Here is a 121,896-nt window from a genome sequence, read left to right on the forward strand (position 1 = left end):
GTCAACACCAACCTCACCACAGCACCACGCTAATGCCTTTTTCTCCTCTCCTCCCAGAAAGCCTGGAAGAAATACACCCAACTGGGAGGAGAGATATTGTTCTAAGTAGAGTATATTGCTTTCACACACCCCAGCAAGCCATTTGAGTGAATCCTCTTACAAAGACAGCCTCCATGTCACGTGTCAGGAGTGCAAGTCTCTCTCCACAGCTGCTCAGTCCATGTCTGGGTTTCTTGCAGGTGTGCCCATGCACCGAGTATCAGAGCAGAGCCAGCACCCCAGTACAGACCACCAAAACCAGACCTGGAGCACCACATGGGCTATGTCAGGAGCAGAGTGCTGGCCTGCTTGGTATGGGATCCATGAGAAGCAGGCCTGGGGAGATAATGACGATAGCACTGAAGTCAAGTGCTACCTGGGAAGTGCCCAGAAAGCACCTCTTTGGGATGGAGATGTCCCTGTCCCAGCTGAGTTCCCAGCAGTGTGCTGAGCCTCTAATTTGAGAAAGGACAAACAGAGTCTGGCATGCTGCCCTTGAAATACAGCCCACCCATCATTATGCCACAGCTAGTATTTATAGTTTCCCTCAAAAAAGGTCACTGAGTGCTCGGCAGCACTGGAATAGGCACAACACTGCCTGGGACTTGTATCCACACGGGATGGGAGAAAATTCACTAACATGAGAACATAGCTCTGTGCAGAACAACTGCACTCATGTAACTCACAAAAGCTTCCCTCAAGCTACAGATTTCCTCCTTCTCTGGTTAAGCAACCATAGAATCATCAAATCCCAGACTGGTTTGGGTGGGAAGGGACCTTAAAGATCTTCCAACTCCAATCCCCCTGCATGGGCAGGGACACCTCCCACTAGACCAGGTTGCTCAAAGACCCGTCCAATCATAAGATGATGAGTTCTCTAGATCTCCTATTATGTCCTCTACAAGCCAACCACCCTACTGAAGCCTGCATCTCATAACAAAGTCAAATGAAGCCCCTGTGATGTAATAATTTAAAAAAAGCTACAGGCAGAGCAAATTTTGGGTGAAAATGCCAGCAGCAATTTGTTAGAAGAGTTCTAAATTTCAGTTCAGAAAATGCAATTTGTGAATAATAATTAAAAAAAAAAAAAAGGGGGATATGCTTTTCCACAAGGCTTTCATCACTGCTCAAAAGGTTCATCATCATCATCATCACCATATTCACTTTTCTCCTGCAGCAAGTGAAGACATGGAGTCCCCCTGACCAGCTAACCCAGAAAGCACTGCCAAATTAAAAGTTTTTTTAAAACTTTTGGGTTTTTAAAAAATGTTCTCACTTCTGAGGCATTTCCAGAGCTTTTTCTCAGTGACTGGGAATGGGTTCCTAAACCTTTGGAAGAGAAAAGGGGGATGAGGGCCTACCTAATTAATGGATGCAGGGAGTAGGAGCTCTTCACACATGGTGGCTTTTGTGGATGAACTGTCCACCTGAAGAAAGCCATGACTTGGCAGCCCAACTTACCACAACCCCTGTCCATTTCACAGGACCCACGACAGAGCAGCGTGATGAGCTGGGCTGTCTCCAGCCCCTCCACAACAACGAGAAGACTCCTTGTGAAATCTTCTAACAGCTTCTAGAAAAACATCCCTTCTTCTCTTCTGCTTTTTGAAGTTCCTTCCCCCGATCTGAAAAGTCAAGTTCACCTCAAGTTCACTTTTAGTTTCAGTATATTGACCCTGAGCCCGTAAGTGTGGTGGGGAAGATGGGCAGTGCTATGGCACCATGGCAATTTTAAACTGCCCAGATTTGGTGCAAAGTTGTAAGGAAGAGAAGACTCTTTACAGCTTCTGACACCATTGCCATCATACATAACTTAATCTTCAGTTGTAATCTTCATATGGATTTGACAAAAGGCCCAACAAAAATTTAAGTATGAACATACAAGTAAAAAAGAATCAATTAAAATTTCCCAGTGGTTCCAACAGAAAAGCAACTTAGCAAAACCAGTCTTTTCACCAAAATATGCTAATCTTGGGGGTAAAAAATAATAAAACCAGTCGTAAGTTAGCATGTATGATCCCAGTGGCTTCCCCACCAGGGTATTGCCCCTAGGAGCAGCCAGCTCTGAGGCATTCTCCTGCCAGTCCATCTCAAGCTTTCAGCAGGAGTTGTTACAAAAGGTTTCAATAATTAAGCACTAGTAAAGCAAGAATTTATACCCTTTATATTTATACTTTCCATATTCCGAGTAAAGACTGTAACCAATGGACCACACAGTCAGCTTTTCTGCAATCCAGCCACTTCACTGCAGGAGTAGAAATGCCCCAAAAGCCAGAGCACATGTTTAGGATACAGAGGTTTGACACATGGATTGGCATGAGACACTATTCAAGTGACATTTAAGACCCATCATAAAAGCAAAAAGGGAAGAACTAGTGAAGGGATACATGATCCTCTCCGTGACTATCTCCATAAGCAGAAGTGGCTCCTGGAGGAAATCAGGGAAAAATACAGATTTTCTCCTGGTGCTTCACCTGGCAAAATCAGGAAGCAGGTCCACTTGAGGTATTTTTAAGCTAGATGGAACACTGAGTTAGCTTCAAGGGTCGTTCGGTTGCTCGGATTTACTTTTTTTCCAGATGAAACAGAAAATTGAAGGAATCTGTAAAAAAGAAACTTTGGGGAAAGGTGCCCCAACATCTTTGGCAACTGAAAAGTCAAGGTTTCTTATTAGCCAATATTTTACTCCTGTTTTATAAAGGTGGAAAACAGGGAACAGCAGCATAAGAGGTATTTAAGATTTTCCCAAAGTCTGAAAGTGACAAAACCTATTGTTATTCAAATCACTTTGCCTTCTCAAAGGTCTTACATTATATTTACCCTCTAAATACCCACCTGGAAGCAACATTCTGCCCTGGACTTACTGACTTCATTTCAGCCCTCTCAAGCAACTCTTATTTTGCATTTGCAAAGCCCAAGTTCATTCCAGTGGAACTTGAAAAGTTCTGCAGGGAAACTACTGAAAGTAACTTCTCCTCTGCAAAATGACCTGCCCAAGATTTAATCTTCTTCTGCTACAATTACTTCTGTTTCATGAGAAAAAAAACCTCATAAAAGTTATAATTGATGCTAGCTCAAACCACACATTAATTAAGAAATGAAGGAATGCTTCTATTAATACAGTTTCTGTAATGCAGTGTCTGTCTCCTGAAATGAACTGCAACTAAAAATAGCAAAATGAAGAACCTTTGGGGCAAGTATTGCCTCTAAGTATAAACAGTTTCAGATTTTTATTCAGCACAAAAAACTCCTCTGCTCCAACCCCCTTCTGTTAACAGGCAAGGAGCCAAGAGAAAACAGATTCAAAATTAAAATCCTTGGGATCCATGCAGTCAAGCTATTTATTAATATCATTTTTCAGATGTTGAGTTAGCACAAGGATACCACTGCTCAGGCTTTATCACCTGGTCTTTTAATTCTTCTGGTTGCACTTTGCTCTTCCAACCACTTCCAAATTTATAAGCTACTGAGAATTGGTTTATTAGAGGAGACTGGAGGCACCCACACAAATACTAGTCTTAAGGAGTCTATTTTTTTTTCATACTGCTGAAGAGTTTTCTTGGTTTTTTTTTTCCCCTAAACCATTTCTTTTACATGTGGCAACTATACAATTGCTTATTTGCTTTATTACTTTTCTTGGAATTCCTCTGAAATTACAGCCTGTTCCAATAAAGACTTTATTTTTCTTCTCCTTTTTATTAGGAGATTTTTTAAAAAATTGGAAAAAAATCTATCAATCCACTGTAAAAAAAAGCAGAATCTGTTTCCAGCTGCCAATACTAACTAGAAATGCATAACTAAAATATAACTGCACAAATGAAGAGAAAATTGTAACATAGAAAACTGTTCACATCAGGTAGCAATCAAGTTAGAACTAAGGCTGATACTCCAAAACTGTAATTTTGTGTGAAAGATGCAACCTCCAAAATAAGCACAATAAAATCAAGTTATCATAATAATAAAACAAAACAAAAAACCCCACTAACTAATAAAAGAAAATCATGAGTAAAATAAAATTCTTGATTATAAAGAAAGAAATCTTCCATTTTAACACAAGATTCACACACAATAAGGTATATATATATATAATAATATACGTACACAGCAACTATACTTAGGTCTGTTTGAGGCACAAAAGCTCCAGTCCTAAATCTCACAGATATATACAAAGTATTTTTCCACATTTTCCCCCTCTTACAGGATCCTGCTAGGCAGGTTTGGATTGTTCTCGTGTACAGTCTTCACCCTTCCTGAGAACAAGCCATGCAGAAAACTTCTCTGAGGCTTTTACAGATCACAGAAAAAGAGATTTTGCCCAGAAAATAATAATGTAAAAACATTTTTAAAACTAAGTTTGGCAAAGGACTGTCATAAATTGAAGAGGGAATTTGAACAGTATCTTCTTACTCCAGCAAAAAACCCTGCCCTGATACCAGGAGCCAAATTTCACAAAGGACTTTCTTTTTCATGAGTTTGAAGAGAGAAAACTGGCCTTTGCTACAAACACGTGGAAAACTGAATAAGCTCTGAAATACAAAATGCAGATCATTTTGATTTCTCAGAGAAAATGAGGCTACCAGCCCCGTTTCCAAGCAGAACTGCCTTAACTGGGGAGCAGAATCAACACAACCAGCAGCACCTGGTCAGGATTAGCCTCCTCTGATAAACGAGGTCAGAGTGAGTCCAGCCAAAATACTTCAGCGACCAAAGGCAAAAATAAAATGCCAAAACCACCAGAGAATACTTCTGCTGGCTGGTGAGTCTAATCACACTCTGCATGAATGTACAGCCAGAATGTGAGTTCACACGGACTCAGCCCACTGGGATCCCTACCATGAAAAGCTTGCCAGAAGGTTGAGTCCAGAGAAAAGATTTTAACCTGGGAGAGTTAAAAAGGAAAATGTTGTTCTCTTCTCTTACTGGGTAAAACAATGAACCAAAGAACTTATCTCAGCAGATTGTGAGAGGAAATGCCATGTTGAATCAAATTGCTTGTCCTTCAAATGGAGAATGATTGTTCATAAGGGAAGTGGATTCTTCATTTCTTCCACTAAGGATTTCCAATCTCAGTCTAATAGTGAAGCCACTAATACCTATCCAGACTTCAAGCAAGTAATTCCAACAGATTTGCATCTGTTTGAATGAAGCAGACAAGAAATGTGCCACCAAAGAAGCAAATTTGACAATTTTAGTTGCTGTATGCTCAAGATGCTGTTGGTACCTTATATAGACATCACATAGCAATGGCAGAAACATGCATAAACAACTTTTCCACTGTTAAAAATCATAGATCCTAGAACTGTTTCCTTTGGAAAAGATCTTGAAGATCATCAAGTCCAACCATTAACCCAGCACTGCCAAGTTCACCACTAAACCATGTCCCCAAGCACCACATCTATACAGCTTTGAAATCCCTCCAGGGCTGGTGACTCCACCAGCGCCCGAAGACAACCACAACTAGATGACCAGAAGGTCTATAAAAATTTGATCCCAGTTCTCTGTGCTTTACATTTGGCATTAAAGAACTCACACCAACACCAAAGGAGGAATAAAAGCAGCTGTAGTGAACCTGCTTCTCTCAGAGACACCCAGAAATAGCTCTGGGTAAAGAGTTTTGAGAAGAAAAGCATCTCCTCCTTTCTCTCTAGACTTCCTTCAAAATCAATTTCCACATGTCAGTAAAGAGCACATTCATAATCTCCCTCTGTAATTTTATCAGGAAATTACCAAATTAAATAGGGATACTTCTCAAAGTTGCTTTTTTCAGTGGTGTTTCTACACAAAGCAAAGATGCGCAAGCTGGCTTCATGAGCAGCTGCTTCTGGACTGTGAGATCTTTTTTATATATATATATATATATATATATACACACAGGCCATAAGAGGAGCTTCAAGAAGCAGCTGCTGATGTAAGACAGAGCAGCCAGGTTCATTTTAAGTTACATTGCCAAGAAACTGAGACAGGAGTAAATATATATGGGCTATGACAGGAAGAGGTTTCTGCTCAGGTGAGCTGGTATCTGCAGGTCACCAAATCATGTGCACAGGGCAGATTTGCTGGAGGTACACCAGGTACAGATGCCCCAAACACCTCCAAAGAGAAGACCTACCACAAACTGCAGCAGCCAGAGTCACATCAGCAGCTCTCCAACACCTGTGACTGCCATGCTAAATACCTACAGTGAAACAGAAAAGCAAACTTGTATTTAGGGAAACAGGTTTACAATCAGAGTAGCAGAAGTACACTTTGCAACCTTTCCTCACTGAAAAATACAATTGGAATCATTTGGTCTCACACTAAAACTAGATTTCCTCTATGTCAGGGAAGAAATTAGAGTATAAATCTTCAAACTGACACAGGCAGATGAACACTGAATGTATCACACTGCTTTATTCATGTCTTCTCCCACATTCCCCCTCACACACAGAATGCAAGGGTGGGATAAATGACTAATGAATCAAAATGAAGGGACGTCTAAAGACCACCTGGTCCAACCCCCCTGCTAGAGCAGGATCACCTACAGTAGATCACACAGGAACATACCCAGACAGGTTCAGATTGTCTCCAGAGAAGGAAACTCCACAACCCCTCTGAGCAGCTTGTTCCAGTGCTCTGTTACCCTTACAGTAAGGTATTTCTTTATGTTTAGGATGAACCTCTCGTGTTCCAGTTTGTGCCCACTGCCCCTTTGTCCTGTCACCGGACACCACTGAAAAAAGTCTGGCCCCACCTCCTGACACCTTCCCTTTAGATATTTATATGCAGGTTTAGGCTGGATATTAGGAAAAATTTCCTGACAGAAAGGGGTGTCAAGCACTGGCACAGGCTGCCCATGGAAGTGGTGGAGTCACCATCCCTAGACGCGTGTAAAAGTTGTGTAGATGTGGTGCTGAGGGACATGGTTTAGCAGGGGACGTGGCAGAGCTAGGTTAATGGTTGGACTTGATGGTCTTTTCCAGCCTAAAGGATTCTGTGATTCAAATAGCTGCAATTACGGAAAAATTCAATCACAGGGTGAGGAAAAAAACCAACCCAAAAACCCCAGAGCGTGGTTTGGCAGAGCATGTCTTTAAGCAAGCATTGAAATGAGCAGGATTGTTCAAAATCAAATAAACTTATGCAAGCAATTAGTGCAAATTCCTATAATCTTGGACTATTCGACTGCAACAGGCTAGTCAGAACAGGAATCTTCCTTTCCACGGGTGGTGTTCAAGGTGTCTGCAGACACTCAGGAAACTCACTCATCACAGTCAGCAAAGCTAGGTGAGGATTTCAAGAACAATTAAAACTGAATTTGTTAAACCAGCAGAGGTTTAGACTGAGAACCAATCTTAAGACCAGCAAGAAAGCAATTTTACTAGTCCTCTTGCGTGAAGTGGAGATTAGAAGAATGTCAGGAAATACAATCTGATGCAGACTGAAATTATTAGCAAAAATCTTATTTTCATAATAGCAAACAGCTCTCTGGCTGACATTTCAGAAAACTCAACCCATAGCCTCAAATTCCTTCGAATTTGTGACATACTTTGGGAGACAAAGAGGGACTTAAATCCAGGTTTCCAGGGATGGGCCCCTCAGCTCAGGAGCGCTGCCCCACCGGCTCATTCACCCTGGATCAAACATTGGGGGGCCAATATCAGGGACCACCAAGTTGGGAGGGACCTCAAGGACCATCTGGTCCAACCCTTCTAGGCAGGGACACAGTTTAGATGAGATGGCCCAGCACCCTGTCAGGCTGAGTCTGAAAAGTGTCTAGTGTGGGGGAACCCACCACTTCCCTGAGGAGAAAATTCCAATGTCCAGCTGTTCTCATAGTGAAAAATTTTCTTCTGATGTCCAATTGGGATCTCTCCAGGAGTAACCTGCACCCGTTACTCCTCATCTTTTCCATGCAACTCCTTGTAAAAAGGGAGTTTCCATTTTCTTGGTAGCCACCTATAAGTACCAGCCTCCAGGCTGAACAAACCCAGTTCTCTCTGCCTTTCCTCACACAGCAGGCTTCCCCGTCCTTTCTACATCTGTGGCCCTTCTCTGGGCCTCTCCAGCCTAGCCACATCTTTTCTGTACAGCAGGGACCAGAAACGAACACAGCATTCCAAGCATGTCCTGGCAAGTGCTGAGTAGAGTGGGATGATGACTTCTTAATCTTTGCTGGTGCAGCCCTTTTTGATGCAGCCCATCACCCACTTGGCTTTCTTTGTCACTGCAGCACACTCTTCACTCATACCGAGCTCGTTGTCCACCAGGACACCAACTCACAGCTCCTGAAATGTGGGGATCTTTCAGGCCTCAGAAGTCCAGAGGTACCTGTGTTATGTCTGCAATCCTCCTGACAGCTATAGTGATTACTGACCCTCAGCCTGCCTTGACTATAAACAAACACCCACCTCCCAAAACCAAAAAAGAGGTCCAAAATAAAAATAAGTGACTTTAATGCTATTAATAAGTTTTATTAACCTCTAACTCACCTAACTATGCTTAAAGCTAAGACAGAAGTTAGACCTGGAAGTCCTAGGGGCCCTTTATTAGCTATTAAGGCTTGCATTGCAAAAGCCAGAAAGGGATTAGGCCACAGGAGACACAACTGGGATCATCACAGTTGGCCCAGTTACATCCCAGTGGGACCAACAGGACTGGGAACTGCAAAGCACCTCAGGGCAGTCACAGATCAGAAGATGAAAAAGTGAAGGTACACACGGATTAAAAGTATTTGCCTCAAACATTTCCTAAGAGATTTTCCCCTGCCTCTCCATCAGTGACCCTTCTGCTGCCTCATCTTTAGATATGTCTTTCAATAACATCACTTGCCAGGTAATTTACAAAGCAAAATGAGCAGCAGTGAAGCATTTGCCAGAAGTGTCACTGAACGAGGAACAAACTAGTTGCTGTGCCACAATAACACAAACAAGTTGGACAGGGTGGTCCCTACATAAACACTAATGATTGCATTAACTCAATCTGTTTTATTAATTACTACTAAAGTCGACGTGCTTGTTACATGCTCTTGCATCTCTGAAACTAATGAGTTCAAAGCTGTCCTCTTTAAAACTGCTGATGGTCACCACCTGGCTTGCTCATAATAGGCCCTTTTGAAAATCTGGAGAGATCTTTTATATATCACCCTACGGATTCCAAGAATTAAAATACATCCCTGTTCTCTGAAAATTAGTCATCAGGTTTTGGTCCACCATCATTGTTTCCAGTCAAAACATTTGAAAAAGGAAACTACAGCAGCCAAGATAATCAAGCATTGATTTCATGGGGTGGACGGTTTGACACCTTAATTTTTAGCTTGGAAACTCGTTCTGCTTGAATGAATCAGTAACCTGGAAGATAAACAAAATGAGTAAAAAGACACAAAAGGTCGTGATTCATGTCTTCAGTGTGAAGTGGCTACGTGCCTCCGTGCCACGCTAGGGGACACGCCGGGGACAGGCAGCGCAGCACGAGGAGCAACCCAGAGCAGTGTCTGCATCAGCAACCAGGGTGACACATCCAGGCCTCAGATCTCCAGCTCTGAACAGGCTCTCTGACACCGTCATGATGTGTCTGGTAGGAAGCAGAGGGGTCAGAGGGAGAAAGAAGAGCTGGAGAAGTCATCTTTTCACCACAGGCATCTCTCCCTAGACATTAGGCAACATGTTTTACTTCTCAGGGTGATGCTAAATCTTCAACGTAGTGAATAACAGGGTCCAGAGTTTTTGCAAGCCCCATTTTGCCTTTAAAATGGTAAATCCTTTCCTTCCCACAGGTAGACATCAAGTTATCACCGTGGAGAAAGCAAGTGGATGATGGGCTGCGTCAAAAAGGGCCGCACCAGCAAGATGCAGGGAAGTGAAGATGCGGGGTTGGTGGGGATGGCATAGCTAACCAATGTTACCTGTGTCTGGAGTGAAAGGATTTCCCACTTTCCCTATTAATACCAGTTATTTCAGAGTAGGGAAAGAGAATTTAGAGAATCACTCTTGTCAGAAACGAGCAATAACCAAACATGCTTTGCTTATAACGCTTTGAACCCGCGTAATTTTAAAGTTTCCCCCCAGGAAACAAAATATAAAACAACTTTAGGGTGAGGTGAGGGTTTTAAAATGCCCAGAATTTTGGTTTTGCCAATTATTCTCACTTGGCAGGGGAAAGGCATTGGAAAGTTCAATACCATTTGGTCTTTTTTATCAGAAAAGTTTCATTTCAAACACAGCAAAAATTGTTAAGGATTTTTTAAAATTGGTTAAAATGTAAGGAAAAAGGTTATTCAAAGGCACTAGTGATTTCAAAGCTAAGTAAGACATCTCCATGTGGCACTGAGTTAAGCCAAAATCACTTTTTAATATTTTCCTATCAAGGAAAGCATCAAAGATGTTATTTTGACTCAAAAAGCCCTCTTTTGTCAAGTTTCAGTTACCTTGTTGACTCATGTCTCTCTTCTGCCCAACTCTATGGAAAACAGAACCTGTAAAGGCCACACAACGTATAGATTGGAGCAACTGACACAGCAAGCATGGCCTGGAGCAGGGGAAAAAAAAAAAGTGTTGTTTCCATTTCAGAAGTTCACAATTAGCCAGGGAGAAAAAAGGAAATTAAAGCTCCTTATTTAAAAAAATGATATGTTCATAAGGGTTCTGCAGGAGCCTGTTGGGCAAGCAAGGCTGGATTCAGAGCGAAGCTGATGCACTGAATTTTCTGAAAACACTCAATTTTACATGCACTCAGCTGACCTGGGAGATTAAAGTGCTTTTTCTTGAAAATGGAAAAAAAAACAACAAGAACAAAACAAAAGATGTTTTCAGAGCACAAGTGTTTCTTTTATTTCAGAGACTGAAGTCATAGCAGGTCAGGAAGAAGAGAAACAAAAATAGAAATGGCTGTTTTTCCTGCGCTGGATCCTTAAACCACCGTGATGAGCAAAGGAGAAAGTGCCTTTATTGGTGCAACCCCTCGGCTGTAAGGACAGAGTTAAAGTCCTTTATTGACCATTGGCAACATCTGCTCCAATGCTCATGTGTAAGAATTCAGGAGCTGTCCTGACACAGACCTCTGAAGCAGCTCTGGAAGCTGCCATCCAGTCGGGTTTGGGCTTTCCATCTTTTTTTCCTCTAAATATTTATATTGGAATAACCTGCTGAAATATGCGAGTGTATACAGAAAAAGCCTTGAAACTGGAGGAAAGGGCCAGCTCTGCTTCCTTCTTCTATTTGTTTTCTTGCTGCAGTAGGGAGAAGCCAAAATACAGGGCTGGAAGGAGTTCAGACTTCAACCACTGGAACATGGTAATAAGTTTTTTCCATTACTGGTTAGATTTTTTTTTTATCAGTTTGGAAAAGGTCCTCAAACCCAACCAGTGGGAGGTTAGGGGAAGGTCATTAAATGAGCCTCCTTCAGCTATCTCATTTTATGAAAGTACAGCACAAACTCTAAAGACTGAAAAAACACAGGAGAAGATCATGACCACCACCCTCAGCAACAGCAGCGGGACGTATTTAACCTGGGGAGTGGTAATGATGTAGAAGCAGCTTTAAGGCATCTTTCTGGTCCCTCAAGCCCAGGCCAGGTGTGCCCGTTCAGCCCTATAAGGTAACTCACAGCACCCTGTGACAATGTAAGCAGCCACCAGCCCCAGGGGCTGCTGGAGGGATTTCAAGCAGCAGGTGTTCCCCTGCAGCACCACTCTCTCTACCTGTTGCCAAGATGGAAAGAGAATAGAGGAGGAAGATGATGTCTTTTTAAATCATTTCCTCTCTTTTCAGTTGCTTGCAAAACTGTGATTCTCTCTTGCACCTGGAAAGAGCAAGATGTCTTCATTTCACCTTAAGCCTTCATCTCCCTTTCATCCTCCTTTGAGGTTCCTGCATCATCTGCACAGGATTTCCTTGTTAGCAGCCTTTCACTGCTACTTAAGGACTAGAACTCTGCACAGTAACTTCACTGACATTTGTCCTGAGATAAAAAATGACCACTGCTTGATACAAACCAAAAGTTTACACAGCTTTCTCTCTCCTTGCAGTTAGTTCCCTCAGCCCATCATTTGCAGGCTCTCAGCACACCCAGTCCAGGGGGACACTGGTACCTCCCATTCAGCTGATTCACTCTTTGGAAGCCCTCTGATTGTAGCTGTGAAAATAGCTGAAATCTGGCTTGACACTTCTCCCTCGTTCCTGTTAGGAGTGCAATAAAGGAAAGGTGTGACTCTGAACCCCCACCTCCCCCGACTGTTCCATTCAGAGCACCCCAGCATGGCTGCCTAGTGTTTTACATCTCCAGCTTCTCCTTCACACGCAAACATACACAGGCATGTCCTGGGGAGACTTCCCCAAATGTGGTTACCCAGGATACCCTGGAGGTCAGCTGTACCTCGTGAATCACTGCTTGTTGTAAGAGATGGATGAAGTGAAGCATTAAGCATCTTCCTCTCTCATCTTGCAGCTGATGATGGGGAACTTCTAGTTCACCCATTCGATTACACAGACTGGGATTTCCTCAAAGGAGCTACAGGAGCTGGGTGGCCAGATCAGTGGGTTTGAATGGGTGTTCAGCACCAACATTACACACACCACTTGTATTCTTTGGTATGTCCTGACCAGACTGCCCTTTTACAAGCAAATTCCTATTGCTTAACTCATAGGCTTCAGCTTCTTGTCTTAGAAACAACACACGATAGCTACACAGATCATTCACAGCACAGAAATGTAAAAGGGCAGCTCCTCTTAATATCTCAATCTTGAGGTGGGCAGGGGTCCAACTTTTCCTGAGCAAGGCAGCGTGAGACGAAAGGCTGCTAAAACAGACAACCCCATCACACTTGGGGATTCTACTCCAAGCTAAACAAGAGTCTTGAACATGCACGTCTTTCTATCTTGTCTATTTTTATTTTAAGCTCTTCAGGCAAAAGATCTGGAGATCTGATCCAACCTGGCAGGATCAAATGCACAGCGATACAAACACAGAGCATATAAGGGCAAATGAAAAAGTCCTCCAGACCCTTTCCCAGCAGCTGGATAGGGAGCATCTGTTTTTGTGGAAGAGAAACCAAGATGGAAATACTCAGGGTGATTAACCAAACAATCATTCTTGATAAAATGATAGTGACCACAGCACCATTTCTCAGCATTTCCCTGGGCACCTTGTAACGCAATTGATAACGGAAGAATTAGTGCCCAGGCTGACCCCAACATGCATTTCTGCAGCCTCTTCAGCAAGTCATGTTAGCAGGACCCCTGTCAGACCTTGACAGGTATATTTAGAAAAATCTATAAATCATTCTTCAGATGCATGACCATAGATTTTTTTAATGGTTTAGGTAACTGAGGATATGTCCAGAAATTTAATTCAAGTCATTCTTTCCTCAGATCCAGCACCTAACTGTTCATCTAAATAAAAGTCTTGATGTGTTCTGCAGCCGAGCACAGCCTGCTGCAATTGCTCAGGGGAGGGTTTCTGAGCAGAGGAACGTGCCACTCCCACCACTTCCACTGTTCAGGAAGCCAAAGTTTCCAAGAGATGTTCAGAGACATGAATTCTCACGTAGAAAGGCCAACAGCTTCAAGCCTCCTCCATGGCCAGTGAAAATAAAGTAGCTGGGTTTGTATTATTTGACATTCAAGTTTTCAGAACTGCACCATTGTAAGACATAGTTTTGATTAGGCTGCAGTGCTGGTATAGAAGAGAGCCAAATCAAATCCTTAGAGGCTTATGGAAAAAGGAAAGAGCCTTCAGCACGGGCATGTTAACATCACATAAACCAGGCAAGAACAGGAGTCAACACAAGAATGATTTAAGAAACACATTAGTCCAACTAGCAGAGAAAGTGAAAGCCCCAGGACACAGAGAAGTGATCTCTCTCCCTTAAACCTGGAGTCTGCCAGATTCCAGCACTGTTGGGCTCAGCGCCACGAGCACCATGCCAGACCAGGCAGGAATCCTCCTCCTCAGGCAATGATTGGCAGGTTCCACAAAGGAAGGCTTTGGAAGGTCAAGTGAGGAAATATAAATACCCAAAGGAACCAGAAAAGGCCAGGGGACTGTTTACAGCCCATTCATATGTTTGGAAGTTTGTGAATCTGACATACCATCATTCATGGGAGTTACATGAAGCCAATGAGCATTTCACTTCAGCAGCACCTGCTCCAAATCCCAGAGTTACCCCTGGATGAGCTGTTGTGCTCTCTACCACCAACCACACATGTGGAATTCCCAAAGCAAAACTTCAATTCATCTCGGCTCCTTTTCTCTGAGATGAAAACTGGTACATTTACACAAGGTAGCATCCAGCACATCTGATTGTTGTGCCAGTTTCTCATCCTGCTAGAAGTGACCTCTCGTGCTCCAGCACTTCATGAACAAATTCCCCAAACTGTCTTCTCCTGACACTATTTTTGCCCTTGTTTTGCTATTGCAAAAAAAGGGAAATGTTGCACATTCATGAAAAGAGGTCAGTAAAAGAAAGACACAAGACCCTTGTGAAAGGGAGAGAAGCCACCCAGAAGACAGTCACTCTGATGAGAAACAATTCCCCCCAAGGAAGTCCGTAAGAAGTTTTCACTCAGAAAAGAGCAGAGCCGTGATGCAGCAACTAGAACATGCAAATGATTTTGTCTGCTGCAACAGAAGGAGCATGAAGTGGAGATGATGGGGTTCTGCTGCCTAGGATGGCTGTACAGGCTGCCAGGGGACTGAACTTGGGCAGATAGCCAGACCAGACCAAGAACTCAGGAGCCACCATCATAGCAACATCACACCAAGCCCTCGTAAGAGGCTACAGGGGCCTGGATGCTAATGCAGAGGCCATCAGCCAACTCTCTCCTCCCTCTCCAGCTCTGTACCAAAATGTGATAGATGCCAAGAGCTCCCTTGAATGGAACAAGAATGGGAATTTGGGCACTGATGTGCTACAGGAAGGGAAATCAAAACATAAATAAAGGGAAGCTTACATTTATATTAGGGAAGCTCATGATCTGTCCTTTAGTCTCAGAAAGCAAAGTTAGCACATCATCTTGCTCCAGCCTCTCTTTGCACCAACATGTCTTGAGGAACAGCTCCTTTTAAATCCCAGTCCTGCAGGAGAATCCTGAACAGGTGACCTCAGCACCTACAGAGGGGGTTAAGCATCTGGCTTAAGTCAGAGATGACAACTAAGAAACTAAAAAAAAAATACTTCCTTTTGCAAGGAGGGAAAGGTTACTTAAGCAAAACAAGGTAAGAGCTTAGTGAGGCATGCAGAAGATTACTGAACACATTGCCAAGATTACAATGAATGACTTGCCCAGTCCTCGTGGCAGCTGAGCCTCTTGTGCCACATAATGCTGCAGCACTGCACTAATCCATCTGCACCCTCAGGGTGGAAGACTTATATTCAGTTTGTGAATGGCATGTATACTAAAGCACTAGCATAAATCCTGTGTCCTGTGTGGGAAATGCCCCCTCTTACACTACTTTTGGTCTGGTCAAACTAAGGCAGACTCTTCTCCCTTAGACTCCTTCCAGTGCTTCCCCTGCACTGCCAGGATGGCCCGAGTGAGCTGTGAGCCCCCTCAGGGCTGCCCAACAGCTGCAGATGGATGCAGACTCCTTCCTTCCACCCTGGGATCTGTAGGGCTTGAGCACAACCTGGTGCCCAAGTTAATCTGAGCAGGTTCAAACGTACCTGTTCTGAGCACCCAGAGTTCTTGGCTGTGTAGATACACTTCTCTTTTCTTCCCTCCAGGTGGTAGGGACTGCACTCTACTACTGCCTTTTAAAACCCTGTGAATAGAAAAGTGAGACCTAGAGGCCAAGAGCCAATAATGGATTTTGCAGGTGTTGATTTTCATCTAATGCCATTTCACAAAATGTCCAAGAAGTCAGTCAGCCATCACCAGCCCAGAAGCATCACCAAGCATTGCTACCATTGCTAAGAAAGCCTAGGTGACACTATCAAGTTTAAAAGCATTTTGAGGATATCACTCTCTGTTAACAAGAACATAATGTATTAAAAAAAAGATCTTTTCAGTTCTCTGTTGAGACAATGAAAAATTAATCAATAAACCAATGTACTTAGCATTCAATTTAAAGGTTTTTATGCTCTAAAGATCCTGTTTTGAAAAAAAAAAAAAAAAAGCTTAAAACACTTGATTCTATTGAATGTCATAGATCAATTGAGCAGTATTATTTTGAAAAGGTATAGAAAGACATCACTCGGAAAGCATGATACAGGGCCAGAATTTATCTTTAACATCCACTCCAGCTGCACTCAGCAGAGAACCTAAGCACAGAGAAAAATGCCTGGTGTTGGCCACAACAGAATTAAAAATCCAGAAGAGGGGGATGGTTATTTGACCTAAGAAAAACAAATAGTGTGACCACGGTTATTCTGAGCATCCTTCACAGCAGAGCCTCGTGGGCCATTACACAGCTGGAAAGCTCCAAAAATCTTCACAAAATTTCATCTGGGCTTGCAGGCAGATAAGGGACAGCCTGCCCAGATAACTCACCTTGACAAAAGAGCAAATATTGATTGGAAAAGTAATTTTCAATGAATTAAACTTATGCTGTAATTTTTCAGCTCCTCCAAGGAATCAAACAACTCGAGAACTCACACTCAGCTGTGTCTAAATCCATATGGAATGTGAACATATGTAGGTGACACACATATATATTTATATATATACACTATATACGTCTGTGTTATATATATATATATATATACGTCCTATATATGGAAGCACATAAAACAACAGATGCATCTAAGCCAGAGATTCTTTAGTAAAAAGCCAGAACAGAAAAAGCACAGAATTCCGACTCCAAAAGGCCATTTTCCAGGACTCCAGTTCGGGAAACTAAATTACAAGCTTTACTTATCCACTGAAAATACTTGGGTGGAAGTTACTGAGCAGCAGTAACCATGGAGCCCCAATTATGCCATTTTTTACTCTCATTTCCCAGAGCTTAACAACACCAGGCTGCGGTGCTGCTGTTTCTAAGACATGGACAGTGCAGCAAGCTGCCAAGAAACATCTTTGCTGGACATAATGACCACTTGGCCTCCATCTGAGGAGGAGCAGCCCCGCGTGATGAGGCTCTTCCGTGACGCAGGGGAGCAGACCCGATGACCAGCAAAGGGCTCCTTCCAAATATCTTTCTGTGATTACACGCTGATTACATACATACCTGTGTGTGTTGCCAGCTTATTTCCCCATTTTGCTCAAAATTCACGGGGCAGGCTTGGCCCCGCATCACTCGCTGGCGCCCGGCGCCGTCAGGAGCTGTGAATAACGGCCCGTCTCCTCTGCTGCCTGTCCCGGCCGCTCCTGCAGGGTTTTCCCTCTCCCAGCTCTAGGATTGACTCCGTGTGACAGCGCAGCCCGGGCTCACTGACCCCCCGGGCTCACTGACCCCCTGGGCTCGCAGACCCCCCAGGCTCACAGACCCCCTGGGCTCACACCAGAGCCAGCACCAACAGTCTGACAGCCCCGTGCTCGGTCCTCCCAAGCTCCGCCAAAGCAGGTGCCCTTGCTAAGCTGCAGAAACCCCCAGGGCTGCCCCAGGCTGTAGCTTCCCTGCTGCCCGGGACCTTCTGCTTCACGTAAGCTCGGGCGGAGCAGCTGGACAGTGGAGAGAAACGTGAGCAGGGGCTGAAGGAGACCCGCGAGCTCTGCGCTCCTCTCGCTGATGGAAACCGTTTGTTTGGGTTGTTTCCCAAGCAGGCAAGTAGGAGGGAGGTCCCAAAGACCTTTTGGGGGGTTTCAGTGACATTGCTCAGCAGGGAACTCTCTGCGGCTCTGCCAGGAGTGTTCTTGGAGACACCATCCAAGGCCAGGGGAGCCAGGTAGCCTGGCTCTAGGAAACAGCTCCTTCAGCTGCGAGCTCTTTGGACCGGGTCCTGGGACAGCCTGGACTGAGACACCCACTGAACAACTGCCTGCACAGCAAATCAACAGCTTCCTGAGATTACCTGTCCTGCCTGGACTCTGATATGGAAAACTTCCTACTGGCTTTTCAAACCTTCCCTGAGCCATGCGTGGAGCTCTGGTTAATCCTTGGGAAGGGAAACAAACACAGTCAAGCTGTCTCCACTTGACTGCTGAAAGCTTTTGGATAATGGGATGGGTCAGTTTACTGGATTCTTTTCTGTCAAACGATTGGAATCATGTTGCACATGTCCACAACAGGTTTCTGTACTGTGTCCTTCAAACCCAGCCCAGGACAGATGCAGTGGGACTCACACGTTGGTAGCATCCTAGACGATCTCATATTGATTGGGTTGGAGACCCCCAAGGAACCCGAGCACAGACAAGTCCATGAGATGCATCCCAGGGTCCTGAGGGAACTGGCAGAGGCAGTCACCAAGTCATCCTCCATGATAATTCAAAAGTCATGGCAGTCAGATTAAGTCCTCAGTGGCTGGAAAAAGGGAAATATGACACACATTTTTTAAAAGGGTAGAAAGGAGGACTCTGGGAACCACTGACCACTCACTGATGTGATCTACCCAGACTTCTACAAGGCCTTTGACACAGGCCCACACAAAATCCTTGTCTCTAAATTCAAGAGACATGGGTTTGATGGATGGACTGTTTGACAGATAAGGAATGTGGTTGGATGGCGGCATCCAAGGAGTTGCCATCAACAACTCCATGGCCAAATGTAAACCAGAAACCAGCCTGGCCAGCAGGTCAAGGATGGTGATTCTCCCCCTCTACTCTGCTCTCCTGAGACACCACCTGGAGTACAGTGTCCAGTTCAGGGGGCCCGAGCACAAGACATACATGGCCCTGTTAGAGTGGGTCCAGGGTAGGCCACAGAGATGATCAGATGGCTGGAACTGCTATGGAGAAAGGCTGAGAGAAAGGGGTTGTTCGGCCTGCAGAAGGCTTCAGGAAGGCGTTATCGTGGCCTTCGAGGTATAGAGGACACCCAGAAGAAAGACTTTTTACCAGGGCCTGCAGTGACAGGACAAGGGGCAATAGAGTTAGACAGAAAGAGGGAAGATTTAGACTAGACATAAGGAAAAAAAATTTATGAGGGTGGTGAGACACTGGAACAGCTTGTCAGAGAAGCTGTGAGTGTCCCATCTCTGGAAGCGTTCAAGGGCAGGTTGTACAGGGCTTTAAGGAACCTGATCCAGAGAAAGGAAGGCCGGAAGGGTGGATCTAGATGATCCTTAAAGTCTTTTCCAACCCAAAGCACTCTGTGATCATATGAGGAGTGGCACTAGAGGGACACACGTATCACCGTTCTGTAAAATGAGAAGACAATAGCAGAATTGCTTCATCTTACTCCAAACTGCCATTCAATTTTAGCAAGCAAAGGCTCATCAGTAATGAGAGAGACAGAAGAGTCTTACTACGTAGCAACTAATCAGTTCAGAGACTGCAAGTGCATGGTCCAACGGCTCCCAGCCTCACCCTCTGCCCATTGTTCTGGGGGAAGAATCTGCTGCCTTCCTGCAGCAAAGGGTGAGGGGAGCATCACCACGCCTGAGGTAAGAGTGCTCCCTTCTGGCTGCAGGTCTGACAGAAGAAAATCTGAAAAGAAGCCATCTGTGTTTGCCTGGATGTAAATTCAGTAAATCACGCAGCACGTTATCCATGAAAAAAAAAAAAAAAAATTTTAAAAAAAATCATTTACATTCGGACACACACAGTTGGCTGCAAGCAGAGTATTCCAGCCCTGTCAGAACCCCTCACCACACTGCCAAGACACTCGAGGATGAAAAACACTCTCTAAGGAGGAAAGAAGAATGTCAGAAGAGATGTCTGAGCCCTTTCAGCTCAACATTCCCACTGACACGTTTCCAAAAGCAGGAGCTGCACCACGCTGCCTGCAAACATCCCATCAAGAATCTAGCACTCACATAAGCTTCACAATGAATGGAATATGAAGGAGTAGCAAATGAAATTGTTTTAATTTTGGAGAGTAACGGGCACCCTCTGAAGAGGGATTAGTCCAACTGAAGCAAAGGAAGACACAGAACTATTAATGGTAGCTTTTCTTTATCAACAGGCACAAAACAGAAGAATTCAGACTATTTTGCAGCCAGGCATGCTGCTCAAAACCATTTCCAACCATCACACCCCATGAAACCGAGGAATGATTAATTCAGTAAACAAAGTTCCCATGTCCTGATCTGGTAACCTAAGATTTTTACCCAAGCAGTAAATAAACATTTCTGCTGTAAAAGCATTTAGGCAGCTAAGCACAAGTGCAACACACACAACCTTGGGCCATTCACAGCAGAGGAGGTAAGTAAGCGTGGGGCAATCCCCAGGGTTCTCACCTTGCTTTCCATGGGAAAGCATTCAGGAACTAATTCCAAGGAATGTTTTTCAAAGGTGTTTAGCAGCAGCAGCTGCTACGTCCGGTTCATTCAAAGAACATTTGAGAAGACAGTCCTCACAAAAGACAACCTGCAGGCACAGGTTTCTGCTTTTACACCTCCCTCGCCCGGCGCTCACTCAAAACCCCTCTGCAGACTTGATTTCCCCAAGTATCTCCCACAACCTCAGGCAGCCAGTTCATGGAATTGCTCTCCTGCAGCCACAACTGCCACCGTTACTGACAACTAACAGTCCAGAGGCCCCAGGATAAGTGTGTGGGGAGGCTGTTTTACAAGCCAGCAAACGTGTGAGATGGTAACTACAGACACGGTTCCCGCTCTGGATGGTCCTCTGATCCCCCTGTAGATACGCAAATAGTTTATGGAATGTCAAGTTGTCGTTGTTGTTTAAATACCACGCTTGAACTTTTAAGATATGCCCAAGATAGGAAAACCTAACGATGCACCGAAGTGCACGGTCGTATTTTCCTTCTCAGCTGAAGAGCTCCGGAGAGCCCAGCCGGGCAGGGGCAGGGGGAGCCGGGACAGGAGCCGGGAGAGGAGCCGGGAGAGGAGCCGGGAGAGGAGCCGGGACAGGAGCCGGGACAGGAGCCGGGACAGGAGCCGGGAGAGGAGCCGGGAGAGGAGCCGGGGCAGCCCGGGCGGACACCGACCTCTGCGGGCCCCACGGGGCGGTGCAAAGCACCGCAAGGCGGCGGGACACGGGCAGGGCCAGGAACCCTTCCTCTCAGCGCTGACCAGCAGCAGGCTCAGCCCTCAGCTGCCGGGGGAAGCGCGGCCAAAGCAGCTCCCGGCGCCCGGCCCGGCCGCATCCCACCCCCACAGCCTGCAGCCCCCGAGCCCCAGGACGAGAGCCGGGCACCCTGAGTCCGTGCCAGCCTGTCACAGCCTCCTGGCCACGGCCGTGGTCCAGCCCTGGCTCCCGGGAGGCACAGAGGATGCCGTGACGGGCCAGCAGGACGCAGGAGCAGATGTCACGGTGCCGGAGGATGCGCAGCCGGGAAGAGGGGCAGGGAGCTGCCCCAGGTGCGGGGCCAGCTCTCTGCACCTGGCAGCAACTCAGGCCACACTGGGAGAAAAACCAAGGCACAAACTGTGACACAAAAAGCAGAAGTGTGGCGGGGGATGGCCAGGCAGTGGGATGATGGGCTGAGTCTCAGCGCTGCAGTGAGGACAGTCAGATCTGGGCTATCCCCCAGCACCTGCAGCTCTGCCTCCCAGTTCCAGGAGGCTCTTCTGACCTCCTCAGTGGAAAAAAAGACACCTAAACAGACCAAAATGTTAAGGTTTGCTGTGCCTCAGAGCTGCAACACAGCAAGACACAGCAGCTCCAGGGTGAACAGGGCACGGGAAACATTGCTCCTCTTCCTGCTCTGTATTTTAATCTGCCTTAAGTTAATGACAAGAATGCAAACAGAGTTTTCCTAATTGGTTTAGGATCAGTTTCCACGTCAAGATTTAATCCATTTTTTTGCAACAAAGGGCTTTTTAAGCCAGTGATGAAGAGCTATAAGTTTGTAACTGCTCTTGCAAGTACAAATTCTTCATCATGAGATGTAAAGCTACCATGGAACAACACCAGCAATCAATTCCTTAGAGACTTTCTGAGATCATGGCATGTACACTACAGTTAGCTAGCAGAGAAAATGTAATTTTACATTCAAGACATTAAGGGCTTTAACCTAAAACTGTAGAAGTTCATCAAAAGCAAGGGGGGGGGGGGGGGAGGAACAGAATTAAAGAGAAAACCTACAAGTTTTCTTTAAAACTTAGCAGTTGCAGAAGACTGTCAGTTCTTTCCAAATGGCATTTTTAGGCCTCAGAAAGCTTTTTGGCCATGCTAATTTCACAGGCTACCTCCACGAGGCATAGTGGGAAAATTTAAATGGTTTTTATGTTCCTGGGAGTTGCAGTAGGACAAAGCCAGGTGGTGATGCAGTTAAGACTGAGCTAAGGCACGTCCAGGCCTTGCCCAGAAATAATGCTGCCCCAGGGATGGAGATGAATGCCCACAGCCTGAACTTGTAGAAATGGACCAAACATAAAAGCAGGTTAAACATTTAGGAACAACAAGATTTCAGTATCATTCTCAAACACAAAGCAGTCTCCAATTTAACGTGACCTTCTGTCTTCAAAGGACTGGAAGTTGACTAGTTTATATTTAGACATCCCTTGCTTCCCCTCTTTCCTATACATGTGCCCTCCTCCTTTTGGGCCCTGGAAAAGCTCCACCAGCTACTTCATTGCTAAACTGAATTCTGCTTCCACAATACTGTCTGAAAACAGTGTTTTAATAGGGTATGACATTTCTTGGTTTGGCCTTTGGAACACAGCTAAGTGAGCTCCCAAATTTAAGGGGATCCTCCATTAAAAGTTAACTATCTCATAAAAGGTATTTAAACATTGCATAAGGAAGTGAAGGAAATGAAGCACCTGAAATCTCTGACAGCTGCTTGCATGTCAGGCAGGAAACAGCTCAGGGCAGGCTTGGCAAAGAGAGGCACAGTCATGCAGGAAACAAAAACAGGCAAACCAACCAATAAAATATGTATGTACATTTCTACATAAATGCTAGAAGTTTTGGGGAAATGCCACTCACATGGAATGGATAATTTTAAAAGGAAATAATATCATTTTGGCTTCTCACTTTTTTTTTTTTTTTTTTTTTTAATTGGGGCACAATGCTTGAGCTGTGCCCCTTGCTTCTGGTGCTGCTGCTACCACAATTAGATCCCATCACACCTGGGTTAGGAGTCCCAGCATGAGAACACTTCCTCCTGGGCAACATTCCCACATTCTCCCCTTGGCAGCTGTGCCAAACACACAGCCACAGTTTCAGCTCTCTGCAACTTAAATTTGGAGACACACAAAAAACCTACCATTATGTGTAGCTTTGTCTTTCATTGCAATCACCTCAGTGAAGAATCTGGGCATTTATGATGTTCTTTCTAAGGATAAATCAGCCTTTAATATGAAATAGAGTTTATCATTACAGAGGAAAACAGTTGTTTTATCCTTCTCTACAGTCTCATTTCTAAGGAAACAGTGAGTCCATTTTTCAATAATTTGCAACTGATCCTTAAACAACTGTTGCAGAATTAACAACTCCAATAATTACAGACCAGCTAAGGTTGGAGGCACCTCTGGAGATTGCCCAAGTCCAACTCCCTGCTCAAGCAGGGCGAGCTAGAGAGGGTGCCCAGGACTGGCCAGTAGGGTTTTGAGTATCTCCAAGGATGGAGGCTCCATAACTGGTCCTTTACCAGTGTCCAACCACCTTCAAGGTAAAAAAGCCTTTTCTTCTGTCCACAAGCATTCCCCCCATTTCAACTTGTGCCCATTGTCTCCTGTCCTGTCACCAGGCACCACTGCCCAGAGTCTGTCTCTCCTTTATACCCACTCATCAGATATTCATGAACATTGACAGGATCCCCCTGCACCTTCTCCACTCCAGGCTGAGCTCTCTCAGCTCTTCTAGCCTCTTTTCACACAACAGATGCTCCAATCCCTTCATCATCTTTGTGGCCCTTCACTGGACTTGCTCCAGTAAGCCCCCATCTCCCTGTACTGGGGAACCCATGACTGGACACAGCACTCCAGATGTGCCTCTCCAGTGCTGAGATGAGCACCAGGGGCACTCACAATGCACCCTCTGCACTCCCAGGTGCCTCCCATGTCCCAGGGATGTGAGTACATCCCATTTTTCTAATGTTCCCTAACCTGATCCTCCTCCAGCATGAGGAGGGTCTTCCTTGTGCCAGACCTTCTGGGCTCAGGAGGACAGGGATTACTGCAGGCTGGTCTTAACTCAGATCTCTGGTGAGCTTTCCATGTAACCAAGGGTCACTGCTGGCCTGGCACTCGACCGAGAGCTGGTCATTCCTTTATCACTAACATTAGTCACAAATTACACCAATTACCTCAGTTAACACAAGCTCCCAAACAGCCACTCCAGCAACCCCTCAGAGCCAGGTTTCCAAAAGCTCCTGGTGTCCTGCAAGCCATGCTCACTGTTTGCACAGGGCAGTAACCCTCAGGCTGCACCTAGGTCCCTTGTTCTCCCTTTAGATAAGGGCAGGTTAAATGTGCTGGGTTTGGTGCCACAATGAACAGTCCCTGTTTCTGCTGCACAAGCAGTTGGAATGAGCTGAAGCTGCATGGACCATAAAAGCAACACGGCTCACAGTCACTTCTTCTGGATTATGTTTATCTCAGCAGACATTATGAAATTTAGAGTGGGATAAACTCACCAGCTAATTCAAGGTCCAAGCAGAGAGGAAGAACTCTAAAAGAGACGTGCCATGAGAGAGAGCAAACTGCTCCAAGCACAGCAGTTCCCACCATCCCACAGGTGTTGGTGGCAGGATGTCCCACTTCTCCTGGACTGCACAACCAAAAGGAGACACAAGCTCAGGGGGAGGAGGACTCTCAGTTAAGGTACCACATTTGCCTCTCCATGGGCATGAACACCAAAGCCAGGGCCCCATCCCTTTGCCACCTCTGCTGGCATTCATGACCTGTCAGTATTTGGGAGAGCCCCCCTGCTTAAGCTCATCTGAGCAGAATGTGGGCAAGAGATGGGACCTCCTTGGTAGCAAAGCACCCAGCACCATGGAAGAGCCACAGCTGCAGATGTTTACCTACAAGTCTTCCACTCCAAGCTGCCCTGAATTCCACCATTTCTCAACACCACATAAGACAATGTACAGTTTTCTATAATACAGAATTCCCTCTCCCCCTTTTTTCCTTTGCACTCAGTAAACACTTCATGTTTTAAATTAATGAGTAGTTAGGGATGACTGGCTGATTTCTTGAAGAATTGGCAGTGCTTCCACCATCAGCTTTATCTTTTTTTATGAAAAGGAGGAGTCCTATCCCAATTCAGAGAGAGGTAAAAGGCCAGCAGGGCTGTAAGGGCAGCTTTCCTGCACACAGCAACAGGTTCCTTACAGATGGATTAGAAGCACCCTGTATCTTCAGCATTTTCAATACATCTTGCTCTGCAATACCAAGGTGCCCATCTCTGCCTCCTCTTCAGGCTCAGTTGTTTTTCTCCCTTCCCAATTATATCTATGCACTAAATCCTTTAAACCTCTATCCAGTCTGCAACTTCATTGGCTCAAACTAATGAACTGAATTTTCTAATTCCCTTATGATAATCCTATTACCTGTCCAAAGCTATTTCTGCCAGGGTCACCATTACACAGAGATGGACATCTGAGACCAGGTCTATCTGTGGTGAGTTGCAACCCAGCTGCTCACCTGGGAGCCACCAAGGACGTTTGGCAGCCCTCGGAAAGCGCGGAGCGACCGAGCCCCCCAGGTAGAGTGATCTGTGTCCATTGCCTTTCGAGTCTTGTCCTAGTAGGGGAACAAAATCCAGTGCTTTGAAGATGGCCACAGCTGCTAACACTTGTTAGCAGTGTATGAAAGGCTCTAATAGATAAACTTGACTGCAACGGTCTCCCAGCAGAGCTTCACCTTTGGCATCAAGCTGAGGTGGAGCTGTTGAGATACAAAATAATGCCAGATTTCCAGTTCTGAAGTTGACAGGCTGTTTTGATTAAGCTGAGAATAACAAGCTATGAGAGCTGTTTCATTTGTGCTGTGAATAAACACAGGTTCTGCTCTAGCATGGGCAGTCGGTGCTGCCTCCCTCCAGATGGAGTCACCTGGGGGAAGAGGAAATGTATGAGAAATCTGTGATCCTTCTGTCTAATCTAACAGGGCTTTTATGTCCCTTGCACGGAATCCTCTCTCTCTCTCTAGTTGATTTTCTCATTGATTTCATTCAAAATGGGATTGCTGCTCTTTTGTGACCTGTCTTCGAGTACTAACCTGTATATAAGAACCTGTGAGAGAATATAAACAGGCCATGTCTTCCACCTGTTGGGGATGGAGTTTGTTGGGGATGGAGTTCTGTGCCTCAGTGAAGGGTGAGATAAGGGCTCAAATGTCTGGGGAAATCCCCTGAAAATGTTCATGTCTGGGCCCATCATGTTCAGAGCCTCCAAGAAATTCTAAAACCTGACTTCAGAACAGCTGTATTTTATATCTATGTGTGTCACTCCTTAGAAAATAGCCATGCCATGAGCTAACCAAGAAAACTTAGTCTATGTAACAGTTGACTAAGCCCCCATTATTGGATACTGAGAGGCTGCTTTTTCCAGCTGAGATCCTCAGATGAGCATGCTGTGAATTGTGCAGGTCTAAGTGGCCAAGAAAGCTCCAGGCAAAATTACCTTTTGGATTCCTGCTTCCAACCTGCTCAGCCAAACAATTTGATCTTCACTATCAGCAGCTTTACAAGTTTTCTGCAAGTAACTGACATTTTTTTGACAGGAGGGAACAGTCTGAAAATAAAGTCCCTCTTCTGCAGCTGATACATACCAGATTGCTAGAATTATATGTGAACACTTCATCCTATTTCAGAACAGGATTTAAACTGATCTCTTATAAATATTAATGTCTAATCCTAGCAATTCTAATTACAGCACAGCTAAAATCATGGGGAAATGCATTAGGGACTAGAAGATAATAATCAAAATAACACAAATTGCACAGCTAAAGACAATTGCAATATACCAGTATATGCAACTACTGGTTTTCAGTGGTAATCACTAGCAGCACTGGATCTTGAAGCCATCACAGGGTTCCTTGATTCCTAATTTACCAAATGAAAAAACCCTACAGGTATTTTACACCTTCAAACCACTCATGATTCCATCTCTTCACATCCTCATCTCAACTGCAGATTTTTTTCCTGAGTGATTTACATTATTAAAGGACATCCCTGCCCCTTTCCAGCCCTTAAAAAAAAGAGCAAAGAGTATTATTTCAGAAAAGAGGCCCTGACTGATGCACTCAGTAGCCCCACCTCAGTGGGGAAATCATTCCTAATAAATACTGCACTTGACTGGATTACAGGGATTAGTCAGCTCTGTTGTGCAACTAACTGCAGGGACTGGAGGAGTCTCACTCTGCACAGGAGCTGCACAACCCCAGAGTAGCCTTAAATGCAGGAGATGCAAGAATTTATGAAAAATCTACAAGACCCTTAAATTACCACCCTGTCTTTTGGGCCTATTGTCTTCTTAGCTCACTTTCAGATGGACAGTGGTATGAAACCAGAATTAACAAACCCATATTCCACAAGCCACTGGTGGAGAGAAAACCTTCTAGAGACTGTACAGCTCTCTGGTCAACATTGGTGAGCAAGGAGGGGAAGGAGAAGTCAGGTTGCCTCCACAATTTGGCATGTTTAACATGGCAAAAAGGTGCCTTCAATGTTCCATCCCTACAGTGAAAGCTGTAGAGCAGTTTTCAAAATCACTACCCAGGTACTGCTTACTGGAAGGAATATGTCAAAGAACTAGGAGTAGAACAACGTAAAATCAAAGGCAGAAAAGGGGTCTCCTCCAAAGCAGTTGGCCAAAAATAGGGGGGTAGCACTTTCTGGGTAAAAGAACAGAAATTAGAACCAAAAAAAAAAAATCCCTTCCACCTATTTCAAGTGAAGAACTCTGAATTCTTTAAAGCTGAAATGAAACATTTCCATTTTTCATTGGCATTTTCATTTCATGCAAGGTGAGGCCACCAACAAGCAGAGGGATCACGCTGAGCCTGGAAAACAGCTCCATAGATTTGCCTGCCCAAACAAGAAGCTGTTGCCAATGACCCAGAACCCCTTTCCACTTCTAACAGAATAGAACAGCCACAGATAATAGAAGAGAAAGCAGACAAATGCAGGAAATCATGGTGAGCAAATGCCATCCAGTTTTTCTCACTGCATTCCATCAGAGGAAGGGCTGCAGGAATGGTGATTCCTGCAGAGAGAGCTAAGCTGGGATTTAATGAGCCAGCTCAGCTGCTCTAAGCAAAGTACCTGCTGCATTAGAGGGCTCCACAGGGTCAAAGACACTCCAAGAAATATAAGAAGTATCTCTCAGATTCCCCTAGCCTGCCATACAAATAAAATCATAGCATCCCAGACTGGTTTGGGTTGGAAAGGACCTCACAGATCATCCAGTTCCACCCCCCTGCATGGGCAGGGACACCTCCCACCAGCCCAGGCTGCTCCAAGCCCCATCCAACCTGCCCTTCAACACTGCCAGGGATGGGGCAGCCACAGCTTCCCTGGGCAGCCTGGGCCAGGCTCTCACCACCCTCACAGCAAAGAATTTCATCCTAGGATTTCATCTAAGTCCCCCTCTTCCAGTTTAAAGCCATCCCCCCTCATCCTGTCACTCCACGCCCTTGTAAAATCCCCTCCCCAGCTTTCCTGCAGCCCTTTTTCACTTTTTTTATTTTTTAATGTGTTAAATGTGATGTAATGTGATGGGAACTTCCACAAAAGCAACACCTTTGCTTTGAAAACATGAGCAAATTTGCATGGCCTCTTGAAATCAAATTTATTTCTATTTGCATATCCCTGCCATTTCAGTAGCACAACAGCCATTCATAACATGACATCATTATTAAAACATTCTTGAATTACTCAATTTATGCAACATGTTAAGGAGAGTTGCTTTGGATGGAATTAAATATTTCCCTTAATTTGAGATGAAAGCATGTTATAATAAAGTCTTGTCATTTTGACACAAAGTATCAAATAAAATCACTGCAGTGCTGAGCCCTGGCCTTTGTAATTGCTGGAATCCAATTAAAAGAGCTGCCTCCAGCAGCCCCCAGAGATCACCACGATTCCCCTCAGAGCTGCCTGGGCTTAACACAGTGAGGGCACCAGCCACTCCTGTCCCCAGAGATCCCTACAGGCCATTGAGAGCTTTAAAGAAAGCCACCTGAGCCTGTTTTGAAGGACAAGGTGAGGCAAAACCTTGGCTCTCACTCCTTTGCCAGCACACAGCAATGAAATGTGCTGTCCTCTGGACCCTTAATGACAAAACTGGTGGTGGGGACACCCCAATTCTTTCTTGAGAAGAGATGCCAGAAGGCAGCCTCTTGGATGCTGACCAGGTCTATTTTGTCACATCCTGCCCCAGTGGCAGGCCAGTGACACACCTGAAATCACAGCCCAGCTGAAAATAACCTTGCTAAGCCTTAAGCTAGACAGGATGAAGTGAACCCTCAGGAAGGGCTAGGAGAAGCCAGGCTCTATCAGATGAGGAAACATGCCAGCCACTGACCAGCTAAGGTCTAAACAGATCCTGGGGACTCCCTTGGTGCCCACACAACAGACACCTCCAGGCACTTCTCACTTTTCAGGAGAACATCTCTCCTGAGGGATGCAAATCACTGATCCCACTGCCCATGCCCTCATCCTCTCCAGAGCACTTAAGTCCTGCAGTTTGTCCAAACAGGGCTTCAGGCCACTAAACCAATTTGTAAACCACAGCCTGTGGTAAACACACAAGAACACATTCCACCAGATCTTACCTAGATCAGTTAATAAATCATTTGAGAAAGTGGCTATTTTTTTATTTTTGTAATACAGTAGCAATCTTTTTAGGCCTTCAAAGTTTTATTATACTCTTCTGTTTAGTATGAATATTGATGTGTCATCCAAGACCCTCCTACAGTATTTAAAATACAGGGATTAATACAGACTTGCTGTCATACAGACCAGCCCAGTATAGTTACCAGCCCACTGGTAACTAGTTAAATGAATTATGATTTGTTTTTCTTTAGAGAGCTTGTTGGAACACATCAATAAATGAGGCTCTTACAAAGTGATTCACATTGGAACAGTTCCGTTGGGACAGTTAATGCCCTAACAGTCATTTATCATGTAAATCCAAATAACTGACATCACAGTGATGTGAAATACCATCGTTCTTCTCTGATTTATGACACCCTTTTGGTTTGTATCTAAGTCTGATTATCCCAGAGGAAGAGTGAGTCTTCTCACATGCATTCACATCTTCTTCTTAAACTCTGGAGCATCCACAAATAGAGCCCCTGTAGGTGCTGAAGCCACAGCAAAAACCTCAGTCACCAAAGTCCTTAGCACAAAACCTCTAGAAAAATCAGATTTCATTACTTCTAATGCTGACAGAATTCCTCTCCTGTCCAAAATGCAGACAGCTGCTGCTCCATCCCCTTCCCCATCTGCCACAGCTAAGTCCACAGCTGCAGCTGGGCTCCCACCACAGCTGGGGTTTAACCACCTGTCACCCTCTGTTGCACAAAGGGATCTGGAGGAGGAAGAAAACCACCTTCAGGACACCTTCCTTATCTCCTGATCCTGTGCTGCTGCGCCCAGGAGAGGTCAGGACCTGGCTTATCTTAGCAGGTGCTTATCTGTGCAGAAGCTCCCTGAGCCTGGCAGCAACTTCCTACAGCACCAGGAACAGCATGTCCAGACACTTTCCCATTTCATTCCCTAGAAACACACACTGTTGAGTGTATTTTCCATCTACCTCTAAGATGAGCACTGAGAAACCCAAGGAACTGAGGTGTCTGCCCAAGCCCAGCGTGGTGGTACCTGCAACACTGCTATTGGAAGGGCTTGCACAAGCATTTCCACAGCACACAGGTGACAGTAAAGCTTCACCTGGGCTTTGCTCCAGATTCTGTCCCAAGGAGGTAAATCAGCATTTGAGCACTATATTGGGGTGCACATACACACCAGATGACATGAATCAGAGGGATTTACATCAAGATCTTTACCAATGAGGTAATTTTCATCTTCCTCCTTCCCCTTTCCTGCCTTTTCCCCACGCCAACAACCTGGTCCCTCCTGCTCCTTGTCACAACAAGCCCTTTTCTGCTCACTTTTTTCTCATGCCCAGAGGAATGCCAGAAAAGAGGACTGTTAGACAGCTGCAGCCAGGCTGGCCTCTCTTGAGGTGGTGCAACTGCAACCTGACTGTGGGGAAGGCTCAAATATTTGCAATTAATTTCAGGACAGAGCCACTGCAGTCCCTGTAAAGGCTTCTTAGAAACAACTAAGTGCAGGAACCTGGAAGTGTTCAAGGCCAGGCTGGATGGGACTTGGAGCAACTTCCTCTAGTGAGGGATGTCCCTGCCCATGCAGGGGGTTGGGACGAAATGGTCTTCAAGGTCTCTTCCAACCCAAAACAGTCTCTGATTCTATGACTAACTGTTCACAGGAAAACTGACCCAGAATTTGCTACATAAATAAAAGCCAGTTCCAAGGAAAGGATTCACTGCACTGTTCATCTGAGCTCTCTCTTGGAGCAGGACAGGAAAAGCCCATGGTTTAAGCCATCAGCCTTTTCTCCAAATTGTGACATTTATTTACATGTTGAGATAAATGTGGGCAAGCACCTCAGCTGCTGCAGAACTGCAACCTCTGCTTGCTGAGCTTTGCTCTGCAAAGGAGGCCAAAGTATTAATTCAACGTTAGACAGTTTTACAAGCCACATGTAGAGCTGTTTACAATTTAGCTGTAATTAAGAGTCAATCACAGGATGCAAAGAAACAACATGAAGCCTCTGGAATTAGGCTGATGGTATAAAAGATCCCTGCAGGAAAAGGGTAAAACTTGAAGACACAGACTTCAGGGAATGGTGGCAGGAGCTACAGCTCTCCAGGGAGGTCTGTGGCCACACCACACTGCCCACTTTGGCTGTCACCTCCTGAGAGTAGAGGGAACATGAGGAACACACCCCTCATGTTCCCTGCTTTGACTTCATACACTTGTAGCTGCCACAGGAATGTCAGGATGGAGTGGATGTCAGTGGAGAAATCACTGCTGACACTGCAAGGGGCTGGGCATCCCTGAACTCACTGTTGGAACAGGACTTGGGCACCTCTTAATCAATCTGAAGTTAATAAATTACTTTATAAATGGTTACTGCATTACTTGGTAAGTAGTCAAGTAAAAAACCAAACCAATCTGTTGTACCACCTCCAGCAGGCAACAGCTCTACAGTTCACCAGGGAAAATATTCTTCTTCTCATCTGGATGTCCTGAGCTAACTGGGGATGGGCTGTGCCCCCCTCACAGTGTCTCTGCTGCCTTTTGACAAACACAGATTCAACATCTGGATCTTCCCATTTCAGACAAATATGGAAATTCATTCCCCAAACTAGCAAGTTTCACTTTCTGGCCTTTAGAGGGAAAACCATTGTGCATCCAGTAGCTGCCCGTGTAGCTACTGTGCTTGTGTCAGCTTCAGGAGAGAAGAAAATGGGGGGTTTATTTGTGTTTCTGCACAGGTGAGAAACACGAGTGGGTGGCTGGGAGGTGAGATCACAGGATTGTAGAACCATCCACCTCCAGGAACAGCTCCACGGCTGGAGGACACAAGAAATTCTTGAAGACATCTTCACCAATGTCCCTTTCCTTACCATAACACAGTCCTACTTGGGCTGGGCTTCTGTTACTCTCAAAATCTAATTAAACTGCCAAGAAGTTAATGACTACACCCTGCCAGGAGCCACTGCCCTGGGCAGGTCCCAGGGCAGAGAAAGGCAATGACCCAGTCTCAGAGGGGCAGAACTAGAAGATAACTTTCCAAATGATGGGAAAGCAGCAAATAAAATCTTCCACATCTCAGAGAATGCACACTGATGCTCAAAGAAAGCCAGGAATGAAGAAAAGCTGTCAGAAACAGGTTTTTTTAATTGCTTAATTCTCTCTAATTGTTGAGCCAGACTGTTTAGGTAGACCCTGGATGCTCAGGGAGCCCACTGGCTGGGTCAAGCCTGCCTTTGGCAAGTCGTGATAACAAAGTGGAGAGGTATGGAGAAAGGGAGAGTAAGAATCCCTTCTGATTTACTTGCACAGTTACAAATACACATTTGGGAAAAAATTTCAAAGCTAAGGAAAAACCAACCCAACTGATGCCAGAATTAAATCTTAGAATTTCTGAGGCCAAACCTACATGGCTGTTCCCTGTGGGCAGTACTGTGCATACCCAGTGCCTCAGGAGGCATTCCTGGTCAAGCCCTACCCCAAATCTCCCAACTTGCCACTGATTCCTCCCAGCCCTCCCCTGAAGGTACCTATTGTTTTGGGGTTTTTTTGATGGAAAGGAGCAGTTAAGAGTCTATTCAAAGTCCCTCCAGGGTACTACTATTTCTAGCTCTTCAATTAACCTCACAACAAATTTAAGTTTCTTTCCTTTTCCATAACATGCTGGCCATCAGTCTCTCTAAACACCTGTCCCCAGTCACTGCAAGAGTTACAGCTCTGACATAAGTGATTTTTGACCAATTCTAGGGATTATACACACCGCCAAACATCTGTTGAGCTTGGAAAAAGAGTAATATTAAAAAAACCCTCTTCTCTGGGTTCCTGCCATTCATCATGTCTTTGCTAACTGCAGCAACAAACTCCAACTAAAACTCTGAAGGATATGTCAATTCCAGCAGCACACAGATGTTACTGAAAGTTCAGAAATTAAATATGTACTTCACCATCAACCGAAAACTCTGCCCTGACTTCCAGAGAACCGTGGTGAAATGCTCAATCCATCTGACAAATTGGGCCAGGCATTGAGGTTAAACATGGATTGAGGTTTGTGCCCTTAAATCTCCCCATCTGAAAACCTTGGCTGTTCTGCTTGGCATCCAACCTCCTCCTCTTCCATCCCAATTCACATATCCAGTTTTTAGAAAAAGACCCTAATAGAATAAAAAACAAAAGTGGAAATTCATCACAATAGTAAGAACTATGTAACTGCTCCAACAAATACATAGCATGCTCCAAAAATCTGCATCCTGAGTTGCAACAGACTTCTACCATTTAATAAACAAAATTAGACTTTTTCAAATAAAAACTCTGGTTAATGAGAACTGAAATTTGGCATGGTTAATAACAACTAATATTTTCTCTGAAATAAGTTGGTTTAGAATATCTGCTTGCTTGCTTTCTTTATGAGGCACAGTGGTGCAGTGAAATTGGCTGCTGTGAAAGACACTGGGCTAATTTCCCATTTCAGAGTGAAATCCAGAGTTTAATGTTCAATCCATAAATCCATAAAAGAAGAGAAAGGGTTTGGTTTTTTTTTAATGCTATGATTTTTAACCTACCACAACGCTGGAGCCAGGAGAGTTTCCTAACTTGAAAAGCCCTAAGGGTAAATGAGACACTGGACAGCATTTATTTAAGAAGTTTCCATCTGGCAAGTAAAGCAGAGTGCTAAGGCTTCTAAAGCGGATGGAGGGAATAATCCCATCCATAACCTCTCAGCAGTCACAGCAAAGCTGCTGCCTTCTCACGTCATCCCCTCCTGCTTGGGATTTTCTTCCAAGCGTTATCACCTCTGCTTTCAGCCAATAAAGCCCCTTTCCTGTGCTTTGAAATTCTGATTTTTCCCCAAACACAGTGATCTAATCACTACCTGACACCCCACTTCTCCTCTAGGTAAGCCCAGGAAATTGCCATTGCCCCGTGCCATGAGCCTGTGCCCTGCTGGGGACACGGAGCTGGGGCAAGTGGCCAAGGCAAGTGACTGCAGCTCCAGAAGCTGGCTCTGAAATCCCCATCTGGAACAAAAAGGGACCCAATTGTCCCCAGCAGGTGGAGGTACCCTGGGTTTGCCACCAACAGCTCCCTGGCCAGTGACGGGGCTGGAATTCCGACCTCCAGTCTTGGCCCCCACTTCCCTTACATAATGACACTAATGCCTCTTGCAAACCTCAGTGCTTACGTGCCCCTGAGGGGAGAGCTCTCTCCATCCCCCCCACCTCTCTTTTTTTAGAAGGGAGCAGCCAAAAAACACTGGGTTTGGAAAACACTGATGTGCTCCACCTCCCCCCCCACCACACCCCGCAGCCTCTTCTTTGGAAAACATCCCTCTTGCCCAGGAGCAGGAGCTGCACAGCACACGGCAGGGGCTGGAAAGGTGGCAGCAGAGGAGCTCTGCAAGGGGTCACAGCGGGGCTGAAGCACCCACGTCCCACCCGTGCAAATCCACGCTCAACCGCTGCGGCTCAGCCTGCAGATCCCACCCTGTGGGGCACTGACCTTACTGAGGAGGCTTCAGGGACACTGATGAGCTCTGGATTAGGGTCCTTGGAAAGCTGCCAGCACAGCAGGACAGCTGCCCTCCCAAGGGCAGCCACAGCCCCACACAGAGGACTCGCTGCACCCTGCTCTGGTGGGACACTTGCAGTGCCTGGGCTGGGGTGAATAAAGCCTTCTTCCAGTTCCAGCTGGTTTTGCCCCATTCCCCTACATTCCAGCAACCTGAATATTTGAATCCAAAGCTGCTCCTTCTCTCAGCTTGCTTGGTTAAGGAGCTGCCCTCCACTGGGAAAGTCTGGTGGCCATTATCACAGAACCACAGACTGGTTTGGCGTGGGAAAGACCTTCAAGATCATCTAGTTCCAACCCCCCTGCATGGGCAGGGACACCTCCCACCAGACCAGTTTGCCCCAAGCCCCATCCAACCTGCCCCTGAACATTTCAAGGGATGGGGCAGCCACAGCTTCCCTGGGTCACCTGAGCCAAGGTCTCACCACCCTCACAGTAAGGAATTTCTTCCTTTTATCTCATCTAAATCTCTCCTCTTCCACTTTAAAGCCATCCTGTCACTCCCTGACCGTGTCAAAAGTTTTCCCCCTGCTTTCCTGCAGCCCCTTCAGACACTGGAGAGTGCTTCAAGGTCTCCCCAGAGTCTTCTCTTCTCCAGGCTGGAGAACACAAACACACTCAGCCTGTCTCCATAGATGAAGGCTGTCTTCATCATTCAAAGAATTTGGCAGAAGGGACAAGCACAGAAAAGGAATTGTGCAAATGGAAACCAGGAAAAACAGGCAGAAAAGTGAGGTTCAAACTGGTGCTTGGGTAGAGGGAAAAGCTGTTAAAATTCAGACACTTCCCAGGAGGCAGCAGCCAAGGGGACACTCTGGGCATGCTACCAACTCAGCTCAAAACACGGATGTACAGTCACGTCTCACTGATGAGGATCCTGTGCTTTTCATTCTGCCTCTTCCACGAGCCCCCAGAATTTTCTGCTTCCCAGATCACAGGCCACATCCCAGCAACCCCTAATGTACAACCTGCCCAGGCACAGAACAGCACTTCTGGCAGGATTTGCACATATGGAGAGCAGCAAATTTGTGCCTTCAGCTTGTTTCTATTTTAAGAAAACCGTTTCTCATTGTTACTTACTGGACCAGTAGCAAAAACTCCTACTTGAGAAAGCAAGTTTTATTTATAGCTTCTGGCTTTACATGCATCTTGCCTTTCACAACTTGTTTAGAATTTTTGTTTAAATTTGCCTCTCTTCTGTAACTATAATTTACCACTAGAAGACAGTAGTTTTATATTTACTGCTGCAATATACTGCATTAAATAAGGGATTAAATAAGTCTTCATTACAGCTACACAGGTCCAGTGCTTTCTTCCTGAGCTACCTCAGAAACTCATTATGCATAAGACAGACCAGATTTAAAAAAACATCGTAATTTTGGACAAACAAAACACTCTCTCTGAAAGCCAAAGGCACTAAATATTTGTTACTAAACAGAAAGCATTGTTTCAGACTGGATATAAAGGAAGCACTGTATTAAATGATTGTTTCTACCCTGTAGCAAGGCTGGCCCATCTGCTCTAGCAACAGAAGGATGAACATCAGTAACAGGAACTGCTGCTCTTGGGCTACAGCAGATCCACAGCCCATAGAAATCAAACAGTAGCTTCAGGCATACACTTAGGGTCTGGACTTTTTTGATGGAGAATTGACTTTAGGGACACAGAAAGGTCTCAGATCTCCTCTATGAAGAAGAAAGCAAAAATTACAATTTCATGGAGGAAGTCTGACATAAAGCCAGGAAAGCAGAGAAGTTACAGAAGGATCAGCTCCCAAAATACATATGGGAAGTCACCATATGCATTACAAAATATGGCCTAATACATTGATGATCTGGGAGGTCCTGATAAGGAAATCTTTTCTCCCCATTAGCACTTTCCAAGTAAGAGCATCAGGAGCTGCTTTCAGTTGTCAAAAACCACGACAAAAGCTAAGGAAAAGGCAATATATCCTCTAAATCAGGCATTTCCCCCCCAAAGACTGTTCATCTGGCACATCACATGCCCTTAAAACGGTGCAAAGGAAAAAGCTGAGCTCAGTAGCAGTGCAGCTGGAGTCTGAAGGGTCTGTGGGTACCTCCTTAGAGCCAACAGACACAAACAGCTCTAGTGATGACGTGGGAAAAAGAAATAAGTAAGTCTCAGATTGAAAGCAGTAAGGATTCTGTAAGAATTGGCTGCAACGGCCCAGGATACATGTTCCCCAGCACGCCAGCCCATCCCAGCACACCACACATTGCAGGGCATCTGTGAAGCTGGGGAGGTGACACCTATGGATCTGAGGCATGGTGCTATGGATCAGGACAAACATCTCTGTGACACCCTCTCCTTCCCTGCCTCAGCATCACGCAGACATTTCCTCACGGAGACACTTGCACAAGGTGCTCCAGAGCTGGGAGCACCCACATTTCTCCAAATAGTAAGAACCTAATTTTCACTTTGGAAAATGCTACTTGCCAGCACATAAAAGAACACCCCCTCATCACCCCAAAAACCCCCAACCAGCAGCAAAGACATTCCACCCACACCCTTCAGAAGGACGTGGGAGAATTTCCTACCCTGGGGATTGCCCCTTCCTGCCCACGGAGCAGCTTACACCCCTTTCCAGCCTGCTTTCCTGTTCAGAAGAGGATGTCCCATGGGAGAGCCAGCTCATCCTAGAGCCCAGCTTCCCACGGATCACCCTGCAGGTACATGTCCTCCACTGCCTCGTTGGGAAACACCAAGCCCCTGTAATGCACACAGCCCCAAGATCAGAAGGACAAGCATTTGTAACTCCATGGAGTGGGAAGGAGAAGCTTTACATGACTTGCTCACGGCCTGACTCAGTGGCAGGGCCAGGATTAAGTTGAAGGATTTCCCCACTCCCAGGTCCAGCATAAGAATGGTGAAACACAGCTTTCCCTGCTGTCATGATTCACCTGATCTTGTCAGATTTATTAGCTACAACAGATCGGTAACAGAACAAAGAAAAGCTCTCCCTAAAATTTAAGCAATCAGTTCCCACCTCAAATGTTTCACCAAAAACATGGTCAGTTTGATGGTTTCAGCCTGAGACAGACTGTTTAAATTTCATACCCTGAATTATTTTGGGGCTACAAGCTATGAAACCGCAAAGCATAGAGAATCAAACTCTTTCTTTCCTCATGGAACAAATTCCTCAGCATCAGCAGACAGAAGAGCTCTTTGTAGCTGTCCATGTAAGTCACAGAAAAGCCCTCCAAGGCTCACACCCAGCACATCCACACCATCCATCCCTGACAGGGCAAGGATTCTTAGTTTTGTCAGCGTGAGGGGGATTTGCTTCGTGTTTCTATTTCAGAATTGACTGAACAGCAATTGATCCAAGTGCTGACAGTTAGCTATCTACAGAAAGAATTTAGGCTAATCGAGTGTAATTCACTACCTGCTTTTCTTCCACACTTACTTGCAACACCTCCCACAAGTTCTGATTAAATGCCACGAGTACATGAATGGAATAATTGATTCTCACTCTTACTAATTAGCTTTAGTCCCAATACACATGAGAATTAGATTCCCTGGGTCTTGCTCAGCTGTCATTTGACTTTATTCCTTGATGCTGGTATATAAAAATGGTGGTGCATTCCCTGCCACGCACACACACACCACCACTAACATCTCTGGGGTGACACACCAGCAGCTTTCCAACACTGCCCTGATGGTGGGATAACATCTTAGCGTTGGCTTCAAGATGGGATTTCCTGTGGAGGCAAGTAACACTCCCCTTAACATCTGAGCTGCTAAAGCTAGGCCAGACTAAGTGGCAGCACACAATCAGCTGGCTCAAGGGTCCTGTGGGTAGTGCCACTTGATCACACCACAACTGAGGTTTTTGACTAGAAAGGAACTTGTGGCTGATGCTAGCACGAGAGAAGACTCAGTGCTGTGAGGTGGTAGGGCTCTTGCAGAGGGCTCTATCAGCAGGGTTGTAAAAACACACAAGAATCAGCACTTTTCACCCCCAGTCTATCCTCCTGAAACATATCAGAAGACTGACCTTCTCTTGAAAGCTGCAGGAACCCAAGAACATCTACGGTGACTCTCAGGAACCAGCAGAACATCAGCCTGACCTTCAGAGCTCAGTGCTGGGGCCAAATCCTGCTGCTCTGCGATGCTCTGGGACCACCCAGAGCTGGGCTCACCTTGGTGGTGGGAATACACACAGGGAAACCTCTCCTCTGCCCTCAGAGAACAAGTACCTCACCCCTCAAAAACTGCACCATAGGACATAAAGAGTGTTGCTGGAGTACAACTGTATCCCAGTGCCCCATGACTGCAGTCTGGCTCTTGGGGTGCCTTATTTCTAGAACAGGTGGAATGAGAGAGTGATTTTAATTTATAAACCCCATGTTTTTTTCTGTTTTGTAACAAACACAGCCCAACCAGTATAAGCAGTCTAGCCCCAGGATGTTCGGAGGTCTCTTGCCCAACAGGTTCAAATATTTGACTCCACCTTCTGTATAAGAAACAAGCAGTTCAGGCAACCCTTAAAAAGAAGTGCTTACAGCACTTGGAAAATTAATAGGCTCCCCATTCCAAGGGGGATTTAAAAAATGTCAAAAAATGTAAAAAATACTCCACGTTCCTACTGCAGGTTTTACAAGCACAACTTCCCACCACGTTCCCAATATTCTCCAATGACTAAGTATAACAAAGAAACTCTTGCCTAGGCACTTCCAGTAAGAATCTGGCCAGACATTTTATAAAGAGACTGACATGCATCTTAATTGCACTTTATGAGAAGACGAGAAGCTCCACAATGATCACGTGTATTTTCATCTTCACTGATACCCACTGCCTGCAGGAAATTACACCCTACACCCCACCTGTTGCAAGCTTGTCCCTTTTCTATCCTGTTAACCATTCTCTTTTTTGAACTTGCAGCATCTCCTATTCCAGCCACCAAAATGGAAGAAAATGCCAACACCAGCTTTGAAGAAGATTTTGAAGGACAGGCAACACACACAGGCAAGGAAACTGACTGTTTTTTTTTCTAAAAATGTTAATATATCCCTGTTCACCAGGGAAGCCAAGAAGTCAGGTAGATCTCATTGGGTTGGCAACCCCCTTGCACAGGAATGTAGTCTCTAAAGCCCATGAGATGTATTTTAAAGTAAGTAACACCACTGACACAAGGGCAGGTAACACCAGCTGATCTTTGGGCCAGTCCTCCTCATACCTGCAGCAAATGGCCAATGCAGAAGCCACCAAGAGCAATGGCCCAATGCAGCTCTTGTTAGTTTATTGCTTCAGTTGTGAACTTTCTTCTTGTGGGGAAAGGAGAATAAAACAAAATAGCAACAAAACCCACACTCACAGGCTAGAATTAGGTTATAAGGTTTCACTATAAAGGCTGAATTATTTGTTCCTTCTTATAGAAGGCACACTCAGTGCTAAAACTGAGCCAATAAATCCTTTTGGCAAACCCAGAACTGCATTTAAAAGCTTTAAAAGCATCCTTGCTTGGAAACACTATTCTTTTTAACCCAGCACTCAGTCACCAACAGGTACCTATATGGCCATCAACCCCCCCGAGCTCCAAGGGCTTCTTCTTCTCTGTGCTATAATAAATGTAGTTCTTGCAGTAACTCTTGCTGAGGTTCTTTCCCCATCAGCCTTGCTGCTGCTGGTTAAAATTATTATATATTATATATATATGTATAGGGACCAAAGGTAGGGCACTACCCCAAGGCTTCAAAACAGTTTTGGAAATCAGGCTACTGTACTGTTACCACTATGCTGAGAGGTTCAGGCTAATTCCTGCTTTAGAATCATGTTTGCAAAAGATCAGGTCAACTTCCCTTCCCACTGAGGGCTGTAGTGCCTTTAACCACCACTAAAGGTACTGAAATTCAGCCCAAAACACAGTCTTGGCAACTGGCAGCACCACATCTCTCTCCAGAGAGGGAAAGCTGCTTACCTAGCCTCTTCTAAGTTTTCCACAGACATAAACTTCACCTCTGAAAACACTAAATATTCCTTATTCCTTGGTTTTGCTTTATAATCTAAGATGCAGGTTGAAATGTCTTCTTTTGCAAAACACCACTGGAATTCTGAAATTAATTTTTCCCATTTCAAAATGTAACTGCTTTAATCGACCAGCTCCAAAGACCAGGATCAGCGTTACAAGCAAAATCATCATGGCATTTGCCTCACTGGTTCCTCTTCCCGTGGGGCAGGTACAGGTTTTAAAAGAAAATAATAATCTCAAGTGTTTGTAGTTTTACTCTTAGTCTTCACACGTTATGTATTCAAACATACTGTCTAGAGAGAAACGCAAACACACTTCTGCAAAACTGGAGCTTTGGCCAACATGTCAGTTTTAACAGGCTTTTACATCCTCAGCCACATTAACTACTTGTGTCATTCCCCAAAGTCATGTCATGGGATCCTGATTGGAACCAGAGCAGCCAAGTGATCCAGGTTAGATGGAAACCTTTCTTTCCTTCTTTCTGTTATCACGCTGGTGCCAAAGCTCTGGTGATCCACACTCCTGCAGAGCACCCTGCAAGGAAGAGGGGTGGATGGATACACTGCACCACAGAGGAACAAGCCAGCCAAGAGCAGACATTTCTTAAGAGCTTCTTGTTGAGCCAGTTTCTCACCCAACTTCATCTCTCTTAGGGCCCAAGGGTGTGATCAATGACTGGAGAAAGTTTAAACTAGAAAGCCAAGACAGAGAATCTTTACCCACGAGCAAGAAAGAAATTCTGAAACAAATGTCTACACCACACAGATCTTTCAGTAAAGATGACAAAGACACCAGAGAGAGATTCTCCCGTAAGGTAAGAAAAGAAAAATAAATTTTTATTTCATATAAAGCGTCCCAGCTACAAGATGGAAAACCCCGAGTTTGCCAGACTCAATCCCATTGTGGCTTAGCAGAACAAATGCACGTCCAACTCTCTCCCCTGTCCTCCCTCAAGCAAAGTCTAACTTTAGTAAAATGAGCAGCATCTTTCAGAAGGACACAGCACCCATCACAGAGCTTGACCTTCCTCCCTTCCTTCCCTGCTTCAATGCTCCATCCTTGGCCAAGGCAACGGAAAATTGTTAATACCAGTTAGGATGGAGCTCTGAGCCCGAGTGTCACCTGTTGCCTCTTAGCATGTCTGAAAGGGGGCGTGGAAGGCAAAACCCAAAAACCCCTGTGAATGAAATCTTGATCCCACTACAGTCCCTGGCAAAATTCCCACCAACTCTGGAAGATACAGAAGCTTTTGCCAAATAGGGCAACTGGCTTCAATACCATCGAGTTGACATACAAGTGTTGAGGTGGGATCTTCGTCTCTCTCTTAAAGACACCTCCCAGAGTCACTGTAGGAAGGGGAGCAGGCTGCCCAAGGTAGTGGTGGAGTCACCATCCCTAGAGGGGTTTAAAAGCCACGTAGACATGGTGCTGAGGGCCACGGTTTGAGTGACCTTGGCAGTGCTGGGGTGATGGGTGGACTCAATGATCTTAAGGGCCTTTTCCAACCAAAAGGATTCCATGACTGCTCTTCTGGCTAAGCTTTCAATTCAACAATCTGTAGGCAACAACTTAGCATGTTCCCGTTTCAGCCCCCAGAGATGACCCCTCATTAACACAACGTCCTCTCAATGTTCACAGATGAGCGTGCAGGAGTACGAGCTGATCCAGGACGAGCCAGAAGATGAAAGCTGCCTACAGAAATACCGCAAGCGCTGCATGCAGGACATGCACCAGAGGCTGAGCTTTGGGCCCAAGTACGGCTACGTGAGGGAGCTGCAGAACGGGGAGCAGTTCCTGGAGGCCATCGAGAAGGAACGGAAATCCACCACCGTCATCGTCCACATTTACGAAGATGGTGTCAAGGGCTGCGAGTCTCTCAACAACAGCCTGACCTGCCTGGCTGCCGAGTACCCCACTGTCAAGTTCTGCAAGATCAAGGCCTCTGACACGGGGGCTGGAGACCGCTTCTCCAGCGAAGTGCTTCCCACCCTCCTGGTCTACAAGGGTGGGGAGCTCCTCAGCAATTTCATCAGCATTTCAGAACAGTTCAACGAGGAGTTTTTTGCTGTGGATGTGGAGTCTTTCCTAAATGAGTATGGGCTGCTACCCGAAAGGGAGCTTCCAGCGCTGGGAAACGGTGACGCGGATGAGCAAGATGTTGAATAATTAGAGAGTCATAGTCCTCACTGTCTCCCTTTCCCCCTCAGTACGTTGTAACTCAGGCTCAGTAACACCCATCTCATTTAGAGAAGGCTGCCTTTGCTAACTTGTTTGTAAGAGAGACACAAATAAAAATTGCTTAACTGTTAATATGTGAATTTTACTTAAAACACATACAACTGACAGTCCTGTACATAATTATTCCTATGCCGGCCACAACTAATAGGAAGAGCAGGAAACAATACTAGTGATCTCTAAGAAATCAAGGAAAAATAGAATTATTTCCAAAATTGAGGGCTCATGTCTCTCCATGAAGCACAAGAACCACAGGAAGGGGACTGATCCACCTCTCTGCACCAACAAACAGCTGCCTCCGTGCTGCGAAATTATGGCAAGTCCTGGCTCCTCAGCTTCACTTCCTCTGCCTTCAGTAGGAACAAGAGCTCACCCAGCAGTTTTAAGGACAAACTAAGCCCCAAGTCCTTGTGTTCCTACATGACTTAGGTATCTAGGACAGAATTTTATGCTTCCACACTTCACTTTCACCATTCATGAGAATACTGAAGTTAGCTCAGTGCTTCTGTACGTTTGTCACCCCAACAGCTGACACAACAAGCACATCATCAGCTAATTTCAGTTCACTGTTGCTCTGTTTTGAACATTAATATTGAAAATGTCTGCAAGCTACTGAAAAAGTATTTTGTGCTTATGTAATAACTGAATAAAGCTTACTTAACAGCTCTCAAAACCTGGAAGTGTGAAATGTATTGGTACTGCAGAACCTTAACATGAGAAATATTAGCAAGAGCTCATTAGACATTAAATAAACTCAAAGATTTCAATTTTGCTAAGGGGATGCTGCTGAAAACTACAATTAGACAATCCATTTGACAGGAAGACATAGGGTAAACTAATTAAACCAACAGCTCCTCAAGTTCTGACACAAGACAACAAAACATGAGAAATATTCCCATGACCTCTTTTGCACACTGGCAAAGCTGAAGACACAATTTTACTCTGAGGACAGAAATATCTGTGTCTTAACTCGACACAATTTTGCTGTTAACATTTGAGACTATCAACATTTAATTTGATTTAATAGTTTCACTTGATAATTCAGAGTGGGAGCTTTCAGTTTTGTTTGGGGCCAGGATCCCACCACCAAAATGTCACCCTGTAAAATTCTGCACGTGGATCAGTAAGAATTCAGAATGGAGTGGCCACGACCAAGGAACCACTGCTGCAGTGACATAACCCACTCATTCAAAGCAGGTTCTTGCTACTCTTAAAACACCCTTTTTCCCCACTTCTCATTCACATGGAAAATTCACAGGGATAGCTGGAAGTTACATGACTTTCCAACACCTCTGAACAACAAAATCATTCTACTCAAAAAAATTTGGGAAATATAACCCAGTGAAACATTACTGAAGGAGCCATGAGATACCCTTTCAAACAAAACAAATGAAACACCATTTATGCCTTGTTTTAGATGGTTAAAAATAAAAATCTGCCTTTTTGGTCTGTCCAGTTTTAGGGACTACCAAAATGCTACTGAATTTCTACTTTTAATACTGTTTTGCCAAAGATTAAAAGTGCACTAGAAACCTCACCTTCTCTACACTGAGCAACACCAATTAAGTTCTTTCTCATCTATTAATAATGAACAATCTTCTTTAGCCTGTAAAACAATTCAGGATTTTATTCCAACAATATTCAAACAGCACCTTCCCAAAATGCCATGATTTCCATGCTGTAAGTTCTCAAGCACCAGACTGTCAGACCTTATTTCTGACAGAACTCTGGGTGGAACAGAGCTTCTCCCTACCAGCTAAAATCACCTTCACTTTAACATTTCATTTGCATCAGTAGGTGGACCCTTCAGAGAGCTTCCATTTGGAGATGTACCTGACATTATAAAATTCTCATGATCTTCTAACAGGCTATGGAGAAAAGAATTAATTATCTTCTACCACGAAAAGAACCAGTTAACTTGAGTAGAGGGACAATATTTGCCTTGCATTTTTTGATGAGATGTTTTACAGAAGAGGCGTGAAAAAGTCCACGCAGCAGAAAATCTCTGTGTAACTGGTTAGAACTTGATATTTGTGAGAACTTTCCCTCTTTATCAAACTTGGTTCCAACGTTATTAGGCTGCACATCAGCAGCCTGATCACGCAAGCTTCATTTCTTTGAGAAAACAGGCCGAAAGCAAAAATACCTTTCACAAACAATAACCAGCACAGAAACTTCATCTCCAGCTAGTTGTAAGAAAGAAGCTGACACTCCAATTTAAGAGACAGATTAAGCAGGCTTAAGCAGGATTTCCTTCAACCTGCAATTTAAAAACAAACAAAGGAAAAGAAAACAAGCCTCAACAGAAGCTCATGACTAATGAAGTTGCAAATAAAGCTCTGATCACAGCAGTCATCTGTTTTTCTGCAGGAAAAAGAACACCAAAACAACTTAAAACCAAAAAGCAAGACTTGACTGAAACATCACACTGCTGCACAAAAGCTCCTGAGTAATAAAAAATGCTTTAATTAGGACACTAGAGCAGCCTTCCTGCTATCCTGGCTAGGGATACTCTTCCTTTTGACTCAGACACCCTCAGTGTCCTCAAATATTCTGATGCAAACAAAAATGGAGAGGAGGGGAACTAATTATCAGTGGTGTTACTGGTGATTAGACCAGGAACAGAAGCTCTAGCTATCAGCACACCAAACACTTACCCTCAGATGCGAGGATTTTTAAAACTACACTTTAAAACTGCCTAGCAGAGAAAATAAGGTTTCTGTAAAACTATTTCATAACATCAATTTGAAAACTACAATTACAGGAGCCAGACTTTCAGATGTGCAAGTCCCAACCCTTTCTCTAGATTCTTACATATTACAATAAAAATCTATTTGCAGTCATTGATACAAGTTCACAAAGCTCAGTTTCAGTGACAATGGAGTTTTCATAACCTGAAAGCTTCAGAAGATTGCACAGGTAGCAGGAAAAGGTTCCATCTCTATGAAACTAAGCAGAAGTTAACAGCAGTCAAATCACAGGCTTGTAAAAAGGTTGCTTCCTTTTCTTCTTCCTGACACACACCTTTTTGTTTTTCTTCAAGAACTCATCCTCTTACATGACCAATGGCTGACAGCAGAAAGAATGGGAAGCAAGATGACAACAAAATCCCCTCTTGGGTAGTTCTCAGACAAGCAAGGACCTGCCTTCCTCTACATCCAACAGCTTCCTCACGGCAGGATGACTGGAAGGCTCAATCTGCAGATACAAGTTAAACTACTAATTTTCTTATTGACACGGTTAAATTATTGCCTTCTGGCACAGAAGGTGGTTAAATGCAGCCTCCTGTATCAAAGCAGAAATCTCATTCCAAAGCAACTGCTTTCCCTGCCTTTTTCCAACCTCAAATTGGAAAAGCAGACTTCCACAGCACCTCAGTGCCTACTTAGTTACAAGCTGAAGGATTAATTTGATGGCCTGTAGTAATACCATAAAGTAAAGGATCATTCACACTGAATAAACCTGGGGGGGAGGGCGGGGGTGGGCAGCATGCAGGGAAGAAAACCAGAACTCTAGGCTGAGTTACCTCCAAACAAACTAGACTTTTTACACCACAGGTGCTAAACAAGAACTGCTAGTGGAAGAGCATTTGATGACAATTTTCTTCTCTGGTGTAAGATACTTAGCATCTCAAATGTTGTGCTTCATTTGTGAGGCTGAGTTCCGAGTAACAAAGCAACCACAGAGCAACCACTTTGTATCTGACCTCCAAAAGCACACTCCCTCCCCCCAAAAAAAGAAGAGAAAGAAAAAATAGAGACCAACAGAACCAAAAGACAAGCTTTTTTCTTCTCATTACTCCCCTGCCCTTCTTCTAACAGGGACTTTAGCAGTGCAGTGTTTAAACCAACCACCTTTTGAAGCCCATGACAAAATTAATCCCATTTTCTGGATAGCACTTGACCTCCCACACCATCAACTGCTTCTGCATAATTTTGGCCATTGATTCCACCCACTTGCATCAATAAAGCAGGTGAAGGACTTAGCTGAAAACAGTGCCTCTATCACAGCCTTCACCTTCCTCCGGGAGACCCTACTTGAGCAATACTGAGCACAAAAGATCAATGCTGGGTTCCAAAATAGTTCTAATACTAAAAGCAGTTCTTTTTTAAAACACGTAAAAACAGAATACACAGATGAGGCAACAGCATTTAAGACATCTTTCTCAGTTTCCTTTTATTAAAAGCATCCCAGTACATCCTTGGTTGTGCTTTAGAACTGAAGCATTTATATTTTTTCTTATTGTTCCAGTGCCTTTATACAAAAAATAAATTTGCAGTGATACTAAAATGCCCTAAAATCTGGAATTCTTTTCTATTGTAGTTCAGATCCAAGTAAACATCGCATTTCATGTAGGAATAATCTTTATTAACCTTAGTTGTATTTCTTCCTCTTGCCACCCTCCAAGCAAGCATTAGTTAACCACTCACCATGCCCAGAAAAATCTCTCATAACTGAAAATTATCTGTTTGTAGTCTAAAAATCCAGATTAGCAAACAATTTTGACAACTTGCCTGTGTCTACAAGTTAATCCACAAGGGCTGCCTAGATGAAGCTGCTGCTGAAATAGTTGTTATTCCCAGAAAATGATTGAATCAGAGCTGGACAGAGAACTCAAGAGTCACTGAGTATAAGGTGGAATAAATATATATATATATTTATCTTTCTCACAAGTTCTACATATTTTATTGATTTCTGAGTTCTTCAGGTCTTAAACTGAAGTATTTACAGGCTGAATTGGTCTAGTCATGAAACTACTAAAAACTATTTGTATACCTATTAAGCTAGTTAACCAGTATTACCTAAATAAATGCATGTGGCTTCATGAAATCTAATTTTTCCCCAATTAACTGTAAGATTTATCTTGGCATAGGAATCCTTAAAGCAAGAATTGTCATACCAGGTAACTAAGCTAATCTAACCAATAGCCTGAAGAACACCAGCAGTAGCATTTTGCATTAAAACAGCAAGTAGGAAGAAAACCAAGGTTCTACATTTGTTTAAGGGATCTTTCTAGAAAATAATGCTATCATTCATTTATGCAGAGCAACAGGGTTAGTTTCTTGTAAACTTGACTCACCTTCTACTTGACATTGTGACCACATGATTCTACCTGACAGAGGAAGTGCATGCTGGAACAAGGTAACTGAACCAATCATTACCATCTGTATTGCACATTTAACCAGTGGCACTGAGGCAACAGTTCTTAATGACTAACACAGGAAACCCTGATGTTTCCATCTTGTCACTGGTCCACACTTCCATGAAGCTCCAGCTGCTTGAGCTTAATCACTGAAGTAATTGAAAGAGAAGATGGATGCAAAGACTGCAACAGCAGCTGCTATTACCACACCTGGAACAAGAAAGGAAACTGCTCAGTGAGTGGCCAGGGCAGCACAGGCAGCAGCAGGCAGGGTGTGGAGGGCAGGGTCAAGGTGAATGACAAGCAGGAGGAGAAACTAACAGCCACCCCAAAACCCATCTAGCACTGCTAAGCCTAAATCTAAAGGCAGGATGTCAGATAATCAATGATAAAAGCTCCACATGACATTTCTGATCAAAGGAAGATCCTTCAGAAAGCCAGCTGACTGCCTACTTCTGTAGTGCCCTGGCCACATCCTGGCCCATAACACACTGACTCTGCACTACTGCTTAATTCTAGGAATCTCACCAGAAGAAAAACACAAAGGTGTTAAGCTTTGAGAAAGAAAAGCAGTTAAGCTTTTTCTCTTTTGCATGGCACTACATCTAACTCTGTCAGTCTCTCTGCAGCACAACAGCAATTTTCCTATTGATTAATGTGCTTGTTTCTCAGATGACACACAAAAAAACAAAGGCCTGACTGATGATTCAAGGGAAAACATTTTTATATCCAAAGCAAACACGTATTTGCTGCTACTGCTCTTTAATCTTCCAGTTACTATGTCCTACTTCTAAGAATTAATAGAAAACACAAGTTACTGTTTTGTTGACTGAAGTCTAACTGCATTGTAATAGGAAAAGCCAGTCAAAGCTCACAGCAGAGAGAGCAGAGAGATCCCTGACAGCTGGATGAATGAGTATCGTGAAGTTGTAGTTGAAAGACAAGCTTTGTGGCTGGGTGTTCCCTGGCTTCCTAAGGCTGACAATTAGCACCCAAGCCCCTGTGTATTTGTCAGGTGGGGAAGATTAGTGAGTCACTGGCCAATTTATGGATGCCGACCTGTCAAAGCCATTCAGCTGTGTTATTGTTCTTTCAAGTAGGGAATTACAGAAGCTGCAGCTCTCCAAAAAGATAAATCAAGCTACATGATGAGTCCTTTTATTGACTTGTAGGCTGAAATACAAAGACTGGCTTTGTTCCAGCCGCGGGCTGTGGCTCTTGCTTCCCCAGAAACATCCTGCACCTACAGCACTGAGATGGGGTCTCAGTTTAGAAGAGCCGTTGCACTAAGTTAGCAGTGCAGATTAAGACTTTTCTGCTCCTCTCACAAGTTAATCATGCTGTGGAAGCCAACAGGACTGAAAGAGCCCATCATAGCTTCTGGGCTGCCATAGCAAAAGCAGGGAAGCAACATACCCATGTTTTGTTGAAGCTTCAACAGCAATGTTGCTTTTGTCACTTGTTTCTGTTCTGTGTCATCCACGGTGCCAGTAACTGGACAAATATCAACTGCATGGAAATCAAGCAAAGAAGTAAATACCAGGTAAAAAAACAACAGTTGTGGTTTACAGCTGAATTCATGCAAAAGGCCAAGAACTTCCTATCAACTTTATAAAGTAACATTTATGGTAGGAAAAAACCCAGTTCATTGCCATAGAAATGATATAGTAGCAACAGCCTAGTGCTAAACTGTTCTGTATGGCTGGAGGAGTAGAAATAAAGAGGAAAAATACATTTTGGAGGGAGTTCCTCTTCTAAAACTCATTTTCCACACCCTGCTTCCAGAGTAACATACCCAACCCCCTACACATACCCTGGGGACAACGTGACTGCTCTGAGAGGGAACCACCAAAATGAACCATCAACCACCTTCCAAGATCAACGTTTTCCCTTCAAAGCCATTTGTGCTGAGTTCAGGCCACATGCAAAACCCACTGCCACCAACAGAGCGAGCCCAGGATCATGTCACTACCCAAGAGCTAGAAATGCTTTTTTTCAAAGCACAGAAATTACTTTTTGAAGATCTCTCAAAATGACACTTTCAGGGCAGGCATAGAGGACACACACATTCCCCTCTGGAATAGCTACTAAATCCTTGGGCTGCTCAGCCAGGGTGTGACAGACCTGATGGGATTCAAACCCAGATATATCTATTTCCTTTGCAAAGATTCCCCTAACCACGTGGCTACAGCCAGCTTGTTAGAGAACGGGAGGAAAGAGATTAATCTTGAGCCTTCTGGTTGCACTGGTTCATTTATCCCCCACAGAGCAAGCATGCTTTGGACTAGGCAGTTCAGTGATGGAGGGCCAAGTCTGCATTCCTGGTCCCAGGAGAGTTTGCTAAGGCACCACGTGTCAGAAGTCCCTGATAACAATGCAGTAGCTACTATTGCAGGTATCTTCTGGACAAGTAAACAGGGAGAGAAAGTGTCCTGGATGTCTTTGGAAAGAACAGAATCCACATGCTGAGAAAAAAAGACTGACAGACTGTTCATATTCAGAAGATGAAGAAAAACCCACAGCAGGACCAGACAGCAGGTTTTAGCAGTCTATAATGCTCTGTTTCCACAGAGGGGCTGCCAATCACCTATACAAGTCATATAGTGTATGATTCCTGGGAAAATTAGTCGTGGAAAAGTACTTTCTCTATCATATAATTAGCTATAGAGGAAATGTATAATCTAGAGGTGTGATCAGAAAAGTTGCTTCTGCCATAAGATGAGTCATGTGCCTGGGTGTCTTTGAACTCTTAAGTCAAACTTACACAAGACCTGTTGTTACACAAGAGCACCCCCACTAGACATTGAGGACCTGTCTTTAGCCATTTTGATCCCTGAACCTGCTGACTTTGTACAGGATGCATTACAACAGAGCAATTCCTAACTGTCCAATATGAAACTTTACAGGATAGCAAGTCATAGATGTACACGCTCATACACATGAAGTATAAAGTCCCTTTGAGATGTCCCTGCAAGCTGCACAGACACAAATTAAAAATAAGGACACAACATTTCAGTGCAAGGGGTGCTTTTCTGAAGGGCAATTATCTGGTCCACAATGAGGCCCTGGTTTCATCACTAGTTCTTCTGTGCAAAGGAAAACACACCCTCATTAGCCTAAACTAGGAGCAGAAATCTTCAACTAGAGTAAATCAACTATTGATGCAAGATGGCATTTTAAGTACCCAAGAGCCACATTCTCTCCAAACTACTTAACAGAGTTTTCAATGCCCTAAAATAACAAGTCACTTTTAGAGGAGCTGACCACATTTCTTGGGTCGCCTTTGAAGTCTAGATCCAGCAGGTCTGCTTTAGTTCTGATGAGCAAGTAGGAGAGCTTGTGCCCTCTGACTGTGTTTCTGTGCATCTTCCTAAGAACTGTCACACTTCTCTGTAGGCAGCTTTTGAAGCTGCACATCAAGGCAGCAATGCTCACTTGCTCAGGGAAAAAAAGAAAAAGAAACAAGAGGAAAGAAGCAAAAAAGAAAGCAACAGCCTTGAGCTACTTAGTTGCCATCAAGTTATGGAGACTTGTGTTTGAACAAGCAGCTGTAGCATAAATCACACAAAGAGTTTTCAAAAGCAGATGCTTTCCAATTTTATGAATCTTTAATTATTCCATTTGCTAACAAAGACAGGGAAGTGACTACCATTACTGGAGTCTTATTTATGTTTATCCACTCGGGGTATTTAACACCCCAACCCCTGCACCAAGCAGGGATTTAGTAAAGCCCATCACAGAGGCAGCTTTCAGTTGCTTCTCATAAAGCCCTAATGCCTTGAGACTGCAGTGTTAGAGCTATTTATACCTTTCAATTATAAATAGCTCAGGTTTTACTTTCTATTCTCCATGTAACAATTTTAAAGCGTGACCCAGCAGTGACCCCACTGCAGAGTTGTACAAGGAATCAAGAGAATAGAACTGTAGGAGACAGCAGCAGAGGCTGTACCAAGTAAGCACATAAAACTGACCTTCTCAAAATACCTTCATATGTTTTGACTACAAGCTGCTTAAACATAAAACTTTGGGCTGTGCTGATTAGATTCTCTTCTTCTTCCACAGTGTTTATTTTAAAGAGCAAGGAAAAAATATTTTAAATGCTCATGTTTTTGAATTTTAAACAACTTTTTTTATCAGCACACTCTCCCCAGAGCTTCACTATGGACAGCATTTCCAGTTAATTCAAGGTTGCTGCCTCAGCCCACAGGAATTTTGATACAAACAGAAAGGCTGATGCCAAAATTCACTACAAACTGATTTTCATACCACTACTGAATGATGACTATTACTAATAAAGACACTGCTAAGCCTTGAGAAACAACAAATGCCACCCAAACTGGAATGATGCACTGACAAATCCCTGCCCCAGGGGAAACCTCCAACTCTGTGTGCCACAAAAACCTGTTTACAGCAATACTTTGATGCTTTGTACCAAGGGACCAATAAAAAACCAAATTGCAAAACTAATGCTTTTTCTTACGACACAGAACACTTTTCTTATACAGCTAACAGGTCTGATTTCTAAAAGGGCCTTCCTGGCATTAAAAAGTGTATAAATAACTTGTGATTGTAATAAAACACAAGTTAGTGATGCTGTAACATTAGTAATTACCACAATGGACCAGTGTTGCCCCACTGGCATTATTGCCATCATCACTATTAACAGAACTCATTCTCCAGACAAGCTTTATGGTGCTCACTGGGACAAGACCAGTCTCTCAATTTTTTCTGAAATCCTCTTGGTATGTTTTTCCTCTCTCCTCTGCTATGCTCTTACTTTCATTTACACTGGCAAAATATCAACAAATATACCCCAAACACCCAACTCTGTAACCAGCTCCAAGAAGACATCAGCTCATTTTGTGAGCTGCCTGGGCATCACTTCACACCTGTCACTGGCACCAGGCCCTGTGAGGTGTTGCTGTCCCTCCAGTCGTGCTTTCTTCCTCCCTCTGGATCACACATCCTTACATAAGTAATAAAGCTGAACTGAATCATCTTCCCTCCCACACCCATCTCCACTGCTACAACAGTCTCCCTTTGCCTCCCTAAGTTATATTAATTCCTTAAAGCTCAGTGATAATTAGCTTTAAGATTATTAAAGTTTTATAATACAAGAGAGATTTTTTATTGGCTTTCCTGTTTTCTTGAGGTTTGTGAGCTACAGACATCTTGTACTTCTCCAGGTAATGAGACAGATTCACAGCTAACACATTTAGCTAAAAGAAAACTGATTAACTTAGAAAGACATAAGAATTCATGATTAGCTCTGAAATGAAGAAACTCAAAAAACCCTCCAAATAGCTCAAGTAGAGTATCAGTGACCACAGCTCTCCCTACACAGCAAGCTCATGGCTACATTTCCCATTTTTTTGTCCCTAAACACCAACATCAAAAAGTGGCCACAGCTCTTATCTGAGAAATAGAGTGTTAGATTATTTTTTTAATTAACCTGCAGCTCATATTCATGCTGATGGGGGGAGAAAAGAAATCTCTTCCATAAGATCACAAAAAGTATTATCAGATGGATTTCAGCTACAGATTTGACTCCTACATTAAGTTAAAAGCCACATGGGAAAAAAATGAACCAACAAACAACAGGAAATTATACAAATCAGAAAGATTCAGAAAAAGGAAGTTGATAAATTATAGCAAAATATGTGTATTAGAAGGAATAGAACAGTCTCATAATCAGACATAAGACATTCAGTAGAAAAAGAAAAGCTCTCTCAATTTTCTTTCCATTTTGAGTGAATCATAAACAACCCCTGGTTTTGGCACTGCATTTAATACATAAATTAAAACACTCAGAACAAAGAAATGTACTTTGTATTTTTTAAAAAGTCAGGTTTTAGCATGAGAACTTCCTGAAAGACACAGACTATATATGTCTTTTTAACGGAGTGAAAAAACAATAGATTTGACTTCAGCTCTCAACTTCTAACTTATTCTAAGTAGTATCAAAGCAACTGAGCTCTTAGACCAGCAAAGTTGAACTACTAAAAAGTAACCAGAAGATAAAGCTTTAGAGGTTTCTCTTACAGTTCATCTGCCCATCTAGGATCTCCTCTAACACAGGTGTTGAGCAATGGAAGCAAACCTTGTCTAACCATGTATTTGTGCACCTCCTGCAGCTCATGAGCTGCAGAGACAAGGCAATGAAAAGAGCAAATACCCGAGAGGAGAAAAAGAGGCCTGTTCCAAGCTGAACACAGCAACAAGTTTTCACAGATCTATCTAAACTGTAACTAGGCTGATATAAGCCCTTAGAGCTTGATACAAAGTAAGTTAAATCTAAGCACACCCTTGTTGGGATAAAACTGGCCTAAGCCATTAGTCAAGGTTTTTGTACTCTATGCTGCAGTCTGTCCTGGTTCTGGGGCTGTGTTTACCTGTGCTCATCTCCTCTGCTATGTAGAGATCTTCAGCTTGCACAGACTGATCCAGCATTTCAACAAAACGCTCCTGAATTTCTCCAGCAGCCTCATCACCAAACTTGTAGTCACTGAGCATCACGCTGGATCCAGCCACTGGGACAAACAGTCTTTGAGGTAAGACATGATATTCCCTCTCAAAACCTAAAAGAGGGAAGAAATACCATCCAAATAAAGGCCTTGCCAGTTAGGATAAGATTCCTCACTAATCTCTGGCCATAAAGATAAAGCTATTGCAAAAGAACTGCTCAAGGTTTCCATGTAAAATCCTGGTTTCAGGCACAGCTTGTTTAGTTGTTACAGTTTGATGCAAGTTTGGGCTGCGATTGCATTGATTTATGTTCTTACATTAGTCTTTCCAGAAATACTCAAGAGAGCTCCAAAACAGACCATAAAATGTTAAACAGAGCTTTTTTCACGTTTAGAATGACTAGCACAAGATCTCTGGGAAAGACTGCAGATGGGAGCATGTACAGAGCAGCAGGTTATTTCAACACCACGGACTGCAAACGCACAAAGCCACGAAGTTCTAGTGCCACCTGACGAGGAAAACTAAAAACTGCACACAACTGACAAGTTGAAGTCATGGCTGGGTTAGTCGGCCAATACCAAAACAAACCACAACACCCTAAAGTAAAGGCTCCTTCTGAACATGAGCCGTTTTTCCTTACACAATCAACCCGCTCCCATTTCTTTTGTTTCTTTTCTAAAATCACTACCAAAGATAGCACCTCTGAAAAAGGCTTTCCTTTACATAAGATCTTCAATTTGACACATCAGTTGACTAATATTTGGTTTTAAAAAAAACAACACACACCAAAAAACAAACACAGCAACAAGAAGGTAACTTGATTCCACTGCAGTTTAAAGAATCAGCCAGCCTGAGCTAGGAGAGCTGGTCTTAGCATGTATCCCCTGATTTTTAGTACCATCATGACAGAAATTTTACTTTCATCAGATTAATTTGCATTGTGATATGGCCACAGCCCAGTGGTCTGTGAAACACCAGCTAATGCAACCCAGCAATTATTCATGGTGCTGAAAGATCTGCTTCCTTAAAAGGCACAGAGCCTGTACAATAGTATTTGATGAAGAGAGATAAGTTAGGGGACAGAGACAACACAAATGATACATATTTACAATTTAAAATGTGCAAGTTATAGTTAAAACTTCAGTGACAGGAGTTTCAACTGCTGAATTTTTGAAAATGTCAAAATCTCTGATCACTGAGAAAGAAGCAAAAATTGCAATTTATGGGCATGAGTACTGAACACAAACTCATTGTGAAAGCTGTGATGCCAAAGAACCCATCTGAACTTGACAGAAATTGTCCAGATTTAAGAAAAAGCCACGGCTGCCGAACAGCAATCGTGCCACTTGCTGTTCATCTGCTGTAACCATCCTGGAGCTTCAGTAAACCAGCAGGATTTTCTACACCCAGCAAAATTCACTGCAAATGTAAGATAGTTTTGTTGTTTTTTTTTTTTAATTCCTACTTTTTTTGTGAGGTCCTTCATTTATAATCAGATCTTCAAACAGTATTTCACACCGGTCACTCAATGTGTTTATGATGTCTCTTTTCAAAGCCTGCAAGAACAAAGCAAAAACATCAGTAGCATTTGCAAAGTTTTTGATTAGTAAGAAACAGAAGAATTCCCTCCTAGGTCTAGCCCATGTTGAAAGAATATTTTTTCCCAGAAAATAAAAGCTCTGAAGAGAATTCAAGAAAGTCCAATAAAGCTAACATCAAAAGAACTGAAATTTTAAAAAGCAAGAAAATAAATGTGAAAAGCTGAGGAAAATGTGAGTATTGTTAGAATATGAACTGACAAATTCCAGGTATTACCATTAAAAACAAACAGAATCACAACGTTCAATAAGCTTGGGGGGTGGGAAATCACTGAACATAGCTGTGTTTTCCCTCCACACATACAAAAATAATCTGTGACTGTCTCTTCATGTTCAGAAAGCTCTTCAAAGCCTCAAGACTTTGACAATTTGTGCAAAGATTCACGAAAGAGCAGCCCTAGCAAGATTACAGACAGAGCTGCCAGAAGTGAAAACAGGACTGAATCCACCACATACACACCCAGATGGTTTCCAAAACAATCCCAACGTGCAAGGGGATGAACACACTGACACCAGTTTAGATCACATCATTTTGACAAAGAAAAACCAGAATGACAAATTCACTGTATTTCAGAAAAATGCTTCTGGTGAATTAACCACCTCTTCACTACCTGAATAGCTTCTTTCACTTTGGGCTTGTTGTTATGGATGTAGGCTCTGCATTTCACAGCACCTTTGAGATTTATGGAGCCACTGCAGACCTGGACTGTAGCTGTTGATCTTTGACTTGAACCCTGGGACTGAAAAATAAACATGTTTCAGCTTTATCTTGTTACCAAGGCACTTGCAGCACAAGTAACAACAGATCTGGGAAATTAACAGCATACATTAAGATGTTTACATATAACCTCTAATTTTTTTTTTTATTTATTTTTTTTTTTTGTTAGATAAGACTGAAAACCTCTCTCCTTTTCCACTGTGGAAAATGTATTTACTTTTCCAGACCTTTCATTTCTTGCAATGTAAGTATTTGTAACTACAAGACTTGTAAAACTTTGCAGGCAAGTGGCTTGTGGCTAATAATAGCATTGCAATCTAGACTACTTCTTAAGACAATTCTTTGGAAACAAGTCTGTATGTTTCCTATATAGCCAGCACCACTTAGGGTCCTGAGAGTCATCCCATCTGTCAGTACCAAACTATAAATGTGCTCACAATTAGACTGTGTCAAACTGTTGCCTAGAAATACTTGCCCTCATTACCACAATGAATGTGTTGTGGGGGCACTCTAAGGCAACACCTGGAATGTGTAACTTCCACAGGAACTGCTTAAACTACTGCCAAAATAAAAAGCTGTCTTTTCTCTGAGGCAATCAAACATTGAAACAAACCAACAACAAAAGCTGAGATACTCATCAGGTCTTTAAAAGGGCATCTTATACATTTCTAAGAGTTTTGCTAAATAGAACAAGTACCTGAGGAAACAGGATGGCCTGTGCTGTGCAAGAAGCCTACAAAACATGCCTGGACACAACTGGACTCTAGGACTAGACACCTAGAGCAGGGTTTGACCAGAACAACCTCTGGTAGAGAGGACACTCCTGACACAGACCCTGCATCTCCATGAGATCCAGCTCACAGGACCTGCACCTCCATCCAACACTAGTGAGGAGCTTCTAACAGAAGCACTCAAGCAAGTGCCCACAGCTACCTGTGGCAAGGAGAAGCATGGAGACCATTTTGGACCTCAGGACAATGCAAAGTCACCTTGAAACCAAGGTTTGCAGGCACACACAGGAACCATCACATGAACTCATTTGTGGGTTCATTTCTGTAAGCAGTTTATCAAACCTTCCTTGCAGCTGCAATTCTTAGACAAGGCAGGAATTCCCAAAGACACCAAAGATGCCAACCCATCCACAGCTCCACAGGGAATAGCCACAGGGGGAATAAAAAGGCTTAGACAATGTAACCGGGATTTCTAGACAGTAATTGAGAATGTTCTTTTATTTTTTATTCTATTTTATAGGTAACAGAAGTTATACTTGACAAACCCCTCAATACTTACCAGCTGTGTCAGAACTTTCACATCAGAGAACTGAGTGCTGGATTGAATATTTCCTCTTAACTTTTTCTGATGGGGAAAAGAAAACAGTCTGCCATGAAAAGTCTCCCTGAACCAAAATCTCCCCATTAAATAATATGTGCCCTAGTTTCTAGCTTTAAAGAGAGAAAAATGGCACAGAGAAAACAGCCATGAGAATAGAATTACAAAACTAAAAGAAGAGATGAATTCATCAAAGTCTTTCCACTCTTTGTTAAATGTTTAGACATACGTAGGCCTTCAAAATCTCACCACCTATATTCACACCTTGGTCATGTCTGTGATGAGGAGACAGCACAGGAACATTTTGAGTCAGACTTCCCATTGCCAAAGGAAGAAGGAAGTTGCAGCAATGAAGACATGAACACAAACAGTCCTGCACATTAGTTACTGAAACAGGCCAATGAGATCAACAAAAATTGTATGGCCAACATCTCAGCCAGGGCTTTATCACACTGGAATTCCTAACTACACATCTGCTAGAGTCTGATACCTTGTTGTGTGGTACTCACCTGCCCTTCCAGCAGCTCTGCATCATCACTTTTAACTTGTCCATTGATCAGAAAGACACCCTCTTCTATTTGTTTCGACCATCGATTTAATCCATTCTTTTAGAAAAGTGAGAACAGAAAAATCTTGTAAGAAGGAGGAAAGAGAATTTCACTAAAGGAGCTGGACAGTATCCTGCTAACAGTTATTGAAGCACATGCTTCAGTAGTTATGTTGAGAGAGTTTTAAAGCTTCTGAAAAAATCTGTCTCTAACTTTTCCCAAAGCTAAATCTTAAAAGCATCATGTCCAGAATATACCCATTAAGAGACAAGATGTGATTTTTGTACAGAAGGATGCAGGCCACTGAAAGACAATTCCCATTAAAAGCACCTCGTGCCCCCTGCTCTGATTGGATGGAACCCTTCACTAGGTGAGGCAGAAGAGACTTTAGTTGGAATAATCATGACAATTGCTTAGTAACTTTGAGCAAAGGCAACTGTCAACAGTAGGCACTGCAGACAAAAAGCTATCTGCAGTTTTTATACTACGAATGCCTCACAGTAACCTCAAATTGCATTTAGAAGAGGAATGACTACCAAATATGCTTTGCTGATTAGTCCTACTCCTCTACTCCTCACAGTAATTGAATCTTCCTAATTTTCAATAGAAAAAGCAGTATGGGGACCAAGCAGATGACTAGTGCAGCTGGTCAGTTACCTTGGTATTCTTCTCCAAGTCGTGGTTGGGCGAAGTGGCCAGAAGTGGAATGTGAATATTAACATTGACTGTGCAGTCCAAAGCTGGCCAGGAAGCAGACAGAGCACTCTGGTATTTCCAGTCTGCTGGTTTAGCTGAGCTCTAAGAGCAGAAATAAGCAAAAAGCACCTGTACACAGCACAGTAGACCTCAAACAGAGAGCTCTTCCTGAAACATTGCCAGCTGTGCCTGATCCACAGGATGATGAACTTACCTTTGGATCCTGCACGTCATAGGTTCGGCAAACTACTCTTTGCTACTTTAAGAAAAAGATCAGGTGAAAAGCAAAAAAAAAAGCCAGTAAGAACAATTCATAATTAACTTTATCCTTTACTTAACTTCTTTGTTGAACTTATCTATGCTCTGAAGAAAGCTGTCACCTTCCATTAGTGTAAAGAAGGGGACAAACGTTTGACTGTAAACTCCAGCTAGCACAGTGCTGCTGCCTCATCTCTTACAAGTACATGAGGATCACCAGGTACTGACAGGGACAACCACCAAGGTACCAAGTTGCAATTTGTCCTCCTCTCACTCACCCCTCTGAGGCAAGCCCTGCTTTCTCTCCTATTACCTCATTTTCAACAGACCCAGCACTCTTCTGCAGTATCAGGACAGATCCCACATGCCTGCTCCCTCCCTGCTTCCCTACCAGGAGTGTCTGGAACAGAAGCTATGCAGGATTCTGGATGTTTTAATCAACTCACACAAACCAGAACTGCCTGGAGATGACAGAGTTTGATGCCACCACACACACAAGCCTCACAGGAAGACAGAAGGGAAACTCTGCAAGGATAAGAGGGTCAATGGTCTTACCCATGGCTAATCAGAGAACTCTAAGGTTTCAACTTACTGCTCTGTGCCTATCTGAACTCAAAATAACTTTCCCCTCCCAATTAATTATTTAGTCAGAAAAAACGAGAGAAACAAAGTTGGTGGTAGCAGTCTCAGTGGATAAACCTTGCTTGCAAAGGATACTTCTTTGTAGCAGCACAAATCTGAAGAGCTGCTCTGTCTGAGACCTCCTCCTCAGCAGGCTTCCAGAGCCGCCTTTTACTCAAGGACTTCTCCACTGAGAAGATTAGCTACAGATGAAGAAAGCATTATGGATTTTTCATAAAAAATAATGCCTTGTAATTCCTGGAAATTACTATTGCACTGCAGCTGTAAGTCAGTGATATCATAATTAAGCACAGTCCTGTCTTCCCAGCAGGAAGTCTACTCACCCTGCGCAAAGTGTTCTGACTGTCCTTTGACAGCTCTGGAGTTGCAATGATAAACACCCCAAGCACTAGCAGGCCCCCAGGAAGCATCCTAGAAACCTTCAAAAAGGAAATGACCACGTGTCAGTAGGAATCAGAGACCTTGCAACCAGGTAACTTGATGTATCAGAAATTTCTAAGGAGCTAAGGATGCATTAAGAGCAGAAATTAACTAAGCAAGGTTGTTTTTCACTTAGAGGCTCCTGTGAAACAGCAACACAGCACCTGACAAATTTTCTTGCTTCAGTCCTATCCAGTCTCCATTTCATCATAAACTTGGAAAACAATACAGATATTTTGGTGTGAAATATCTGCACCTAGCCCGACTAGGAAGGTTCTTTCACTTTGTGAAAAAGGCTTGAAATGACACAAGTGTTGAAACAGCTTTTCAAAGCCTTATTTCCTCCCTGCTCCTCCCAGCCCCCCACAAAGAGGTCCTGCTGTGCTACCTGGCTGGCATGGGTGGTTATCCACTCCTCATCCAGGGATGCCAGTGTTGGAGGAGCACTGCTGCCTTCCCTCTGCTCCTCCCTGGGAGGCGTGCGGACGGCCCGGATCACGTAGTCTCTTTGGGGGGAACACTTCCAAGACCACCAAGATAAGCAAACAGAGCATGAGGCTGGTCCTGAGCCTGAGTGACACAGCAAGGTCTGCTTTGCAGCAGGGAGCACTGAACCCTGCAGCAAGCTGGTACAAGAACTCCATCATGAACTTGCCTTGGCTTTAAAGCCTTGCTCAGGGATAAGGTTTAACCTCACGAGTTTTGATTCTTCCTGTGGTTGCATCTTTCACACAATGATTTTACAAGACTTGAGTTGCTGGTTGATATTGCAAACCCTTTACAGAAATCCCTTCTGGTCATACAACCACCCTCCTGCACCACACAAGCTCAATGTTTAATGGACTTATCCCAGGTGATTAAGGCAAATCTTCCCCCTTCATCCACGAATGAAAGGAACATACTAGAAATATTTCACACTTACCTGCCCTATTAACAGGCCAGTGACATAAGGCTTTGATTTTGGGCTGAGGTCTGAAAGATACTGCCCAATGGCTTCCTCGACAAAGTAAGTCCTACCCATGGTTGCAGGTTTAAGGTTATACTTTCAACCTACAAAGCAAATAATGTATCCAGTCAAAGAATGTACGAGCGCTACACCAGTTACATGAAAATAAAACCTCACACAAGCATTTTCACAGAATCCCAGGGGTTGGAAGGGACCTGGAAAGATCACCCAGCCCAACCCCCCTGCCAGAGGAGGGTCACCCAGAGCACATCACACAGGAACGTGTCCAGGGGGGTCTGAATGTCTGCAGAGAAGGAGACTCCACAGCCTCTCTGGGCAGCCTGTCCCAGGGCTCTGTCACTCTCACAGCAAAGAAGTTCTTCCTGATATTCACATGGAACCTCCCATGCTCCAGTTTGCACCCATTGCCCCTTGTCCTGTCACTGGACATCATTGAGAAGAGCCTGGCTCTGTCCTCCACACTCCCCTTAACATATTTGTAAACATGAATGAGGTTGCCCCTCAGTCTCCTCCAAGCTAAGGAGACCCAGCTCCCTCAGCCTTTCCTCATATTCATTTTTAATTGATAGATACTTTACCTGTCAACCAAGTATAGTTAAGACAGTTTTACAACCTGCAAGTTCATTTTTTAAAGCAAAACAAAACTCTCGGTGCTAGAGGTGTAAGTATGTGATGCCAATTTGAGAAAAAACCAAACTATTTTAAACACCTGCCACTGAAATCAGGTGGCAAGTCACACAGATGCCTCCAAGCAACCACTCCCAGCTGCACCACGTTCCACCAAAGGCCAGAACGTACGAGTGCACATTTCCACATTCCCGTTTCTCTTATGAGGACCTGCCGAATTCTACGTTTGTGCTTAAACACGCCGGGCACAGCTGCCGTTCCAACTCCTACGGCATCCCGAGCCCGGCACCCGCGGTGTCTCCCAAGGCCACCGGCACGGCTGCCACGGGCAGCCCGGGGGGGGCAGAGCCCGGGACCCCGGCACCGCTCCCTGCCCTGCAGGCCCCTCCGGGAGCCGCCTGACGCCCCGAGGGCCCGCACCGACGAGCCAGGGCGGCGCTGAAGCCACAGAGCACGAGCAGCCCGGGCCCCCGCGGAGCGGCCGGGGAGGAAAACCCGCCGGGAAGGGCCGGGATGAAACTGGGGCCCTGGGGCCCCGGAGCCCCCCAACCCCCCCCCCCCCCCCATCCCGCCGCTACCTGCCCCGGGCCCGCAGGGAGGGAGGGAGGGCAGCGGCGCCGGCGCGTGACGTCACCGACACGTCATCGGCGGGCGCCGCGCGGGGCCAGCACCGCCATCCCGGGAGGGGCGGAAGCGGCGGCGCCTCCTCGGGCCTGCCGGGCCCCGCGGGAGGGCGAGTCCCGGGGCGAGTCCCGCGGGTCCCCCCCGGTGCCCCCGGTGCCCCCCGCGCCTCGACCCGCAGCTCCAGCCCCGCTCGCGACGGCGGGAATCGTTCCCCCACCGGAACCGGAAGCGCTCGGGAGGCGCGCGGCTGCCCCCCCCCGCAGAACTACATGTCCCATGATGCCGCGGGGCCGGCCCGCCCGCTCCCCGCGCGGCGCATGCGCGGCGGGCGGCCCCAAGATGGCGGCGGTGCTGCAGCAGCTGCTGGAGCGCGCCGAGCTCAGCAAGCTGCCCAAGCAGGTGCAGGGCAAGCTGGAGCGCTTCCTGGGCGACCAGCAGACCGAGATCGACGGGCTCCGAGCCAGGCATGAGCGCTTCAAGGTGGACAGTGGTGAGTCCCGGCGGAGGGAAGCCGGGCGGCGGGAGCGGCGGGAGCGGGCAGGCCGCGGCGGCTCCGGGCGGGCTCCGTGCCGCTCTGTGCCGCTCCGTTTCACCGGGCTCCCCCCGCTCGGGTGCAGGCAGCGGCCCGGCGGGCCGGCTGGGGCGGGCCGGGCGGCCTCTTCTTCCGAAGGGCTTCAGGCCGGTCGCGGTGCGGTGCTCCCCTCTGAGGCGAGGAGGGAGGGGGAGAGGGCGGGCTGGGCCGGGCGCGCCGCTCTCGGCTTCAAAACGCTTTCGGGGGCGACCTGGGGCCTGCGAGGTGGCTGCGTGTGTGTCCTGGCTGGGGAGAGGGGCTGTGAGGCGGGGGGGACTGGCTCTGGGCTGGGAATGGGGCGGAATAAACTCATTTATATTCATGTGGAGGCTAGTCGATCACAGAAATATAACACCAGTAGTGAACTGGAGCAGAAAGGAGAGCAGAGTGTAGATGAGGATAAGCACTGGGCAGGGTTGTGAACCTGAGCTCGTTTATTGGGTCGGTGACATACTTCTCATAAGTTTTCCTTCCACCTTCCCTGCAACACGTTTGTCTCTCTCGTAATCAAAATCTTACTAAGGGAAATGAATGAAGTGTAAAGTAAGGGAACCCACAGGCTGTAACAGGTTAGTCTCTTTCAGGTCTCTTCTCATACGTGACTAGAGGGGCAGCATTACTTGAAATGTTAAGATATTGTAAGAATCGTAAGCATAAGATCACTAAAAATCTTTCAGCACTTCCCTAGAAGCTGTGCCTGTCAGTGAAATTACTTCTGCTTTTACTAAGGGTTTTCCAGTTAAGCTTTGTGACACAGTTACTATTTTGGATAACCAGAATGTAGATCTAATTATTTTTTTCAGTGCTGTGGGATAGGCAGCATAGAGCAGGTTAGTGTACGTGTATGGAAATGTGAGAGAAGTTTGGGGTTGATGTGGCTAAGACCAACCACACTGCAGAATGGTGCTGATACAACCTTCTCTACCTCTGTCAGGGCACATGTCACTTTCCATGCTAACAAGGTATTTTAAACAATGGTAATGCAGTGTGGAAACACATCTTTTTGCCTTCCAAAATACTTTTTCTCCAAATTCTGCTGTAGTCTTCTTATTTTTTTTTATATTTTCTTTACCAGTACCATTATTTAATAAAGCTAACCATCAATAAGGATCCTTGGTAAAAGTGAGGAAGAAAAATAAGTGTCTATGAAGTGGAATTGAGAGAACTGTGTTCTTTTGCAGAGCAACAGTACTTTGAAGTGGAAAAGCGTCTGGCTCAAAGTCAGGAGAGACTTGTGAATGAGACAAAGGAGTGTCAGAGCCTCCGTGAGGAGCTTAAGAAGCTCCGTAAGTATAACTGGACATTCCTCAGACTGGACAGTGTTCATTCTGTTGCCCAATTTGTGCTGATAGGCTTGAAGTTTTAAGCTGCAGTTGAAAGTCCATCCGTCGACTGCGTCTGTTACTTCTGCAAGGGGGGAGATGTTTTGCTTGTGCCTTCAAGTCTGATTCTCTTCATGGAGTTTTGTTCCAACAGAAAAAGAGCAATGCTTTCTGATTTTGTAGTAATAGCAAAGCAGGAGGTTATGTATTGATCTGCTCCAAGGATTGCATTAGTTTGTCACAATGCTACCTAGTCCATCCACGGTGGAGTCTTGAATTCTGTCTCTCTTTTATGTTGTTAAGGGAAATGTTGGCTTAACTGCATTTGTAGAGAAAATTCTGCCATGTGACAGTGAAAATTCCTCACTACTGTTTCTTACCCAACAGATGAACAGCTGAAGTCACTGAATGAGAAAAATAAAGAACTCGAGGCTGCTCAGGATCGTAATGCAGCCATTCAGGTACTGGGAGGACTGGGTGATGAACTGGAGGACTTGTGTTCACCTGTCCCACTGCAGCAAAGCCTGCAGTCCCTTTCCAGACTGGGATGTACCCGTGTACATGCTCACGTGCCTGTTTGGCTGTGTGCACAGGGGAATTGTGAAGTAAATGCTGGTGTTCAGCAAACTGAATTACAGGTGAACATAGGTCAGAGTGGGTGCTTTTCTTTCAGTTTGGATAGATTGTTTCATTCCAGCTGAAACCTGTTCTGTAGTGGCTTGAAGGCAAACCTCAGCAACAGGACAAAGGTATAAAGTGGAATTCTGTTTTTCCTCCCTCCTTTCCCACGCACTGGCACAGTTTTCCTTGCATTGTGCTCTAGAGTCAGGGGGTTGCAGGATGAGTCACTTCAGTCACCAAACCATTATTATTAGATGGGTTTGCCCACAATGAGAAGGTGGATCTCTCTGTTCCCCAGAAGGGCTTCTGTGGCCCTGGCTGCAGTGGGTTGCAGTGACACCTTGGAAGGCAGAGGCCACACTGTGGTCTGGAAAGGACCCGAGACTGGTGACTTGGATTTGATTTTGCTGCTGATGTTTTGCATGTCTCCTTTCCGTGGTTGCTCTGCTGTCTTTTTTATTTAACCAAATAAAACTGTTTCAGCAAAGGCTGAGCTATCAAAGCTGTCTTCCATAGAATATCAAGCTGGCTGCAGTTTTAAACAGCTCCTGTTCCTTGGTTGGGATTTCACTTAGTCCTTCAGTTCATTTCAGCTGCTCCGAGTTCAGTTTTCATTCTGATCTTTGTACAGCTAGAGCCAGAGGGAGCCTTGTGGCAGTCTGGAGCTCTGTGTGCAAGCTGAAAAGTAAAGGCATGAAAGCCACCTGCCCAGTATGCTGGTCCTGAAAGATGTGAGACACTTCTCCTGCTGCCTGGTCTCACAGGGTGTTTCAGATTTCGGCACAAAGGGCCAACTGAGCGTTTTATCCATGTGATTTCGGGGCGGGGGAAAGACACGTTAATTGAAATGTGGTGGCTGTTGGGCACTAGAAGAAAGGGGTACATTCACCTGCCTTTGTTTGAGTTGCATACCCCAAGATGACAGGAATTTGTTGCCATTTTTTTCAGAGCCATTTAACTAGAGAAAAAGAAGAACTGGAGGCTGAGAAGAGAGATTTGGTTCGAACAAGTGAGAGACGGTCTCAAGAAGTGGAGCATCTAAACGGTATAGCCAAGGACACATGAATGAAGTGCTAAACAAAACACATCTTGAACAATTGCAACTGATGGCTCTGCAGTGAGCTTTTCTTAACACTTCTTTCCCTCCTCCAGAGGATGTGAAACGCTTAAATGAAAAGCTTATGGAAGCAAACACCGAAAAGGTGAAACTTCAGTTAAAGTTGGATGAACTTCAGACGTCAGATGTTTCTGTGAAGGTGAGTAGTGCTTTAAATGCACTTTAAAGTAGGTGTTCTAATAAATAGTTGTTTACATATGGTGTCATCAGAATTTTGTCATTCGTGACTTTGAAAGTAGGTCAAATGTCCTCTTGTTGTTTATGACAAATTACTTTCTTATGAAAGAGGTGGCTGTGACTGGCAGTGAGACATGTATTTGTAGGAGGCAAGTGGGCACCAAGCTGGGCAAGCATGTCCAGGCCTCACTGGTGGCAATGGTGGCTGCTCTTACTAGTAAGAAGGGCTCCAGGTCTGTGAAGGCAGGTGGAAAGGAGAAAAATAGTTATTTGTGAACATACAGCATTTCTCTATGGGCAGAAGAAACTCCAGAAATAACTGCAAGAGGTGAAGAAAGAGGGAAAGATGGAAGGAAACTTTGACACCTTTATTTCCTAGATCTAGATAGTAGTCAATGTTCCCAGCTAACATAAACTTGGAGGAAGCTAACTCAAGTTTCAAGCAGTTCTTTGTAGTTTGAGACTGGTAAGTTAGTATTACCAAAATAATAAGGAGCACTGCCTGTCATTTGGTGCTCCTTACAGTGCATTTTTGCTACTTCTACTCTGGTCATAGTCCTTCGATGAGCTTCTTTATTTTCTGTGGAACCAGCACAATTACACTGTGCAATTTTCCTTTTAGTACCGTGAGAAAAGGCTGGAGCAGGAGAAGGAGCTGCTACAGAATCAGAACACGTGGCTGAACACTGAGTTGAAAGCCAAAACAGATGAACTTCTTCATACTGCCAGGGAGAAAGGCAATGAAATCCTGGAGCTTAAATGTAATCTGGAGAACAAGAAGGAGGAGGTAGTGTAATTACTGAGTGCTTTTGCTATTTCTTATAAATTAAACCACCTGATTAATTGCATTAAGCAAACCCAGGTATGTTAATAACTGTATTTGAGTTAAAAAATAGGCCTTGTGGTTTATAGGGTTGTGTTCTTTCTTGTAACTTGTGATTTTAAGGGAATTATCTAAAAGAGAAAAACCAAAGGTGTCAAGTATAAAATAGAAATTTTGGAGTTGCTGATAACAACAGTACATAGGGTATAATGCTTTTAAAATGCATGGGAATACAGTTCTGAATAAAGGGAGGGGGCCAAAGGATCTGATTTAATATTCTTTGGGGGCTGGGGTCAAGATATTTTTGGTTTCCTGCAGCAAAACACATGGCAGAATCAATGGCAGTATTTTGAAAATGCTTCAGTGGAGGGGTACCTGAGCAGTTTCTTTAACAACTGTGACAGCTGGCCTAGATTATGGTCTTTCTGGAAATGCTGGGGTGTTTTTTAGAGAAAAAGAAGCAATTAGATGGATATTTGCCAAAATAAAGTGGGTGGGAAAGACAAATTTTATGCATGGTGTTCTCATGTGTTTTTTGAACAGGTTTCCAGGATGGAGGAACAGGTAAACAGCTTAAAACAGTCAAATGAAAATCTGCAGAAGCATGTGGAAGACCTTTTGAATAAACTGAAGGAGGTAAGACAACTCGAAGTACATGTGTAACAGCATGAGAGTTGCTTCTAGAAATTAAAGAACAGAATGAGTGAAACAGAAGTGGTGAAGTTCTCCCCAGCCCTGTGTGTTCTTCACTTTACTAGGCAAAAGAACAGCAGGCCAGTATGGAGGAAAGATTCCACAATGAACTGAATGCCCACATCAAATTATCCAATTTGTACAAGGTAAGTTTATTGATTGTGTTAGAAGTGCGTGTTAGTATGACTTGGGGCTGAACATTGGAGTCACAGGTTAATTAGCTGTGTTTCCTGAGTTTTCTTGCATAGATAATCACATAGAATTAATGTTTGAGTTCTACATGAGCATTTTGTGTGATGAAATGTAAACTGGCCCTTCGTTGAACATAAAGACAACAGCTTTCTGGGGCATAAAGCATTGCCATCATTTTAATTTGTTGGCTTTTGGTGGTTTTTTAACTCTTATTTATTCATACTTTCATAGTGGAATCATTGGTTTGAAGGGGCTTAGATGTGTGTCTCCTGCCTAGCACAGGGTTTGCTGTGTCCTTGTAACTGCTGCCATATTTGTCTGACCTGATCCTAAACATATCAGGGTGGAACTGCCCTCCCAGATGAGCCTCTTCTGAGGCCTTGCTGGTTAGGAGAAGTTGAATCAATTTCATATCAGTTATTTCTGTTTCTTACTTGCTGACGTGCTATAGAGTCTTGAACTCAGGAGCTCTCTAGCTGGAAGCAGAGAGACATGAACTGCTTGTGTAAGATTTCCTAAAACGTACCGAATTGTTCAGAATGATCAAAATTGAGTACTTGGAATGTCTCCAGACTTCCTTTAGTGAAGAGAAGGAACAAAGCCAGCACCAGCTCTCAAGCACCAAAAACGACATATGTTTTATTTGGCTTTGGCAAATCAATGTCCAAGTCTTACTCTTGGATGGGCAGTTTGCATCAAAATGAGGTTTAAGTGGAAAGAGTCATCCAGTTCTGGTGCAGCTTTTAACGTTATAATCAAAAAACTGGATGCTCATCATTATGGGTCAGTTTGAGCTTTCCTACAAAGATACAGCTGCTATTCCTGTGTTGTAACATGAAATGCTCATGAAATGCCATGAAATGCTGTTGTTTAGAGTGCTGCTGATGACTCGGAGGCCAAGAGCAATGAGCTGACGGGGGCAGTGGAAGAGCTGCACAAGCTGCTGAAGGAAGCAGGGGAGGGTAAGCTGGGAGCACCACATTCCTGCTGCTCTAATGATGCATGGGGAAGCAGGAGTTGAGCATTTATGAAAGTAATTTATCTGAGCTTTGGGGTAGGGGAACTTCAGTTGCTTTGTGATGAGACTAACTGAATTAACTTGGGGAGTGTGGGGGGAAATTGTGGTCAAATGTACCTGAAATTTTACACTGGACTTTGATGGGAGGGTGTAATTTTGCAAGATACATTGTGATCTTCCCTTCTCGTTTTAGATGCCTTTTCACTGATTCAAGGACATTTGTATTTTAACCCTGTTCTAAGCAAAGGCGACAGGCAGCAGTTCTGTCAGGCACTGAGTTTTCTTATCAGAATGAGCTTCTGCAGATCACATGAAGTAAAATCTAAGCTACATTTGCAAATTTTGCTCTCTTCAAATGAAAAAAACAATGAATCCGAGTACAACAAAACAAACTGCCAGTCTGATTTAATTTCAGGTAATAAAGTAACCCAGGAGCATTTGGCTGAGGTGGAATTGTCAAAAGCTGAAATGGAGAAGGAACTGCAGGAGAAGATCAGCAAGCTGGAGAAGGAGCTGGAGAATGCCAACGACCTGCTGTCTGCCACGAAGCGCAAAGGTAGGGGAGCGCGGAGCTGAGGCCCACAGCCTGGGGCTCTCTGTCTTAAGTGGTCTTGCATGGAAATGCTGTGCTGCATTTCTATGGGGAGGGAGTGCATTCATCTTAACTCACCTTTGGGCCTTTCCAATTGTGAATTTTAGAAGCTTTGTCATGTATGTATGTACAAAAATGTACTTGTGTGTGTGTATCTATATATACACGTGTGTATAAAACTGTAACTGTTTCCACACTTGATCTTGCATTTCTGTCAGAATGTTTTTTGAAGTCCTTTTGTTAATCTGATTTACCTTTTCAAAGGGAAGGGAGAGGAAACATTTCCTCAAGGCTGAAGCATCATGCTTGTAATGGTTTTCCAGAGAGGGGAGTGGGCACAATCAACTGTTCTTATTTTCCTCTCAAAAAAAGCCCCAGGAGAACAAACGTGTCCATAAAGTTCTAGTTAACGTTAAATTTTGCTCAGTATTCACTGTTTTAGTTCTGTCTTTTTGTTGACTAGTTTGTTTGCTCCATTTGAGTGATTTCTAAAGGGAAGAAAGAGCAAGAAGAACATAGAGGCACAAAGAATAGTTGCTGTTTCCCTGTGTCCGTTCTGTGGGATGCTGCTCTGAACCTCCAGCAGTTTGCTAAGAAATCTAACGTTGAGCTTTGCTCCAGCTGTTTTAGTGGCATACATTCACCAGTTGTGTAAGAGCAAAAGCTTCTCAGTATTTCAGATTAAATGAGTCAGAGACATGGATAAAATGTAGCACAGTTTCCCTAATATCAGTATTGCATGTGTGTGTAGATTGTGTAACAGATTACAGCCAACTTATGAAGCAGAAACTTCAGGGACTTAAATAGTAACTTACAATACAGTAGTTATAAAGCACAAAGTTGTGTGAAGACAGTCTTTAGATGAACAAGGAATATTTATGATGGGAATTACTGCAGCTTTTTCATGGGAATTGGTGGGATTCTGTCTTCAGGAGCCATCCTGTCTGAGGAGGAGCTGGCAGCGATGTCTCCCACTGCTGCAGCAGTGGCTAAAGTAGTCAAGCCTGGAATGAAGTTAACTGAGGTGAGTGAGAAGAAACTCTTCAATTTCAAGACCCTTGAAACACCAACAGAAATACCTTAATAATGTAGGGTGCAGACTTCACTCACAGTTGTGGACTTGGTGGAGTGTCTGGCTGAAGTAGATGGAATCTGTGTGTTTGAGGCAGGTTTCACTAGTGAAGTTACAGGGATTTTCTTAAGAAACTCTGTAAGGTATGTTTAAGTAGATCAAAACATTGATAGAGTCTTTAAGTTATTTGAAATACAGGGTTTTTTGTGCACAGAAACTTATTTCCTGTGTGTATTTTGGCAGGAGTCTTTTTGGTAATCTACATAATTTTTTAACCTGTACCTGCGTGCATTTGGCTTATACTTGCAGGAAAAAATTAACATATTAATAGGTCATACATAATCTAGGGCTCTTTTTTTTATACTTCCATTTATGCAATTGCTATTTTTGTTGGCTAATGGTCATTCTGTCCAGCCATTAAATTACTTTCTTCTGTGCTTGCTGCTTTCTTTTGTGATACTAGTTTTGGTATTTCTGTTTTAAATTTGCTTAAGATTTATCCATTTTACATACAATTATTGCATACACTGGCACTGTACGAGTTTGCCATTTTAAAATTAATAGGGTTAACTACTTTGTCATGGTATAAGTCCTGCAAACACTTTGTTTTGGAAGTCCAACTTGTTTCTCTGAGTTAACTAGTTTAGAGTTGAAAGAGTTTAGAGATTAAATTGTGCTGCCTTAGGTAAGAATTGTGAAATCACCAGTGGCTCTTTTTTAAGAGGTTTGTCCAGGTGTATCAAAACCAACCAAAAAAACAAACAAAAAAAAATCTTTTGTTGCAGCTGTACAATGCTTATGTAGAAACTCAGGACCAATTGCTTTTGGAAAAGCTGGAGAATAAGAGAATCAATAAATATTTGGATGAAATAGTCCAGGAAGTAGAAGCCAAAGCACCAATCTTGAAACGCCAGCGTGAAGAATTTGAGCGTTCCCAAAAAGCTGTTGCCAGTCTGTCTGCAAAGCTTGAACAAGCTATGAAGGTCAGTGTAAAAGAGCATGTAAAATTATGGAAAAAGTGGCTTTTTAATTCCTTAACCTAAGTGCTGTTAGTAAGTGCATAGAAGGGAACTTGTAATCAATTTTATTGTAGGAAAATGTCTGTTGAGCTTTCTAGCTTGCAAATTTATTGGACTGTGCAAAGTACTTTACAGCAACTATTTTTTTTTTTTATAGTAGAATTTTTTTATAATGGAATTTTTTATAGTGAAGACTGAAACATGGTGACTTACAATCTCTGATTTTCTGAGAGAGTAGAATTCTTTTCTAAACAAAGATTAATCTTTATCTATCTAAAGAATAAAAACTTGGATGCTCACTTCCCACTAATTTTAATGCCTACACTAATACAGGATGAAAGAACGTGGCTGTTGATTCCTAAATATGAGGAGTTTATCCTTTGGTGTGCAAATTCGGGGTAGTAAAGGGCAGTTAGATTCACAAGGCATGTCTCCACACGATGTTATCTCTCTGGACAGGAATGTGGCTGAGTTTAGTGGTGTGTGTCTCCTCATGCTTCTGTGCTTGCAGGAAATCCAGCGGCTGCAGGAGGATGCCGATAAAGCCAACAAACATGCCTCTCTGCTGGAGAGAGAGAACCAGAGGCTGGAAATACAAGTAAAAGATCTTTCACAGCAGGTAGAACCAATGTTGCTGTGGTTGAATGTGTGGCTTGCAACTTATGTATTCATGTGGTGCTGTATGTCTGAAGTTTACTTGGAGGTTGTGTTCAGCCACAGTCATATAGGCCTTGGTTTTCATAAAAGCCTTAGTGCTGTTAAAAGCTTCCCCTTAGTACAACACTATTTATATTTCTGCTTATAAAATTTGAGTCAGTTTAGCTGAATAGAAGTGATGCTGCTTTAGGATAATATTTTTAAACATTTGACATTTATATGAGTTTTCATTGGAATGTCCTGTAAGAAGTTTGCAGAACTGAACACAGACTGCGTCTGATTTGAGTGTGGTTTCCTTCTGTCAACCTGTTTTCTCGGTAATGTAGTTACCTTGCAAGGATTTATTGATAGTCAAGTCATAGCATGTTGTAGGAAAAGCTGACTTAATTTCCAAGCACTTTATTTCTAGTATATTGTGCAAGACTTAAACTAGAGTGTTCTCTTTCAGATCCGTGTGCTTTTAATGGAACTTGAAGAAGCTAGAGGCAACCATGTGATTCGTGAAGAGGAAGTGAGCTCTGCAGACATCAGTAGCTCTTCTGAAGTGATATCTCAGCATCTGGTCTCTTACAGAAATATTGAAGAGCTTCAGCAGCAGAATCAGCGCCTCTTGGTGGCTCTTCGGGAGCTGGGAGAGGCTAGAGAAAAAGAGGAGCAAGAAACAACATCATCTAAGTGAGTTTCCTGTTCCTCTAGTAAACTGTTTGTACCAAGTAGTATCAGGGATTTATTCCAGCACTTTTCAGTTTTTTGCTTCAGATTGTTATGAATTGTGTGCATGTCATAGAATCCCTGTTCTTTTCTTCCCCACATAAGTAGCCCCCCCAGTACCAGCCTGCAACAAAGAGACCTGAAAGATCATCTCATTTCAACCTCCCTGCCATGGGCAGGGACACCTCCCACTAGACCAGGTTGCTCCAAGCTCCATTCAGCCTGGCCTGGAACACTGCCAGGGAGGGTCATAAGCAGATGTGTAATTCATAAGGGCAAAATACATTCTTGCAATAGGTCCTCTCATCAAAATCCAAAGTAAAGTAACTGTCACTCTTTTAGTGAGTGTTTTTTTATGCAACAGAGCAGTTTTCAAGAAAGAAAGGTTAAGTTTTCATTCCAGCTGGCTGAACAAAAAATAGAGTACGTGCATATCTTTCACTAGCTGTAAAGCCCCCAGATAATATTCTCAGCCTGATTCTCTGCTCGTGCTGCTGACTGTTGTTTGAAATCATTGACATGAACAGTGTTGCCTCTCTTCTGCTTGTGGTGGAAGAGGTCTGCTTTCTTTGTCATCTACAACATGGCAAGCCCAAAGGCCAATTTTGCTGTAATTTGGCTCAAAAATCTCAGTGGTGCCTAACTTTCTAAGCTGCAGTAAATGTGAAAAGGCTTGTGCAGAGTGTAAGGGTTGTGTCATCTTGGTGTGCCTTGCTGTAGATGTTTCTGAAAACAACTGCTGTTGGTTTCAGGATTTCTGAGCTCCAGAGCCAGCTGGAGGAAGCTCTCAACGAGCTGGAGAAGCTGCGTGAGTCGCGTCACCACCAGCTGCAGCTGGTGGAGTCCATCGTGCGGCAGCGCGACATGTTCCGCATTCTGCTGGCACAGACCACGGGAGCTGTCATTCCTCTGCAAGGTAGACTGCTCACTGCTGAAGCACAGAAAAGGAGTAATTGGTATTTCTCAGGAGCTTTCAGTAATGGTGCTGTAGTGGTACCGGTAACTTCTGTTAATCTGGCATTCAGCTTTGACCTTTGCTCGCTGGAAAACCCCATGACTTGGGATTTAGACACGTGATTTTATTTTGACAGTGCAGCAGCTTGGTACTTAATGAGTGGTAGGCATAAGTAGTGATGGTGTGTTCTGGTGGTGTGTTGCAGGTGTAAAGAATGGGCAGCCATGCGCCTGCCCAGCAGAGCCCAAGGCTTCCCTAGCAATACAGTTAGTGTTTTTAGCCACAGAATCATAGAATGGTTTGAGTTGGAAGGGACGTGGTTCTGTCATCATCTGCTTTGGCAAGCATTCATTCAACTGTTGCCTTTAAAATCCCCTTCACCTGTTTTGTAGCTTCAGGTATGTTGCCAGAGGACATTTCTCTTATGTCTACTCCAAAGCGTCCAAGTTTACCTCAAGCCATGTCAACTCCTGCTCCAGTGTCAATGGCTGAGTCCGTGGAGGCTGTGGAGGCAAGGGCTGCCCTGAAGCAGGTTTGTTGTTCAGCAGGCACTGTGGAAAGCTGTCACTGTTTCCTTAGACTCCTGGAAGCACTTCAATGTCTGTTCTTTGATGCAGTTGCAGGAAGTTTTTGAGAACTACAAAAAAGAAAAGGCGGAGAATGACAAGTTGCTGAATGAACAAAATGAAAAGCTTCAGGAGCAGGTCACGGACTTGAGGTCACAAAATGCAAAGATATCCACACAGCTGGAGTTCGCCTCCAAACGGTAAAGCAGCTGCTTCACTTCATTGCCCTGTGCATGTCTCCTCTGTCAACAGAATCGTGGTGACTGCTTGTACCATTTGCTCAGGAAGAGTTGCCACTTAAAGATGCACGTTATCTGTTCTGTTAACACAGAGGAAATGGTGAAGGTGGGATCAAGAATACACCTTCTAGTTGAGTGAGCCACATAGGTGGGAACTGGCACAGGAGAACAGGAGACGTGCAGCTGTGTACACACACCTCTTGCCATTAACAGTTTAATGTGACAAACACGTGCTTTGCTCTTCCCTGTGAAGGTATGAAATGCTGCAGGACAACGTTGAAGGCTATCGGCGAGAAATAACATCTCTGCATGAGAGAACCCAGAAACTCACAGCAACAACTCAGAAGCAGGAGCAGATCATTAACACTATGACTCAAGACCTGAGGGGAGCTAATGAAAAACTGGCAGTGGCAGAGGTTAGTAATGCACTGCATTACAAGTTCCAAACGAACACAGGAGGGTTTCTTGAAAGCTGCCACAACTTGAATATGTGGCTTTTGGAGTGTATCAGCTATTACATTTGTAAAAGCGTGTGTCCATGCATCTGTGACATTCTGCAAAACATCTCAAGTGCTGAGTGAAGATGGAACAACATTCCCAAGGGGGTTCAGTTTACAGAGCAGAGGAATGTAATGAGGCAGACAGTTGTGTTCTTGCTGTTCTTGGCTTACCTTGCATGCGTTTTAATTTACGATCTATAGTTTAAAAATTCTATTTTAAAAAAATAGTAACTGATCTTAAAAGTAGTATTATAGTTGACAAACAGGTTTGGGGTTGGTAACAAAGTTCTCATTATTATTTGGTGTCTCGAAGGTAAGAGCAGAAAACTTGAAGAAAGAGAAGGACATCTTGAAGATGTCAGACGTGCGCCTGACTCAGCAGCGCGAGTCTTTGCTGGTGGAACAAAGAGGACAGAACTTGCTGCTCACTAATCTGCGAACTATTCAGGTATGTGGTGTTCCTCTCAGGTCCAGGTTTGGTTTGTCTGTCAAGAGTTTTCAATACATACCCATGAAAATAGAATAAAACAGCCATGGGATTGAGTCTTAAAATGGATTCTTTTGTTGTTCTTGTTACAAATTGATGCTGAATATAAAACACTTGAGCGACTTGTTTAAGCATGTTTGTTATTTCTATCCTAAATTATTATACTAGGCAAAGTCCTGAGAAAATTGAGTTTAGGAAGAGAGTTTTAACAATAAAATGGAAACAAAACGCATGAAACAAAGTGAAAGGAAAAAAACTGTATGTTAATTTTTATGACAGCAAAATTTACCTTCCTTGGTTGTTTCAGTTTCCTATTGCTCCAAATTGTATTTACTTCTGTACTTTTCTACCTTCTGCTAGAAGGTATATTGAGTATCAGTATTGAAAGCTGCAACTTCTATCACATGACTGAATTCCATTTTTGTTGTAGATCTTTTGAAGTTCTTTAATCCCTGGAATTAGGCTGCATGGATAATAGATTTTCTTCTACTAATACTTATTGTATCAATACTACTAAATATTTTTCAAAACTAAGTCCTGTGTTGTCAGTGCTACTTATAAGGATTTTCTGTAGCCACTGACTTAGCTCTGCCCCTGCAGCAGTTGTGTTGTGGCTGGGGCAGGTGTGGTGGCACCTCTGTGGGAGGAGCTGGAGTCACTCAGAAGGGAATGACAGAAGGGTCTGGTGAGCTCTGTGCCTTCTGCTCTCTTCTCAGGGAATATTGGAGCGGTCTGAGACAGAAACAAAGCAGCGACTCAACAACCAGATAGAAAAGCTGGAGCGTGAGATCTCTCAGCTGAAGAAGAAACTGGAGAGTGAGGTGGAACAAAGACATTCCCTTACCAAAAATCAAGAGGTTAGTCACTAGAAATACTCTAAGCTTGGTTTAGTGAAAACAAAGCCGCAGTTGCGTGGCCCTTGCCTGCTTGTGGGGCATTGTTTTTCAAGCCTGAAATTGGTAAATGTATTTGGTCTTGGGGCCATTTGTGAATTTAACTACTGGTCTAAGAACCCTGTGTTTTCAGGTTCATATCCTGGATCTGAAGAGGCAACTGGAGACGGAGACAAACCGTCACATTAACACAAAGGAGCTTCTGAAGAATGCCCAGAAGGAAACAACCGTGTTGAAACAGCAGCTTAACAATACGGAGGCTCAGCTGGCATCTCAGTCATCACAGAGGGCTCCAGGGAAAGGCAAGATATTTTTCTGCATTTAACTTAGGTTAATCATTGCTGTCTGCAGAATGCTAGAATTCATCATAATTTCGAATTAGGAGGACAAAACACTAAATAATAAACCTCTTCTTTATTATGATCACACTTTCAAGCAAGTGATAACCAGGATGATTTGTTAAAGTAAAATTAGTGTCCAAGAGGTCTTTGACAAATGGGAAAAATAAAGCAAAACTTATTAGTCCTTTTTGTTTTTATTTGGAAGAACTTAAGTCTGTTAGGTTACTTACTTTTAAATAGCCAATCTCTTTATTGTCAATCAACAGTGTTGATTGCAAGCCACTGTTTTGGTTAGGGCTCACAGGGGTTTTTTTGGGAAGCTTTGTGAGCGTTGTTTTTTCCATGGTATTATCCTAAAAAGACTCGAGTTTCAACAGAACAGTGGTTTAAAAAACTAAATTAAACTTCATCAGTTATTAAATGTGTTCTAATGTTGTAGGTCAGCCCGGTTCAAGTGAAGATGTGGATGATCTTGTAAGTCGACTCAGACAAGCTGACGAGCAAGTTAATGACCTGAGAGAGAGACTCAAGACTAGTTCTAGTAATGTGGAACAGTACAGGGCCATGGTTCTTAGTCTAGAGGAATCCCTCAATAAGGAAAAACAGGTAAGTAGTTACCATTGTTGTTTATTAGAGCAAAACCAGAAACAGAATGAAATACTTTCTTCTTTTTTTTGTACTACAGTGATGTCTTAAGATTATGAGAATTACACAGAACCCTAAATTAATTCAGAAAGTATTAGAGTATTATGTAGTAAGACCATATTTTAGACAATTTAATTCAAAACCATTTTAGTTTTGGAAATCTGAAATGTTTTTGTAGCATACTTTTAGAATGTTGAACTGTGAGCTTGGCTCCAAGCTGTATTGTGCCAATGTCTTTCTTAGAAAGCAGGGAATTAACTTTAAAAAACTCTTCACCCTGTGATCAATGATTATCAGTATTAATTGGCTCTCAATCAAAAGCAGTTAAATTCACACCTTCTGCATCAGCAGGGTCTTCAGTGATGCAAAAGAGCACTTAAGAATGACCTTCAGATCTGTCCTACACCCCATCATGTCAGGAGTGAATAACTCCTGTTCCTCCAAGCTGTTCAGCACATCACAATAAAATAGACTGAAACAGAGCTCTCACTTTTTAGGGCAGCTGCAGCATCACTAGACAACAGGGTGCAGCTTTGAGGGGGAAAAGGGAAAAAATATTTCCATGTTTTTTGTTACTCTCCACATTTTCAGTGTTGTTCTAAATTAGATGCTGAGAATTACCTGTTCTGGCCTTAAATTATGAATAAAATACTGGTTTCACTTCAGAAAGCTGTATTTAAAGGAAAAAAATTGATCTTTTATGGTGAATTTTATTGAAGGTGACAGAGGAAGTTCGTGCAACGGTGGAAGCTCGTCTGAAGGAGTCTTCAGAGTATCAAGCACAGCTAGAAAAGAAGCTGATGGAGTCAGAGAAAGAAAAGCAAGAACTGCAAGAGGAGAAGCGTAAAGCTGTGGAGAGCATGGAACAACAGGTATGTGCTGAATGCCCCCTCCCTTAAGCTCCCTAGTAGAGAGTCCACGGGAATGGACTTTTACATAATTCCCTAAAATTCAGGTGGTTTTCACAGCGTAGTAATGTCCAAAGCTAAATCTTTTAGGATGTATAAAGGGCTAACTGAATTTGTGAGAGGCTTACAAACATGAGTAGTACCTGAACCTTTGTTAGGGTGTGTATTTAAAGCTGTCACTACCTTCTTGAACTTTGAGCACAGTTTGCAGGAAAGCATGGGAAAGGTTTCAGAAAACCCTTGGAACATGAGCCAGAACCAAATTTGTAGCGTGCATGTCTTTTCAAACCAGAGTGGTCTGTGCCCTTATAGATCCTATTTATATTTGGGCTCTTATGGGGGTAGAAAGAAACAAGATGACTGCAGCTACAATTACTGCAAGCCCAACTCTGGAAGAACAGCAATATGTTTTTACCAGGAAAGAGCTCTGTACATTAGTGAGTCAAAATCATAGAATCCCACTGTGGTTTGAGTTGGAAAGGACCTTGAAGATCGTCTAGTTCCAACCTCCTGCATGGACAGGGTCACCTCCCACTAGACCAGGTTGCTCAGAGCCCCATCCAACCTGGCCTTGAACACTTCAGGGATGCAGCAACCACAGCTTCTCTGGGCAACCTGGGCCAGTGTCTCACCACCCTCACACTAAAAAATTTCCTGCTAATCTCTCACCTAAATCTCCCCTCTTCCAGTTTTAATCCATTCCCCCTTGTTCTGTCCCTCCCTACCCTTGTCCAAAGTCCCTCCCCAGCTTTCCTGGAACCCTTCAGGCACTGGAAGGTGCTCTGAGGTCTCCCTGGGACCTTCTCTTCTCCAGGCTGAACAAAATCTTGAAAGTGTTTCACTTCAGATTACACCTAGATTTAAATTTAGATTTAAATCCATAAAATTACCACCTTTGGTTCTACATTATTCATGACTGTGTTCAAAGCCTTGCTGTGTTCAGTACCCTGTAAGATGCTTTATTGTTTAGTAATACTTTTGTTCCTGTGTTGTTTCCCTCTCCCCCATCACTGTAGCTCTCAGAACTAAAGAAGAGTCTGTCAACTGTGCAGTCAGAAGTTCAGGAAGCTCTTCAGAGAGCCAGCACAGCTCTAAGTAATGAACAGCAAGCCAGACGTGACTGCCAGGAGCAAGTATGTTTGCAGTATTTGCCTATTTTACCTAGAGATAGTAATGTTAGGTTTTAAGCTGAACTCAGAATATTTTTTTTTTAAAGGTACGGCTGCTTATCAGAGGCTAGTGGAGACAAGCAAAGCCCTCTAAGAACACTTTATTTTGGGCCCAGCTGCTTGTTTAGTGCTTCATTTTTCTGCCAGAGCAAACATGGTGCTAATATGAACTCATCTGACTTTGAATTTGTGCTGCAAGCACAGTTTGTGTGAGGTTAAGAAAACAGAAGGTGCAGCAGATTGCTGTTCATTACATACAAAAAATTGATTGGTCTGGTTTTTTTGGGTTTTTTGGGTTTTGGCCACCTCACTTTGCTGAGAGGAGAGCAAAAAAAGAAAACTGAGCTCTCAGAAAGATGTAACGGGGAAAAATGTCTTTCTAACTCAAAATGTAATTGTCATATTTTTAAAACTGTGGGGCCATATGGTATTTAGCAGCACCTGGTAAGATTGTCTTGTCAGTGGCTGTTCTTTAAAAGGAGTCTCATTTTCTGCAGGGGAGAACTCCAGCAGTTCTAATTGGTGTAAAGAATGTTACAAATATTTTGGCTGTTGTTTAATCCAACCCAGAATCTAGCAGAGAGGCATTTCCATTTTTTTCCACTACTGCTGTGGCCATGGTCTGCCCTTAGCCTCATGCAGTCATTGTCTTTGCCCATTCACACAGAGAAGCAAGGAGTGGATGTTCTTGGCCTAATGCCTGGCTCTGTGCAGAAGTTTGATTGCAGAGTCACTATAGAGAGTGTGCCCTCCTGCTGGCCAGTCAAGACAATTATTTCAAATTCTAATTTTCATTAAAAATATCTTTAAGGGAAACATTTTAATCTTACCCATTTTTTTCATACTTGAGAATGACAGAGGTTTTGACCGGGGGTTTTCTTTTTCATTAGTGGTCACTGACTTTGTCTAGAATTGGAGAATCTCTTTGTACAAATCAAATATGGAGCCTCAAAGGTGAAAGGATCTGTTGTTGTATTTTTCTGCAGGCAAAGATGGCTTCTGAAGCTCAAAATAAATATGAACGGGAATTGATGCTCCACGCTGCTGATGTGGAAGCTTTACAGGCTATTAAAGAGCAGGTTGCCAAGAACACAGCAGTCAGGCAGCAGCTGGAGGAAGCTGCTCAGAAAGCAGAGTCTGAATTGTTAGAGAGCAAAGCCTCCTGGGAAGAGAGGGAAAGAATGATCAAGGTATGATTGTTTGGATGGTTTCAGTGGGTTTTTTCAATTGGCAGAAATTCGGCCGCAGAATTCACAGCCATTGAATGATTTTGTTGCAGGATGAAGCTTCAAAACTTGCATCCCGCTGTGAAGACTTGGAAAAACAAAATCGATTATTACATGAACAGCTGGAAAGTCTGAGTGACAAGATGGTGACTTCTATGAAAGAAGCCATGCCAGCTGCAGTGAATGTTTCTCTCAATGAGGAAGGCAAATCCCAGGAGCAAATCTTAGAAATTCTTAGGTAAATTTAGCTCTGGGCTCCTCCCAGGGATTATAAATTAGTGGGCAATAAAGTAGTTCTGTACTAGTTTGGATTGGAAGGATAATGTATAAAATGTAAATGCTATTTTTTGCTAGGTAGAAGGTGATTGTCCTGCATCAGTAACTAGTAGAGGAGATTTCTTTCTACTTCTAGGAAAATGTGAGTCTGTTACAACAGAAAGCTAAATTGGATTTTAGCCAATATGATTAGCAAGAAAGTTTCAGACTTGACTTTCTTTTTGATAGTTTTTTTGGGGTTTCAGTAGATTCTGAAACACTTTTAACTAGGATTTTCTTTTTTATCTTTCTCAACCAATCTGTTCTCAGCAGACTGTCAGATACAAGATGCTTTGGCTTAAAATGCTTTGTCTTGCATGTTCATTGACATGATGTGTTGTTCATTCTCTCGTTGCAGGTTTATACGTCGAGAAAAGGAGATTGCAGAGACTAGATTTGAGGTGGCTCAAGTGGAGAGTTTGCGCTACCGGCAGAGGGTGGAGCACCTGGAAAGGGAGCTCCAGGAGCTTCAGGACAGCCTCAATGCTGAGAGAGAGAAGGTGCAGGTATGATTGGATATTATTGCTTATGATTCCCACAAGTAGAGAGGGCTGTTCTCTGTGCTTCACTCTGTCTTTGCTGCTTTTACCCAAGAATGAAGAGTTTTGGAAGAATTGGAAGCTCTTAAATAGATACTGATATGTAGCCAAATGGAGGGTCTTGTTCTGAGCCCTGTGAAGCAGTGTGGCAATTGCAAAATCACCCAAATAGGGAAAATAAAGATAGTTTCTCTCATTTTTTTTTTTTCCCCATCTCCCGTTTCTTAAGCAATATTTACTTGGTCTGACTGTAGATGTGACCTAATGAATGCCATGGTAGCTTTCCAAACCAGTGTTCAGCCAGGTCCAGGTAATTACATGTGCAAGTGCAAGCAAAACAATTGACTGAGTTAAATCTTTTCAAAAGGTAACAGCAAAAACCATTGCACAGCATGAAGAATTAATGAAAAAAACTGAGACCATGAATGTTCTGATAGAAACCAACAAAATGCTCAGAGAAGAGAAGGAGAGGCTGGAACAAGAGCTGCAACAGATTCAAGCCAAGGTTAGTACTGAGGTTCACGTGTATTTTTCAACTATGCAAATTGATGTGTTAACATCTGGATATACCATTGCTAATTGCAATAAGTACATGGTTTAGATTGTGAGTATTCCTTTGCATCATACATAAACGAGGAGACTTTCCCTTTAGAATTTTAGAAGGCTTTGGTCCGACTAGAAAGTTTGGAAAGCATAACAAAAGTCAGCATTTGTCCTTGGCCAGAGGTGTGTCAGTTGCAAGGCTATTAGCAACAAATAAATGAAAAATGGCACAGGGATACAGAGCAGATCACAACTATATTGAGAGCTTAAAAGAGAAATACATGCCTCTTCCCATTTCTACTTGCCAGTTCTTTTAATGGAATCCGGTGCAGTGGTGCTTTGGTTCTGACATGTAATGATTTGTTTCCAGTACTGAAGTACAGAGAGTGAGAATCTAAGATTGTGAGGTTATACCTGTGGGGTTTTGCTCTCTGTAGGATTGTCTCCTGCTCTTGCTCCTTGTCCTTCTCCCTGCCCCAGCTGGCTACTGAAGGGCAGAGAGTTGGAAAAGGAGCTATATCGTGACTCCTTGAGGGTGTTTGTTATGCTCTCCCTGTGCCTCTGACCATGCTTGTTCAAGGCCTACCATGTTTCATTTCCTTCAGTCTCATAAGATCCAGAGAGTTTAAGCCCCAGTTGTGTTGCCAGGTACGCAAGCTTGAGGCTGACATTCTGCCTCTGCAAGAGTCTAATGCTGAACTGAGTGAGAAAAGTGGAATGTTGCAGGCAGAGAAGAAGCTGTTGGAAGAGGATGTGAAGCGCTGGAAAGCCCGGACTCAGGTGGGGAATGCATCTTTTCAAAGGTGTTGTTGTGAGGGGGAAGAAAACAGCAAAACAATGTAAAAAAAAGTGGTATGTTTTCTTAAAAACAACCAACTAAGAAATGTAGCTGACTTGTAAAGCCTTGCTTGTGCAGCTGCAAAACGGGCCATTTAATTCATAGGCATTCCAAATGAAAATGCAAAAACAGTAGCTCTAAATCCCAAGAGATTTTCTGGATAGAACTGGCTGATCATCTTGTGAAAATGCAAACTGTGTTCTCAACCTTCCAGCATTTACTGAGTCAACAGAAGGACACTGATCTGGAGGAGTATCGGAAGCTGCTGTCGGAGAAGGAGGCAAACACCAAACGCATCCAGCAAATGAGTGAAGAGACTGGCAGGCTTAAAGCAGAAATAGCCAGGTGTGGTATGAGCCAGTTAGTAACAAGCTTTGTGCAAAGCAGAATACTTGAAATAAGGCTGTATGTGGAAGAGTAGTTTCTGAACTGTCTCCATTTAGCTATGAAACCTTTGGTGTTCTTAGTGCAGGTTGGTAATATGTGGATAAAGTGAAGCGAGAACTGCTTTGGAAGCAGTCTTGTAGCTGAACTTATTCTAAATTAATGTCTTGTAGAATAATTTGTATTCTACAAATACTCATTTGCACTGCCAAATCCTGGAAGACACAAATCACTACAGATAATGCCTGTGATAATGCATAGAAATCAGTACATTTCAACATCTCCTTTGCATCTTCCTTCAAACTCTTGTTATTTAGAACTAACGCATCCTTGACTACAAGCCAGAATCTTGTTCAGAGCCTGAAGGATGAAGTTACTAAAGTAAGAGCAGAAAAGGACACTTTGCAGAAGGAGCTGGATGCTAAAGTGGCTGACATACAAGAAAAAGTGAAAACTATAACACAGGTCAAGAAAATCGGGCGCAGGTACAAGACTCAATATGAGGAGCTGAAAGCACAACATGATAAGGTAGATACACTTTTGCTTTATTTGAAAATAATACTCCATGAAAAATATGTTGTTCATCTAGTCGTGTATAATCAGCCTAATGATTTTCACATTCCCTTTGTATAATACTGTATGAATTTGTGAAGAGAAAAGCAGAAAATTACATTGTTTATTCTGCTTTTAGCTCTTAACTGCCAGAAAGCATGAGCCTCACATCACCTAATACTTCACAGCATTCTTAGCAGAACCTCAGAGTTCATTAGAAGTCCTTGGGTTTGCCCAGAACTTGTTAAATGATCAATCTGCACACAGAGGCAACTTGTGCAAGTCATGACATCCAGTCTGCTACTGCTTGACATATTTCAGATGGTTGCAGAAGCATCAACTCAGTCCTTTGTTGAACAACAAGAAGATCAAGTTTCTGCCCAGGAAGTACAAGAGCTGAAAGACACTCTGAGCCAAGCTGAAGGGAAGACAAAGGCTTTGGAGGCTCAGGTTGAAAGCTTACAGAAGGTAAGAGCAGTGCACAATTTCAGAGTCCTGTGCTCCACTGCCAACTGAAACGTGTAGCTGTGAAGAATGTGAGGGGGTGTGTGTGTGCATGTATGCACAGAAATGCGTGAAGCGACCTCATTGTTCCTCTGCCTGGTTAGGAAGGAGAGGCTTTAAACGTGGTTTAAATCCTCTGTCTAGTGTGTGTCATGCTGCTTCTTGGAATAATAAGTGGGAAAGAGAATGCAGTTCTCTCTGCTATTGCCTTGGGAGACGACTGGACTGTTATTGAGGATTATAAGCTTTTCAACCTTAATGGAGCCTGCTAGGCTGGATCTTTGCCAGAGTGGCTGGTTATGGCCAACAGCTGCAATCTCTCTCTCTCCCTAGACTATAGCAGAAAAGGAAGCTGAAGTTAGAAACCTTCAGGAGCAGATAACACAGCTACAGTCTGAACTTGCTCGTTTTCATCAAGACCTGCAGGAGAAGACTACACAGGAGGAACAGCTGAGGCAGCAGATCACCGAGAAGGAAGAGAAAACTAGGAAGACCTTGCTTGCTGCCAAGCAGAAAATAGCACAGTTAGCTGGTATTACAATGTTTTTAATGTCTTTATGGTTTCATTCTTCTGAGTTTTTGATAATTCCTATGGAACAGCATTTAGACAGGATGCTTCAGAAAATGGTGTCTGCTTCATATTTTATTTAAAGATTTTTCCTAGATTGGATGTTACAGGAATTGTTCTAAAACTTAACTTTAATTCCTGCAGGAGATGATAGAAGTATGTAGCTAGCTGTACAGTGGTGGTAAAAAAGTTTGGCTTAGTTTTTGCCAGCAAATATAATAACCCCCCTTTTTTATCCCTCTGTTGGGATTGGTTGACCCAACTAACAGCTCAGGTCACTCTCCTTCCCTAAGTGTACAGTTGTAAATCATGCTGCCTCCTCTGTTTTTAATTGGTGTTGAGAGGAATGATGGTGTAAGAGGTTGGTGAAAACACCTTGTTATTTTGTGACTACTTGTTTGTTTAATTAAGATATTTTCATTATATATTTTTATATTTTTCATTTATTTCATCTCAATTGCCTAGAAAAGTGGCTGTGAAAATTCAAATCACCTCCAAGCGCTCCTTTGGTAGCTTAATGTTGAGATTTCCCAACACTTGGGTAACCTGTGAAAGCAGAGGGGCGTTCAGCATGCAGAGGGTTAGATGGCAGCTGCACAGTGGCAAGCCTGACTTCTTTCCCACTCAATTAGGCACCAAAGAACAGCTAACAAAAGAAAATGAAGAGTGGAAGCAGAAGAGCAGCTCACTGGAAGAGCAGAAGACTGAGCTGGAGGTGCGGATGAGCGCCCTCAAGTCACAGTATGAGGGTCGAATCTGCCGGCTGGAACGGGAGCTCAGGGAGCAGCAGGAGCGGCACCACGAGCAGCGGGACGAGCCCCCCGAGTCTACAAACAAGGTACTAGGTCCTCTTAGCCTGTGGTGGGGGGGGGACAGACAGCTTGTGTGTCTCCTGACTGAATGAGAACAGCTCCTGGAACATGCACCACTGGCCAGCTTGGTTTGGGTTTGCAGCCTCTAGTACTCAGGACTGCTTTTCTGAACATCCTAAGTAGCAGGTGCAAGTTCTTGTCACAGGAATCCTGCGCTTGAAAAAAGTAGTTGAATATTGAGAAATGGCAGTGATCCCACCAAATTCTGCCTTGTTCAAGTTCCACTGTCCTGTGGGCTTGGAAATATACAAGGCAGTGTTAGTTAGGATTCAGAGCTTAATTTAAAACTTCCTTGCTGCCATAGTCAGAATTCCCGGCTGCAGTTATATGACAGTGTCCCTCAGCCAGTGGTGGCTGCTTCTGTGTTTTTATCCCTGTGTTCAGATAATGGGTTCTAGCTGCTGTTGTCTCACTAGCTCCAGAAAATGCCTGAGAAATTACTGAATTGGTTTACATCCCTGGTGTGGCTGCATGGTTTGTTGTGGAGAATTTGCAGTAATGATGGAGTCTGACTAGGTAACCTAACAAGTCTGATGGAGAAACAGTTGTCAGAGAAGAGAGCTGCTGCTGAAGTACCCTGTGAAATTGCTCACTCTGTTTTGTACATACATGATGCTTCTCTTTCTTACTTAATAGGTCCCAGAACAGCAGAGGCAAATCTCACTCAAGTCTACTCCAGCTTCAGGTGAAAGAGGAATGTGAGTTGAAGGGTTTGGGGGTTTTGCAAAGGTTCTGTGGTTGGTGTTTCTTGGTTTTGTCTTTATCAAGTTGCTCTTTTTAGTAGACCACTGCCTTTTCACAGTTCTTCTTAAGCAACTTTGAAGATACTGGTTGACATAACATGCTCCTGTGTTTCCTCAGCTGTGTTTGATCAGTGAAGCTTCTAAGCTGTTAAGTTGTCTTATTAACCAGCAGGAACATGGTATCTGGGAAATGTGAAACATTCTAAAAATGTTCTCAGATTTCGGGATTCTGGAGGTTGTACAGTTTTCATTGTTACCTTTAATATTTTTGGTTTGGGGGGCTCTTCCTTGTGGAAGAATCTTGAACAAGAGAAACAGGGTGTCTTCTCAGAAAGTTTGCTGATGACATGAAGCTGGGAGGATTGGCTGATTCACCTGAAGGCTGTGCAGCCATTCAGTAAGATTTGGACAGGCTGGAGAGCTGGGCAAAGAGGAACCTCATGAGGTTCAACAAGAGCAAATGCAGAGTCCTGCATCTGGGAAGGAACAACAGAATGCACCAGTAAAGGCTGGGAGGTGATCTGCTAAGAGCAGCGCTGTGGAGAAGGACCTTGGAGTCCTGGCAGACAAGAAGTTATCCGTGGGACAACAATGTGCCCTGGTGGCCAGGAAGGCCAATGGTATCTTGGGGTGCATTAGGAGGAGTGTGTCCAGCAGGTCAAGGGAGGTTCTCCTCACCCTCTACTTGGCTCTCATGAGGCCTCACTTGGAGTGTTGTGTCTAGTTCTGGGCTCCCCAGTTCAAGAGGGACAGGGATATACTTGAGAGAGTCCAACGACTGGCTGCAAGGATGATGAAGGGACTGGAACACCTGCCTGATGAGGAAAGGCTGAGAGACCTGGGGCTGTTCAGTCTAGAGAGAAGACGACTGAGGAGGGGTCTAATTAGTGTTTGTCAGTACATGAGGGCTGGCCATCAAGAAGGGAGGGACAAGCTCTTTTCACTTGTGCCCTGTGATAGGACAAGGGGCAATGGATCCAAACTTGAGCACAGAAGTTCCTTCTCAACATGAGGAAGAACTTCTTTACTGTGAGGGTTGCAGAGCCCTGGGACAGGCTGCCCAGAGAGGTTGTGGAGTCTCCTTCTCTGGAGGCTTTCAAGACCCATCTGGATGCCTTACTGAGTGATCTGACCTAGTTTGTTTTGATCCTGCTCTGGCAATGGGGTAAGACTTGATCTGTGGATGTCCCTTCCAACCCCTGATAGTCTGTGATTCTGTGACTAAGTAGATGGTAACTCTAATGACAGGTAAAATAGTCAAGTGATGCAGCTCTAAAATGGGAAATATTACGTATTACTAAGCTTAGATAACAAACTCCCTTTCAGTTTTTAGGAGAGCATCCTTGTTTGATGTTGCTCTGTGTTGAGTGGATCACTTAGTTTCAGTGTAAGATGTATTGCTCACTGTAATAAAGACCCTGCACAGCCAACAGTGTCAGCTACACACAGCTCTTTCTGATCTGCTAACAGTTTTTTAGGGGATTATCTTTGAAAAAACTTGTAAAAACCTCTAAGCTGGACAAAATGCTACTGATGACTTATTGTGTCTTATCTTTTTTCTGTTTTAACTATAAGCAAAAGTTGGGAGACAATTCATTACGCCCTTGTCAGGCTTTTGAATTTTAAACCTTTAAAAATCAGTATTTCTGGCTAGGAGAATATATTTACATTTGGTATTTTAACATCTGCTTTCTGCACTACCATGATGAAACCAATATCCTGTTTTTCAGTGCTAGCACTTCAGATCCACCAACAGCAAATATTAAACCAACCCCTGTTGTGTCAACACCAAGTAAAGTGACTGCTGCTGCAATAGCTGGGAATAAGTCTACTCCCAGAGCCAGCATCCGTCCGATGGTTACTCCTGCTACAGTCACCAATCCTACCACTACTCCAACAGCCACAGTGATGCCTACAACACAGGTGGAGACTCAGGAAGGTGAGCATTTTAGTAAGCATAAAGATCTCCAGTAATCATAAATGCTACTTTTGCCTTGAAATTTTAGTAATTATTGGTTTGAAAGTACCTCAGATAGTTTTGTTGTCCCTGCCTCTCTTTCAATATTGCACTTTCATGACCTCTTCTGTTGCAATGAAGTTCATGATTCCTCAACTGAAGATGGGTATAAGCAACGTTAGCTCAATCTGCAACACCTTGAATCTGCTTCTTTGGGGCATCCTGACATGGAGGATGTGAAGTGCACTAGATGGTATGAGGAGAGCTGAGTGTGCTCCTGTTTGCCTTTCAGCTATGCAGTCAGAGGGACCTGTGGAGCATGTTCCAGTCTTCGGGAGCACCAGCGGGTCTGTGCGTTCCACCAGCCCCAATGTTCAGACATCTGTCTCTCAGCCCATCTTGACTGTTCAGCAGCAGACACAAGCCACTGCTTTTGTGCAGCCCACACAGCAAAGCTACCCTCAGATAGAGCCTGCTACTCAGGAGCCATCCCCTGCTATCGCCGAGGTTGTACAGAGCTCTCAAATAGAGAGGCCCTCCACTTCTACTGCAGTGTTTGGCACAGGTTGGTTTCATTTTATGGGCCTTCCATTCTGAATAGTTGCTTGTGAGTAGCTCCATTTGGACCCATGTCAAACCAGGCCTAACTAGAGCAAAAGAATTTGCCCTTTTGTTTTTTTCCCCTTAGTTTATTGCACATTTTACAAACTCCTGAAGTTAGGCTCCTCTTGAAGCTTCAGAAATGGTACCTCTGGAATTCCATTGTCACTGCATTCTTTAAAGTAGAAAATAAAACCTCACACGTTTGTTTATCCATTCAGAGCACCCTTGGGGTTGAATACATTAAACCTTGCTGCCTCTGTTTCCATGGTGCTGTTGGAGCAAGGTGAATTCTAGGAGTCATGAGTAAACTACTTAAGCTGGATTGTAAAACACAGAGAAGAATGCTAAAGCTACTCAGTGTGACACACCATTGCACATCTGTTTGCCCTACATTCTTCCCCAAAATAGGCTTTTGTAAACTGTTTTTTTGTTTGTTTCCTAGGTGATACTCTGTTAAACTTTTAGGTGTACTTGTCAGGAGCAAAACAAGTTTCAGTTGTACCCTGACACTTACAACTGAGGCCAGTGGGGTTGTGAATATAGGCCCAAGAGCATAAGGCTTGTAACAAAACGGGCTTTTATATCCTAGGAAATGGCACAAGGGGATTTTGTCTGCTTATATTTGTTATCATTCAGTGCAGAAAAGGAGTTGATCTTCCAGAATAAAATACCAAATATTTTGATTTTCTGTTTTGTACGTTAGTTCTGAAAATAACTGAGAGGCTCTTTTAAGTTTCAGCTACCCCCAGTTCTTCACTGTCTAAACGTCCCCGGGAGGAAGAGGAGGACAACACTGTGGAGAACTCGGACCAAATTTCAGAGGAAGCTGTGGATGTACCACTTCCAAAGAAACTGAGGAGCATACAGAGAGTTGGACCAGAGGTTTGCAGGAACAGAAAATGCTGTTACTTAATCTGTCCTTTTGCAGGATTTTAATGGGAAGAGCAAGTACATGACTTCAGAGCAAGTCAGTTAATTCTTAACCTGACTTTTTACTCTGCTGGGGAGGAAGCAGCTGTCTTTGGGAATCATGAAAGGCAGAGATTACACTAGTTGCAATGAATGATGCAGGTTACATTGAACTGCAGGATGGAGGAGAGAGGCACAGTGAGGAAGAAGAAGCTAAAACATTTTTCAGTGTGGTCTGGAAGGTCATCATCTGCAGTTGTTCTGGAATAAAGTACGGTGTACTTAAGGAGATGCCAGGGAGGAGTTCCATGGAAAAAGCATCCAGGAGACACATGTGAAATATTGGTGTGAGGGAATTGGGGTGTCCTGCAAAAAAGGAAGGAACTTGAGACAGAACCTCACAGCAGGCAACTCGTGAATAATGTTAATGAAGTGAAATTTTATTAACTCTACAAGAGGGATGTTGTGTAACAGAACAGGGCAGGATTGTTTAAGAACATTATTACTTAATTATCTGAGATGAATGAGGTGGAATGGGAAACCTTGAGGCTTCTTTCTTGGTTCTGTAAAGATTTAGAGAAGATTTAGAGACACTTGAGGTCCAGTGGACTGGAATGGGGAAATAGTATTTCTCCAGGGCAGAGCAATGGGTTGCTAGATAAAAGCAGAAATAACTAATAGTAACAAAATGTTGCCCACAATCTTTGTGAAAAAGATAATTTTGTAAAAGCAGTAAAAAAAAAGTCACATATTGAAGAATCAAACTTTAGGGCTAATGATGTGTTTTAAATGAGAAAAATATCTTCTTCCAGGAGGAAGTGACAGCAGAAGAGAGCACTGATGGTGAGGTAGAAGCTCAAACATACAATCAAGACTCACAAGACTCCATTGGAGAAGTAAGCATATTTGGAAAGAAAAAAATCAAAAAGAACTAGTGATCTCTTTTTCCCCCCCAAACTCAATAGTTGCAGAAGTGAAACCTCAATTCAGATCCTGCAGGCTTGTGGTGGAAGCCCCTTAAAAATCCTAGTGTCCTTAACCCCAGTTTTATATAATGAAATGGAGATCTAGAGGTTAAATGAGTCACAGTCTTGAATGGAATTGGAGTTTTTGGTTCTTCACTTACTCCTCTGAAGTACTTCTCTTTGTTTTCTGCTTTTCTTGACAAATCCTTGGGCAAGTGTATTGTTAGATGGGTCATGATGTGCTAAAAGAAAAAAAAATGTTGCTTTTGCTCTAGTTCTGTAGAATGTCCATTGTAGCTGTTTTAGGATAACTAAATGTTAGTGAAAAGCATGAAATCAATCTCCTTTTACCTCAGAAATGAGCAAAAGTTATGGTAGTTCTCTAGCTTGGCAAAACACTTCACTCCCCTTGAATCACAGCTGTGTGCTTTCTGTTCCAGGGGTATCTTGAAATGTTTAAATAATAGTTCTAGTACTCAGTGTGGTTATTGGAATTCTGCTGCTAGACAGCCATGTGGAACATTGGAGGGATGTGTTGGTCAGAAAGTAGCAGAACCTACTTCAGAAAATAACAGACCCTTCTTATCTATCCTCCCGAAACCAAAAGTCTTGACTGCTACAAAATGTAGGTGGTGGAGTCCCCAGGTTTTTTATTACAATGTATTTTTGAAGGGTTTGTGGAGGACTCTTCCTGATACTTTTAAAATTTTTTTTCCTGAGCACTTCTAGTCATGCTAATCAGATTCAGTTGAAAGGCTTTCAGTGTTTCTACATGGTGTGAAGGTCCACAGGTGCTGAACGGAAGAGCCCTGTGTCCTAGCTCCCTGTCTGGCTGTCAGGTGAACTGCACCCCTGTTCCTCCAGCCAAAAGAACTAAACCAGCAGCTCAGAGTTTGTGCTGAGGAGAGAGATGGTTGTTCCTTGATCCTGAGGAGACCTGTAGTGTCAGATTTGGAAGTGAGGGTCTCAATATTTGCCTTGTAGAGCAGGCCTTCATTTGATCAAGACTCCACTCCCTAAGTGGAGACAGGAAACTCTCACAAATACAGTGGACACTTCCTGCAGAGCATCTCAGGAGCTGTACGTGCTGCCCTTTGGTTTGTTCCTTCTGGTAACTTGCTTCTGTGTTTTCCAGGGTGTTACACAGGGAGAGTACACTCCCATGGAGGATAGTGAAGAAACTTCCCAGTCTATCCCAATAGATCTCGGACCTCTTCAGTCAGACCAACAAAATACTTCTTCATCTCAGGATGCTCAGTCCAAGAGAGATGATGTCATTGTAATTGATAGTGATGATGAAGATGACGATGATGAGGAAAATGAAGGCGAGCAGGAAGTATGTTTATCATGGAATTATATTATTAGTTCATTTATGATTTTCTCTTTGATCAGATGTAAAGCTCACCTGGCAGGACTGATTTAATCAAAATAATTTTTTGACTGTATAGTCTGTATTTATGTAGCCTGATAATCTCCTGTTTTAAAGATACTTGCTAATCCAGCTTGACATTTTGAAGTCCTACAATTCCACAGTGCCTCTAGATCATCTGTGACTATTCAACATACAAGGGTGGGCTTTGTGAGGAGAGGCTGGGGACTGCCCTTTGTTGGGGACAGCCTGTTCCAGCTGGCTCTGTGGTGGCCCTACTGCAGGACACAGTTCAGCCCATCAGCTGGTGTGTTAGTGTGAGGGGGGGGAGAGAATGGGTGAGCAACAGTCCTGCCAACACCAAGGTCAGAGAAGAGTGAGGGGGAGGAGGTGATCTGAGCAGAGCATGTTTGTACCTTGTAGCCCATGTTTGTTTCTCACCATCCATCTCTGTTTTCAACTGTCACAAACTAAGTTAACTTTGCCAAAGTTGAGTCGGTTTTGCCCGTAGTGGTCATTGGTAAGTGATCTGCCTGCCTTTATCTTGACCCTCAAGATTTTAATCTTGTTTCCTGCCCTTGTCCTGTTGCAGTGGGAGTGAGGGGGTGGCTGGGTGGGTGTCTGGCAGCCAACCAGGGTAACCTGCCACAACAGTAAAATACACATACATCTACTGTGTGGACAACGAATGCTGAGCAACTTCAGAGAGAGACCCAGAGGCAGAGGTGGTCTGTGTACCACCAAGTGAAATGTACCACATCAAGATTTGAAGTTATTCTGTTACCATTTCTGCACTTCCTTAAGGCTTTCTTGTGGTGTTACCGTAGGACTATGAGGATGAGGAAGAGGAGGATGAGGATGATGATGAAGACACAGGGATGGGAGATGAAGGTGATGACAGTAATGAAGGAACTGGTAGTGCTGATGGTAATGATGGATATGAGGCAGATGATGCTGAGGTAAGATTTGTACCTTTTTTATAACTGTGAAATTTCTTGGAGTAAATTGGTGTCGTGATGCATCTGCACAGATCTGAGTACCTGAAAGAGAAAAATCTTTGTATGAATTCATCCCAAAAAGCTGTGGCTGACTGTAGGTGACAGTAATAACAGGTGTTTTCACCAGAAAAGTCACCTTTGAATGTTAAGAGGTCTGAATGTAGATACAAAGTACAGGAGCCAGCAACAAATGCTGTAGTTGCAAAGCTACCAAGGCAGTTCCTTCAAAAGCTGGATATTCCATTGTCTATTATTATTAAATGATGGTGGGTACATTGTTCCCCCTTATATATGTACAGATATGCAGAACTTCTGAGATTTCATACAGCTGTATATGCATTTACTGGACTCTGTAGATATTTACAGAACTATTTTACGGGTTTAATCTATTTTACTGCCTTTACTTTCTGAGTGTACTGCTTTTATATTCTCTTTACAGCCTGTAAGTTGTTTAGTGCTAAGTCATGTAATGTTGATGTTGGTTTTTAGGGTGCTGATGGTACAGATCCTGGAACAGAGACTGAGGAAAGCATGGGAGGAGGGGAAAGCAACCAGAGGGCAGCAGATTCTCAGAACAGTGGTATGGTTATTTCATGCTTCTTCAAAGTCTGTGTCTTGTCTGTAAGGGGGAAAACGTACAAGCTGTTTTGCATGTGTTAAAATGCACATTTTAAATATTCCCTGAAAACCATTTTAACCTGAAATATAGATTCTTCTGAAATGCTTGTTTCTGGATGTATTCTGCGTTCTTTGGAAAACCCTGCAAGCTCTGGTTGCTATGGAAACTTGTGTTTGATGGCTTAATCTCTCTCTGAATCAGCACTTGAATAATCAATAGTTTGGTGTTGGTATAGTGCTGCAGTGATGTTAAATAAGAGTAGAGTCCCTGCTCTTGCATGGGTAAAAATGTCTGTCTTCATGTGGTCCCGGTGTTTGCAGGCTTGCCTTCATGTTTTCAGCTCAGTTTGGAGGGCAGGAGTTCACTCCTTTGCACTTCCATGTGTTTCAGGAGAAGGCAGTACCAGTGCTGCAGAGTCCACTTTTCCTCACGAGAGCTCAAGGGAGCAGCAGCCATCATCTGCCTCGGAGAGACAGGCCCCCCGGCCCCCGCAGTCACCACGCAGGCCACCACATCCCCTGCCCCCACGACTGACCATTCATGCTCCTCCTCAGGAGCTGGGACCTCCAGTACCGGTATAAACTATCTCTAGCCCTTCAGAAGACATTGAAAATAAGTATTACATGATTTCTGCTCAAGAAAACCTAAGTACTCTGCCTGTTGTAAAACCAGAGGACATCTGTTTAGCATCCTAAAAATGGTAGCAGAGCAGCCTGACTTAACATGTGGCATCCTGCAGGTTATGGCTGGACAGGGAACATTACAAGCAGTCAGGCACTCGTGGTGGATTTGTATCTTGAAATTCTCATACCAGTGTTGTTCCAGTTGGGGACTGCTGGTATTCCCACTAACAACCTGTTGCTACAGGTTGTGGCTCAGATTGGCAGAGGTTTCTGTCAGTCTCTGCCCCAGTGCAGACTGGGCAGAGGGATGTTGCCATCCAGTTCCTGAGCTAAGCTTTTCACAGTCAGTGCCTGGCACATGATGAGGCTTTGACATAGACCTATAGGTTTTGTAGATGAAAGCATCACAACCTGAACTGTGCAAAATATCCTGACTGAAATGATCCATTACCATTCACTTCTGAGGCTTGAAGCCACAGTATTTCTGTGTTCAAGGTTTTTGTCCTCAGCTGAAAACTGAGTAGTAATAAAGTAGTCATGTCACTTACCCAGAACTGAAACCTGCATGAGTCTCTTTCATGGTTAGACCAGGCAGCAGATATGAGATGTGCAGTACCTGCTGCCATGGTCTGTTCTTTAAGAAGGTGTGTACTGAGCAGTGCTGTACACTGGCTGACACTTGTTCTGCTTACGTAGCAACTGTCCTTGGCTCTGCTTGAATAATGGCATGTTGTTGGAATTCCAGGAACATATTCACACTCCTTCATTTTTTCCTTGCTCTAAAGAGAATCCAGATGACTCGAAGACAGTCAGTGGGGCGTGGACTTCAACTAACTCCTGGAATAGGTGGGATGGTGAGTGTGTGAAAGTCTACTAATAAATACTTGCATTGAGGGAGCACTCAGAACTCTTGGGTTTTGTGTTTTAAAGAAGTCTAGCTACTGACTTCAGGGTGGGGGGGTTTCTGGAGCCTGATGGATAATACCTTGGTCTGGTTAATTTCTGCATGAAGGAAAGCAAATATTAGAAAAGTCCCAGGAAGAGGTTGGGTTTTTTCCAAGGTAGTTTTAGTTACTTGTTTTTAGAATCAGTCTTTTAAAGTGAATATTTTTCTAGAAAGATATGTTTTCAGCCTCATCATAAATGATCAAGGCTGATTTATGCATTCTGTCCATTCTGTCTTCTTCAGCTAATTTTGGACCCTTTATTCAACTTCAGTTATATTTGACAGAATGACTGCAAGTTCAATGAGGGAGGAGAGGGAATCTGACTGAAAAAGAATCTTTTCTGAGATCAAAGGCATCAGCTCAGATTTTTTTATTCTGACAGCACTGGAACAGGCTGCCCAGAGAGGCTGTGGAGTCTCCTTCACTGGAGACATTCAAAACCCACCTGGACACGTTCCTGTGTGATGTGCTCTGGGTGACCTTGCTCTGGCAGGGGGGTTGGACTAGATGATCTTTCGAGGTCCCTTCCAACCCCTAGGATTCTATGATTCCATGATTCTTTTTTACATGCATGTACCTGCCATTCAGGTTCTGCTTGGAACTGGCCTCAGTACCTACTGCTTTTTGCCTGGACAGTAACTGAGCACATGAGAGGGAGCTGAGGAGTATTTTGGGGAAAAAGGTTTGGAAGATATGGGAGGGAGACAGGAAGATGAAAATAATACCTCATGGAGGGCAAGGAAAGAGGGAGCTGAGGTTTCTGGCTTTGCAGACAGTGCAGGAGCAAAGGACACAAGTCTGCAGGGAACAAATGAATTTACTTACATTGTGAAAAATTCCATATGGGAGGTACATAACAGCAGTGACCTTACAGAAACTGGAAATACATTGTAGGCTCTTAAATCAGTCTCTCTTGTTCCAGCAGCAGCACTTCTTTGATGATGAGGACAGAACAGTTCCAAGCACACCAACTCTTGTAGTTCCACATCGTACAGATGGATTTGCAGAAGCCATTCAGTAAGTAGATGTAAATAAAAAAGATATTTATTTCTTTCTCTATTCCAGTAGAATTAAAATAAATTCAAATGAAATGAACTTGTGGTTGGAGTAACATGCTAAGATGGGCTAAGTCATATGGTAAGTGACTGCATCTACAGTTAAGGAATCATTATTTCAATTGTGTTCTGACTCTTAAAAGGAAATTAAGAGACAGATCATCTCCACTGTATTGTAACTTACTAGCTTAAGAAATCAAGCAAAATAAAATTGGTTCTTCTCTTTCAATTCCTCCCCAGCTCCTCCCCCCTAATATTACCAATAAGAGTAGGAAAAATTATCTGGTTTTGAATGTGGGACAATTCTGGATTGTGAGAATTCATAGGATGAATAAGTAATTAGTATTCTCTTCAGGGCTGTTGTACTGATTCCAGATGAAGTCAAAATAAGTCTGAGAAGCTAACTGGTCCTTAATGAGTAGTTTTGCATTTGTTTATGGTCAGTATGAATTCATTTTGTCTTGTGTAATTTGTTGTCTTGTTTAGGTCAGAAAGTTGAATTTTGTTGTTGTGGTTTTCACCCCTTCCCCCCGCCCAAACATTCTAAAAATTGCAGAATTCCTTAACTCTTTCTTTTGGCAGTTCTCCCCAGGTAGCTGGAGTTCCTAGATTCAGATTTGGCCCCCCTGAAGATATGCCACAAACCAGCTCAAGCCACTCTGATCTTGGTCAGCTTGCATCACAAGGAGGTAAACCATGGCTCTGTTTTCTTTTCCATCTTGCTTCAGGTGTCAGTGAAATGCAGTTCTGCTTTGGGTGCTTGTTGCAGTGTGGAAACCTGTGACACTTTCATGACTGGCAGCAGAGAGAGTCTAACACAACTTGGAAAGGTGTTTCCTTCAAGCTGCTGCATGTGGATTTGTAATATGGTTTTGAAAGTAGAATGTTTCTGTGGATAGGAACAAACAGGCTTGAGAACAAGAAAAGCTGAAAATGTATCTGTCCGAAAGGTCTTTTCCCACCAAAATTCCCTGCTGGGTGCAAGAAGCTTCATTTAAGGAGAAGTGAAATATTAAATATTAATTTTAACTTCTGTTTTACTGTTGACTTGTAGCTTTCCTGTAGTGAAGTAATAGGGGGAAACAGCAAATGCAAAGAATCTTTGGGATATATCCTGGCCTGCTAAGAGCTGGCCAGGCAAAATGCCTGGTGTTGTCTTTGCTGTTGTCCTGCCATGGTCCCTTCCCCTGCATCCCTGTCAGCATGGAACAACATATTCTTCCTTGAGGGAAGTTCACAGCATAATAATGAAAGGATTAAAGTAAAACAAGTAGTAAATGTTTACCACCAATGTTTTACCTTTCAATAAATCAAAATTAGCCCTGGCAGTTGGTCAAAGCACCTTTAAACAAGAATCTCCCAATTTAAGTACGAATGACTGGATTTCTTCAGGTGTACAGAGAGAAGACAGCAGTTCTGGTTGTTCAGCTGGCTGTTTCAATTGCCACTAAAACTTTCTGTTGCAGGTTTAGGGATGTATGAAACCCCCCTGTTCCTTGCCCATGAGGAAGAGTCAGGTGGTCGTAGCGTTCCAACAACACCGTTACAAGTAGCAGCACCAGGTAAGAGGCGCGAGGTTTGCAGGCTGAAGGAGGAGTTGGGAGCCTTGACTTCCCAGAGGAGAGCTGGGTTATTGCTGCTCCAGTGCTGACTGCTACCTCAGGAGGGCTGCAGCAGCCCTTTCCCTGCCGTGGCTGGAGGGTTGATTAACCTGCCTCTCCCGTGCAGTGACCGTTTTCACGGAGAGCGCCTCGGCGGACGCCTCGGAGCACGCCTCGCAGTCCGTGCCCATGGTCACCACATCCACTGGGAATCTCTCCACCTCCACCGAGGCCGGAGCCGGGGACGACGGCGATGAAGTTTTTGCAGAGGCAGAATCTGAAGGGTAAACTGGGACTTGTTGGCTTGACTAAGCTTTCACGTCGTGGTAGTTTTCATGATTTGCTCTTGTCCAGCTGTGCCTGTGATGCATTGTCAGTCTAACCTGCTCGGGTAGGAAGGACAACTCAAACAGGGTTTAGTGGCTTTGGGAAGCAATACAGTAAGACCTTTTTGTCTAAAACCAGAGGTCTCTTTCTGATTTAGCATACCTAATGTAAAAGGCACCCAAAAAAGGATTTCTGTATTTTTTCAGGATGCACAGGGCTCTGTAGTAGTCATATACTGGTGGTGAAGGCCCCGGTTTGAAGGACTGGGGTTTGCAGAATAAAGCCTAAAGCAACCCTGTTTGTTCATAGAGAAGATGACACCTTGTTACAAGGCAAGTCATTCTCTTAGGGCAGTGCAAGTACAAAGGTGTAGCGCCAGGGAGGGTTCTAAGAAGTTCTCAGGAATCTGATAGATAAATGATTGTGCCTTCCACTTGGCAAGTGCAATTTTCAATATTTAGAATTGCCATATTTTTGTTCTGATCAAACATGTGACAGATCGTCTACAAGGGGATAGGTTATCGTGCTCTTTTACATCTGATTTTTATTGGTTGCATAATAGTAAAAGACGTGTAGTTCACAATTTACCAAACTTTTATCTCCTGATTGCAGGAGGGTAGGAGGTTTGGTCAGAAGAAAAGGAAATGTTAGTTCTGCAAGTTAAATGTGCCACACAGTTTTCTTGATGCAGCACCAACATGGACTGCAGGAGTCTGCCCTTGAGGAGACAGAGCATAGTTGTATTCTAGTGCTAAGGTCTCAGAGTTGTTTCTTACAGAACCATCTACTCTTTAGTAATCCATAGAGGAACTAAGTGGTTCACAGAACCACCTGTAGTTCAGGTCAGGCTTTTAGCTTGACAGGAGAGTGAGTCAATCTTTTGCTAGTAGAGAACAGCTGGTTCCTCACTTTGAGTTTTGGTTATCATCTTCTACCAGGTTTTATATGCAAAGTAAGGTAAATAAAATGTATACCAAAAAGTGATCTGCATTTAAAGTAAACTGACTGGTTAATGACTTTTTTCCCAGCCCTAGAAAGCATTTTGGGTTTTGTTTTGAAAATGAGTCCAAGTACCTTAATCATTGCACCAGTGAGTGATCTTTAGGCATAACCAGTCAGTAGTGGTCCCTCCACTTCATGTTTTCCCCTGCCTAAACATATACATCACCATTGTGTTACTTTTTTTAGTTATTGTTATCAAACAGCTCCTGTGACCTTCTCAGACAATATTTTGGATATACATCTGGCACTGGGCTGCACATAAGGAAATTACATTGTTATTTTTCTAAAAGCCAGGTAAACCTCTTGTGATTGCAGCAGGGGGACCATGACATAACATAACAGAATAAAACCTGTAAACATTTCTGGGGAAAGACATTTGCATAGGAATCTCTGCTCCAAGAGTATGCTTCTTTTCTCTGAGCCTTTTGACACAGTGTAAATATGCTCACATGCTTTTCCTCCCCCTCTTTCTCTTCTAGAATTACTTCAGAAGCAGGCCTGGAAATTGACAGCCAGCAAGAAGAAGAATCTGTTCAAGCATCTGATGAGTCGGATCTTCCTTCAACTAGTCAAGATCCTCCTTCTAGTTCATCTGCAGGTAGGGAGGGGTTCATTGCTGGAAGCCCTTGTTTCAAATAATTTCATTCTGTGTGGTAACTTTCCTGGAGCAGCATCATGGACTGCTGATAGCCAAGGTACACAAAATAAGAAAGAACCCTTAGAGCAAGGTCATGTTTTGCTCTCAGGAGTCTTCATGGCAAACAATTTTTACTTTGACCAGGGTAAAAATAATGCTTAAAGGAGCAAGTTATTGATACTTTGGTGATTCTGCCCACTCTTAGGTTTAATGTCAGATGTAAAAACCTTTTGTATTCAATTAAATCATCAAAGAACAGTAAATAAATCACTGAGTTACCAATTTACCACGTAGCACAGGGGAAGAAAGAAGTCCCAAACTCGCTTGTTTTGAGACTTTTATTTATATCAGAGAAATAAGGATGCACCATCATGATTTTTAAAGTAAACTCAGAAGCATAACGTGTGAAATCCTGTGAACACTAGGAGTGATAAACTGTACCACGTGTTCTTTCCTGCCTTTGCACTCCTCCAGACACCAGCAGCACGCAGCCCAAGCCCTTTCGCCGCGTCCGGCTTCAGCCCCCGACACTAAGAACTGGAGTTCGAGGTCGGCAGTTCAACAGACAGAGGGGTGAGTGTTGGGGCTGCCCAGATTCAGACTCTAAAAAACATGGGTTTAGCACTTTCTTCCTCTGGGGACCACATGTGAAGTACTACTTTATAGGCTGTGGTTGTGTGTGAGGCATGAAATAATCCAGCCTCCCTGCTCCAGCGCTCAGTACCTTGCCCTGAGAGCTCTGGAGTTGTGCTTCAGGGTGTTCATCTGAGTCTTCTTCAGCTGGGCAGTGTGCTGGTTTGAGCCAGGATGACACTTGGCTCTTACCAGTGGGGAGGGAGAAGTGCAGTAGGTCTTAAACTTAGCCACATTTTACAAGGAGATTTTAAATAATATTAGGACATAAGTTTGGAAATCTTTGGTTTTAATGTTATAGATCAGTTTCCCATTTGGCACATGGGATTCCAGTTGTTGTCTCGCTGTGTCTTACACTGATTTAAAAACAACACCACCACCAACATCCAAAAGCATTTATGGAAGTATTACCAATTTTTGTAGTGCAATATAGGGTTAAATCATGACAATAAATCACTGTTTGCAACTTCTGTATTAAGAAAAATCCTGAGATTAGTTGTATTCAGCTTGGCATTATTTTAACATTGTAGACTTGGCATGAGCATTGACACCCAGGCACCTGGCATTTGAAAGAAAAAAAAAAAAAGCAAGGTGGACCTAGGGTAGATTTTTCTTTCTAGTCCATCACCATTTCTTTGCTATCTGATTTCAGATATGGTTAGAATGCTCTACTGGTTCTTTTGGCAGCAGGCCTGAGATAGCATCTCAAGTGAACAACATTCTGCCAAACAGCAGGAGTATGAAGTATCCGTGCAATCAGGCTCTGGGGGAGGGAGAGCTGGAATTCCCTAAGAAAGGAAGTGCTCCACAGCAGTAGCAATTCCTTACAGAGGGATGAAGTATCACATGTACCAATGATGGATGAAAAGGGTAGGAAGGATTTCCATTAATGCATTTGTTTTCTTTCCCAACGCAGGTGTAACTCACGCAATGGGAGGCAGAGGAGGCCTGAACAGAGGCAACATTAGTTAAATGATCTGTAAAGTCATGAGCTGTGTATACAAAAGTGCCAGTTTGCCTGTGGTTGCTTTAGTGTAATGAAGCCAGAGCTTGAAGCAGCATTTTATACTTAGATTTGTGTGCACACATTTCAATGTCTTTATTAATAAAATTAGACAAAATGTCAACATTCAAATGGCATCTTTTTTAAAAATCCGCTGCTGTGCATCACTTGGTAGGACAGTTGTACCAGTCTTTGGAGACAGTCTTTCCTGTCAGAGCAGTGACAGGTCTTGCTATCCTTTTGCCCACATCCAGGCTGTAGTACCGGTCTGAAATGAAGACAGGGGAGAATTAAACTCCAGAAACTACTTTTAGTACATGGAGAGGATCTAGAAGTTAAAGCCTTCCTTTTCATTGCTTTCAGGCATGCACAACAGATTTTTCATTCCACATTGTAAATATATGTGGAGTCAAAAGGCTACAACAATTATTTCTGCTCCTCGACTTTTTTTTTTTTTTAACTTGTTCTTGTTTGTGTTTAGTTAAATTTTACAGAACTGCTATTAAATCTGTCCCAAGAACAAATAGGAAAGAACACTCTTATACTGCTAGGACACAGAAATGGTCTTAAGAAATTGGAAATTAAACAAAGCAGAAACAGAAAAATCCTGCATTGACTAGAAAAGCAGGAACTCTGTGGTCCCTGAGTGTGAACTGGCCTGTGCTAAGGTTAGGAGTTAGATCATGCTGGCAGAGACTTACTGTAGGATATTTTATTGGGATACAGCTAGTTCTTAGAGCTTTCTGGGTTTTTTTTCCTGAATAATCCAGAAAATTGTAAGGAATGCTTTGACACCATCCTAGCGAGAGGGGAAGGATCTACCTAATCTGGAATCATAAACCATTTTTTCCTGTGAAGCAAAATGGTTGGTGTGCCTCTTTTTTGTTTGGTCAGAAACATAGTTCCATGGAAGCCAGTGAAGAACCTGTCAATGTGTAGTGGGTCCAAGGATTTAAATCTACCTTTATTATAATACTGCATTGAAGTGTCAGGGGGTTTGTTGCTGTGTAAGCCTGAACTCTTCTGGCAATGCATTCTGCACCTGGCTAGTCTGAGTGGTACCTCATTGCTGCTAGTTGTCCTGTAACTATGGATTTTATTTTGTTTTCAATGGAAACATCTCTCTATGACAGGCAACATTTTAATTCTCAGGATTTTTTAGTAGTGCTTAAAATTAGTCTTGCAGAACCACAGGCTGTAGCCTCAGGCTTTGGAAAGCTGAGAGATACACTAGCTGCTTTCTTCCCCATCCCCTGCTCTTCTGAGAAAGGCAGTAACTTGCATCAGCTGGAACTTACTGTAAGAGAAGGCATAATAGTCGTAGCCATCTGGTTTGTTGTGGTTGGGTAGAGAGATGGTTGAGTGGATGACTTTGGGGAGCCCTCTCCAGTAGGTGGCTGTTTTGACTTCCTTGCGCAGAACTCCTGCAAGCAAAAGCCGGCTGAGGTTAGGAGGTGTCCTGTGCTTCTGTCCCCTCCAGCACGCCAGATCTACTGGTTACAACACTTCACAAGTACTAGACTTAATTTAAAGAACTGGAACAGAATGTTGTGCTTCAGAAAGGGTTGCAGAGATGAAAGCCACTGTATGAAAGAAAATGAATAAAGGAAAGTTACCAGATGGGTGCGGGTTGATTCTGACGCTCTGAATGACGGTTGGTGTTCTCAGCGCGCGCTGGAAGCGTCTCCTTATCACGAGCCTTGGGACATAAGCTGGGTATCTTATGGTAACCTGGGTCCTCCTTCTCTGACACTTCTTGGCTGGTTCTTGTCTGTACACATACTGTTGCATGTTGCCATCTAAAACAGATGTTTGTATCAGTCGGTTAAAAAGAAACCAAACAACAAAATAAACACCCCAGCAAATCCCAGACATGCAAATGTCACTGATGTCTGTATTACTCACAGGAAATCAAGAGCATCCCTTTAATGCTTCTGCAGCTCTGGCAGCATTCAGCTTTTTATACCCTTCCCTACATTTTGTAATTAAAAAAGCCTTGCTCCCTAAGTCCAACATGTCCTTATAGCTGCAGGCTCAGGGCAGTTATTGTAGTCAGTGCAATTCCAGGGGAACTGCTTTTGCTGCCATCGCTGCTCTTTACCAAGAAGAGGGTAAGACCAGCATTTTAGCCTGCGTGACAGGGGAGGCTGCAGTCCAGAAAAATGGAGCCACATTTCATTAACCTCTGCTTTTTAACTTCAGATAACAATTCTACATTGGCAGTACATCACCCATACCAGGTAAGGAAATCACATTAATTTAAAATACAAAGTAGGGAGATTTCCAGTTATGAACTAGTAAGATTAAAGCCTTCCCCTCTCTAACCTGAGACAAAATAGTTTTAACCACCAGATAAAAAAATGTTTCTGCTACAATGCTGGATTCTGCCCCTTGAAGTCCTGTCTATTTTTAAATATACTTAAAGATCTGGAAGTGCTAGTACAAATTTTTAAAGCTTCAGGATACTTTTTTACTACCTAGTGCACACTGCCATCACTTCTGTTTTTGAAAGAAATACCTCTTTCAGTCAAGATAAATGGTGTGTTATTCCTAAGGCAATTCAAGCACCTTTTGATCATCTGTGAACTTCTGATACAGAAGACTTACCTTTTTTGAGGAAGTAAACAGATTCTGGTCTGCTGTTGTATCTTGCCACAGGGAGGGTTGCCACTATTTTCCCACTTAGCCCTGCAAATCCATTGGCAAGGGGTTTGGGATAGCCTTTATCCATAACACCGTTGGTGAAACGCCAGTATAGGGGACCCTAAGGATTTAAGGAAGAGATGAGTTTTAGAGGAAATTCATTCTTGATAACCTGAGCTTCAGCACAGACCTGAAAAACAGTAAGAGTATCGTTTTCATAACTATCTGGTAAAACTGACTGGAAGTAGTCCTACTGCCATTAAAACCAGGAAAAAAGCCTACTACAAGTTCATAAAATACTATCTGCAGTCTTTTAACACCACCTTGTAACACAGCGGGTGTCCTGGAAATAAAATGAGAGTGGTTACTGAACAGAGCAGTTTGCTTCCTACACCTTAAATGTTTTCCCAGATAGAAAAAGCTGCTGGAATTCCAGGACTGAATGACTAAAGGGGGAATAACTGGATAGTATCTTTCAGGAGGTGTTTTCACTTCGCTATCGTTTTCTTTCAGGAAGGGAAATGTACTAGCAACAAATCTAGGCCGTGTTTGGGCAAGAGGAAGACATGAAAAAATACAGGTATTTTAAAGAGGGGAAGAGCTCCAGCTGAGCTCCATCCAAGAGTTAGATTTTTGAAGAGTTCAAACCATTCTGTGATGATTTTTTCTTTTTAAAGTGCAGCTCATGTCTAGTTCTCACTCAGCGCTTGGTTATTCTGTCAATGCTTTTTTCTCCCAACCAAGTAGAAGGGGAAAAAGCCCTGAAGGGCGGTTTTTCCTAAGAAGCACCATCTGGGTGTGTGTGGGGGGAGACACTCTGCTTCACCCACCGAGTTTCCAACCCCCCCCCGCCCCGCCCCGGGCTGTTCGCAAACGCCGTTTGTTCTACAAAACGAGCTCCACAGCCCCGGGGCCACCCCAGAACCTCGGGCGGGGCTGCAGCCCCCGCCCCGCAGCCCACCTTGATGAAGAAGGTCTTGCCGTCGCAGTTGCAGCGGGAGAAGACGGCGTCGATGGGGGAGGGGAGGCCCCAGCCGTCGCTGATGCGGCGGGGCTCGGGGCTCGGGGGGCTCCTGCCGTTCAGCAGCCAGTAGTAGTGACCTGCGGGGCAGGGGGAGCGAGGCTGGGCCCGGGCCGAGGCGCCCGCCGGCCCGGCCCGACTTGCCGGCTCCCACCGCCCCGGCCCGGGACGCGGCCAAGGCGGGTCCTGCCCCCGGGGCGAGGCCGCGGGGCTGGGGGGGCCCGCAGCGCTGGGGCGGCCGGGACCGAGCGGGTGGGGGGGAGGGGGAGGAGGAGGAGGAGGAAGCCGGGCTCGGCCTGCTTACCTCGGAAGACAGCCAGGGTGCCGTTCGGCAGGGCCACCATGCCATCGGCCGGCTTCCCGCTGCACAGGTCCTTCTCGTCCTGCAGCGCTGCAAGACGCCGGGTTTGGAGGTGGGTGACACGGGACAGAAAGCGCGATCCCTGCCCTGCCCTGCCTGCCCTGCCTGCCCTGCCTGCCCTGCCTGCCCTGCCCTGCCTTGCCCTGCCCTGCCTGCCCTGCCTGCCCTGCCCTGCCTGCCCTGCCCTGCCCTGCCCTGCCCTGCCTGCCCTGCCCTGCCCATCCCTGCCTGCCCTGCCTGCCCTGCCTTGCCCTGCCCTGCCTGCCCTGCCCTGCCCTGCCCTGCCTGCCCTGCCTGCCCTGCCTGCCCAGCCCTGCCCTGCCCTGCCTGCCCAGCCCTGCCCTGCCCTTCCCATCCCTGCCCTGCCTGCCCTGCCCTGCCTGCCCTGCCCTGCCCTGCCCTGCCTGCCCTGCCCTTCCCATCCCTGCCCTGCCCTGCCCTGCCTGCCCTGCCCTGCCCTGCCCTGCCCTGCCTGCCCTGCCTGCCCTGCCCTGCCTGCCCATCCCTGCCTGCCCTGCCTGCCCTGCCTGCCCTGCCCGCCCTGCCCGCAGCTCCCCGGCCCGCGGCCTGAGCTGGGCCTGGGCCTGCGGGGCCTGCCCGGACATCGGGTCTCGTTATTCATTTGAGGGAGATCCTTGGAAAGTTTCATCCTGCCTGGCTGTGGATGCTGGCACCCAGGTAAGCAGTTCAGAAACAGACCTGTCCGTGCTTCGAATGCTGCGCTCCTCCAGTGACTGCTTCATGCTCTGGGATGTTTCCTTGGCGTTTCTCTAGGTTCCCTACCTCCCCTTTATTTCTTAAAAAAGTTTTTACATTTACTTTCAGTTAAATATAAAGGAAGGATTAATCTGTTTGGGGCAAAAATACAAGTATTTTTCATCTATTTTTTTCTTCCAAAATATCTGTCAATATATGATTGAAACAAAATGCCCAAGAGCCTGAAGGCTGTAGCTGATTGAAGTAAATAACGTGGACATGAAAAATGTTATGGTGAAAAACACAAAGAGAATACAAGGAAAACTGTTCTTGTATGTCTTATGTGAAGGCTTTTTGTATGTGACTACAGAATGCCAGGTTAGGTACCTGGTGGATATTCAGTCTGACTCCCTGTCAGTGTTTTCGTGGGACTTAGACATTTGTTTTCTTTTTCCTTGACTTTTTTCTGCTTGCATCTTCTACAGTACTTAGAGCAAAGGGCAGGACCAGTTACTGAAACCCGTTACTGAAACAAGATCATGCTCTAAACTAGATGGGGAATCTCCATGACAACACAATTGAGAACTGAGGTGCCAGTGTTCAAGGATGCTGGCAACTGCAGAACTGTGGTCATGGGCAACCACCAGGGCAGGAGGGCCACGTTCTTCTGGCACCAGAGAGAAAGGTCCTGCACCTCCTTTACTCACGTGTTTTGTGCTCTCTGGTGGAGTTATCAGTGCTTTTGACCTGCTGAAATGCAATTACCTTGTGTTTCTCCAGTTAACGCTGGTAAGTCTGCAGTCTCCACTAAAGGCTTGTCGTTTGTCTCAGGCTCTTCTTTTCCTGGCAGAGTTTCAGAGTTGGTCTCCTCTCTCATGTCGGGCACCTCCTGGAAATGTATAGTTGGCTTAGATGTCCCATTAGAAATTATAAACATTTCTTCTATTGTGTCTTTTTTCTCTCTTGTAGTGGTCTCTTGGGTAACTGTAGTTTCCTCTCCCTTTTCAATAGTAGGGGCTTTTTCAGTGCCATCATCCATTTCTTTTTCAGGTGTGATGCTCGTTTCTTTGATGGTTGTTACCTCTTTTTTACTAGCTGTTGTGCTCACTACAACAACACAGGTAGCACCTGTGCTCTCTTTGGCTGCTGCTGATAAAGTCGGCTTAGTTGTTGTTGTCATTTTGCCTGCAGGAGTTGCTTCTGATTCAGCTGCTGTGGTTACAGCTTTAGGAGAATCATCTGGTTTAGCTGTTGTCACCGTCCTTACGGTACTTGTGTCTTTCCTACTGGCTGCTGTAAAGGTGTCTTTAAGCACAGTAGTCTTGTCTTTCTTGGGTGTCGTTACCTCTTTGCTCACCGTAGTTGTCTCTACAGTTGTTGGCTCTTTGGTTATAGGAGTAACAACAGTTTTAGGTGTGGTTTTGTCTTTTTTGTCAATTATTGTAACAATCTCAGTAGCCCTAGCTGCCGTTGCCAACACCAATTTAGGGGTGATGAGAAACTCTGCCTTGGTCGTTGGTGCCTCTGGGGTGGTCTCTTCAGGTTTGGGGGTGGTGGGAAAGTCTGGCTTGGTCGTTGGTGCTTCTGGGGTGGTCTCTTCAGGTTTGGGGGTGGTGGGAGAGTCTGGCTTGGTCGTAGGTGCCTCTGGGGTGGTCTCTTCAGGTTTGGGGGTGGTGGGAGAGTCTGGCTTGGTCGTTGGTGCCTCTGGGGTGGTCTCTTCAGGTTTGGGGGTGGTGGGAGAGTCTGGCTTGGTCGTTGGGGCTTCTGGGGTGGTCTCTTCAGGTTTGGGGGTGGTGGGAGAGTCTGGCTTGGTCGTTGGTGCCTCTGGGGTGGTCTCTTCAGGTTTAGGGGTAGTGGGAGAGTCTGGCTTGGTCGTTGGGGCTTCTGGGGTGGTCTCTTCAGGTTTGGGGGTGGTGGGAGAGTCTGGCTTGGTTGTTGGGGCTTCTGGGGTGGTCTCTTCAGGTTTGGGGGTGGTGGGAGAGTCTGGCTTGGTTGTTGGTGCTTCTGGGGTGGTCTCTTCAGGTTTGGGGGTGGTGAGAGAGTCAGCCTCAGTTGTTGGTGCTTCTGGGGTGGTCTCTTCAGGTTTGGGGGTGGTGGGGAAGTCTGGCTTGGTCGTTGGTGCCTCTGGGGTGGTCTCTTCAGGTTTGGGGGTGGTGGGAGAGTCAGCCTCAGTTGTTGGTGCTTCTGGGGTGGTCTCTTCAGGTTTGGGGGTGGTGGGAGAGTCAGCCTCAGTTGTTGGTGCCTCTGGGGTGGTCTCTTCAGGTTTAGGGGTAGTGGGAGAGTCTGGCTTGGTCGTTGGTGCTTCTGGGGTGGTCTCTTCAGGTTTGGGGGTGGTGGGAGAGTCTGGCTTGGTCATTGGTGCCTCTGGGGTGGTCTCTTCAGGTTTAGGGGTGGTGGGAGAGTCTGGCTTGGTCGTTGGGGCTTCTGGGGTGGTCTCTTCAGGTTTGGGGGTGGTGGGAGAGTCTGGCTTGGTCATTGGGGCTTCTGGGGTGGTCTCTTCAGGTTTGGGGGTGGTGGGAGAGTCTGGCTTGGTCGTTGGTGCCTCTGGGGTGGTCTCTTCAGGTTTGGGGGTGGTGGGAGATTCTGGCTTGGTTGTTGGTGCCTCTGGGGTGGTCTCTTCAGGTTTGGGGGTGGTGGGAGAGTCTGGCTTGGTCGTTGGTGCTTCTGGGGTGGTCTCTTCAGGTTTGGGGGTGGTGGGAGAGTCTGGCTTGGTCGTTGGGGCTTCTGGGGTGGTCTCTTCAGGTTTGGGGGTGGTGGGAGATTCTGGCTTGGTCGTTGGTGCCTCTGGGGTGGTCTCTTCAGGTTTGGGGGTGGTGGGAGAGTCAGCCTCAGTTGTTGGTGCCTCTGGGGTGGTCTCTTCAGGTTTGAGGGTGGTGGGAGAGTCTGGCTTGGTCGTTGGTGCCTCTGGGGTGGTCTCTTCAGGTTTGGGGGTGGTGGGAGAGTCTGGCTTGGTCGTTGGTGCTTCTGGGGTGGTCTCTTCAGGTTTGGGGGTGGTGGGAGAGTCAGCCTCAGTTGTTGGTGCCTCTGGGGTGGTCTCTTCAGGTTTGGGGGTGGTGGGAGATTCTGGCTTGGTTGTTGGTGCCTCTGGGGTGGTCTCTTCAGGTTTGGGGGTGGTGGGAGAGTCTGGCTTGGTCGTTGGGGCTTCTGGGGTGGTCTCTTCAGGTTTGGGGGTGGTGGGAGAGTCTGGCTTGGTTGTTGGGGCTTCTGGGGTGGTCTCTTCAGGTTTGGGGGTGGTGGGAGAGTCTGCCTCAGTTGTTGGTGCCTCTGGGGTGGTCTCTTCAGGTTTGGGGGTGGTGGGAGATTCAGCCTCAGTTGTTGGTGCTTCTGGGGTGGTCTCTTCAGGTTTGGTGGTGGTGGGAGAGTCTGCCTCAGTTGTTGGTGCCTCTGGGGTGGTCTCTTCAGGTTTGGGGGTGGTGGGAGATTCAGCCTCAGTTGTTGGTGCTTCTGGGGTGGTCTCTTCAGGTTTGGGGGTGGTGGAAGAGTCTGGCTTGGTCGTTGGTGCCTCTGAGGTGGTCTCTTCAGGTTTGGTGGTGGTGGGAGAGTCTGCCTCAGTTGTTGGTGCCTCTGGGGTGGTCTCTTCAGGTTTGGTGGTGGTGGGAGAGTCTGCCTCAGTTGTTGGTGCCTCTGTAGCCTCAGGGGTCGTATCTTCAAACTTGGGAGTTGTGGGAGAGTCTGCCTCGGTTATTATTGCCTCTGTGGCCTCTAAGGTTGTGTCTTCAGCTTTTGGGGTAGTAGGAGAGTCATCCTCTGTTGTTGGTTCCTCTGTTGCTGCAGGGCTTGTGTCTTCAGGTATGGGGGGTGTGGGAGAGTCTGCCTCAGTGATTGGTTCCTCTGTGGCATCAGGGGTTGTATCTTCTACTTCAGGGGTGGTGGGAGGGTCCACCTTGGTTGTTGGTGCCTCTGTGGCCTCTGGGGTTGTGTCTTCAGGTTTGGGGGTGGTGGGCGGGTCTGCCTTGGTTGTTGGTGCTGCTGTTGTTGCAGGGGCATCTGTCTGAACCGTAGTGGCCTCTAGAGGAGTTGTTGCTGCTGTCGTAGCACTTGTAGTAGGTGGTAAAGTGGGTTTTGGAGTCGGTGTAGTTGCTTCAGGTGTGGTTGTATCAGCGGGGGTTGTAGTTGGAGCAGGACTGGTCACTTTGGCTTCTGGTCCACTATCTATGACAATCAACAGGTATTGTTAAGACACTGAATCTGCAGCACGTGCATCGATTACATGGGTATTATACCAATTAGGAACAGCTACTCATCTTTGGAATAGCAATAGCTGTCAGTATGGTCTCTGCTCTACAATCATCCTGTGAGAAATTGCACTTAATTAGCTTTAAAGTGGTTGAAACATTATTTAAATTGGAAGAAAAAAGATCTATGGAAACCTAGGTTAAATGGATAAATGCCAGTTCTTGGACTTAGGTACCTATGGAAAGATGAATAATTTTGAAGAGCCAGGCTAACCTGGACTGAGCGAAACGTGAGCTCCTGTTGTCTGCACAGACTTTACAGCAGCTTGGCTGAGTCCTAAGCATTCCTGTTGGCCAACCTGTCACCTGCTCTGGGGGGGTGAGGCCACCTGGTGTTCCCATCCTTTTTCATGGAAGGGGAACCATGTCATGAAGTCCAGCCCTTTTACCAAGGCAGTTCCCTTCTCTGTCCTTTTAGTTGTTCTTCTGGCCTTGATTATCACATGGCCTGCACCCATCACCAGGCTTGGAGGAAGGAGGTAGGGAAAAGGGTGGGAAACAGACTTCTGGAGTCCAGACACCTGACTGCATCTCCTGCTACATCTTTATATCTTGGGTGTTGTTCCTCTTTGTGGTTTAGAGCTAAGACTTGTTCCACTGACCTCAGTGCAGTTGTTAGTTGAGCAGTATTCAGCAAAAACTGACGGTGAATGTTGCTGCGTTTCAATCTCGCTCTGAGTGCTACTCTGGGATGTTTTGCCATTTAGCTCTGTTTTCACTTAAGGTTTTTATCTGTGGCTCCTGCTTGTTGCTGTCCACCGTTACAACTGAATTGGGTTGTTGTTTTTTTTCTCGAAAACCTGAAAACACCACGTGCAGCCCTGATGGGGTTTGGGGCCGTGTCGTTCAGCTGCTGAACGCCTCTACAGACATTGAAGCTGTTGCTGGTGGTCATGGCCTGATGGCTGTTAGCACCTCTGGTGCAGGGTCTGTCCCAGCAGGCTGACAGAACTTACAGTACTGCTTGTGAGAAACAAACCCTGTGCAAAAGCGCTGTAGAGACAGTGTGGTGTGAGCAGAGCCTTGCAGGACAGGCTTTCCTCCCACCCCAGGTGTCTGAAATACCCTCAGCCAAGGGGAATCTCATTCATGGTTATTTGAATGTCCATAATTTTGTTTCCTTTCACCCAGTGTATTGATTTTTGCAATAGGAAACTGCCACAGCAGAAAGGCAAGTATTTGAGATTTACAACAAAAATTTAAAAATGTAAGGATTAAAATATTGACCAAAATTGACTTCTAGACTCATTTCGTACTTGTTACTTCAGGTTGCAAGGTCAGACTGATCTCCCAATTTATCCCTTAAAATGCTGGAACAAAATATCAAAGAACACAGAAAAACAACATGTTTTCCAATTAGAAAAAGATAATTATATGTGTTTTCTAAAGCTGTGTGAGGTCTGGCTTGATTGAAGCTAGAGAAACCTGCTAGAAGACTTTCCAGCCCCCATCCTGCCAGTTCATCACTGTCCCAAAATACAACACCCTTCCTGTTCCAGCTGTGGACTTGGTCCAAAACTGACAATATTTTGTCATCGTGGCATGTTTTTGGAAGATGTGTGTGAAAATCCAATAGAGACACAGGAGACATCACCACAGTCCAACATCTGTGCTGGGTGAACTCTCCAAAGCCGGTATCCTGAGGTGTAGTGAGGTCATTAGTTTATAAACCCAGGGATTCCAAGCTTGGGAACTGTCTGGTCATGTCTCGCTTTTCCTTTCTATTTCCAGAGCAGGAAAATGGTCTCTCCTGTTCCTCCAGGTAACACCCATCCTGTTTCATTCATACGCTCTCCTACCTTCCATCACTTCATGGGGCTGTGTTACTTCCTCTGGCTTCTTTTCCTCATTTTTGGATGACCTTTTAGATGTTGATTTGGTTGGTGGAGGAGTATTAAGTTCTTTGTGTGCTGAAAGAAATAAAATCATCAGTTAATGGGAGCATTTTTCTTCATAAGTACTTGATGTCAAGTGTAGGAGAAAAAAGCAATTGCAACATTTCAGTGACCATCTTTTGTGTGATTCTAAGTTTCTTTCTATCTGTATAGGATTCTTTAAAGTATTATTTGGGGGTAAAGGAGGAAAAGTACCCTTTGGATCCCCTGGTGTTTTACCAGAGAAGGGAGAAACGTGTTTCCTGGAAGTCTGAGGTGAGGCATTCTTTGCTAATGTGGATTTTGAGGCAGGAAGAAAGATTGAGAGGAGCTCTTCATTCTGAAAACTTGTTGCTTTTTTTTTTTTTTTTTTGTCAGCTTATTTTTTGATTATAGATGTCAGGGGGCTGACTCACTGCAGTCTATCTCTGAGAGCTGCTGCATTAGCCAGGCATTTACTAGTCACAGTGTAGTTCTTCAGCCATGTGATAATTCTGCATGTAAGCAATCATTTCAGAGAGAGATTTTAAAAGCTGTTGTTTCCTTGAAAGACACAGAAGCTATGAAGTAGGAGCGGACCAAAGAAACGATGCAAGGTCTAAGTATTAAGTTAACTTATAGTAGGTTGAGTTTTAGGAGAAGCTGGAGGTTAGTAATGGTTAGTAATCAGATTTTCCAGCTCTGAAGATAGTATGGAATTTCACTTGCATCCAGTAAGAGCCAGAAAATATTTTTTAATTCATTCTCAGGTCAAATTGTACAATTGGGAGTGAGACCCTCTCTTCCCACTGATGTAGCGTTGTAGAAGGATATTGTTAGTTGTGCAAAAAGCATGATGGAGCTGCAGGATCTTTGTGATCCAAGCAGAGGAGCTGGTAGCTGCCACAGGTATGTGTAACCAGCTTTCTACAAAAGGAGCAGTACTTGTGTGTCAAAGTGATGGCCATGGTATCAAAGGATTTACTTTCATAGCAGGCGGGGTTGGGGGTTGGACTATATCCTGATGCTTTTATTGAGAAGGAGAGAAAAAATGAATCAAATCACTTTGGGAGCTGAATCAGCTTTCAGAGGAGTCAGTAGTGGGGAGGAGGGGAATGTTTGAGTCTTTAGCTGCACATGTATTCAGGGAATATGGGTCTTCTGGAGGGTAGGAAAGATGTACACTGGAAACTTGGCTCCACTGTACAGAGCAAAGTGTTCCCAAGATGCAGAAACAGCAGAATGAAAGTTCACTGCGTAGCCTGAAGTTAATGCATTATTCCAAAAGGTTTAACAGGTTTCTGATTTACTGACACGTAGCAAAATTACTCAAATACTGGGCACAGCTGGGGTTGGAGGATTTTTTTGTTGTTTATTTTTTGATATAAATGAATACCAAAGCTAAGAAATTAAATACTGGAAGAAACTCTTTAAGATTGTGAGCAGTTGGTTAACTTTTCATTATATTTGAACTGAAGAACAAGTGAACCAGCTGTTGTATGTTAGTGTCCATGCATGTCAAGCTCCAGCAGAAAAAGGGAGCTGCCTCAAATGCACCATATTTACCTCAAGATGCATCTAAGACATTTACCCTCTTCTAGATATCCAGTCAAAAATGCTGAATACAGACTATTTCAGTATAAATTGCTATGCAACAAGTAACAAAACCAAGCCACTCTACCAGCTCTTGGGACTGGGAGTGGTTGGTAAAGGGAATCAAATGATAATCCAAAAGTTCTGGTTTGTTAAACTGCAAGCTTTGGAAATTGGCTGCCTTGGAGGTTGTCTGCTCTGTGAATGCAGCAGCCTGGTGCCAAGCCATGTTTGCCAAGTGTGTTCACAGAAATAAATTTAGAACCATAAGCAGCAGAAACTTGAAGGACATGACAAAACTAAACATATTCTGTTGGTGCCTTCTTGACTAGAACTCAATTGCTGGTGCCACTAAAGCTCCATGAAGTGAAACTGCTCCTCCAAGTCTGTGCCTTAGTAGTCAACTAGCAAAACCCCATCAGGTTCTGCAGGGAAAAAACAAAAGTGACTGTGGGGCAGAGTAATCCTTCCCTGAGCTGAATTTGCAGCCTCAAGGTTTACTTTGCATTAAAATTCCTCTTGCTGGATGCAGCTTGAACATGTAAAGGCTTCTACCCAGGCAGATCCTCCAGTTCCTCCCTCCTGCCTAGAGGACAGGTTTCTGTGCTGGGCTGCTCCTCTGGTTTGGATTCAGGGTGTGGGGAGCTAGGATATCTCTCTGTGTGCTGCCAGTGATTGCAGTAACCCAGAGCAGGTGGTCTGGAGGCACAAGTAGTGCTGTCCCAATGCACAGAGTAGGTATTCTCCACTTCTGGCTGGGTGGGCAATGTAAAGGAATTGGACCTTCTTTCATACTACTTCTTTTGTAAGATGTACTGGACCTCTCTCTGCTGTGTCATCCATCCCCCCAGCTTCTCTGCTTGGATTCCCTTACTGATGTAACTGAAGCAGGTGAGAGGCAGCGCACGTGCAAAGCTTGGCCTTACACATGTGATTATGGGGGATGGTTCTGTCATTGCATGGGAGCAGGGCTAGTGCCAGGAGAGGCTAAGGCAAAGTAAAACTGCACCCTCAGAATCTGTATCTTGGCGATGGTTTCTGGAATGTCTACCTCTCTGTGTCCGTAAAGTGTTGGTGCTTGAGAAAACAGCCAGTTTAGTTTTTAAATTAATCTTAGTATTTTTGAGGGGTTTTTTGTTGAGTAGCTGGGTTCTGGTGTCCTACAAAGCCTGCAGAGTTAATATTTGATGAAAAGGCAAAGCTTCTTTGTTTAAATATATCTAGGAAAAGTGCAGTGATAAAGAAATGTCTTACCCTCTTTGCAGTGTGCGGCGTAGTCCGGGCAGCATTTGCCGTATCTTTCACAGTCTGCATCACAGTCACACTCTCGTCCTCTTTCAAAGACTTCAAAGCAGCGTCCTTTGCAGGAGACTGCTGTGAAAGGCAGGACACCAGAGTCAGTATTTCTGGCTAGCTCCCATTTCATGCTGGGACCTTTCTACAGTGAAGTCATTTCACTAGGCTGATATAAAGAGCAACTTCATCAAATCAGGTGGTTCTTCTGGTCTGATCCAGAACTTGTTTGTGTAATGGTGGGACTTGGATCAGGCTGTAGAACCAGAACTGCACTTTGCTGTTGCATTATATCGAGACAGTTTAGAATTTCTAGTGGAATAAAATGTGACCTCAGAGTTCACTTTAGCTAGGTCCCATCATAGGCTTCCATTTCCCTGATCAAGTTGCAGTTGTCTCAAGAAAAGTATTTAAATTCTGGGTTGGGTTTTCAAAAGGGTGTTCATCAGGGTACAAATTTGCATCAAGTGTGATGTGTCTACCAGAGTATTGCTGAGAAGTAGTTTGCCTAAATAGGTCATGGCCAAGTGTATCTGGGCAAATACTGCAACTTAATTGTGTGAATGAGTTAATGAAGTTACACAAAATGACTGTTTTTGAAATGCAATCCCAGTCTAATTAATAAAGTTCTTAAATGGTTAGTGCTAAAGGAGCATCTATGATGTTTTGACATAATAATCACGTGCTTTTGAAAGTTCATTATTGGTTAACTTCTGATCACTTCAGTCACTATAGTACTCTGTTTCCTATTCAATAATGACCACATTGTTTTGGAAAGTGCACAGCAATTACAGATAAAACATGCTTGCTGTATTTTTCAAGGACATAATTTGACCCTAAATGTTTAAAGGACAATTTAATATTTATTATCCTTCAGCAGTACCTTTAATAGGTACTTAATGAACTGTTAAATTGAAGTGACTAGGTTAGACCTGAGGTGGGTATTTTTTGAGGATGCTCAGCATTGCATAGAATGGAGCCAACAATGAACTATCACTTGGTATTTCCAGAATTTACCATTAGATCTGCTCTTACTGTCCTGGGTCTCTTCTGTCCATAAGTCTCTACTAAAGTAATTGTCTTTGTGGCATGCAGAGCATAAAGCAATATTTTACAGTTCAATCACTATCCAACAAAATTAGGATTACTGCACAGGCAGGTTCTGAATGCCTTTTGGCCAGGGTAGTTGAGGAGCGAGTCTGTTGCACCAGTGAGAATTGTTTTTATTTTGGAATTAAGGCAATTTTTATTCATAAACAAAGTCTGACATTGCTCTGGTTTAGGCAGCATGGATCACACACTAACTGAGCATCAGTCCTTAGTCAGACTGTTTGTGTCCTTCAAGGAAGGCATCTGCTTCACTTGCCCGAATTCAGTGATTTAGAGTAGAGCCAGGAAGACTTCCTCTATCCTTGAACTTTTCCTTAAGATGTTGCATAGGTGCCAGAATAACTTCAGAATCTGGCCCACAATAAATAAATAGCCTACATAACTGAAATTACATACTGAAGCATTTTAATGATGAAAGATGCTGATGTTCCCCTCTCAAATCAAAATCAGGATAGGGAAGGCTGGTGAGCCTTGCTGGTGTGCACGTCGGAGTGGCTGAACGGGCATTTTGGGGAGTGCAGTGTTGGCCTGGATCTAAGAAGCCTTGTCATTCACCTGTAATCTTACCAGAACTACAGTGTAGTGTAACAAAATGCAGTTCTCTAAATCACTAATATTTTTACTTTGATGATTCATGAGAAAATATTTTTAAACTCTGAACAGAACAGTTTGAAATACCTGCATTTATTTTCAGTGTACAGTTTTGCATATAAGTAAAGCGTATAAAATAATACTCATCCAACTCTGGGTATAATTCTGATCCAGAGTGAATTTCTATCCATGGAAGGGGCACCCTCTGATTTTGGATTAGACCCTACAGCCTCCAGACTTCTGAAATTTGAGTTGGAGTGTTTCTTCCTGGAAAACCCTGAGCTTGCTTTTCACAGATCTTTTCTTTGTACAAGAGACAAACAGATACAGTACAAATGCACTCAGGAGAAGACAAGCAGCAGGTGAACTGCTTCTCCCCCTTGTTGCCTAGCTCTGCTCTTCAGAAAAGCAAAGCCCTTTTCTCAGTGGTAACATGTCGATACCCAGTTTTCTCTGAATGGATTGGAGAGGTTATCACTGAGTGTGTGAGGGGGAGAGCCATACATGGATGAGAGGAGAGCAAGGACGCAGCGACTCAAGAGACATTGACGTTCAGAGGAGAGACACTGGTGTGGTGGAGGGGAGGCCTTGCCCAGAGGAGCTGGCCGTGCATGGGAACTTACCCACTGTGCAGACTTTGTTGAAGTCAGGGCAGCACTCCATGTAGTGATGACAGTTAAAATCACAGTGGCAGTCATGCTCTCTAGAAAACCCTTCCCCACATCTCCCTGTACAGCTTGATACATCTAAAATCACACAACATGGGTGTAAACATTGCCAAACGGAAATGGTACGTAAGGAAATGCTGAAGGGCAAGGGAGTAAGGTTTCTCTTTTTCTGCAGAATGCCATTCCTTTGCCAGCTATTTGCAGAGCCTGGGGCAGCACCTCCTGCAGGCATGCGGGTCAGAGGGGTGCTCTGAGCCAGCCTGGGGACCAGCAGCAGGACCTCAGGTTACAGGCCAACTTCTGCTGTTTCTCCTAGCGAGTCCCTGCAGACTGGTTCAGTAATACAGCCACTCCAGTTCTGGCATCCCAGCTAGCCCATGCAGATGTATATCAAGCAGTGCATCAGCCAGGCACTCTGGTTTTGCATATTTATTCTCCATCTTAGTTCACCCTGTGTGTGGCTACAGATGTGCACCTGCACCACCGTACCCAGCAGACACAGCTTCCTTCTTGTAGTCTTCTATTTATAACAAAATAGAATCAGTTTTGCTTGCAAGCTCATGAGCGCTGCCATCATCAACACAGGTCCCTGGAGCATTTTTATTGGCAGGTTTCAAAGTCTGCCTGCCCTTGACATTATATTTTTCCTGATGCCAGATAGGAATTGAGTATCAGCTCTGAGGTTAGGAACAGTTGGGATCTAGTCCTGCAATCTTTTATAAAGTACTTTCTGTTTGTTAATTAGGAGATGACTTACGAGCAGAGTAACATAAAAGCTCATCCCACAAAGGCCTTTCTGCTGAGGTGCTCAGGGTTGGAAGATGCTAAGTAATAATAAATGGTGCAGGTTACAGGGGGTAAGCAAGGCTTTGGGAGCTCTGCTTCCAAACTGCTCCAGCTCGGCAGCTGTTGGTTACCTTCTGCTGCCAGAGCAGATATGCACCCTAGAACAGCTCCCTTCCTACTGAAATCTCTGCTAACATAACAATCTAACAGCTTCTTCTGGGAATGAAACGTGTGGGACTGCAAGGGAAGCGCCCCTAAATACAAACAAGCTGAACAACCAGCAAGCTGAAACAGAGTTAAGATAACCAGCTGAAACATTGAGGAACAATGAGAAAATAACAAGAAATAACACACAGCACAACACCAAAGACAATTCCTAACAGCACACACACCATGTGTGTATGTATGAAGGAAGACAAATACTTATTTTACATATATACACAAAACTAATAATTATTATATATTGTGATTTTTCAGCAGTTAGGTATAATGTGTGTTACCAATAATGAAGCAGGACAAGGTAATAAACAGCAAAGTTAATGAACTTAAGTTAATGGGCTTCTAATAAGGGAGTTGAACAGAGAAGCTAACCCTCTTCCTTTATGGAGATGTGTCCAGTATCTTGCACCCTTCTTCCCTTGGGGGAAGACAATATAAAGAAGTCCAAAAAAGTACTACCTTTTCATTCATTATTTGTTTTAAGGTTATGACTTGTAAGTGAGGAAGTTATTTCTAAGGAAATAGCCTAGATGGTTCTGGTTGCTGTTGGCAAGAGTGGTGATTTTTGCTGAAAATAGGAGGAAGGTTCCCATCAACTCCAGAGGGTGCAGTGTTGGAATGCTCTGCCCTGCAGGTCTTCTGTGCCCTGGTGAGCTGCTCACCTACACAAATCTTATGTCTTCTACTGTCACGTAGAATGAAGCTGTTTTCTGCCAGCAAGTAATACACAGTGTTATCCCTGAAACTACTGGGCAGTTACTTGAGAACTGTGACAGCACAGGACTTGCCAGGCTGCAGGTCCTTCTTTTTCTCCATACAGTGCTGCTCTAGTTAGAAATCAATTACAGACCTTTGGGAGTAATTAAAAATCTGTAGTAGGTAAGTGCCAAAATTGGCTTCAGAGGTGGTAATACCAGTGCATTTCATGGCAAAACACTTACACTGTGTGGACATTTCCTCAAGCTGTTGTATTTAAATATTTCTAATCATGTGGATATTGTCATTCTAGGTTCTTCCCTGAGTCATATTGCAAATTACTTGGGCTAAATATTTCAGTCTGAGGGCAGCAGGATCTGTAGAGCATGCCTACAGAAAAAGAAGTAGGTTCATACATATTTTGCATTATATTCATATTTAGGTAATTCCTCAAAAAAAGAGGACCATGACATACAAAAATATATTCATGAAAATATTTGGTGATGCTAAAACTGAATCATAGTGCCTGTTTGAGTAAATCTAAAATGCTAGAATTCCTCATGAAGATGCACCTGAAACATCTTTAGTATTTGTCATCTGTCCTAGACACCCTCCCTTCAGCTTTGTGTGTTACAGTACCTTGAGAAGACACTTCTTGAATCAGGGACAATGAAAGGATCACCAGGGATGCACAAAGTATGTTCCATATGATCATTACTTTCAGGTACGACATCATCCCTAGAAAGAAATCATCTCACATCACTACATGCAGGTCAGTTCATCAGTTTTGTTTGTTTGCTGCTTTTTTAATGGCAGTACATATCTGTATACATGATACTAGTATTAATCACAGCATAAAACTAATACCTAAATTATTCAAGGACAAATTGCTGATTGCTTGGTTTTTAGTAAATTAGCTGTTTAATGTTGTAGT

At 44.0% G+C, this 121,896-nt stretch overlaps 4 protein-coding genes across 9 annotated transcripts; 2 read left to right on the forward strand and 2 right to left on the reverse strand.

Annotated features, from left to right (window-relative positions):
* The first annotated feature begins 40,215 nt into the window (after positions 1 to 40,215).
* Positions 40,216 to 43,871, forward strand: PDC (phosducin). The gene is made up of 3 exons (XM_051624969.1): positions 40,216 to 40,304; positions 41,961 to 42,121; positions 42,946 to 43,871. The coding sequence occupies exons 1-3, from the start codon at positions 40,244 to 40,246 to the stop codon at positions 43,471 to 43,473; spliced, it is 750 nt and encodes a 249-aa protein (XP_051480929.1). The 5' UTR covers positions 40,216 to 40,243; the 3' UTR covers positions 43,474 to 43,871.
* Positions 43,872 to 47,692: 3,821 nt separating this feature from the next.
* On the reverse strand, positions 47,693 to 63,601 carry ODR4 (odr-4 GPCR localization factor homolog). Of its 5 annotated transcripts, none has more exons than XM_051625253.1 (14): positions 63,532 to 63,601; positions 62,282 to 62,409; positions 61,748 to 61,879; positions 61,263 to 61,358; positions 61,015 to 61,121; positions 60,254 to 60,290; positions 60,001 to 60,141; positions 59,305 to 59,400; positions 58,757 to 58,822; positions 57,360 to 57,488; positions 56,616 to 56,706; positions 55,078 to 55,263; positions 50,102 to 50,194; positions 47,693 to 48,895 (listed from the first exon to the last, which is right to left on the reverse strand). In XM_051625253.1, the coding sequence occupies exons 2-14, from the start codon at positions 62,378 to 62,380 to the stop codon at positions 48,828 to 48,830; spliced, it is 1,341 nt and encodes a 446-aa protein (XP_051481213.1). In that variant the 5' UTR covers positions 62,381 to 62,409; positions 63,532 to 63,601; the 3' UTR covers positions 47,693 to 48,827. The 5 variants fall into 5 exon arrangements, with proteins under 5 accessions (XP_051481213.1, XP_051481215.1, XP_051481214.1 ...); XM_051625255.1 differs by lacking the exon at positions 63,532 to 63,601 and adding an exon at positions 63,125 to 63,311; XM_051625254.1 differs by lacking the exon at positions 63,532 to 63,601 and adding an exon at positions 63,036 to 63,115.
* A 314-nt stretch (positions 63,602 to 63,915) lies between these two features.
* TPR (translocated promoter region, nuclear basket protein) lies at positions 63,916 to 103,321 on the forward strand. 2 transcript variants are annotated; one of them, XM_051624552.1, is made up of 51 exons: positions 63,916 to 64,067; positions 65,330 to 65,434; positions 65,858 to 65,931; positions 67,040 to 67,136; positions 67,244 to 67,347; positions 68,008 to 68,172; positions 68,752 to 68,844; positions 68,967 to 69,047; positions 69,968 to 70,055; positions 70,527 to 70,667; positions 71,636 to 71,727; positions 72,561 to 72,758; positions 73,306 to 73,413; positions 73,900 to 74,126; positions 74,915 to 75,078; positions 75,510 to 75,649; positions 75,735 to 75,883; positions 76,176 to 76,338; positions 76,736 to 76,870; positions 77,626 to 77,766; positions 77,936 to 78,104; positions 78,583 to 78,749; positions 79,508 to 79,660; positions 80,713 to 80,829; positions 81,852 to 82,055; positions 82,145 to 82,329; positions 82,765 to 82,912; positions 83,313 to 83,450; positions 84,137 to 84,268; positions 84,541 to 84,671; positions 85,028 to 85,238; positions 85,584 to 85,730; positions 86,100 to 86,298; positions 86,967 to 87,172; positions 87,843 to 87,904; positions 89,680 to 89,888; positions 90,199 to 90,471; positions 91,243 to 91,391; positions 92,231 to 92,314; positions 93,519 to 93,719; positions 94,580 to 94,711; positions 95,240 to 95,330; positions 95,760 to 95,944; positions 96,778 to 96,846; positions 97,862 to 97,956; positions 98,577 to 98,683; positions 99,461 to 99,556; positions 99,723 to 99,879; positions 101,404 to 101,522; positions 102,036 to 102,134; positions 103,111 to 103,321. In XM_051624552.1, the coding sequence occupies exons 1-51, from the start codon at positions 63,917 to 63,919 to the stop codon at positions 103,164 to 103,166; spliced, it is 7,107 nt and encodes a 2,368-aa protein (XP_051480512.1). In that variant the 5' UTR covers position 63,916; the 3' UTR covers positions 103,167 to 103,321. The 2 variants fall into 2 exon arrangements, with proteins under 2 accessions (XP_051480512.1, XP_051480513.1); XM_051624553.1 differs by having other exon boundaries at positions 97,865 to 97,956.
* A 40-nt stretch (positions 103,322 to 103,361) lies between these two features.
* On the reverse strand, positions 103,362 to 121,681 carry PRG4 (proteoglycan 4). The gene is made up of 10 exons (XM_051625139.1): positions 121,602 to 121,681; positions 116,854 to 116,973; positions 113,953 to 114,063; positions 108,684 to 112,070; positions 107,166 to 107,252; positions 106,802 to 106,941; positions 105,805 to 105,961; positions 104,814 to 104,996; positions 104,496 to 104,621; positions 103,362 to 103,465 (listed from the first exon to the last, which is right to left on the reverse strand). The coding sequence occupies exons 1-10, from the start codon at positions 121,675 to 121,677 to the stop codon at positions 103,362 to 103,364; spliced, it is 4,491 nt and encodes a 1,496-aa protein (XP_051481099.1). The 5' UTR covers positions 121,678 to 121,681.
* Between the last annotated feature and the right edge of the window lie 215 nt (positions 121,682 to 121,896).

Source organism: Apus apus, chromosome 7, assembly GCF_020740795.1.
Source record: "Apus apus isolate bApuApu2 chromosome 7, bApuApu2.pri.cur, whole genome shotgun sequence".
NCBI classification, from domain to species: domain Eukaryota; kingdom Metazoa; phylum Chordata; class Aves; order Apodiformes; family Apodidae; genus Apus; species Apus apus.

Bases quoted from the DNA above. Each gene is read 5' to 3' on its own strand.
- PDC (XM_051624969.1), top strand. From the start codon at position 40,244: ATGGAAGAAAATGCCAACACCAGCTTTGAAGAAGATTTTGAAGGACAG. The intron at 40,305-41,960 runs GCAAGGAAACTG...CATCTCTCTTAG, and splicing joins AGGACAGGCAACACACACAG to GGCCCAAGGGTGTGATCAAT. The intron at 42,122-42,945 runs GTAAGAAAAGAA...CAATGTTCACAG, and splicing joins GAGAGAGATTCTCCCGTAAG to ATGAGCGTGCAGGAGTACGA.
- ODR4 (XM_051625253.1), bottom strand. From the start codon at position 62,380: ATGGGTAGGACTTACTTTGTCGAGGAAGCCATTGGGCAGTATCTTTCA. The intron at 61,880-62,281 runs GTAAGTGTGAAA...TGGTCTTGGAAG, and splicing joins CTGGCCTGTTAATAGGGCAG to TGTTCCCCCCAAAGAGACTA. The intron at 48,896-50,101 runs GTATGTTGCTTC...TTCTTGTTCCAG, and splicing joins GAAGCTTCAACAAAACATGG to GTGTGGTAATAGCAGCTGCT.
- TPR (XM_051624552.1), top strand. From the start codon at position 63,917: ATGGCGGCGGTGCTGCAGCAGCTGCTGGAGCGCGCCGAGCTCAGCAAG. The intron at 67,137-67,243 runs GTATAGCCAAGG...TCCCTCCTCCAG, and splicing joins AGAAGTGGAGCATCTAAACG to AGGATGTGAAACGCTTAAAT. The intron at 102,135-103,110 runs GTGAGTGTTGGG...TTCCCAACGCAG, and splicing joins GCAGTTCAACAGACAGAGGG to GTGTAACTCACGCAATGGGA.
- PRG4 (XM_051625139.1), bottom strand. From the start codon at position 121,677: ATGATCATATGGAACATACTTTGTGCATCCCTGGTGATCCTTTCATTG. The intron at 112,071-113,952 runs GTAGGAGAGCGT...TGATTGTCATAG, and splicing joins GCCCCATGAAGTGATGGAAG to ATAGTGGACCAGAAGCCAAA. The intron at 104,997-105,804 runs GTAAGTCTTCTG...CATCTGTTTTAG, and splicing joins TGTTTACTTCCTCAAAAAAG to ATGGCAACATGCAACAGTAT.